General features: G+C 37.1%; 11 protein-coding genes, 2 long non-coding RNA genes and 1 pseudogene across 19 annotated transcripts; 7 read left to right on the plus strand and 7 right to left on the minus strand.

Moving 5' to 3' along the window:
- Positions 1 to 4,542: 4,542 nt before the first annotated feature.
- LOC126586222 (protein RMD5 homolog) lies at positions 4,543 to 8,208 on the minus strand. Of its 2 annotated transcripts, none has more exons than XM_050250958.1 (3): positions 7,928 to 8,208; positions 7,350 to 7,392; positions 4,543 to 5,935 (listed from the first exon to the last, which is right to left on the minus strand). In XM_050250958.1, the coding sequence occupies exon 3, from the start codon at positions 5,910 to 5,912 to the stop codon at positions 4,746 to 4,748; it is 1,167 nt and encodes a 388-aa protein (XP_050106915.1). In that variant the 5' UTR covers positions 5,913 to 5,935; positions 7,350 to 7,392; positions 7,928 to 8,208; the 3' UTR covers positions 4,543 to 4,745. The 2 variants fall into 2 exon arrangements, with proteins under 2 accessions (XP_050106915.1, XP_050106914.1); XM_050250957.1 differs by having other exon boundaries at positions 4,543 to 5,943; positions 7,928 to 8,207.
- A 2,262-nt stretch (positions 8,209 to 10,470) lies between these two features.
- Positions 10,471 to 13,487, minus strand: LOC126586218 (glutamyl-tRNA reductase 1, chloroplastic-like). The gene is made up of 3 exons (XM_050250951.1): positions 13,069 to 13,487; positions 12,048 to 12,289; positions 10,471 to 11,927 (listed from the first exon to the last, which is right to left on the minus strand). The coding sequence occupies exons 1-3, from the start codon at positions 13,328 to 13,330 to the stop codon at positions 10,800 to 10,802; spliced, it is 1,632 nt and encodes a 543-aa protein (XP_050106908.1). The 5' UTR covers positions 13,331 to 13,487; the 3' UTR covers positions 10,471 to 10,799.
- A 5,205-nt stretch (positions 13,488 to 18,692) lies between these two features.
- On the plus strand, positions 18,693 to 20,550 carry LOC126586227 (peptide methionine sulfoxide reductase B5-like). The gene is made up of 3 exons (XM_050251002.1): positions 18,693 to 19,105; positions 19,971 to 20,127; positions 20,230 to 20,550. Exons 1-3 carry the CDS (start codon positions 18,765 to 18,767, stop codon positions 20,392 to 20,394), a joined length of 663 nt encoding a protein of 220 aa, XP_050106959.1. The 5' UTR covers positions 18,693 to 18,764; the 3' UTR covers positions 20,395 to 20,550.
- An 820-nt stretch (positions 20,551 to 21,370) lies between these two features.
- On the plus strand, positions 21,371 to 33,306 carry LOC126586216 (K(+) efflux antiporter 3, chloroplastic-like). 4 transcript variants are annotated; one of them, XM_050250947.1, is made up of 21 exons: positions 21,378 to 21,528; positions 22,076 to 22,378; positions 22,507 to 22,552; positions 22,911 to 23,294; positions 23,393 to 23,494; positions 24,436 to 24,516; positions 25,400 to 25,501; positions 26,331 to 26,408; positions 27,448 to 27,516; positions 27,718 to 27,768; positions 28,408 to 28,521; positions 28,599 to 28,700; positions 28,788 to 28,922; positions 29,391 to 29,572; positions 29,675 to 29,810; positions 30,110 to 30,181; positions 30,283 to 30,384; positions 31,105 to 31,266; positions 32,190 to 32,279; positions 32,383 to 32,541; positions 32,765 to 33,306. In XM_050250947.1, the coding sequence occupies exons 4-21, from the start codon at positions 22,944 to 22,946 to the stop codon at positions 33,041 to 33,043; spliced, it is 2,367 nt and encodes a 788-aa protein (XP_050106904.1). In that variant the 5' UTR covers positions 21,378 to 21,528; positions 22,076 to 22,378; positions 22,507 to 22,552; positions 22,911 to 22,943; the 3' UTR covers positions 33,044 to 33,306. The 4 variants fall into 4 exon arrangements, with proteins under 4 accessions (XP_050106906.1, XP_050106904.1, XP_050106903.1 ...); XM_050250946.1 differs by having other exon boundaries at positions 22,076 to 22,552; XM_050250949.1 differs by lacking the exons at positions 32,190 to 32,279; positions 32,383 to 32,541; positions 32,765 to 33,306 and adding exons at positions 31,352 to 31,381; positions 31,453 to 31,659 and having other exon boundaries at positions 21,371 to 21,528; positions 22,076 to 22,552; positions 31,105 to 31,286.
- Positions 33,307 to 34,556: 1,250 nt separating this feature from the next.
- On the plus strand, positions 34,557 to 42,724 carry LOC126586217 (probable sphingolipid transporter spinster homolog 2). The gene is made up of 16 exons (XM_050250950.1): positions 34,557 to 34,841; positions 35,364 to 35,495; positions 36,382 to 36,483; positions 37,136 to 37,240; positions 37,382 to 37,457; positions 38,135 to 38,209; positions 38,392 to 38,494; positions 38,578 to 38,658; positions 39,391 to 39,472; positions 40,729 to 40,826; positions 41,031 to 41,107; positions 41,251 to 41,364; positions 41,537 to 41,656; positions 41,855 to 41,983; positions 42,111 to 42,189; positions 42,455 to 42,724. Exons 1-16 carry the CDS (start codon positions 34,717 to 34,719, stop codon positions 42,589 to 42,591), a joined length of 1,635 nt encoding a protein of 544 aa, XP_050106907.1. The 5' UTR covers positions 34,557 to 34,716; the 3' UTR covers positions 42,592 to 42,724.
- A 623-nt stretch (positions 42,725 to 43,347) lies between these two features.
- LOC126586226 (soluble inorganic pyrophosphatase 6, chloroplastic-like) lies at positions 43,348 to 48,388 on the minus strand. The gene is made up of 6 exons (XM_050251001.1): positions 48,019 to 48,388; positions 47,234 to 47,394; positions 46,231 to 46,331; positions 45,949 to 46,130; positions 45,285 to 45,383; positions 43,348 to 43,620 (listed from the first exon to the last, which is right to left on the minus strand). The coding sequence occupies exons 1-6, from the start codon at positions 48,286 to 48,288 to the stop codon at positions 43,528 to 43,530; spliced, it is 906 nt and encodes a 301-aa protein (XP_050106958.1). The 5' UTR covers positions 48,289 to 48,388; the 3' UTR covers positions 43,348 to 43,527.
- Positions 48,389 to 58,120: 9,732 nt separating this feature from the next.
- LOC126584912 (uncharacterized) lies at positions 58,121 to 63,057 on the plus strand. Of its 3 annotated transcripts, none has more exons than XM_050249283.1 (4): positions 58,121 to 58,333; positions 58,609 to 58,900; positions 59,674 to 59,833; positions 60,937 to 63,057. In XM_050249283.1, exons 2-4 carry the CDS (start codon positions 58,763 to 58,765, stop codon positions 61,122 to 61,124), a joined length of 486 nt encoding a protein of 161 aa, XP_050105240.1. In that variant the 5' UTR covers positions 58,121 to 58,333; positions 58,609 to 58,762; the 3' UTR covers positions 61,125 to 63,057. The 3 variants fall into 3 exon arrangements, with proteins under 3 accessions (XP_050105240.1, XP_050105241.1, XP_050105242.1); XM_050249284.1 differs by having other exon boundaries at positions 58,620 to 58,900; XM_050249285.1 differs by having other exon boundaries at positions 58,630 to 58,900.
- A 4,834-nt stretch (positions 63,058 to 67,891) lies between these two features.
- LOC126584914 (probable protein S-acyltransferase 23) lies at positions 67,892 to 72,715 on the plus strand (annotated as a pseudogene).
- Positions 72,716 to 76,972: 4,257 nt separating this feature from the next.
- On the minus strand, positions 76,973 to 77,507 carry LOC126584915 (auxin-induced protein 15A-like). The gene has a single exon (XM_050249286.1). The coding sequence runs from the start codon at positions 77,446 to 77,448 to the stop codon at positions 77,095 to 77,097; it is 354 nt and encodes a 117-aa protein (XP_050105243.1). The 5' UTR covers positions 77,449 to 77,507; the 3' UTR covers positions 76,973 to 77,094.
- Positions 77,508 to 80,048: 2,541 nt separating this feature from the next.
- On the plus strand, positions 80,049 to 80,996 carry LOC126584186 (uncharacterized). Its single transcript, XM_050248650.1, has one exon. The coding sequence runs from the start codon at positions 80,049 to 80,051 to the stop codon at positions 80,994 to 80,996; it is 948 nt and encodes a 315-aa protein (XP_050104607.1).
- A 3,671-nt stretch (positions 80,997 to 84,667) lies between these two features.
- LOC126584916 (uncharacterized) lies at positions 84,668 to 87,743 on the minus strand. Its single transcript, XR_007610186.1, has 2 exons — positions 87,226 to 87,743; positions 84,668 to 84,872 (listed from the first exon to the last, which is right to left on the minus strand). It is a non-coding gene; the product is annotated as an uncharacterized LOC126584916 (long non-coding RNA).
- A 19,190-nt stretch (positions 87,744 to 106,933) lies between these two features.
- On the plus strand, positions 106,934 to 108,268 carry LOC126584931 (uncharacterized). Its single transcript, XR_007610189.1, has 2 exons — positions 106,934 to 107,925; positions 108,000 to 108,268. It is a non-coding gene; the product is annotated as an uncharacterized LOC126584931 (long non-coding RNA).
- Positions 108,269 to 111,142: 2,874 nt separating this feature from the next.
- On the minus strand, positions 111,143 to 111,759 carry LOC126584920 (auxin-induced protein 15A-like). The gene has a single exon (XM_050249292.1). The coding sequence runs from the start codon at positions 111,640 to 111,642 to the stop codon at positions 111,337 to 111,339; it is 306 nt and encodes a 101-aa protein (XP_050105249.1). The 5' UTR covers positions 111,643 to 111,759; the 3' UTR covers positions 111,143 to 111,336.
- Positions 111,760 to 136,870: 25,111 nt separating this feature from the next.
- Positions 136,871 to 137,682, minus strand: LOC126584925 (auxin-induced protein 15A-like). Its single transcript, XM_050249298.1, has one exon. The coding sequence runs from the start codon at positions 137,567 to 137,569 to the stop codon at positions 137,270 to 137,272; it is 300 nt and encodes a 99-aa protein (XP_050105255.1). The 5' UTR covers positions 137,570 to 137,682; the 3' UTR covers positions 136,871 to 137,269.
- Between the last annotated feature and the right edge of the window lie 2,567 nt (positions 137,683 to 140,249).

Genomic DNA, 140,249 nt, shown 5'->3' on the forward strand with positions numbered 1-140,249 from the left:
CAATGGATTATAGGGTAAATGAGTTATGCCGGAGGAGGAATGTCAAGTAACTATCATTTTGGTGATCATATTGCAGGAAGGAGGAGGAGTTGATGTCAAAAGATTCGTTCTGGTGAAAGGATCTGACGTGACACCATCAGCTCATCGCCGACTCAAGGGTCTATCCGAGATGGGTAGGAATTTAAGATTACAAACGTTAGTGGTTGTGACATTATCTTGGACTTCGCGATAACTCGTGGGACTCACACTCCTATCCATCTACACGGAAAATGCTATGAGTCAGAGATATCGTGGAACTCCGAGATGGAGAATAATTCAGCATTCGTGATCCGACAAAGTTTTAGGTGCTACACTTACAATGGGAGCTCCGAGATGGTTTGGTGGTTGCCTCAGTGGGTGACATTTATTGTAGGTGTAACACAAACTTTGTCGGATCCCCAATCAAAATGTCTCCGTCTCAAAACTCCATTGTATGTCCGAGCTTAGCTAAACGGTTTAAGACGTGGGTCTTCTTTTCTCCAGCCAAGAGCATCTTCCGAGAAGATACACAGGAGTGTAGAGTCCCACGAGTTACTGGGAGACTTCGTGAAGTCCAATAAAATGTCACAACCATTAACTTTTCCCGATCGTAAGATAATTTCACTTTGACACCAGATTCTCCTACACCTGAAATTGAAATCTTGAAATGTCATTTGATTTTCTTCGAAATTCCAAAATTCAACAGCCATAATTTTGTTTTTGTTATTGTGGGGTGGTTAGTGTAGTTTTGTTGAGAATTCAATTTCAATTGAGAAAGTAATGGGAGTGCAGAGATTTTGATGGAAGGAGGAGAGGAGAGGGAGGAGAATGATGACTGAGAATTCGATTGAAATTCAATTTTGATGGGGGGAAGAGGAAGGATGAGATAAAAGTGGGATTTATCAGCCTTCACATTAGCTTCGTTCTTCTTCAACTACAATAAAACTTCAACACTACATCCAATGGTAGTGTTATTAGGCCTTAAAAATAATTTTAAATTCAAAAATAATTTTCAAGTTTTAGGCCTTAAAAACTTGTTTGGTAGAGTTATTTTAAAAAACTAAACTCAAAACTAACTAAAAAACATAGTCTATTATCTAAAAATACAAAAACTGAATTTTTAAATTTAAACTCACTTCTTTCTTTTCTCTCCTTCCTTCTCTCTCACTCCAAATCTATCTCTCTTTTCTTCTTTCTCTCCCCCTTCTCTTTTTATTTTTTATTTTTATCTTTTTCTTCTCTCCTCCAATCCGCTCTATTTATTTTCTCGATTATTTCTCTCACTCATCTTCCTCTCTATTTTCTCTAATCCTCTCACGTCTTTCTCTTTCCTCCAATCATCTCAAACTTTCTTTCCTCCCCTCTCCTTTTTCTCTCTTGACCCCTTCTTTTTGGATTTTTTTGTTCAGTTTAAGTTGTAAAATTTAAAATTTTTAAATGGCATACCAAACAAGTTTTTGAGTCTTAAAGAAAATTGTTTTTAAGAAAAATTCTTAAGAATGTTTTTGAGAAATTATAAAAAATTTCAAATAGAATACCAAACAAAAAATTTAGAGCCTATTTGGTACTCTACATGAATTCAACTTCTTGACTCAAAAACACTTTTCAAGTTTTCAACCTTGAAAACTTGTTTGATATGACTATTTTTAAAAACTGAACTCAAGACTAAAAAAAAAAGGTCGTACTCAGTGCACAAGGCTCCCGCTTTACGCAGGGTCTGGGAGAGGTGAATGTCGGCTAGCCTTACCCCCATTTATGGAGAGGCTGCTCCCAAGTCTCGAACCCGAGACCTAAAAGTGAATTTTTAGAGAACATCAAAAGTAAATCTTTAGGGTTTTTAGTTCTTTCTTTTCTCTCTCACCCCCCTTCTCACATCGAATCTATTGCTTCTTTTTTTTCTTCTCTCTCTCCTTCTCTATTTCTTTCTTGTTCTCTCTTCTTTCTCCGTCTCTTCGATTTCTTTGTCAAGTTTAAGTTTTAAGATTTAAAAACAATTTAATTTCATAGCAAACAAGTTTTTGAACCTTAAAGAAAATTGTTTTCAAGCTATACTCTTAAAAAATGTTTTGAGATGATGAAACTAGACTAATTTTTAGCATGAATTTAGACTATTTATTCTTGGTAACTTTAAAAAAAAAAAAATTTATGTAGATTATCATAATTTATTTTTACAAAAATTTTAACAAAATAAAATATTAAGAGACTGATACATAAAGAAAATTTCACTAAACCTACCCCATAAAACATGAAAGTCATAGAATAACATGAAATATGTGTTTCATGTAATACGTGGAAAAAGAAACATGAAAGTCGTAGAATAACATGAAATATGTGTTTCATGTAATACATGGAAAACCCTTTTTACACGTATGAAACACATGAAACAAGATTATTACAGAAAAATCATGAAACAACCAAAAACACATGAAATACATATGAAACAAATCCATCCATCCACCACCACCACCTTCCTCTCTATAAGCATAGGTTGAAAGTCAAACCTACACACACCATATTCTTCAATCATCCAATTTTATATCATTTTTGTCTCATAGAATGCTTTAACGAAGTATGATTGTCAGTTTAACAAGAAATAAATAACTGCAATATTGTTTCTCTATTTTGGACTGGAAAACAAACACACTAAAAACAAAAAAAAAAACTTACTTGAGACTAGAGAATTACTTGAATTTTTATTGGAAATGTTTATAAAATAGAGTGTTTACAAAGGAAGTTTACGAAACTTTACAAAGAAGGTTTCGTTGCTTGCTTTGTGAGTTGAGATGTAGATGTAGGTATTGGTGTCTTAATTGAATACAATCAAGCTATATATAAAATTGAAATTCATTTAAGGCCATCTCCAATGAAGAAGGTAGGTCTAAAAGTTAAAACGGGCATCTCGATGATAGGCATGTGCGTCGACATCTGAGGGTGACGAAGCTATTTTAAATATGCATACAAATAAAATATGTAATTAGAAAAAAATATGCCAATGTGGAAACGTGTTTAGAGCATAAAACTAATCAAGAATAATATGAAAAACTATTATAAAAAGGTAGGACAAAGGAATGGGTCCTACACAGAGAAAATTCGAATATACCAATGTGGGAGTGCCCTAACGCTGGGATCGTATGCCTCGATTCTAAATCCTGAAGGAGGCACAAAACAAAGGGTGGGTGGACGAAAGTTTATAATAATAATATTAATAATAAGAAAATCATTTTCTTTCTGAATATACTAACCTCCTGTTTTGAAAACTCGTATAGTACTACATAGTAGGTTTTCTGAAAACTCTAGTATGCCATGCAAAACATTCATAAAACATGTACGTGTAAAACTAGTGCCCAGTAATGGTAATATAGTCGCCCAAAGGCAAATCCGTAAAACATCCATAAATCACATCAATGATGTACTCAGCTAGGGGTATTATAATCGCCCGAAGACATGACCATCACCTGAAGGTGAAGCTGTACGACATTGGGTTACGCCAGTGAAGAAATATGGTAGGTCCCATCACCTGAAGGTGAAGTTGTACGACTTTGGGTTACACTAGATTCTCGAATCCCTGCAAATATATACAAAGAAAGTATCTTATGGGTAGAAAGTGACGCTAAAAGGGTGTGTAGAATACCCTTAATGTGGCTAAGGTCATAGAACACTTGGCCTTGATGGAGATCTGACATGCTGATTGGGGGAGGTGGAGTGAGGGAGAGAAGTGGATATGAGATCCAATTTTTTATCGAAACCCGTCGATCCGAGCATATGGTGGGGTGGGGATATCACGGCTAAGGAAGTGGGAGGAAGGAAAATTTAAAAAGACAAAAACAAGTAAAAGCAGGCGAAAAACACCGAATAAAGGGCATGAAGCCCGGAATAGTTGAGACGCATCTCAAGAAAAACTGAGATTAAACTCAAGGGAGAACCGAAAATTAAAAAGAAAGGAAGAAAACAGGAAAAGGGGAAGGAAGAGGATCAAGGTTGCGAGGAAAGGAAAGGAGTAGAGGAGATGAGAGGGGAGGAATAGAGGGAGAGGGCAAAGGAGAGAGAAACTGTGGGGGGGGGGGGGGGGGGAGTGGCGGGGAGGGGGGAGGGAAGAAAGAAGAGACATGAAAAGAAGAAAGGGAGGGAGAAGGAGGTGTAGATGCCTCCGGCACCCAAGCCAAAGGCTAGGGCAGGCGGCAAAAGTTTCCTAGGTTTGTGTTTCACTTTCATAGAGAGAGTTTTAGAGAGACAAAAGAAAGAGGTTTTAATATTCCTTTAATTCTAAATCACAAAATTCCACCACCTTGCACAACACTACTCACTAAAAAAACTTCTATCATACAATGGTCTCCTTTAAAAATAATAATAATAAATAAATAAATAAACCACCACTAGGTTCACTACTTCACCTTCTACTTGCTTTTACAATTAGAATTGAGGCCGTACAAACTCAACTTTTGGTTTGTTCTTCAAACACGCAATCTACACCTTGCAATTCCTTGATGAGAGAGGCAATGTTCATTTTCTAGGGTGGTTTCAAACTTTCAAACAGATAAACTTTGTATCGCATCACATTCCAACACATAAAGAGGCAATGTTCGACACTTTTATGCAAATTAATCCTACATCAAGAATCAAACAAGTCCAGAAGGAATTTCTATATACAAACTGATGACCCACATGGACGCCATTTCCCCGCAAATATTACCATATCTCTCTTCTTGCAGAGAACCATCAAATACCATTCAGAAATATAGCTGTCTGCACTGAGCAACTGAAGCCTCCGCCGGACAGTATGGGCATTTAAATGTACGCGTGCTGCTTTTCGACAACTTCAAGATCGACTGCTTGCAGAGTACATGCAAACACGGCATCAACATAGGTGGATTCTCTTGGCTGCCTTGATCTCTACTCACAGGACAAACAAATATTGAATGGAACTGAAATTCCTTTCCCAAGTCCACAGGTACTGGCAATTGTTTCATTGCCTGCCACTCCTGCTTCCTTGCAGCCATTACATTTGCCAGCTTTAAGAGAGTCGGCAACCCCTCAAAACCAGCAGCCATTGTCATACTCAACGGGCTATTATAAGACTGCCCCAAGAGGCTGCAGAACTGCCGTGTAAGATCCTCCATTGATTTCTCCCAATGGGTTGGGGATGTAATCTCAGAATATGGGGAGCTGTCCAGCCTTCCTGCATATATCAGGCAACCCATGAGCTTCACGACCTCATCCTTGTGAGGGGAGGGAGGAGAAGCAAAAGGAGAAAGGCAAGTCCTGGCATACTGAAGTGCACTGGCTAGATTTCCCTTTTGTAAAATCTCCAGAAACTGCAAACTATGAAGTTTAACCTCAAGATTCGAACCAATTTGATTCAGCCTCTCACGGTTAGCAGAGACCCAGTTCAGAGCAGGCTCAAGGTTCTTAACCTTCATAGCCTCAACTATCTGATGCAATTCCATGAACTGAGATTTTAAAATGGTTGATTCTGGTTCTCCAGCCTCATCTATTATGCCATCTCCCAGATTAAATGAACCTTCCCGATAAAAATGATTCGCAATCATCTGAGTCACAATATGATGGTCAAAATCAACATATCTGTATGCTTTTGATATGTCGGAATTCAAAGACCTTTCAAGGAGTTTAGTGTACTTGCTAAGGTTTACATTTAGCTCCTTATGTGACCCTTCTAACTGGGGGATTGAGCCAATTCCATTGAGCTTGACTTTAAGGTCTGCAAGGACAGATCTATAATCAACAGGAGAAGTGGGATCATGAGCTGAAAGGATTTCTGTCAGTGTCTGTTCAATTTCACGACCAACTTGGTAGATTACATCTTGGGATTTAGAAAAACATAGCTTTTGCTTCTTAACGACACGCTCAAATGCATCTTTGATGGTACTTAGCTCCATCTTCCTGTCCAAGTGGCAGGCTCCTGCAAGGCTGACAAAGGCAAAAGTTTCTTTGACTCCACAACACCACAAAATAAACAACACAAATGTATTTTCTTGAATGCAATTATCAGAAGGCTGGAATTTTGTTTCTCCTCAGACGTAATTGTGCTAAAGGCAATTAACAAAAGCTAAGAAAATGGAAAGTTGCACCACTAATGAGAATAATTAAAAAATACATTTGAGCAATAAAGATTAAAGAGGATAACTGAACCAAATTATAGAGATAAGTAGGCGGATGACATTCTACGTCATAGTAGTCCAATTGTTTGTGAAAATTCCCACAGCAAACAAATGCAAACCAAAAGGCACAGATGTTTATTATGAAATATACAAAGGTTAACTTGAGCTCAATCTTGGGCTCATGTAAAGCTTCCCAAAGTTTAGTTAGATTCCTGCACAGCTCTACCTGAGTTAGCTAGTCATCTTTACTACAGTAAATTGGTATTGCGGATAGAGATAGACGGGTCCGAACCATACTTTAAAAATTTTGAATCCCATGACCCAAAATCAGACAAGGTTCTACACAGCATGCCAACCTATGTGAAAAATCATCCTAACTTCAGTTACGGACCACCACTAAATCCCATAAAAGAGTTTATTTTCAAGGCAATCATTTTCAAGGATCAAGCAAAGAAGGGAAGGGACCAAATGAAGGGGCAGGTATGATATTTGGACAAATAAAAGCACAGAACACATCATATTTAAACTTTGAATAGACTATATGAAGAACATATACAACAGCATGAAGCCAAGAGCGGAAATACTCTTACGAACAATATAACGTCCATTACCAAAAATGCCTAAAACACCTTTGGTGCTTAAATTACCCAACTGATTAAACAGTCAAGTGAGGGCTGCATCTTGGCTTGCACGGAATCATACATGCAAAACAAGGCTTCTGAAGTTCATGAAGGTAAATGCACATATGAAATGTCCCCACACCATCCATATCATACAAACACCAATTCAACATCTTCCATCACTCCGTTTTAAGAAGCTCTCTTCTATGTATGAAAGACATATCCCAAAACCAACAACTTGACAATGATGAATGAAGACTCCACAGATAGAAGAAGAAGATTCTATTAAGCTACTGCAAAGCAAAGTAACAACAACTACAAGGTAGGTATTCTCCCTACAGTTCACAAAACCTCCAACCAAAAACACCACAGTGATATCACGGATTGCTTACAAGATGATAAAGTTAGCAACCAATATATAAAACTCTCTATTATCTTCATTAAATCAAGCGCTAGAGTGATATCACAAATTGCTTACAAAAAGATAAAGTAGGCAGCAAAAACACAAAACTCGCATTATCTTCAATATATGTTAAACATGATTTGGTGCAGAAAAAAACACAAAAGGGAAACCCTAAGGAGAAGCAAGGAATACCTTTTCTTGCTCCTAACTGTATCAGTAGATCAATAAATTGTTCCTGTAACAAAAAAGAACGTATCAATAAAACGCAACCAATAATTCATCAAAGATCAAATTTTGCACACCCACATCGAAAAAACAATTTTGAAACTTGTAAAAACAGATACAATGCCAAATTCAAGTTACACAGAAAGCAATTGCCAAATTACAATCCCACACCAAACCAAATTTCACTACTCATCCAATTAAGTCTACTTTTCAAAAACACCGGATAGCGAAAACACGTCACAATTTTACACTGTGAACGAAAAACAAAAAACAAAAAATAAAATCTCCACCCTCGAGCCTGATAATTACAACTGCCTACCACTAATTTTAGACAACCCCAATCCTTGTTTGATTCGATAAGAAAATAAACTGAATTAAAAAAAAAAATGACTTCTTTCAGCTAGTTTCGATTCAATCATGCCGTACACAAAACATAAGATTTGGAATTATAATTTCATTTTTTTTCCTACTATTTCTCGGCAACCAAACAGAAATTAAGAAATTGATATTTCACAAAAATTCAGTTAAAGTAAATGAAAATTTACCGAATTGGATCGAAATCGAGGGGGGTAAATTCCTCGAAAAGAAGCTCTGGTTCGATGTTGGAGGATTGAGGAGAGAGAGAAGACAGAGAGAAGAACGCAAGCGTGCGAGTTTGGGAGAGAAATTTTGGTGGTACACGTGCTAGTGTGTTGGTCTGCTGAATTTGCCCTTGAGCTCTACGTAATATCGCCTGTATCCTTTACGTTTCTGGGAAGTTCGGAGGTCCAAGGGCTTTGTTTGTGTACGACTAACAATTCCACCCCTGCTAACTTTGAAAAAAATTCTCTTAGGACCCTTTCTCCTAATTCATCAAATCTGAAGATTCAGGTCATTGAAATTTGGTTCAATAATTAAAATTATTATAACTTTTAAAATAAGTCCGTGAGATTAAATTTCAATATCTCCGAACTTAGTAAATTAGGATGAAAAAATCCGAAAAGGATCCTTTTCCGCTAACATTTTGGCGACAATCCTTAAACCATTCTTTGCTATTGAGTTGTTTATATTTTTTGCGACTGTTTTTTAATAAATATTTTGTCATTAAGATTTTTATTTGAAAGAAAAATGTAAAAAAGAAAATAAAGACAATTGATATGATTACATGGGTGTGAAATTGAGAAAAAAAAACAGTAAAACTATTTTGGTCTTTTTACCATTTTTCAGTTGACATATAGAGTTTTGTTAATAGGTACTAGATTCTTAGATGAGAAATTTTATTGAAATTCATATAACTTTTTTTCTACACCTAACTTAAATTTTAAATGTGAATTTTTTTTTTAATTTTATTGCATAATTATCATCAAGTACAAGATAAAACTAACAGTAAAATTAAAATTTATCAATAAACCCACATTCAATAATTAAACCCTACTACTATGCAATCTTTATCCTCTGTTCATTTTAGCTAAATGTCACTTTAAACCCTACCCGATGGATGATGATTTTGAAGAACACTGATTTGCACAAGCTGTTAATAATGCTGTAAATGTCACTTGTTCTGGTTGAACCATGCCATTCAGCATCTCATAAAAGAGGCTAAGAGACATATCAGCATCTTTGTGGGATGCATTAGCTGAGATTCTTGATGTCCAAATGATTAAGCTCTTACATTTTGCTTGATCAAAATCCCTTTGTGCCTAGTAAAGAAAACTCGACTTTGCATGAGTGTAGATGTATAATAGTACTTGCAGCACACTGATTTTTACTTGATCAAAATCCCTTTAAGCCCAGTCAAATTAAATTGTTTCTAATAGCATAAGCATGTACTTCCTCCCTAACTTTCAGATTTGATAAATAAGATAATGTGGGAAGAATACTTGACAATATCACGGTATTTGGTCTGCAACCGCATGCTTGCATTACGCGAATTAAATTTAATACCTCTTAATGCCAGTTGTTCTGAACTAAACCAGAAATCACAGCATTCTAATTACTTAATTTTGGCTTCTTACTATCTCGAAAAACAACTACAGCTTTGTCAACAAACCCATGAAAGATGTACCTCGAAATTAATGAGCCATAAGTGACCTCATCATTTTCACTCATCTCATCAAATAATTCTTGAATGAGTTGTAGAACACTGGTTTTTGAGTTTTATTTCTAAATAGGTGTAAAGATAAATTTATAAATTGAATTGGGTTTGTGAAGGTAATTTAGGTAATAAATTTGGATTTAAAGAGATATCGATAATTTAATTCAAAGTAATATGAGTGTAGAAAGAAGTTGGATGTGTTCAAATAAAATTACTCTTCTTAGAGTCAGTGGAGGATAACCAAAGTGAATGGTTAGACTGCAACATCTATTTCTACTGTTTCAACATCTCCACCTGGGACTAGGATTCTCTTCCCTCCTCTTTCCATCCCCTTCCATCCCCTCCTCTCACATTCTCTTATTTTGTCTTTCTCTTACTATAAAAATTTAATATAAGATGTTAACGTGATTTAACCGTGACTATTCAAATAGAGGGGAGGGAATGAGAGAGAAAAAAAAAAAAAAAAAATCCTACTCCCTCCACCTGAGGCAATTGATCCTTTTGATGTTGAGGACGAAGATTTTTCTAATGAACATTAATAAAATAAAATATGCTCCCAAAAAGAGGCATGATATTTTAGGAATAATATTTGGCTATTCAAAGATAAGTAGGAATTCCTACTCTAAATTTCTCAAAATTGTTCGTTGTCAATTTATAAAACTTCGTGTTTATAATCAATACCATTCATATTATAAATCATCCTATAAAGATCACCTTTGCAAAAAAATGAATGAAAATAAGATCGTTTAGTCATCAAACTGTTTAAAAACAAATGAACAGGATTGGTAAGAGCATTACGAAGCATCTATGTACTTGCTACAATAGATTAATTAAACGACCTTAGCTTTAATTTATTTTTTACAAAGCTCTGTGATTAAAATACTAAAGTTTTGAGTAGGAGTTGCTACTCATCTTCGAGTAGCCAAGTATTGTCCACATCTTAGAAGGAGGGTGGTCAGCATACAATTTGAATTAAGGGGGTACGCAAAATGCTCCCGAAAAAGAAAGAGAACATGTCTAAAAGTAGTGTTATCTAGACCATAACACTGAAATTTCAATGAATTGTTACTTACAAGAATCATCAACTATGAAGACCAACCTCTGTTATCTCCAGTATACATCAATTTCCCCTCAAAACTTTGGCTTTGGTGCCTACGATCTTGAACATTTGTTAACTACGTTGATTTGGGCAGATTTAATTGTCCCCCAAGAATATAAATCAATAAACACAAAGGCCTCCAAATTACTTTCTATGCATGCAATGGCAAGCAGCAGCGTCGGTACGTGGAACTCTAATATAATTGCATCTCGAGCTAGGACAAAAACAGCTACAAAGGGCCCCCTTATCTCTGGGTTCGTTCCACCTTGGCTCGAACCTTTTCTTCCAACAAAGATGTATCTGTCTCGAGATCAAACATTCTGTTTAGAGCACGCATATTCTCTAGTATCTCACTCAAAGCACGATTGTCACTTCCATCACATCTGAGGTGCTCCATTGGACCATGAAGGAGTTTGTTCACTATTCCCATGCTAAGATCGTAAATAGCCTTTTTTTGCTTCTTAGAGATATCATCACCCATCTTTGACAAACACTTTTCAACCTCGGAAGCCCTGATCCTCTCAGCATAAGCTCTAAACTTCTTGATGGTAGGAACAGTCTCAAGAGAATCCTTCCAAGCTTCAAATTTATTTGATTCCTCAGTGATAATTGTCTGAGCTTCCATAGCCTTCCTTAGCCTATACTCCTTGTGAGCAGCCACTACCTCTTTGAGGTCATCTACATTATATACAGTCGCAGCTTCAAGATCTGAGACGCATGGTTCCACATTCCTAGGGACAGATATGTCAATGAAAAGCCGATTTCCAAGTTCTGGACTCACAGAGGGAAGCGTCTGTACATGTTCTTTCAAGAATAATGGGGATTCTGATGCAGTGCTAGTGAAAATGACATCCGCTTCAGCAGCGCATGCTAGCATATCTGAGAGTGGCCTGTAGATTATTTCAACATCCTTCAACTCTTTGCGTAGGGCAGCCACTCTCTCCTCACCCCTATTAACAATCACCATTTTTGTGCACCCTTTTGCAACTAAATGTTTAATCACAAGTTTTCCCATCTTGCCCGCACCAATCACCAACACTCTGGCAGTAGCATAAGAAGGTTCTGGAAGCTTCATTAGGGCTAGCTCCACAGCAGCTGAACTGACAGAAACTGACCCTGAGGCAATGTTGGTCTCAGATCTAACTCGCTTCCCAACAGTGATTGCATGCTTGAACAGACCACTGATTTTCCTATCAAAACCAGGTACTCCCTGTCCAACTTTCACAACATGTTTGACTTGAGCAAGGATTTGACCTTCTCCTAGCACAAGAGAATCAAGCCCAGCAGCTACTTCAAATAGGTGCTGGGTGGCATCTTTGTTGTACAACAAAACCCGATGTTTACAAAGCTCAGAGACAGGAACACCACTGACCTGAAGAAAAATGTAAATAATTAACCCATTTTAACTTAATTTTGCCAATAAACTGAATGAAGAACAAATAAGCACTGAATGAAGGAAAATTGTTGAATGAAGAACAAATAAGATTAGTACCTTTGACATCCATTCAGTCACTTCTTTAACCCCGCGATGCTGAGAGAGAGCTACAACATATATTTCCATACGGTTACAAGTACTAAGCACAGCAGCTTCTTCTATATGGTTCAAAGCACAGAGCTCGCCAATGGCTTGAGACCACTGCGCTTCAGGGATGGCAAGTTTCTCACGTATCTCAACTGGAGCAGTGTGAACATTCAGCCCTATTACTGCAATGCTGCTCCTCTCTTTCGTATATCCTAACAGAAATTAAAAGATCCCCAAATTAAGTAGTGCCATCAATATCTTTGTTAGATAGATAACTACACACTCACTGTAAAAAATGGAAAGTTGAGAGGAAATACAAATATTAACCCCAGATTTATCTGGCAGCTAGTTATTCAGCTAGCAAATTTCATCACGATTACATCAAATATAACACAAAACAGATGACTACTCCCTAAAAGAACACACGTATATCACTATAACTATAACCCATAAACCCCAGAAAGGGAAAAACTTTTGACAACATGGGGAAAATAAAAGAAAAATGGCGACTCTCGGACACCTCATGGCTTCCAAACTTCTGAGAAAACCAGATTTCGACAATGGGTATCTGAATGCTGGATTAAGGCCCGTAAACATGGTCAATTAAGAACCCACCAGCCAAACCCCCAATGAAAGCGGAAGAACAAGTACCCTGCATCCATAAAAGGATCTGAGACGCACCGCAATTTTCCTTAAACAAACAAGACAATCAAACCTCAGACCTCCCATGGACTCATCACCAAACATCCTTAGACTATTAGGAACCAAGCACTTCCAACTATGCTATTTATCAGATGAACACATAATTAGTGATTAAGAAAAATGATTTTAGTATTAGCAACCACCATTCCAATTGAATAATACACTAAAATACCAAATCAAGGATTGAGCGTATTATGCAAATCAAGTCATTTGACAAACCAAAATTGCAATGCAATTGGGAAGGCACGGTATATGCAAATGAGTAATTGAATGGAGAAGAAGGACTCACTGTCAGCTGCGGAGGTTTTGAGGAGCTCGAGAGCCGAAGAGCTCAAAGACCTGGAACCGATCTTGACCGTCTGAACCGAATTCTCGGAGCCCATTTCACACCTAGGGTTCAAAGCGGATCCTCCTCTGAGCGTTCTGGTTTGGAGAGGCCTGTACGGGATTCGGATTTGGGAATGCAAAGATGTAGAGAAAGAATAGGAGGTGGTGCGCTCCGCGCTGGGCCGTGGAAGAGAGGCCGCGAAGCCACTCGCAGCCGCCGCCATTGGAGAGAGAGAGAAATTGGATGATGAGATGAGCCGTGATGCGTTTATGAAGAGAGAGAGAGAGAGAGAGAGAATGGTGGAAGGAATTATTCAAATGTTTTATTTTTATTGGGGATTTGGGATTTGGTGCGAAAGATGAAGAGGTTTGCGTCTGACCAACGACCATAAGGGCGGAAGCCAATGTCAAAATTGAACAACACGTTTTGAATTTTGATGGCAGACCAAAACCGTCAAACCAAACCAAATCAAAAGGAAGAGGAGTGTGTTTGGCATTAGTACTTCGCCAACTCCATTATTGACCACCGTCCATGCCTAAGGATCACTTTCGAAGTCATATTTTTCAAAAACAAAATATATTCAATTGTAAAATAAAATAAAATAGTTGAACGTTTGATCAAATATATTTTTAAAAATATTATGAGAAAGGTTTTCAAAAGCGCATGTTGAATTAGGGGCGTATCTAAGCGGGGTCAAGCGGGGGCTTAGGCCCTTTTTTTATTTCTAATTAAATTTATGATTAAGTACCTAAAACCTCCAACTTTTAGTGTCATTTCAAAACATTTTCAACCTTTTTAAACATTTCAAATAAGTAATCAACCTATAAAATGTCATATCTGTTAAGCTTCGATTAAATTTCTGTTAAATTAACTAAGGCTAACTTTGTCTCCAAAATCAATATAAGGTCATGGAAGCATAGCCTCCACCAACTAACGGTCAACACCACCCCCACCATGCCATCACCTCCAAACTCATCACATAATCACCAACTCCACCCTACATCTCAAGCCACCAACATCGAGAAGAAGGTCACGGAGGTTACTGAAATGGTATGGATTGCCTTGATGCGGCCATCACCATCTTTATCTCTCGCAAAGAAGAACTAGAAGCTTTATGAGCCAAGAATCGGCGAATGAAGAAATCACGAGTAGAAACAAGCTCCTCGATTCAATTCAATACTCATCTGATCATTGGGTTCCATATTATATAATTTGTTTTTGAAATTTAGATTTAGAGGCAACTAATATTACTATTAACCATGGTATACCCAGTTGGTGGGTTTTGAATATAAAGGTTGGTATGAGGATGAGGTTTTAGTGGTTGTAGGTTGAGTCTCGAAGTGGTAGAGGCTTGATAATTTGGCACGGTTGTAGTTGATGCTTCGAATCATTTTTTCGTCCTTTACGAAAAAATGCGTTGGAGATGTGCCATCAGTTTAAGAAGGGACCTTTGGTAGCATCTATAAGATGTAACACTTATTGGGAGTCTTGCAAGGCTCTGTTACGGGTTGAAGACTCCGAAAATGCCCCAGGCGACTATGACACCAAAGAAGGTTCCAGAACCTAAACAACCGGGGACAATTATCCTTTGGTTCAAGTTAGTCTATTTAAGTGAAGCAGTAAAAGTTCCAGATCTTTCAGTGGGGAGTTCTAACCCCAATACACCTCGAGTAGGAGGTGAGTCTACTGGCAGTTCCATGCGGAAGCGATAAGGATAAGAAATATACGAATAAATAAAAACCAAAAGTTACTAATGTGCACATGGCTACGTCACCCTCACGTGACGACTAATACGCCTTGATTTTTGGTCGAGGTGTGTCAGTTCTCGTTTCCAAACTCAAGGTGGTACAATAGTTTTGTGCCCAATTATACCACAGATGTAACACTCGTCACTACGGCGAGTGTAAGCAAGGGAACATAAGATGTTATATATGTGGCCAGATTGGACATAAGGCCAGCCAGTTTCCTCGAAATCAGCAGACCCAACTCTCAAGATCAGTACCTAAGCGACATGGTATGGTGATGTTAGTATCAGAATCCTGTTGTAGCATTCAAAATCAAGAATTTTGGACAAACCAGGGATGAGACAATTAAGGTCGAGCCAATCAAAATCAAGAGAATCGAGGATGCCGTGTAGGAGGTCAGCAGACCCAATCACTATGTAAGATGCACAAAATAACCCTGACTTAATAATGGGTACATTGAATGTTCTACACTATTTTGCTAAAGTCATAATTGATTCAAATGCCAACCACTTGGTTATACCTCACTCGTTTTCTTAAAAGACTCAACCATACTCTACTCTTTGAAGGTATGATTTGGAATCTCAATGCCTAGATGTGAAGTTTGTTACAAAGGGAGTACCAAAGATGTCCCGTCCTTGTCGAGGAGGAAGTGATGCTAGCTAATCTTGTTCCTTTGGACATCGCGGATTTTGATGTTATCTTGGGTATAGATTGGCTACGTCACGGTAGGCTTGCTAAGTCTTTGGAACGCAACTTCTTTTTTACGACAATTCACCAATTATTGGTGGTTCTGACATCTACCTAGTAAATGTAGGAATTTAATTTCCTATATTTGTATAAATATCCATCCTGCCTAGGGTGAGAATGTTCTTACCCTGGTGCAAGTTCAATCCCCATTGATTCTCTAATAGATAACCTACTAACACTATAGTTTGTAAAGAAATAAACATTTAATCTATGAACCAAAGAAACGCTTGAATATAAGTTCACTTTCTTTGTAATTTAGGTAACTTTCTCTGCATTTAGACAAATTATGTTACTCCACTAAGTTTTGCCTAACAATTATACAATTAGACAAATTATGTTACTCTTAGGGGTGGGCAAACAAGACCTGGACTCGCGTGTTGAGGCGAATACGTGCGTTTTGGGGAGGGTACAGGACGGGTCAAAAAATTATAAATACAAAACGGGGCGGGGCCGGTCCAAGTAAAAAACGAGGTAGGACGGTTCTAGAAATTGGAGAAAACGGATCCCTGGCCTAGATTGTTAATTTCCTATCTTAATTAAATTTCCATCATCTATCACTTTGTCTCTTTCTTTCTTATCTCGTCCAAACACTCCCAACTTCGTGTTCTTAGACCTAAATTGCAGTGCAGGTGGAAGTCGATCAAGGTCCAAACTTCATATTCGTCAATCTGTTTGCCGTCGTCTTGAATTCTTATTCATCAATCCATTCGTCGTCGTCTATCACCGTCATTGTGACTTTGTGTTCATCGATCCATTCACCATCGTTCGTCTCTTTGTGGTCATTGTGACTTCGTGTTCTTCAATCCGTTCGCCATTATCAGTCCCTGCCTCACACAACTCGAAACTCGAGGTCCCTTTCGCAACTCGAGGATTGAAGTTCGAACACAAATCAAATACCCTGGAAAACCCTAACTCAAAGCTTCCAAAACCTCAACCTAGCCAAGAATCCTTCTCTGCCCGCCCTAGTGGTTGCCATTTCCCTTTTCCATTTCGGATTTCGTTTCATTCGACTTCCAATTTAAACTATAAATTTCCAAATTTTCATCACGAGCCAAATTTAGGGGCTAGGTTTCTTTTTTGTTTCTATAAATGACTCTTCTTTGAGCATACTCTAATTAAAACGACGATGAATTGAACGAGCGAAAGGACCAGAGCTGTCAGACATTCAAGACTCGGGGACCCTTTTGGAATCAGCCCGTTTGAAAAGGGTCGGATTAGGTCTGGTTCTATTTTCTAAAATAGTAAAACAGGTCCGCCTCGCCCCACCCCGTTTCTTTTATAAACGGGTTAGGTCTGATTCCTCTAATTTTGGGCTCGGGTTGGCCCGTGCCCACCTCTAGTTACTCCACTAAGTTTTGCCTCACAATTTGTTCCTTGGTTAAATGATGACATAAGTGTTTAAAATTTTCATTATTGACACCACGTGACATAAACTCAGTTGTTTTTTTTTTTTGAACAAACGGTTTCTTTTACGCTAAGAGGAAGAAGATGGGCTTAGCCTCACAATGAGCTAGCAATAATGTGGTTCAACTTCGTCTTTGGCGAAAATTGAACTTAAGACCTCTCACTTACAAGTGAAGAGAAATACCATGAGACCGTAGTATAAAGTGACATAAGTAGTTGTATTTATATATATTAAATTATATTTTGTAAATTACATGATATAATAATTGATGGTTGAATTTCTTGTTTAAATCATTAAAGAAGATATCCAACCATCAACTGCTAGTTCATGTGCTATACAAAATGCAGTTTAAAAACATAATCGCCCTAGTATTTTTCATTCATAAAACATCAAGATTTTGTTTGGTTAGATATTAAATAGAAGGGTTATACTCTGTTTACTACCCTCATGTTTCGTGGTTTTCAACATTTAGTACATCAAGTTTTTTTCGTCCCAGAGTCATACCTAAAGTGTTAATTTTGGGACAGTCTCATACATCCGTTAGTCAAACTGTTAGTTTTCCCGTTAAGTGATGACGTGGAGCCTATATGGACAATGATTGGGCGCCACGTGTCATTAAAAAAATATTAAAATAATTAATTAAATAAAAGTTAAAAAAAAACCCATCCTTCCTCCCCTCGCCCCCAACCTAGAAGAAGAAGGATGAAGAAGAAGAAGAAGAAGAAAAAAAACTGAATCTGGGAAGAAGAAGAAGAAAAAGAAGAAGAAATAAAACCGAATCTGGGAAGAAGAAGAAGAAGGAGGAGGAAGAAGAAGAAAAAAAAAATTGAATCTGGGAAGAAGAAGAAGAAGAAGAAGAGAGGAAGAAGAAAAAAAAACCGAATTTGGGAAGAACAAGAAGAAGAAGAAGGAGGAGGAAGAAGAAGAAAAAAAAAAAAAAAACCGAATCTGGGAAGAAGAAGAAGAAGAAGATGATGATGAGAGGAAGAAGGAAAAAAAACCGAATCTGGAAAGAAGAAGAAGGATGAAGAAGAAGAAGAAGGAGGAGGAGGAAGAATAAGAAGAAGAAAAAAAGCCGAATCTAGGAAGAAGAAGAAGGAGGAAGAAAAAGAAGAGAGGAAGAAGAAAAAAAAAAACCGAATCTGGAAAGAAGAAGAAGAAGAGAGGAAGAAGAAAAAAAACTGAATCTGGGAAGAAGGAGAAGAATGAGGAGGAAGAAGAAGAAGATAGGAAGAAGAAAAAAAAAAACCAAATTTGCAACCCAGAAGAAGAAGAAGAAGAAAAAAAAAAAAAGGCCCCCCCCGGTGTCCCGCGAACACGATCCACCTATCTTCCTTGTTCTTCTAGGTTGCAGATTCAATTTTTTTTTTCCCTTCTTCTTCTTATCCTGGGTTGGGGGTAGAAGGGATGGGTTTTTTTTTTGTTTTTTATAATTAATATTTAATTAATTATTATAATATTTTTTTTAATGACATGAGGCGCCTAGTCATTATCCATATAGGCGTCACGTCATCACTTAATAGGAGAACTAACAGTTTGATAATTGATGTATGAGATTGTCCCAAAATTAACACTTTAGGTATGACTCTAGGATGAAAAAAACTTGATGTACTAAATGTTGAAAACCACATTAATAGGAGTTTAACCTAAATAGAAAGATTGAAAATTTGAAATTGCTTCAACAAAAATGAAAAATAATAAAAGATGGCTCCCAAATGGCAGGGTGCATTCGATTGCAGTTGAACTAGTCCTATCTTGAAATGGGCTTGCACATTCTGAGGTCATCTCCCCTTTCTTCCTCCAAGACCATAATCTTCAACCCCACCACCATCACACCCACTCTCTCCAACCTCCTCCGCCCTCCAAGCCCTAAACCCGCTTCTCTCTTCCGAACCCATTTCACAACTTTACCTCCAAAACCCATCGCAAGCGTTATACCCGCTGCTGGGTTTGCTGGGTCTTTGCACCGCAGCAAGGGGAGCTTTCGTGGCGGGGTAGTTGTAGCCATGGCTGCACCTGGGTCGGATCAGAAGTCTGAGGAGGAGTGGCGGACCGTGCTCTCTCCCGAGCAGTTTCGGATTCTGAGGCAGAAAGGCACAGAGTAAGGCATTTTTGCAATTGTTGGTTTAGTTGCTTAATTATTTTGATTTAGACTTGCAGTTTTGTTGCATTAATGTATAAATTAGAGAAAGAATTAGCTGTTTTGAAGCATGTTTTGATTTATTTTGTTTATTTAGTTGATTTATTTTTGTCCAGTATAGCAGAGATAGCTGTTTTCCACTAAATGAGGGAATTTCCGTTTTTTATGTAAATATAAGTGGCAAAAACAAGCGTCATTAGGGTTGTTTTTACTCTGTCATATAAAGTATTCTGCTTATAAACATTGGCATGTTGATTGCCATGACTGCCACTTGCTCGAGGAAAGTGATGTTAATATGTTCATATGATATGAGTAGTATCCAAAAACCAAATAATTCAGATTCTGTACTGAAAGCGGCAGGCTTACATGGATTGTCCCGAACAGAAAAAAAGAAAGAAAGAATACCCTTAGATTCATTTCTTTAATATCTGTTATTATCTGTTATAATATGATATGAGTAGTCTCTTACACGTTCAAAGTGTCGTTAATATCTGTTATTTATATTTCATTTCTTTGCTAATATCAAGAGGACCCTTAGATTCATTCTAATTACTGAAACTGTGTGCGAGGAACTTGCGGGACTTATTTCTCCTACTTCCAGTTAAAACACAAAATGAAATACATGATAGGCTTCAATCGAAATCGCTGTTGCCAAGATCTTCAGAAATAAAATGGATTGCTGCATTGAACATCTAAATTAATCTATCTTCAAACTTTCATTACAGAATGTAATGTAACATTCTAACATGCTTAGTACTTTACGATGATTTGTAAATACAAGAACGAAGACTGACTTGTGCTTTGGACATTATTTGGTGCTATAAAGGTATCCGGGCACAGGAGAATATGACAAGTTCTTTGAGGAGGGAATCTATAACTGTGCAGGATGCGGGACTCCTCTCTACAGATCCACAACCAAATTTAATTCTGGTTGTGGCTGGCCAGCTTTTTATGAGGGTCTTCCTGGGGCCATAAATTTTAACGTGAGTAACCTTCCTTGTGGGTAGTCCTTATTTTTTGGTTTTTTAATCTTAATTTAATTGGAGCTATCAGTTTTATTATTGATGAAAATCTTATGCTTTCAGCCAGACCCAGATGGAATGAGGACTGAAATTACATGTGCGGCTTGTGGTGGACACCTGGGTCATGTATTCAAAGGAGAAGGTTTTCCAACACCCACAGATGAACGCCATTGCGTCAATAGTATTTCACTCAAGTTTGCCCCTCCCACTTCTAATCCATCTCAGTGAAGCGTTTGTTCCTCCCAGTTCTAATTCATCTCAGCGAATCCCTTTGCATATTACATTTCAATATCGTAAGTTACTGTCAATAAAGTGGTTGTCACGTAAAGAATAAAGATTGATGGTAAAACTTTTTGTGCTAATGCTGTCGTTCTTCTTTTTGTATGCCTCAACTAACACATAATTTCACCAAATGGGTTTTCTTTTGCTCCCATTCCACCAGCCATCCCAGATTATGTTCTGTCTGGGTTCTGATGTATAGAAATGGACTAATGTATAGTATTTATGCTTTGCATCCTTGCTTTAACGGAAGATTTGTGTAAAATGATAACAAGGTTTTGTTCGTTTGTCGTAGGGAAACCCTTATATGATGTCTATTGAGTAAAAGGAAAATCTTGCGTCCGTCCTCAATGTAAAGACTTAAGCTGCTGCTCAGGTTTATTACTGTGAGAGGGTTGCAGTAAATATCCATCCATTTTGTGTGTGAATTTCTTTACATGTTTCGTGCGGTAGAGCTTGAAAGGATTTTGTAGAAAGACAACCTTCGGAATCAGGGCACACGAAAGTGCAATTTGAACTAAAAAGGCATTAGTCGGTTAAGGTTTGATTACAAATAAGACATGGATTAAGGACAACACAGCAGAGCGAGCTTCTATATTTTACCTTGAATGCTGTTGCCAATGACAGTTTCCTCAAGTTTCTATATTGTAGCTGCATGGCTGAGGATGATGCCTTCTTTTTCATATGTGGTTTCGAGTAGGTTTCCAAGATGAGAAACCTAGAAAAACTCGGAATTGTGCTACTGAATTCAAAAGAATTGTTATAAGCACTCTGAAAAAGTTATATGCACTCTAACCTCGCTCATTCGTCCTAATACCCGATAATGAAGTGCGATAGTTGATTAAAAAATGGAGAGGCTTTAAGCACAACCCATGGAAGCGGAAACGCCGTGAATCTTGAGGTGCTCTGTGTTTCCAGTGGTGGACGAGTGAGGAACGTGTAAGAACCTGTCCTTGGGAGGCGAACAACAGCTGGAAACTGCTGCTAGTACCCCGGGGACCGGCAAGAGGGATGGTTTGTAATCATCCCCTCCCACGGGACTACTCAAATGAAAGCTTCAGAGGAAGCACGGTGTTAAATGAGGTTAGAAGCGGGTTTTTTTTTGCTTCATATTCATTCAGTCATCGCTCATCTTACGACATTACCTAGAGAGCATGTTCACTTACCATGTATGAAAATAGGAATGGTTACCAACAATTTTAGGTATTAGTAACTTGAAAAATGAAGGTATCCCATTAACATATGGGACCTAGGACCCGTTTGGAAGTGTTTTTAAAATGGTTGAAAACGCTTTTGATGAAATGTTTTTGAAATCAGTCCCCAGTAAAAATCTGTGGATCCTAGAAAAGCGCTTTAAGTGCTTCTTGCAAGAAGCACATAATGGTTCTTCTTCCGAAAAACACTTAAAAGTGATTTTGGCACTCAAAATCAATGTCATCAAAAACGCTTTTAGTTATTCCAAAAGCACTTCCAAACGAGTCATCATTCACATCCTCGCCCATTCTAATTTCATACCTATGCTGGCTGTTGGTAAAAGCTAAAGCCAATTTCACCAACAAAAAGGAAACTTGCACAAACATTGGTGGTGATTGTTTTTTTTATTCTCTTATCTGCTAAAAATTCTTGTCAGATAATTACAAGTGGCAAGGTCTTTGCAGCCTTGGAAATCGCCAGGTGGACAGTATTAAGGAAAAATCAGATTGGCTTTTGTCATTTAGTTGACGTGACTTGAAACCCATTTTTCGTTGCTCCAACGCCTGCCTTTCCTCCACAAACTGTCAACACACACAGTCGCATGCAATCCAAGCTTATTGGATTAAATCTCTCTCTCTCGTTTCAAACACATTGGCAGGCAGGAGGCCTCAAACGTGTGCACTTTTCGTCCTCAGCTTTTGCTTCTCCCTCTCCTTCTCTCCCATCTTTTACTAAGAAGGTTCAAATGATTTAGCTCTCTGTGTTTTCCTCAAATATTTGCATAAGTAAATTGTGGGTTTTGTAAGAAAAAGCAACATAGGTCGTGGGTTTTTCTTTTCTTCAATGTGGGTTTTCTTCTGTCATCAGCCTCAGCACTCTGTTGGAGTCAGTCACCTATTTTGAAAGCTCTAAGGTAAATATGCTTCTACTTGTTATCCTTTTTCTGTATATTTCATGCGTACCAAATGATGAACTGAAAAGATGTTGTCTTTCTTTTGTACCTGGTGACCATCACCATCAGTAGGGAACAAGACTTCAAACTTTCATTTATGCGCTTAACATTTTGCCAATTTTTCCTTATATTATGTCAAGTTTTCAATCCACAACAGGAAACCAGAACATGCAATCAGCCAAAGTTTCGGAAATTTTGTTTAAAATTGAAAGCCATTAAGTTTTCGATTCTTCTTTGTTCCTGCATTTGGATAGTGGAGTAAGCTAGTCAAAATTGCTTAAGTTAATCTAGCCTATATCTTGTCTTCTCTTCCTTGCAGGGATACAACACTATCAAACAAAAGAGCCCATTTATGGCCTGCTCTCTGTCCATATCACGGTTTTCTGGGTGTTCTTTTATTCCGTATTCCAGTAACCAGCAAGTGCATCCGTTATCATATGCCACTAATTACAAGACAAGGCATCCCCCTTTTGTTGCAAGAAACTTCTTGGGAAATCCTTTACTAGCTTCCTCTGTATGCGGATGGAGAGGACTTTATTTCTCAAACCACCAACCAGTCCTTTCAAAAAGATTGCGGATACATGCAGGACTTGATGTTGCCAGCGCTGGTGATGTCATTAGTGATTTGGGATTTGATACTTTGACGTTCTTAGCTGTTACTGTCATTATCGTTCCAGCATTCAAGATCATTAAAGCTAGTCCTGTAAGACTGTTGTTGTATCGTACCTATAATATTGTTATTTTTAAAATTTACATGAGATCACTTCTTAGATGAAATACAGTATATGTTGTGGTTTTCAGATACTTGGTTTCTTCTTTGCGGGGATTACACTCAATCAATTTGGCTTGATTCGGAATCTTACAGATGTGAAAGTGTTGTCTGAATGGGGCATTCTTTTCTTGGTAAGCATACTTTGTTGATGTATACTGTTGTAGAATTTAACAATATCAGGCCTTCTATTTTTATGCTGTACCTGTACCATGTCTATGAATACTGCAAATTCATCACCTTACTTTGTGAACCTGTGATAGTCCTCAGTGTTAGCTTGATATGCATTATTGGTTTTTTTTATTTTATTTTTTGTTTTCATAGAGATTTGACTCAAGAACAAAGTGGAGACTAAATGCCATTATTCCAAATGGTCATTGCCGATATACGTAGTTGGTGTATTCCCTAACAACTTAACCCTTTTGGGGTTCAGTAGTTTTCTAACATGGTATCAGACCCTTGATCGCATGAGGGCATGCCTTGAACCTCCTACTGGCATTCCCCATCCTTTTCTGGTTAGGGAGGTGCAGGTAAGGAGGGAGGGTGTTAGCTTTATATGCATGCTTGGCTCATTCTCTAACTTAAGTTTTTGAGGTCTAGTGGTTGCCTAACACTTGAGATAAACCAAAAAATTCTTTTTCCATTACGCAGACAGAACATTTTCCTTTTCCTTTGGGCCACCCTAGTGTACTTCGTAGAAAGAATGAAAATTATTTTTTCTTGTATGTACTTTTTGATGCTCAAAGATAAGTACATCCATCTTAAATTAGTTTTCTGTTGGTTAATTACCGGATTTACCTAACTGTGACACCGAGTAAGAAAGGTGGCAAATATTTAGGGTTCACTGGCTGGACTTACTGAGGATTATGGACAGGGAAAATACCTGGGGAGCATCCTCTGCTTTGCATAGTTTTTTCTTTGTCGCTTGAGCCATTTTTCTTTCTGCAATTTGTGTTCTCCCATAAGTTAAAGAATATGATTTTCTGAAGAAGCTTATATTCCTCTGATGGTGATATGTTGGTGCATACCTTTTACATTGTTTTTGTTTTGTTTGACTGTTATGTTTCCCTTTCAGCTGTTTGAGATGGGCTTGGAGCTTTCATTTTCGCGTCTGAAGGCTCTTGCAAAATTTGCCTTCGGAATGGGATTAACTCAGGTAATTTGTAGACAAAAAGCAATACTTGGTGTTTCTAGTATCTATCTGGTTGTGTAAATTAGAGGATAGTATTCCCTTTATTGAGGATAATTATGAAATTCAAACTGGAGTAGTTATGGTATCATCAGATATATATGTCATAGAGCTGGAAAAATGTACTTTTTGAGGTTATTTCATGCTTTATGGTTTTATTTGAATTCCAGAAAGCTATAAGGCACCCAAAGAAAGAAAGAAGATGAAGAGTATTCATAAGGAATAGAATAAGATAGGAATTGAGTTGCTAATAAGCAGCAGGAAGAAATGGACGTTGCATTTCAATGTTTTATTTGCTTAACAAACTAATTGAATGGAACACAATAATTTAATGATATTTTTATGTATCTCATTTATGAAAAGTTATTTATATAAACGAATTACTTTTCAGTAACAAATATCATTTTTAGATCTCTCTATGTGAATTACTTTTCAGTAACAAATATCATTTTTAGATCTCTCTACGTGTGTGCAAGTGTGTGTGTGTGTGATCAATAAGGGTTAATAAGATTATTATTAAAGTAAGTTCTGAACTTCTGATTGAACAGGCATTGGGACATTTTCATTTCTTAAGGGCAAAGGCTCTTGCAATACCTTTGTTGTGCGAAAATTCCATGAACGGTTATTTTAGTCTACCTGGAAGTGTATTTGGTGCTGTTTGATTAATATTTTTAAACATCTTCGAATAGCGCCATTGTCATTACGTAGTCATATAATTGCTCTTTGCCCATCTTTTATGCTAAGCTTCTGTTTGCAGTTTATGAATGCTGCAAAAATTGCATGGAAAACACAAATGACCATTCTATAGTGTTGCTTGAATTACTGACCTTATTTTTTTTCCCTCTTGAAGGTCGTATTATCTACTCTTGCTTTCACAGCCTTCGAACTTCCACCTAATGGGGCTATTGGAACCCAAATTTTGACGTTCCTCTTTAACTCAAGGCCTGATTTGGTGAGAGCTCTGTTCCATAGAACACTTTTAGCATTTGTTTCATCTGTATGTAACAAGATAGTACCATTCGTCTGCTCTTGTTATATATTTTTGAATCTTTGATTTAGTTACTTGTTTGATTCCACTTTATATAGTTTCCAGGCTTGCATCCACATTAGGTGCAGTGTTGATAGTTTTCTTCAACTACTCTCTTCTTTTAGTTTCAACTTATGGGAACCATACTTTTTAACTTGAATAAGATTTGAGCTAATGGGCAAGGTCACTAAGCTAGTGGCTAGTTGAACATATTAGGTCTTATATTATTTTTATCCGTCCTTTCTGTCCATAAATTCGGGTGGTATTACTTTTGTGTTCTTTGTTTGATATATTTTTGGTTTTTGGTTCATTGGAAGGGTTCAAGCTCTGCGCCTATCTTATTCCTAATCCATTACCATTATCCCACCCTCCCTCACAAATAACCCGAGGAGTATAGTTTAGTTTGTAGCCCAAGTGTCCTATGTACATTGAAGGGGTTCAAGCTCTGAACCCATCCTAATGCTAACCCATTACTTCACCCTCCCTCACATCTTGGGCTAACTCTACGAGTATAATTTAGTTATAGTGGTAAATTGTAATCCAATTTTCTTTATTATCTTTATCCAAGTGCTTGTCCTGGTAAAAATATTCAAGTATGATAGATTTGTTTTGTTAAGTTAGTAAGTCTTCTTGATGTTTAAAATCACTATCTGTTGGTCTTTCAGTGTCACCAACTGGAGTGTGATACAGATAGACCTCTGTCCTTGTCCTAGCCATTTTTAATTTTTATTTTATGTTCTTCCTTTCGTAATAGGTCAACATTAGAAGCGTTGATGAAGCCGTAGTGATTGGTGCTGCTCTCTCTCTGTCTTCTTCAGCTTTTGTACTTCAGGTAATTTAAATATGGAACCGCAGAATTTTTCAAATGAAGAAATCTGTTTCAATTAGCTGCTATTATGATTCCAGATATAGTGGTGCAAGAAAATGGTTAGTTATATTCGAGGAAAAGTGATCATTCCTTCTTTCTTCCACTGTTCTGTTTCAATTAGCTGCTATTATAAATATTTCATTTTCTTTTACTATTCTTTTGCTTTCCAAGTTTTAGTAAGGATCCCCTATGACGATAGTTTACTTCTTACAAGGGGTAATAGGCAATCTATATAGATGCAGATCACACCATGACATTTCAGTTGTTGGGTTAACCTGACCAGGAATTTAGCTGTACTGGCTTTAAACTTTAAAGTCCTTTTCACAGTTAAGGATGCTTTGTTGTCAAGCTTTAAAACCATGCTTTCAAGCTAGTTGCCCAAAACCTCAATCACCATACATATTGTACGAACTATGACATATAGTACTCATATGCTGTCTATTACATATTATTTGTAACAAATGTTTTCACATTTTTAAATCGAAGCTGAACCTATTAATCTAAAAAGGAGATTAACTGTTTTAATTAATTGCCAAATACGCCTGAATGTTAACAATATAATGGTAGAAATAGTTGTCTAAGGAAGCGGTGGAAGGGTTTGCTGTTTTATCGTTGGTATTAATGGTGCTTGTATGACTTGATTATAACACCTTACCAGCAAATAAAGCATAACAATTTAGTAAGAATTGACAATAAGTATGCATGTGTATATTATCCGCTTCCCAGCATATCATATCTTTTATCCAAATTTTGGTCCCTTGAATGGGCATAATCCATGTAACACGTTACTCATATAAGATCCTAGTTTGGGAATTTCACTGTCTTATTTTTTGAGAGTATCCAGTATTTCAATTTCATTAACTTTGTACCTTCACAAGTTCTAAAATGGACAACAATGCAGAGTGTCTACTTTATTCCTTGTACCAATAAATTTTCTGTTAATTTATATGTAATATATTTTAATGACCATTTGATATCGCTGCTTACATAGCATAATATATAGCTACTTGCAGAGAAAGGTGAACTCCCTACAAGATTTGGGTCAGCAACTTTAGGGATACTTCTTTTACAGGTTCTATTTCAAACCACGCACGGAGTTATATTTGTTTCTTCTTTTCATTTTTGGTTTTGTTTTGATTGAATTGAATGGAATAAGCTGTGGTATTGCATTTTGTTTACTTCCCATTCTGGATTTTGATAAGGTCACCATGCAAAGTATACAACAAGAGTATGATGTCAATAACTTTTGGCCCCCACGACTTGATATTTGCAGGACATAGCAGTCGTACCTCTCTTAGTCATACTTCCAGTGCTGGAAAGCCAGGTATATGAGAAAATCAACTAATTTTTTTATAACTACGTAATTACGGTTGATTGTACAATTGTGTTAATGTCATTAGGATTACTGAATACTGATGGTAGAACACAAAATCATTGCCTCCTATATATAATAAAAAAAGAATTAATCGTATGACCATGAATACTGGGTGGTTGTCTCTTTAAGATGACAGACCACTGTTCATCTCATTATGTAATCTGTGCAATGTCTTCTGTGAAGAGAATGGAGTATGTAAGAAAGAAATTCTAGTGAAAATCCAACGTAAAACTCAAATTGATTTGGCAATTTTCAATTCTAATTTCTAGGTCTGATCCAAAATATATCATCGGTGAAGGATACTTACTGCTGGAAAATATCACTCTATTTGTGGGGAATTTTATTTTTGGATGAAGCTAGCTTCTATTCTGTTAAATTATTAATACAGAAGACCTGTTTTTATTATCAACGGCTTCATGTTTTGAGTAAATTTTATTTTATCAACCATCCCTGATTTGTGTCGTGACTTTTTGCACCTTTTATCTTGACTGTGCTGTTTTATTTCTTTTCGTTTTCTTTTTAAACATTTTATCTGCTTTCAGACACTAGTCACTCATTCAGCATTCCTTCATTTTTTATTTTCTTCAGAACCTAGCAGAGGAAAGTATATGGCCAATGCTTCTGAAGGAAAGTCTAAAAGCCTTAGGTGGACTTGGTATTCTTTCTCTTGGAGGAAAATTCCTTCTTAGACGAGTTTTTGAGGTGCACATGGCAAACAGAACGGCTTAAACTCCTTATATATTTTATTTCTGACCACTAAATTAAGTTTGTCAAATCAGTTTGTGGCAGAAGCAAGGAGCTCTGAGGCTTTTGTTGCACTTTGCTTATTGACAGTTGCCGGGACCTCACTTCTCACCCAGAAGTTGGGTTTCAGTGACACGGTTTGATATTCCTTCTCATAGATGTAGAATATCTGAGATTATTACCTCCTCTATCTATGTAATAGTTGAGTTTCACTATATATGCAGCTTGGAGCATTTTTGGCTGGAGCACTGTTAGCGGAAACAAATTTCCGGACACAAATTGAAGCTGATATAAGGCCATTTCGAGGCCTACTTCTTGGATTATTTTTTGTAACTACTGGGACGTCCATTGACACGCAGGTATATAAGTACTGTTTAGTTTCGAACATCGTTTGATGTTTCTGGTTTCAAGCTTCTTTTCTAAACTTTTCTTTTCTGAAAAGCAATTTTTGGATACTTGTGTGGCTGCCTGCTTGTTTTCACACGGTTCTCTTTGTTAAATGTTTCAATGACAGAATACTGTTAGTGAACTAAGGCACCAAAATGGTCTCTAATTTATTTTTGTATGAAACCAGTAAACTTGGTTATGCCTATGCATTTCATTCTGTTTCCTTTAATTATTTTATTGATCTGGTAAGTGATCCTATTGTCTTGATAAATAACCAAATAAAGATTTTTTGACCTGTGTGACATGAACATATCTATCTTCGTGTTCGGTTCTCATATACAAAATTTACAGATGCACCAATAATAGAAAAAAGCAGAATAATCATTCATAATTTAGCCTTCCTTTTCTCTTATACAAGTCATATATTCTTTTATATGCAGCTTCTTTTCCGAGAGTGGCCGAATGTGCTTTCTCTCTTGGCAGGTTTGATTGTCATCAAGACACTGATAATAACAGCAATAGGCCCTCGTGTTGGACTTACTTTACAAGAAAGTGTAAGAATAGGACTGCTTCTATCTCAAGGAGGCGAGTTCGGATTTGTAGTTTTTTCACTTGCAAATAGGTGAGTTATAACTCATAACTCATTATATCAAACAAAGAATAACATGATTGAACATGTCAAGATTTCTATCTGTTTAACTAACTTCCTGCCTTGTCAAAACAGGCTTGGTGTACTGCCACTCGAGCTTAACAAGTTGCTTATAATTGTTGTTGTCTTGTCAATGGCATTGACCCCATTGCTTAATGATGCTGGAAGAAGGGCTGCTGAATTGATTGATGACAAATTTGGTGCCGAGGATGTAAGTTCCTACATCAAGTAGGAATTGATTGATGATAAATCTGGCATTGATTTTTCATGCATCAACTCTTTAAATTACAAGGCCATAACATTACTTGTTTAACGTTTTATCAGAAACTGAACATAACCATTTGAAGTTTCTTCACTCTAAACAATTTTTTTCTACTTTTCTTTTTAATAATTATTTATGATAAATCATAAAGTACAACCATCCAGTTTTTCTGAATTAGTTTTTTATTTATAATATTCTCATATATTCAGTTTCAATTTAGTGCCTGAATTTTGAACAATTGTGTACAGAAAACTGCTGAGGTGGTGAACTTTGATTCAAGTGAACCTGTTGTTATTCTTGGATTTGGACAAATGGGCCAGGTAAGGTTAACTTATGTTCTTCTGCAAGATTATAATTGCGAGTGAGCTGTGGGTCTCCGATCCTATTCTAATTCCTTTTGCTCTCTTTCCTTCATGTCCAGGTCCTTGCCAATTTCTTGTCCACCCCATTGGCTTCCGGGATAAATAGCGATAATCTGGGATGGCCGTTTGTAGCTTTTGATCTGGATCCTTCTGTGGTGAAGGTCAATGAAATTTATTTTCGTTGCTTTCTATGTTAAAGAGGATTTTATATGAATGATTGCTTGCTCAGTACGAAATATTTGAATGACTTCTTTTTTAGTCTGAAATGGTTGATGGCTTGTAATAAAGCAAGTGAAATCTTCTTAATTGCCATAATTAATTGAGGAAGTCTGGTTTTAATAACTTTAACAGAACAGTGGATTTTGAATTGTCACGTATAAAGTACTATATAATTTTACACCCCTTGAGAATGAAATGATTGTCACCCTCCAAATTGGTTTTTGTATAGTTGTAATATTTTCTGATAGCATGAAAACAGTAAGGACCTCATCAACAATGCAGTAATTTCAATGTCATATATGTTATATTTAACAAGCCTCAAGAGCTAAACTGTGGTAGACACACCTTCTAATCTAGATATCATATGTTGTTTGGGGACTCTAATTAATAATTGCATTAGAAGCTGGGAATCAGTGATGAAAAAGTCAAATATGCTTAATATGCAGATTGGAATTTGCTACCCAGATAAAGTTTATTATTGTTTTCATTTTATTTTCCTTAAACCTTGTTAGTTTTTTTATTGACACTGAAGTTTGACATCTTCTTTAAACAAAAGGAAAATCTATATATTTATTGCAGTTCTTTTTGTCTTTTACGTATTTTAAGGATAAATTGATATCCTTGGTGATGACATTAAACTATTTTCACCATTCCATTTACAGGCGTCTAGGGAACTTGGTTTTCCAATTCTGTATGGGGATGGATCACGTCCAGCAGTTTTGCAATCTGCTGGCATCGCTTCCCCAAAAGCTGTCATGGTTATGTACACTGCGAGGAGTAAAACTACTGAGGCCGTTCAAAGGCTTCGACATGCTTTCCCAGCGGTAATGATCTCTCTCTCTCTCTCTCTCTCTCTCTCTCTCTCTCTCTCTCTCTCTCTCTCTCTCTCTCTCTCTCTCTCTCTCTCTCGTCAATCCATTATAAGCACATAGGATGCAATCACACAAAGTAGACAGAAAAAGTCCTTGCCTTGTGACAAAACAATAAGAGGACTGAAACTGTATTTGGGTTCACTAGAAGCCACATCAAAGAGAAAAAATTGTTCTCAGGAGCTTGTGAATTTCAGTGCTTGTGATTTGATAGAGACATTTTTCCTTTATCAAACATGTTGTTTTATATGCAAGGTCCATGTTATCCAATCTTGGGCTAAAAGCACAGGTTTCAAACTTGCTATTGCTGCATGAATTATCCTTGAATTGAGCTTCTCTTATTTTGGATTTCAATTCAATGTAGGACATTCAGTGGTTTTTAAACCCATTTTGGGATGAAGCCTGATATTGTTTTTGTTTTGCTCTTCTTTATACGGTTTTCCACTGACTTTGGAACATGTCTGTGTGTGTGCGCGCGCTCGTGTGGGGACGGGGTTTGCAGTATGCATTATCTTCATTCCAGCTCTTCTGTATTCATCTGGACCCTGACGTGGTTTAGTTATGCAGCTTACAATCATAGAAGTTTAGAGTAAGAAATATTACTTATTGATACACACCAAGTGAGATCATACAATTTGTGCCTCAAGGAGTTTCCCATTGAACTCTGATTTGAAGGGCACTGTAGAACCAATAAATTTGATTTGACATCCAATTCAATTTGAGAGTCCCAGTCCTTTTCGGCTATACATTGATTGTACCAGCTCAAGTACTATGAAGGCTAAATTCCTGCCAATATCATTTCCTTTCTTCCGGATTTTAAACCCTTTCGTATACTTCTCCACTGTGGTCTGAATGTGGTAAAAGTTCTGTATTGGCAGATCCCAATTTATGCCAGAGCTCTGGATCTCAAGCACCTTTTAGAACTGAAGCAATCAGGTGCAACAGATGCTATTCTGGAAAGCGCAGAGGTATCAAATTAATTGATTGTTATTGTTTGCGTTATTGAATACATAACTAACAAGTCTTTTTTTAATACAATTTGACACCAGACTAATCTTTTAATTCATGCAGACGAGTTTGCAGCTGGGCTCCAAGCTTTTGAAAGGGTTTGGAGTTATGTCCGATGATGTGAACTTTCTTCGTCAACTCATTCGGGATTCCATGGAGCTCCAAGCTCAAGGAGTGAGCAAAACTGATGATAAAGAACTTAATGATTTGCAACCGATGCAGGTACTTGCAAGCATCCTACACTGAAATTGCTTTGTCTAATCTTATTGCTCATTATCTTTCCCTCTCGTTTTCATTGTTTCTTGTATAATCATGCGACCTTGGATACCCTTTGTGACATTTTGAAGACGCAGAAGTTATAGCAATGTCGAGTTGAGCTACTAGAATTATTATGTAAATCTTATTGATACAATGCAGTAGAATAACTATTGGTTTGGTTGACAAGGTGAGAGTTGCGGACTTAATTGATGACGCTGTACCCCTTTCACCAACTCCATCAGAAGACAAATCATGGGGGGTAAACCAGGAAGATGCTTCTTATAGCGTGGCGTTTGAGGGGGATGTGGATGAAGCAAAGCATGACAGTGAGCTCCACCGGTCAGGGCATACAGAAGAAAAAGAAGAAGTTTCACATCGCGGCTTAGATACAGAGAACGGTATTGCAATGAAATCACAAGACGTTGAGGGATCAACCTCTTGCGTAACAACAAAGGATGAACTGTGATTAAGGAGGGAAAATAGTTTATAAGCTTGATTTTTCGGTCAAAGTGAAATCATAATTCCTTGATGAAGGTGTCAAAAACTAGTCTGTTTTGCTTGAGACTAGCAATGCGCGCAGGAACAAACTAAACTCTCGGACACTCTTTGTTTCAGGAAACGGAGCAAGGGGTGCTAATTCTTCTTATCAACCCACAGGCTTGTATATTTTTTCAATTTTTTGTTTCCTGACAATGCTCGAGAAATATATGATAGAATGTTTTAGTTTTACTGTTTTTTTCCTTCCTTTTGTTCCGAAGTCTTAAACCATGTGGTTTACACCAAACCAAAAACAAAGGTGCACGCAGAAAAAACAATGGAAATGATACACACACCCTTTTTAGCCTCATACACACATGTTTAATTTTGTTTGTCGTTTTCGTTTGATTTATTCAATCCAATAGTCATAAATAAAGAAGGGTATATGAAAAGTTAAAAGTTGTGTATGAGACTTTCATACAACGTTAGAAATCCGGTTCAAAAAAGAATCCTCTCCTTCCAACACAAAATTGAAAGAAAAGAGAATTTTTTAAGATTTTTCCATGAAACATGGGTCATCCCACCATTAACCAAATGAAAAAGTGAGTTGAAAAACATGTCCATATGTCCGCTGATGGAAAATATAGAACAAGCATGAAAAAGAGGGTGCTTGCTGTACAACATGACTCTTTATGCTTTTATTCTTGGGGACTTTAATGAAAAGTTTCCGGTATTGTTCACTTTAACGAAAAACCACATTTTTACACTAAAAAGTCAATCACTATTCACTTTACCCTTTATTTTGTCCTTATCGTTAAAACTCAAAGTTTTCAAGCCATTTTCATTAGTTTTTCTTTTATTCTTTGGTTGTGCAAGGGGAAGAGTAAAGTTGGCACAAATTGTTTATTGAGATGAGTATAGAAAAAATGGGAAGATTTTTACGTTATGAAGGTCTCTTTATATAAGAAAGCCTTATCATTCGTAAAAAAATAATTGGCCCTCATTCATTTTACTATTTCATTCCTCTAAGACTTATTTTATTTGTTACTTAGTCTTACGGTCTAGTAATATTTCTCTTCACTGCTAAATGAAAGATCTTAGGTTCGATTCTTTAATTGGTGTCGCTGAAGACTTCAACTGCACATTGCTTTGTTTCTTCGTGCATTTATATGTATGACAATCACACCACAACATATCAATCATTTGTCCTAGTATTCTAAACCAAGACTAATTTATTGAGAATGTGTTTCGATCCTCTGCAAGCACACGCAGAGAATCGAATTCCCCACAAACAAAATAGGAATCTTAAACGCAGACTTCGGTTTTGTTTTATTTCTCTAATTTTTGGAAGGAGACAATTGGTAGAAGTAGACAGAATAATAATCATTGGAAAGAATGATCCAACTTTGCCATATTCAAAACTCCAAAAGTGATCAAATTTTCAAGCTTCTTAAGCTTTACCATAAAAACTAGCAAGAAACGAAGCCATCAGAGAGGGAGGAGGAGGGAGGAGGGTAGAAAGAGCGCACTTCCCCCACACAACTACCATTCCAATTTCCAAATTCCAACTCAGAAAAAGTAAAAACATTTACTTTACTTAAAACTAAAGATATTTTTTTACGAAGCTTAAAGAACATTAAAAGTATATTCTACTCCACTTCTATGGCACAAAAGGAAGAAGCAACAAAGTCTTCTGAAGAAGGCAAGCTCAAGCCCCGTCCGGCGGACACAGCCATGGCTATTGCTTCAACCGCAGCTCCCGCTCCTTCCTGGTTCACGCCCAAGAGGTGATTCATTTTCTTACACTTTCGTGTTTATTTTTTCTTTTTGTTCTGTTCTGGGGTCTGTTTGGTTGGTGAGAAAATATGGAATTCAAGAGAAAGTTTTGGCCTTTTTATATTTTTTAGGGTTTTTGATTGTTTTTTGTTACTTGGGTCTGGGAAATACACGGTATTTCTATGTGGGTTTCAGAGTTTTTGGTGATTTCTTAGTTTTTCTCTACTTTCCCGGCAACCAACCCGGAAATTCGGTTTTTCTCCATAGTGGGCACTGATGTTCTTTCTGTGAAAGTTTATGGATGGAAAGGGAAAATAGTGAGAATTGTTGGATGCTTAATTAGTTAAACTATTTTGAAATTGAAAGGAGGAGGTGATGTATCATGTAAATGAATGCTCTTGAGTTAAGAATATATTTATAAGTTTCAGCTTTCAGCTGGGTTGAGTCAAGTATCATTTGAAGGTTTTGCAATACTTTTGAGTCACTGTAGTATCTCGCTGTGCAATATAAATGTCTTTATGCTGTGATTGCAGGTTACTTGTTATCTTTTGCTTGATTAACTTGATAAACTATTTGGACCGAGGAGCAATAGCAAGCAATGGTGTCAATGGGAGCCTTGGAACTTGTACAGATAGTGATATATGCACGGCTGGTACCGGGATACAGTAAGATACTAAGAACTATTTGATGGTTTCCTTGTTTCTCTGGCTTTTCACATTTGGTTGTCTTCATGCATTGCTTGATTCCATTTATTTGAATGTGCTGAGTTTTCAGGTTTTTGCATATAATCACGTTCTAGGTGCTATGGTACAGAAACATTATTGAGGCTTCTGAAATAAACAAATGTGCATCCGTATCAATTTGTTATGGATAAAAAATTTCACTTGATTTCTAAGAGCACCATATTTGAGATGTTGCCAAATTTGTTCTCCGATTAATAACCTTAGCTATGGTGTGTGAAACATATCCACCAACTACAGTCTGCAGCGGTGTTGAGACTTTAAGGTTGAGGCAGTTGCGGATTATCTGCATTTGATCCTTTTTTTTTTAACCAATTTCTGTTCTGTTTACTACACGATGCTTGCAACATGCAGTCTTTTGAGATAAGTGTCTTCCTTTCTAATATAATATTTGCCTAACAATACTCACCATTTCCTTGGGTATAAGATTTGCATAAAAATACTTTTGAACAATTGTTTGAAAAGCCTTGGGAGCAGCCTCTCCATAAATGGGGGTAAGGCTAGCCGACATTCACCTCTCCCAGACCCTGCGTAAAGCGGGAGCCTTGTGCACTGGGTACGACCTTTTTTTTTTAATTGTTTGAAAAGCGTTGTCCTGGTCACCTTTTATACCTTTTATACTTCTTGACATTCTATGCCTTTGTTTTTGTTATTTTTGAGCTACTCATGGGCCTTTCCTTTTCTTGTTGCCCTGCATGTGATAATTGTTTTCCATTTTCTTTTTCCTATTTTCTGATAAATGTTTTACTTTCCATAGAAATATAAATAATCGTTGACAGTTCCAATATTCTTAATTTCTTTTTGTATGTAGGGGGGAGTTTCACTTGAATAACTTTCAAGATGGAGTTCTATCATCAGCTTTTATGGTTGGACTGCTTATTGCTTCTCCTATATTTGCATCATTAGCACAGAGGTAACAATCACCTGTTAATAATATAGACCATACATCAAACAACAGTCATACATATTATGTCTGTCTATGAAGAGAATTTTGTTGCGTGTGTGTACACTACACACACACACACACAATCCCTCCCTCCTTTATGTATGCATTGATGAATATACATACATATAGATGAGCTTCAAGTGCAAACAGTCTACATGCGGACTAGTTTCGTTTGAAGAGCAGGCTGGTTTTCGCCCCATTCTGTTGACAAGTTGATGACACTCCTCCTCCTCCTCTTCCTCCCCCTCCCTCCTCCTTTATGTATGCATCTATGAATATACACGCATAAAGTTGAGCTTCAAGTGCAAACAGTCTACATATGGACTGGTTTTGTGTGAAGAGCAGGCTGGTTTTCGCCCCATTCTGTTGACAAGTTGATGACGTTAGGGTGTAGGGTTTAGGATTTATCTCGGTTTCTGGGCTTAGGGTTTAAATTTTAGCACTCAGGCTTTGGGTTTCTGGAGAGAGATAGGGTGCCGTCTATGATGCAGTAGCAGTACACACGACCATATAAGAAGTGGACTATTATATATATATATATGTCTGTGTGTGTGTGTGTAGATATGTATAAATTCAGAAGCATTTGGATTTCTTATTTATGCCATTTTAAATTTTGCAGTGTAAGTCCATTTAGGCTCATTGGAGTTGGATTATCAGTTTGGACCTTTGCGATAGTTGGTTGTGCTTGTTCATTCGATTTCTGGTCCATTACTATTTGCCGCATGTAAGTAACTTCATCCTTCTTGTTTTATTGCTATACCTTCTCCCCCAGTTTGTTGCTCCTTGATGTTACGTTTTTGAGCAATCCAGTAATGTGGGATATTGTTTGTTTTCCTTGTTTCAATTCCTTTTCTGTTCTCTAAAGGCTAGTTGGTGTTGGGGAAGCTTCGTTTATTAGTCTTGCAGCTCCATTCATTGACGATAATGCCCCAGCTGCTCAGGTATGGTATCTTTTGTTTCATGGCATGCCAAACATTTTAAATTTGTTGGTTCCATTTGGTTTTTACTCAACGGTGGGATATACTTCTGAAGATTTTGAACCTTATTAAAAAAGTAAATCTCGAAAGAAAAAACTGCATTACCTAAAAATAAGTATATCTCAAAGGAAAAAAACTATATATTTATTCTCAGTTCAAGTGTGTGAAAAATTAAAGAAAATATATAAGCAAAATATTGTGACAAAACCCATTTAAAAATACAGCATCTAATGGATTATAAAAAATTCAAGATGTATTAAGTCGAGTTGTACTTTTCCTTTTTTTTTCTTTTCTTTCCCTGTATAAAGCCAGTGTAATGTAACTTGGTCACTGCCTTATCTAAGAATGCCATGTGTTATCACTCTGCAGTAGTGTGCCATAGAACATGTATGATTCCCTGTCAGAAATATGTTAGAGTTGCAGTGTTAATTGACTTTTCTAAACTATCAAGAGCTTTGGATATGTTCTTAGTAGTAGGTTTTCTTTTACTGTGTCATTCTGAACACACCCCACCTGTTCATTCATGTATATATTCTTTTTTATGTTGGATACACCCCATTGCTTTTTTATTTTATTATCTTAATATCATATATATTTTTAGATTTGCTGTCAATTGACTTATGCTGTGTCTGTTATTTCAGAAAACTGCATGGCTTGGTATGTTCTACATGTGCATACCAAGTGGATATGCACTTGGCTATGTTTATGGTGGGGTGGTAAGTTATACTTAATTGCGACTGGGGGTTAGTTTCATTTGGCATATGTGGTGTCTTGACCCAAATAAAAATTTCTAGATAGAATTCTTTATATAAAAAATGCGTATTTGTTTACAGTTTGATGGTTCTCACTTGGTCCCACGTTGATCATTTTTTGGTTGTCTGTTATTTATAATACATAGGTTGGAAGTCACACCAAGTGGCGTTATGCATTTGTGGGGGAAGCAATCCTTATGCTTCCATTTGCTATTCTAGGGTTTGTTATGAAGCCTTTGCAGCTGAAAGGTGTGATTTTAGGCATCAATTCATTGTCTTCCACGGTTTTACCATATTTTTAAGGGTCATTGCTAAGCAATTTGTGATTACAGGTTTTTTTCATCCTGAATCAAAAAAAGCACTGACAGCAGTGGAAACGGCTGTTGAAGAAGTTCAAGCTAGTGATACATATGGTAATGTGGAAGCTGTATCAACAGATAATGGACCATTATAAAAACAAAGCCATGTCCTCTATCTGACTAGCTGCAGAATAGCTTATAATTAATTGGAACATCTCTAATAGGCTATGTGGATGTGAAGCATTCATCAATGAATAACTTTGTGATTTTAGTATTTTACCGTCTGTTTATACTGCATAACTGCATTTTTTAGGAGTTCTATTAATTTATATGATAGCTTTTCTCAGATTTTCTTTTTGGGATAAAAACTAAGTTGAGTTGAGTTGACAGGAAAATTTATGTTAGGATACGTCCGTCTGATAAAATTTTATGAAAAATCTCTAAATTCCCTATCCTGTAAGAGGATTGCTTCACTAATAGGTTTCCTCATTTCCTCAAGTTTTTAGGTAGCAAATGCTCATGATTCTGAATAAATTCTGAACATTGTGTTATGCATTACAAATTAATGATGCTATGTGTCATGTTCGTTAGAGGTGCTCTTTGGCAAATATTAGAACCATAAACTCTTATGATGTAAAAGGTGTAAAATATGTATTTAAAAGTTCTGTTATGTTAGCTAATCACCGTTTCCTTAGTTTCTGTCCCTCTTTCTTGACCAGAAAGTACTGCTGATAATGTTTTATGAACTTTTTATTTTTATCAGGATAGTGAAGGTTTCCGTTCTGTTAATTGTATTAGTTACTCTTTTCCTTTGACATGCTAATTTTGTTTTGAAACTCTGCACAGATTCAGATATTTCGAATGGTGAACATTCTTCCTGTTCAATGAAGGAACATGTGAGAAATTCTACCTTACAAAAATCTTCCAAGTGAGTCACTCATCCTTAAGCTCATATGTATGTAATACATTTCTTAGTTCCACAATCAAAGATCTTGTCAAATATTAGATAAATCCAAAATCATTAAGACATCTAGTTGTAGCAAAAATTAGATGAACAGAGTGTTTCAACAAAACACTAAAGTGGCCACCATTTAATTGAGAGGGTAAATGGTTTCAGATTCGGGTGACTTTTTGCTACAATGATCTTTGATAGAGGACCTAAAAACTAGACATTTTGGATTGTTGAAATATAATGTGGAGTGGGCCTATAACGGGTGTCCCTCAATTGAAGCTACCTCTCTGTAATATAATCTCTAAAATTTATATTTGTGCTGGTATATACCTAGACACACAACCCCCTTTTTGGTGGGGATAAAGCATTATGATTCATGTGAAAATTAACTAAGCTTACAAGTTCAGTGTGCGTGAGCCTTACTCAACTTGAAACAATATTTCATCCGACATAAATACACTGCTTTTTTTCTTTTTCTTATGGGATGGGAAACAAGAGATTTATGAGAGAAAATGCAAGGGATACAAGAAACATGGACTCGTAGTCCATGAAACACCATTCCAGTTAATTAAATGACACTCCTTTCCTAAGGGATAAGAAACACCAAGATTGTTAGAGAAACACAAGGAATCCAAGAAACATGGTCATGCATTCCATAAAACACCTAAAGAAAACTTAAGAAACACTCCATAAACTTCACTCTCTATTTGAATTTCTGTATCCTTCTTAAGTGGTCAATTATTTCCATGCTCACCCTGGTCATACAGAGATAGTAGTTGAATTACACAAGGAACAAAGAAGTTTGAACAGAATTAAGAGGTATTAATGAAATATATATCGTTTAAATGGAACATTTATATATCAAACCCTGAATATGTTAAGCATTAATGTTTAGCATAAAATCAGTAACCAGGTGGACTTTTCAGTGAATCATTTATGAGAATTGGAAAGATTAATTGTAAGCTGGACCAGCCTATGAAGCTGGTGTAAGTTGCTCAGGTGTGTTTTAATGTTGGCCACCGTTTTCTCCTCATAATATATCCTTGAGGATAAATTCAGCTTTTTGTTTAAATGGTAATGGTATGCACATGTTTATCATATTAATAGTATCCACTATAACTGTCAAATAAAGCAACCGTGAGAGGTCGCATTAGGCATTGTAAGGATCAATAAGTTTTAGAAGAAATAGTAAACATATATGTATTGATACCTGAGATCTTATTTTATGGCAGGTCAAATTTGGTATCAAGCATAAAGAATCAAATTTCAAGGTTTTTGAAAGATGTGAGGGTGCTATTGGTGGATAAGGTTTATGTTGTGAATGTTCTAGGTACTTATCTTTTTCTTTCCCCACCTGCTTTACCAACTAGTGTTTGTATATGAATTTCTTTGGTTCATGGTTGTTTCTTTGTATAGTTCTTTCACTAGCTAGTTTCCTGAGAACTCATTCAGCGGTGTAATATTTTAGTCATCATTTTGCCTTCGTCTTTATCTATATACGAATTCCCTGAAAATGTGAAATTTTCATTTGTAGGTTACATAGCATACAACTTTGTCATAGGTGCATACTCATATTGGGGGCCTAAGGCTGGATATAATATATATCATATGGTAAGCATTTCACTTTGATTGTATAGATTTGTATTATTCAATATTTTTTCCTTTCTTACTCTCGGTGTAGTCATAGTTGATGTTAAGTAGTTAGGAGATAGCTCCGTGATAAAACCTGCTTTAAATTCATGGTCTTTTGGCAGACTGATGCAGATCTTATATTTGGAGGTCTTACAATTGTGTGCGGAATATTGGGCACACTAGCGGGAGGCTTTCTTCTGGATTATATGACTAACACTATCTCTAATGCTTTTAAGGTAATCCAAAATGTTTTACTTGATGCCATTATCTAACGAATCTATAAAATGAAAGTTGTTTATATGCAATACTGCTGCTTGGCTATGGATAACTTGTGTAGTCATTGTCCAATCATTGTGTTCCCTTTTGTTTCTTTGCCTTTGCATCACTAAGTACCAGACTGTATTGCAGCTTCTTTCAGTGGTAACGTTAATTGGGGGTGCCTTTTGCTTTGGTGCCTTTTGCTTCAAGAATATGTATGCTTTCCTAGCTCTTTTCGCAATCGGTGAACTACTTGTCTTTGCAACTCAGGTGCGTTCCTATTCAAAGAAATTTTCTCCTATTATTTTTATGGTTTTGTTCAATTTGCCTATGCTGCCGAGCACTGAACTACTTTGTATGGCTCAAAAAATAAATAATTACCGTATTCCACTGTTTGCATGACAGATATTTAGTGCCAGACCTATGGAATACTCACTCCTCTTGGTCTTCTATGTTTCCCTTTTGCAGGGTCCTGTAAATTACATTAATCTCCATTGTGTTAAACCTAATATGAGGCCACTATCCATGGCTATGTCAACGGTTTCAATTCATATCTTCGGTGATGTACCTTCCGCACCTCTTGTTGGAGTTCTCCAGGTTTGCCTTCCAGTATTTCATTATATGTCATTTAACTTGCAAATGATCCCTTTAGAAATCCTTGGTTGCACATTCTAACTGAGTATTCTTCTTTCTTTCGGTTTTGGATTGGTTGTCGACTGTGCAGGATGCAATTAACAACTGGAGGAAGACTGCTCTTATTCTAACAGCTATTTTGTTTCCATCAGCTGTAATATGGTTTATAGGTAAGTTTCTGGCAGTTACCCTGTTATTTTACTGTGGAACTTTTTGAATTGGACGATTTGTCAGACGATGGAATTTTAATTAGTGTGGATATTTGAGTAATTCCAAAATAGATGAGACGTTAGTACTCCATGTGTCACAATACAAGTGGAGGGACACGGAAAAATATATCGTCTCTCTACTTGTATTGTGACACGTGGATTACCAGCTTGTGTGATGGGTACTTGGAAATCGAGATTTGTAATCCTTATTTGGCTACCATCACAGGAATCTTTCTGCACAGCGTGGATAGATTTAACGAGGAAAGTGAGCATCAGGTGACCATCCAAACCGAAAGGTCAAACACAACGCCGTTGCTTGAAGGGAAGAAGATAGAAACAACTGAATCTGTTGCTGAACCATGAGACGAGATATTTTCGTTTCTTTTTTCTTTCGTTGCAACCTGTCACATATCCAGGTCTTGTTTAGTAGGGTGGTTGAGTTCCTGTACATACGGTCCCTAGTGCTATAATTTCTTATAAAATTTCTACTTTCCAATGCACGTGTTCGTATTTGTTTTTCTTTCTGAATTTTTTTTTTCAAAGGCTGTACAAAAAATGCATGTTAATAATTCCATCCTCTTCTTTTCTTTGGCATGTTAATGATTCCACCATTTTCGAGTTTTTTTCCCCCCGGATATAGAAGCATGATTAAATGAGATTGCTTGGGTTTTTTTTTTTTTTTTTTTTTTTTGTTTAAATTTTTTTCCACATGGCACCGATGACAGCCACGTCATAAAAGTATGGATCCCCCTTGGGGCGCATCATTATTTAACAGACCAATTAACAATTTTTAACCGCTGTATGACATGCGATGAAATTCTAAGTTATTGTTATTGCGTGAGATTGTAATGTTTTAAGGATGAAATCTATTTTTGGGCAGCAATAGTCTCTGTGAATCTCTTCCTGACCAGGCCAGGCTGAGTTTCACTTAACCCTTCCCCTTCTGAGGCCAAGTGTTAGCGGCTAGCATGAGGTTGTAATTGAACACAAACTTGAGAGTGCATACCGTAATTTACCCAAATAACAAGTCGGGTGTCCAAATACCACTTTGAGGCTGTGAATAGATCTCACAGGATTAGGGACTTTGAAACAACGTATACCTTTGCTACTTCACCACCATTATTCCAAACCTGCAGTGTATATAAGTTACTCATATGCTGCAATAATAGAACACAAAACTAGGGGCTAAGTCCAGCTTAGCATCACCCGTTTGTCAAAAGGAAATATCTCTAATGAATCACCAAGAAACACAAAATATATTTAGGCGCGTGGAGTGGAATTCCAATTCTAGCGATTTATCTATGCAAGTGATAGTTCTCCGGCAGGAATTGATCTCTTGACAAGCTTTGCCCACGATTCATTGGTTTCGGATATGACCTTAAGAGCATAATCCTGTTCATCACAGGAATTGTTTCTAAAATTAGACATAAAGCACATCACGCACACGTACACGCACACGTACACACACACACACACACGCACACGTACACGCACACGCAGAGATTGTAGGTTGTATCATTCATATCTAATGTTTTGCAGATGGTGGCAATGAATTTATTTGTTCTTTGCTTATACAAGAAAAGCAAGAGAAGGTTTAAGTGTGACAATTAGTGTTATGCTACTGTGTAGTGGACAGTACCAAACCACACCGGGAAAGAATTTCAAGCAATAAATAGACTGGAACAAGAGATAACTAACAACCAATACAACCAAAGTTAGAACATCGATACATGAGTTTTAGGGGCGACAGACCCAAGAGCGAAGTCTTTAATCAGAAATTTCTGAATGTGCAGCATAAAACTATGCACAAAGCCTCTTAAAAGAGTAATTCTATAGACTTAAAAATCAAATCATCGCCCTTGATTTCTTAATAAATAATCACGTAACCCTATCCATAAAAACAAAAACAAAAGATAGAGAGAAAGCAAATGGATCAAATTGGAATGTTGACAGATGAGTTCTCAGGCAAAGAGACCAAAGAGAAACCCTAAATCTGATTGTTTGCGATAAGTTGGAAAAAAGCTGCATGCAAATCCCCTCCGGAAACAGCATTTAAACCTGGGTAACAGCAGCCCAAGGATCCCACCCCTTGATTACTTAATTATTTAATCCTAATCTTCCAAAATACTTTAGACTCACATAACTGTCAGATGATTGATTAAAAAGACTAGGAGTTTACCAAATAAAACATGGAATCCAAACAAGACAAATAATAACTAAGAAGCAACTAAAACCCTGAACTAACTAGAACCCAAGCCAAGTTGGCTACCTATTTATGTTGGCAGGTATATTTTCCTGCATGCCATTGCCATGACCACTATACTAATTTCACAATGATGCATGAATTAAGACTTGCAATTAATGTCCAGCAAAGGTAGATTCATGCATCGTGTTTCGACTGCCTTTATGTTGTGGGACACCAATTCGTTTAAATCATGCCCTATTCCTGAATATTGAGTCCATGCACCATGCAACATATCAAATGTAGCACGCCCTAAAAAAAAAAAAATACTGCAAAGAAAACAATTACCTCGCCCTTAACCTTAAACCCTCCCACTGCACCCCAATCCTACTGCCTCGTTTTGAAGTAAACTCTAGATTCACACAAGTCAGATGACCATAAAGAGACAGTCTTACATGAATTATGCATTTACATAAGCAATTATTGAAGACATTGAAATCAGAAAATCAGATTTGACTTGGACAAATGCATTTTCTAAACCCATTAGTGTGTGCTCTAGAACAAGTAATTGGGCTATAAAACACGAGTATTCATTCAATGACCTTCACCCTACCCCCATAACTAATTTTGTAATCAAATCTTGTCATGCCTCCTTACAACACTGGCACTTTGCAAGGAGTACTATACTACTAGGCCAGAGTGTCAACAAAAGCTGGTGACTGAATCAATAAAGGAACGAATCATGGGAAAAAGAAAAAAGCAACACTCCATAATAGCAACTTGGCAGCCTAGATAGAATTGAAAAATAGACCAAACAAATAGAGTACTCAAAACAATTCAGGGATAGCAATTGAAAATGTCACTGTAAAATTACCTTGTTTGCTGCTTTGTTGCCAAGACCAAATTTGTTAGCAGGCTTTCCATCAGGTATCTTGTAGTCTCTGAACCAGTCCCTTATTGCAGTGAGAGTCCCCTGAAGTAAACCATAAGATTAAGCCTCATGAGTTTTGGCACATTTTACTGAAATTAATTCTTCAGCTTATCCTTAAACCACTCCACTCCTACTAGCAAATGAGTAACGTCCAGGTACAAATGCTAATGTGGCTTATGGATTAGTTATGATAAAAATAAGAACTACCATGCCCACCAATGCCTTAAGTTGTTTTCAACAATATCCCCATATATTTTTATGTGAACAATATTTATCACCGTTTCCTTTCATTTTAGTACAAAATTTACTCGCAACACCACACACGTACTAAGTCCATTCGAAAAGCTTACTCTAGTTTAGGAAGGTAGATAAATTGTAACTAAACAGTAACGTATATCACAACCATCCACTTCACTCAAAAGAGTTAAGGTAGACTTTATCCATTTTTTGTACAGTAATCATATAATGTAACAACAATGAATTTCAAATCTGAAAACATCTATAATTGAATATATTAATTACGGTGGCAAGGGTTGGTGAGTGTGTAATTACAGAAATCTGATAGTGCTTGGTTAAAAGTAAGTGCTTGGTTAAAAGTAATACATACTGGGAAATGCTTCTCAACATCATCAACGTCGTTAACTAGAGAAGCCCTTGGATCATCCAATGAAATTGCAACAATTTTCCAGTCAAGTTCCCCTTCATCGATCATAGCTAAAGCAGCCAATGGCTTTACTTTGAGAATCTCACCAATCTTTCTCCGACTATCACCTATCTCAACAACATCAACTACAGGTTGTAGAAAAACAAGATTTTTAGTTTTCCTTCTAAAGGTGACACTTGCCTTGGACAAAAGTTGGTAACATAAAACACAGACAAGTGAGCATACCTGGATCATTATCCCCAAATGCTCCTTCAACTTCATTGTTAGCAAGCGATGGGTCTTCCCACGTTTGTGGAAGCAACCCATAATTCCAATTAATGTTGTAGCTGAGAAGGATAGGCATTCAGATAGATAACTATTTTTTTTTACAACGATGCATTTACACTAAAGGGTGGGAGAACACATAAGATAACTTCAAGAATTTAAATAAACAATGATAGATAGATAGTGCACACACAATACCCGTGCAATGTCATGGTGGTTGCGTAAAAGAAAGACACTTAGAAATGATGAGATAAAAAGAGTAACTTGGAAACAAAGTAATGTGTCATTTTATAAACTTTAGCTCCAAATTTTATAACTAAAATTGCTTAATGGAATTATTTCGTGTAGTGTGAATTTTCTTTTATATGTAAAGAAATAATTGTATATGTTTCTCTTAATAATATAAACAGAAGATGATACGTCCAGAGTGTGTATAGCATGTGTGTAACGTGATGTCGTTCCAAAGGAAGAAAGAACGTAAGATATGTGGAATGAGAGTAACTACTCTAGCATGTCTGTAAATAATGGTAACAGAAGGTTGTGTAACCTCAATATACATTGTTGTCCATTTCCTATCATCTTAAACTTTTGGGTAAGTGGTTGTGTAACATTAGTTTGTAAGAAGTCCTCAATTCAGTCCTCAATCCCCATTTCTTAATTGGTTTATAGGAAAAAACAAGTAAACTAAAATATCAAACTCTTGCCACAATATTGCTCATATATGCATGTGCTTATCTGCATATTACTCATATATGCATGTCCTTATCTGTGGGCATCTATCACCCAGGGAAAAAAAATGTGCATATAAGAAATTAAACAAATAAAGATAATCAGCACCAACAGTGACTTACTCATAGTCATGATGCACCCTTAGCCAAAAATTACATTGATTCAGGTAACATATCCAAGCACCACAAGAACAAACACTATAATATAACCTTAAGAAAAGTAAAATTAGACTTACGGATAGTAACGAAGTTTTCCTTTCTTTGTATCCTGCTTTATCGGGGTGTGTGGCTCATCAGTAGCAACCTCCATCTTTGCGCTCGATTCTTTGGGTATTTCAACCACAACGTTGAATACACCATCACCCGCTTGCAACGGTATATCATGCCAAGGCGAAACCTATGTATAAGCCAACACACTGTTATAGCAGATTGAAACAAGGTAAACTAATTGGCGTGAAGAAACCCAACGATGTATCAAATACTCTGGCAATTTGAAATTCCTCTTACAATTGCATACACACATTTTCTCGTTTGAGTACAAATTCGAACTACAAATAATCAGAGACAGCCAAGGGTTTAATCTCAAACAAAGAAAACACATAAGCATATCCATATAATCACAAACCATGGCATTACATCAGTCCTCTCTCTAAGGCCCTAACGTGGTTACTGAATGTTTCATTTCGTTTTGTTGCCTCCATATAACCACCGAAACGACACAATCCTGAAAACTCAATCAAATTTGACACGGAGAGACCTCAATGAAGCAAATGATATATGCCATCTAAAGTAAAAAAATTCAAAATTAATTCACACCTTTTCTGGCCATCAGAAGCTTCCATTATTCCATTAATTACCAAAAAAATAGTATATATATAATAAGAAATTTAAGAATTCATGAATTATTACCCCATTTTATGCATTTATGGGAAGCTTTCACATTGTGCAGTTTTTTCCTGCATTTTCTCAGAATCCAAACAAACAACACAACAGAAAACGGAAAAATGGAAAGAGAGCAAACCTTTTGACCGGAACGGTCGACGAAGAAGAGGCGGTAGTCTAGGGTTTCCGGCTGGCCTTCCTCCTTGATCTGAACCTCGGGATTGTAGATAGCTGTGCAAATGAAGGACCTCCTGCTCCTGGACGAAGACGACAACGACAGCGACGCTGCTCTTCTTCTAGTGAAGCAAAGGGTGGTAGTGCTGTAGGGACTCTGCTTCGGAAGGAACGACGTCGCCTTGGAGAGCAAGCAGGAAGTATTGGCGGCGGTCAGCACTCTCGCGGTGGCCATGGCTCCTGACTGACGGCTTTGATGAAGGGACTAGTGAGAGTGGTATTGATCGAGTGAGGGTGTGTTTGGGTTTCTGAGCCACAGGAACAAGTAAGCTTTGATTGGCTCTTCTTGTCGTTCGCGTATTTTGTTGGGAAGTCGACAGGTCAACTCATCCCATACCCTTCTGTTGACCCTAAAAAAGCTTACATGTCGTGCAGATCGAGTAACTAATGAGCTAATTACGTCATTCTATGCAGGCATGCCAACTCGTCGGTCGAGCTTGGCCGACGAGTAATAATTTCGTCCCTCATGCATAATAATTTCACAAATTTCGGCTACCGAATGTGTTGAACAATTATTATGCCCCTCATGCATAATAATTTCGCCAATTTCGGCTTTTAACTCGAATAACTTAGCCGAACGGAATTTCTCTATATTGACTTTATCACCGATAATCATATTGATTGGCGTGGTTTCTTCAACTGAAACCATGAATTGGTCTTGTTCGTCATTGGAACACTTTTCTGACTAATCATTGTCTAAGTCAATTTGTGGCTCAGAAACTTGAATTTTTTCTTCTAGGTCTACCATACTTTCAGTCTCGATCGAAACAACAAGTGGCCTAAGTTCTTCAGTCGTCTCGACAATGTCTGAGGCCGAATTTTGATTGCGGTAGGAGCGGAAATTTGCCCCCCGACCTCTTGCCTTTCAGAAATTCTACCCCATCTCTTGAAGCATTGTTTTTGCTCCTTTAATAGGCGATGAAACTCATCCCAGGAAGCCTGATCGAGATATATCATGTGAACTTTGTAGTTTTAGCACTTAGTCCCACTGGGCGTGCCAAAATGTTGACCCTAAAAAACTACTAAGCCTACGTGGTGCACATACCGAGTAACTAATGAGCTAACTATGTCATTCGGTTGTATGCGGGCGTGCCAACTCGTCGGCCGAGCTCGGCCGAGCTCGGCCGAGGAGTAAAATTTGTTGATGTTGCGTTGGGTGCGCTGCTGACTTCTGAATCTCGCGACTACGATCAAGGAAGGAACATTATCAGCCTTCGGGTTCTAGAGCCTGAAGACAATGCTGCTAGTTCTGCGAAGTTCACAAATTGTCGGTGCCGGATTCGGTTACGGTGATTATATTCGTGAGAGTATAAGCACGCCGAATCGACACCAAAGTATTGGGACACAAATACTCAAAACAAATGTATGTCTTGATTGTGAAAGTGGTTCGGCCGTCAGAATGACAAACTCTAAAACCTACTTGCGAATAACCAATCATAAACAACTTGGCGTTCAATGTGCCGAGTATAGTAACTTGTAACACCTCGCTTCGCCGAAAAGGCTAACGAGATGACCTCTGCCAATAAGGACTCGAAGATCCTTCTAGACTAAGACTTGGATAGATAACCAGTCGGCCTTGTTGCAGTGCTGTTTATCCAAACTGAAGGTGCTTCACGGTCGGCTGATTCTACAGCAACAGTGTTGTTTATCCAAACTGAAGATGTTCGCCGGTTGCCTTCACAGTGTTGTTGATCCAAACTGAAGATATGTTGGCGAAAAAAGAAAACAAAAATCTCAAGGTTGTTGAGAGGTTTTGCGTAGAGCGAGGGTTTGCACAAGGCAATTTGTGTGTTGAATTGGAAAGGCTCTTCCGTTGCCACTACCTCTGTATTTATAGTAGTTGTCTTTCACTTGGCATGGTCTAGACTTGTAGAATTTGATTTTAATTCAAACTCGTCAACCAAAACTTCAATCAAAGACTTCTCAAGATAAGCGAGAGCCTATCCTTTAGCTATCATCACTCATCATCATCTTACTTTACTTAAAAAAAAAAACATTTGTTTTTCTTCCTTATCCTTTGTATGCCTCAAAAGAAATCGTGCCCTCAGACTATCTCCTAGTTCAGCTAGGAAACCGTGCCCTCACATCAATGTTTTCCTTTTGTATTTCCACCATGTAGATCCAGGTGGCGCTTATGCATGCAAAGTTACATGGGAGAAAATCCCAACAAGCACATTCACGTGGCCACATCCAAAAGCATATACCATTTGGCACCATATTTATCTGCTGCCACATATCCCAATATTCCATACGTTCAAATCAATTAGGATATAGACAAATATCAGTTTTAAACAATTTAATATATTATTAAGAGATAATATCATGATTAAAATCATAACATTATTTCTCAATAATAATTGAAAATCATTTCAACTACCCTGTCATTCAACGGCACTTGATTACTCGGACCGATAGTGTAAAATTGGGTCCAAACATTGCCCCCTAGTTTCCTTGAGCTTCGGCCTGTAAGCTAAATGGTTAAGGAAATTAGCTCAGTCGAAGAAATATATGGTTGAGGAATCCACTCCATAGCCTGACACGTCTTGAAAGAGACCTCGACGAGCTGGCCGAGGAAAACCAAATGGGGTCGAAGTCTCTAAGATTCTCGCCCACCGCTTCTCATGGTACTTAGATTATAAAACGAACCTATGCCGAGCACCAGCTCGCCGAGCTCAGCATGCGTGATATAGGTCAAGAAGGATTGGGGGTAGGGGGTTGAGAAAAAATTTTCTTGTCAACTCGGCCTACATTTATATATGTATATATATACCTCGACGTGTTAGCTAAGGCCGGCCCTAAAAAATTTCGTCCTTCCAATGGATTCTAACAATCTTGGAAGCAAATCATGATTCCCCACCTGCACCCATATGGCCATAGGCTGAAGCCTACTATCTTTCTTGTCCAAATATCACATCACGTCCTGAAGCAAGCTGTATATAAAACCCCATGGAAATATTGGAACCACGTGAAGGCATACCATCTAATAAAGGTGGCCTTTTCCAAATGTCTTTGTTAAAACCAAGGCCTTATATATATATATATATATATATATATATATATATATTCCACTGAAGCCTATATCGATTTGACATCCTAACTTCCAATATAAGGATAAGGATTGTCTGCCCTCCACTTCCGGTGCCATCCCCGTGCCCTCCTATTTATGTGGTCATGGTTTAGCCACGTCAACATATATTACTATTTATTTTTATCTTATTATATCTATAAAAAATAATATAAAATGTTGACGTGGCTTAACCGTGATCACACAAAACAGGAGGGCACCGGAAGTGAAGGGCAAACAATCCTTGTCCCCAATATAAAACCCAATGGCGACTGTTATATACACACACACACACACACGTGCTTTGATAGTCCTCCCACATCACTTTATTGAAAAAGTCTGCAACCACTAGTCCCAATTTCTGTCAAGGTGGAAAATCCAAGCGGGAGAATTCGCCATTTGTCCCTTTCATGCACATGCATACATGCATGCATTTTATTTAATGTAGAAAAAGAGGCGCACTGTCACAGCTCTCTACTGCCGAGGTCGAAGAAAAAATTTGAAGGGTTGAGAAAAATTGGGCAGAGGGTCGAGAAAACCATTCTTAGCTGCTCGGCCTATCACCTCAGCCATTGCAGTAAATAATCCCATTCACCGATCATACCTTTATTGCCCCCTTATTTTCTTATGCATCTGTTTATATATATATTTTTTTAGCAAACGGAAATAAAAGTGGCCAAACTATAATCAGGAGGAGGCCAACGCTACTTTATTCCAAGTCGAGATCTTTTTATATCAAAATTTTCAAATTGATTTCGCTCTAGACCAAATAAAGAATATTCTCCAAATATTTTTGACTTGGCGAAATATTTTCCACTTTTGGCTAACGAATGTGTTGAACAATTATTATGCCCCCCAGGCATAATACTTTCGCCAATTTCGGCTTTTAAATCGAACAACTTAGCCGAACGGGATTTCTATATATCGGCTTTATCACCAATAATCATATTGATTGGCGTGGTTTGTTACTAAAACCATGAATTGGTTTTGTTCGTCATTGGAACACTTTTCTGACGAATCATTGTCTAAGTCAATTTGTGGCTCAGAAACTTGATTTTTTCTTCTAGGCCTACCATACTTTTAGTCTCGATCGAAACAACAAGTGGCCTAAGTTCTTTGACCATCTTGACAATGTTCTGAGGCTGAATTTTGATTGTGGTAGGAGCGGAAATTTGCCCCCTGGCCTCTTGCCTTTCAGAAATTCTACCCCATCTCTTGAAGCATTGTTTTTGCTCCTTTAATAGGCGATGAAACTCATCCCAGGAAGCCTGATCGAGATATATCATGTGAACTTCGTAGTTTTAGCACTTAGTCCCATTGGGCGTGCCAAAATGTTGACCTTAAAAAACTACTAAGCCTACATGGTGCGCATGCCGAGTAACTAATGAGCTAACTACGTCATTCAGTTGTATGCGGGCGTGCCAACTCGTCGGCCAAGCTCGGCCGATGAGTAAAATTTGTTGATGTTGCGTTGGGTGCGCTGCTAACTTCTGAATCTTGCGACTGCGGCCGAGGAAGGAACACTTTCGGCCTTCGGGTTCTGGAGCCTGAAGACAAGGCTGTTAATTCTGCGAAGTTCACAAATCGTCGGCGCCAGATTCGGTCACGGTGATTATGTTCGTGAGAGTATAAGCACGCCGAATCAACACGAAAGTATAGGGACACAAATACTCAAGACAAATGTATGTCTTGATTGTGAAAGTGGTTCGGCTGTCAGAATGCCGAACTCTAAAACCTACTTGCAAATAACCAATCATAAACAACTCGGCGTTCAATGTGCCGAGTATAGTAACTTGTAACACCTCGCTTCGTCGAAAAGGCTAACGAGATGACCTCTGCCAATAAGGACTCGAAGATCTTTCTTGACCCTAAAAAACTACTAAGCCTACGTGGTGCGCATACCGAGTAACTAATGAGCTAACTATGTCATTCGGTTGTATGCGGGCGTGCCAACTCGTCGGCCGAGCTCGGCCGAGCTCGGCCGAGGAGTAAAATTTGTTGATGTTGCGTTGGGTGCGCTGCTGACTTCTGAATCTCGCGACTACGATCAAGGAAGGAACATTATCAGCCTTCGGGTTCTAGAGCCTGAAGACAATGCTGCTAGTTCTGCGAAGTTCACAAATTGTCGGTGCCGGATTCGGTTACGGTGATTATATTCGTGAGAGTATAAGCACGCCGAATCGATACCAAAGTATTGGGACACAAATACTCAAAACAAATGTATGTCTTGATTGTGAAAGTGGTTCGGCCGTCAGAATGCCGAACTCTAAAACCTACTTGCGAATAACCAATCATAAACAACTTGGCGTTCAATGTGCCGAGTATAGTAACTTGTAACACCTCGCTTCGCCGAAAAGGCTAACGAGATGACCTCTGCCAATAAGGACTCGAAGATCCTTCTAGACTAAGACTTGGATAGATAACCAGTCGGCCTTGTTGCAGTGCTGTTTATCCAAACTGAAGGTGCTTCACGGTCGGCTGATTCTACAGCAACAGTGCTGTTTATCCAAACTGAAGATGTTCGCCGGTTGCCTTCACAGTGCTATTTATCTAAACTGAAGATGTGTTGGCGAAAAAAGAAAACAAAAATCTCAAGGTTGTTGAGAGGCTTCACGTAGAGCGAGGGTTTGCACATGGTAGTTTGTGTGTTGAATTGGAGGGGCTCTTCCGTTGCCACTGCCTCTGTATTTATAGTAGATGTCTTTCGCTTGGCACGGTCTAGACTTGTAGAATTTGATTTTAATTCAAACTCGTCAACCAAAACTTCAATCAAAGACTTCTCAAGATAGGCGAGAGCCTATCCTTTAGCCGTCATCACTCATCATCATCTGACTCTACTTAAAAAAAAAAAACATTTGTTTTTCTTCCTTATCCTTTGTATGCCTAAAAAGAAACTGTGCCCCCAGACTATCTCCTAGTTCAGCTAAGAAATCATGCCCTCGCATCAATGTTTCCTTCTGTATTTCCACCATGTTGATCCAAGTGGCGCTTATGCATGCAAAGTTACATGGGATAAAATCCCAACAAGCACATTCACGGGCCACATCCAAAAGCATATACCATTTGGCACCATATTTATCTGTTGCCGCATATCCCAATATTCCATACGTTCAAATCAATTAGGATATAGACAAATATTAGTTTTAAACAATTTAATAGATTATTAAGAGATAATATCATGATTAAAATCACAACATTATTTCTCAATAATAATTGCAAATCATTTAAACTACCCTGTCATTCAACGGCACTCGATTACTTGGGTCGATAGTGTAAAATCGGGTCCAAACACTTTCTCATCCCCTTCTATTTATGTGGTCACGGTTAAGCCATGTCAACATTTTATATTGATTTTTTTTTATAGAAATAATAAGACAAAAAGCAATGGGAATATAAAATGTTGACGTGGCTTAACCGTGACCACATAAATAGGAGGGGATGGGAATGGTATGAGATGGGGGAGCGCAGACAATCCAGGTCTAGTCGACAGATCTTTAATCCTTTGTCCCTGTTTTCTCTGTCTCGCCTATGTTCCCTTACTAATTTGTTGCTAGTTGTACATTCACTAACACATTGGCCTCGCTTTGTACGCTATATAAGGCATCAGATAGGACTAGGAATACGAAACCGGGTGTTTGGTGTCCATACGTATTAAATAGTCAATGGATTAAAAAATCTGGTCCCACCTCTTTTATACAACATACACCCGCTTGGTTATACGCTCCAAAAGCACTGTATTATTTATTCGGGTAGAAACACGCTTGCTTGCTCGCTTTCTCTGTCCTTTCGGCCCGCTCTAGCCCTCTCGCATCGAGAATCTCAGGTTGCCGAAATTTTTCTTCTTCTCACTTTGTTCTGCCTTCCTATTTTTCTTGAAATTTTCTACGACGATGGCTAATGGGACTGTTGGACATAATTGGAGACGGGGGCAGAGCGAAAGTTGCTAGAGGTAGGCTTCTTGTAGTTGATGTCGTGCTAGGCTTCCTCCTTGAAACCCATATGGATGGGCTCATCCTCGTCCAGGTCGTTGCCGTCACTCAACATTGCTGGAGATTTTGTCATTCTCTTTCTCTCTCTTTTCACACAACTATGTATTTACACATTCTACTCAAATTGTCAAAAGTGTTATGGACTACATTGAGAGATTTTGTTTGGTTTTTGGATTAATTAGTAATTGATATTTTGTTGTGAGGTAATTAAACTCAAAATTGGGAAAGATTTCATTTGGGCTTTCGAAGGAAATTAAAGGTGGTGATGAATCGATGATAGATTTGTAAATTAGGTTTTCTTGGGAAATACTTCAAAAAGAGAAAGATGATAAGTTTTGCTGGGAATTGATAATAGGATTTGATGCAAAATGATAGGATTTGAAAATTATGCAAGATTTCATCTGGGCAATTTGATCGGGGAAAGATGAAGAAATGAAAATGACGACCTGGGTTTTTTTTCTTCATCTTATTGGCACAACACCAAACACAATATAAATAATACTATGGTTATCCGATATCACACCAAACGTCCGCTAATTTAGTCAGTACTATACGATGACTATTTATCCTATCCGACTGAAATAGTCAATACAGTTTGAGCTGCCAAACAATGCCTTATACATAAAATCAATTAGTACGCCGTCATTTGATAAGAAGGTATTTGTTAGTTTCTCTCTGAACTTGTATAGAGCTGCTAATTTCCCTGAACTTTAATTTTAGCTGTTAAGCCCGTTACCCCTGAGATAAGCACAGAAAAAGGACGCGAAGAAAGTTGTGAGAGAAGCTAAGCTAGTGGCTTTTAACGATATATATAAGCAACTAGATACCAAAGAATGAGAGCTGGATATCTATAAACTAGCTAGAGTAAGGGAAAAGAAGACAAGAGACCTAAACCAAGTGAGGTACATCAAGGATGAGAATGGAAAGGTTCTTACTATAGAGAATGAAGTCAAAGACAAATGGAGATGTTATTTTCATAATCTTTTCAATGAAGGACATGAAATGAGTATTTCTTTGGGGGAGTTGAGTAACTCAGAAGAGTAGAAACCACTCATTTTACCGCTGAATTAGGAAGAAAGAAGTGGTTATAGTTTTAAAAAAGATGAAGCACAGAAAAATAGTGGGCCCAAATGATATACCGATCGAAGTGTAGAAAGTCTTGAGAGAGACGGGTATAGCATGGCTCACAGACATTTTCAATAGGATTTTAAAAACGAAGAAGATGCCAAATGAATGGCGAAAGAGCACTTTGGTGCCTATTTATAAGAATAAGGGCAACGTACAAAATTGTATGAACTATAAGGGTATTAAGTTAATGATTCATACAATGAAGCTCTGGGATAGAGTAATTGAGCATAGATTGAGGCAAGAGACACCGGTCTCGGACAACCAATTCGGGTTCATGCCAAGGTGCTCAACCATGGAGGCAATCTATCTCTTACGAAGATCAATGGACAGATGTAGAGATATGAAAAAGGATTTGCACATGGTTTTTATAGATTTGAAAAAAAAGTATGATAAGGTCCTAAGAAACATTCTTTGGAGAATTTTAGAGGAAGGAGTACGAGTAACATATATCCAAGCTATAAAGGATATGTATGATGTAGTAAGGACTACCGTAATAACTCATGAAGGACAAACCGAAAGCTTCCCCATTACTGTATGGTTACATCAAGGCTCATCTTTAAGTCTTTACCTTTTTACATTGGTAATGGATGAGTTAATGAGACATATTCAAGATGAAATTCCTTGGTGTATGTTTTTCGCAGACGATTAGTGTTGATGGATGAAACTTAAGAAGGAGTAAATGCGAAGCTTAACCATTGGAGATAAGTGTTGGAATCTAAAGGTCTTTGCCTAAGTTGGTCAAAGATAGAGCATATGAAGTGCAAGTTAAGTGCAAACAGAGGCTCAAATGAGTTAAGGGTGAAGATTGGAGACCATGAAGTTTCAAAGAGCGACCGTTTTCGCTACCTAGGATCTATCTTGCAAAAGAACGGAGAATTGGATGAAGACCTTCACCATAGAATACAAGCTAGATGGATGAAGTGGAATAGTGCATCCAGCGTGTTATGTGACTGTCGTATGCTACTTAAGCTCAAGAGAAAATTTTCTAGGGCAACAATAAGGCTGACAATGCTTTATAGCAAGGAATGTTGGGCGGTGATGCATCAACACGTACATAAAATGGGTGTAGCGGAGATGAGAATGCTTCGTTGGATGTGTGGGCACATGAGAAAAGATAAGATTATGAATGAGGATATCCGAGGTAAAGTAGGAGTAACCGAAATTGAAGGAATGATGAGAGAAAATCGGTTATGGTGGTTTGAACATGTGAAACAAAGGCCTACTGACACTTTGGTTAGAAGATGCGATTATAGGACAGAGGTTCAGGGCCAAAGGGGCAGATGAAGATCTAGGAAGACTTTGGAAGAGACTCTAAGAAAATACTTAGAGTACTTGGATCTAACGGAAGACGTGATATAGAACCGAACGCAAGGACGTTCTAGGATTCATATAGTCGACCCCAATTAGTGGAAAAAATGATTTGTTGTTGTTATTGTTGTAGGCCCATTATTCCTAAACTTTTATAATCAGTCACTTTTCCCCTAAACTTTAACTTTAGCTGATTACTTCTTAAAATATTATAAATAGTCAATTTCTCTCATAGCTTTATGTTTTAAAATTTTTCATTTGTCTAATTTTTCATTTTTTTTTTGCCTCCATACAGTTGTTATGTGTCGTTGGCGTGACCAAAATGGATGAAAATTTAGCAAATTATAAAACATCATAAAAGTAATCGGTTAAAGTGAGAGTTCAAGAAAAAAATTGGTAATTATAAAAGTTCACGGAGTTGTTGACTAAAATTAAAGTTCAAGAAAAAAATTAATGGCTCTATACAATTTTGAAGGTCAAATTGACAAACATGCCTTTGATAAAAGCCCGAAAGAAAAAAAAAAAAAGACTCGGAAACAAAACCCAGTAAACCAAATCCCCACCCCCTTCCTCCCTCTTCCTCACTCCCTCACTCCCCACTGCCGAACCCACCACCGTCAGAATCCATTGCTGCAGTCAAACCTCTCTCTCTCTCTCTCTCTCTCTCACGGAACTCCACCAGTCCGAAGGCTCAACCCTCCTTTCTCTAATCCAGCTTCGTCGCAAACCAGGTGACTATTCTCTCCGACTCCCTTTCTCTCTCTGGCCTTGTGTGATTTGTGATTCTTGTTCCGAAAACTGAAAAGAATTAGAAATAGAGTTGGAATTATGAATTATTATTCTTATTTGCGGATTATTTGTTTTCCTCTCAATTTTTACATGTCGTTTTTTTTTTCAAGCATTTTCGACAAAGAATTGCGTAATTAGTAGTTAGATGGATGCATTTGGATTGGACCCATTGCAGTTGAGGACATGGTTTGTGGTTTTGATTTGTTGTTTGCATTAGATGGATATTAGTGTTATACAGGTAGCCGTGGCTTGGAAGTCTGTACCAGTGCAGTACAGCAACATATGGAATTAGGCTTTGAGTATCAGTCACTGCAAAGGTAGAAGTTTGGAGTACACATCACAACGTGAGAGACGTTAACGGCGCCACAGAAATGAAGGTCCGGGTGGTGTGTCGGAAAGTGTACGATTACATTCGTTATGATCTGAAAGAGATTGCATTTCCATCTTCGCTGCCGGACCCTCCTCATATCAAGAAGCGCCGTAAGCTCACCATGCGTGAGTGGTTCTTGGTATGCCCCTTACATTCATTTCCATTACACATATAGATATAGGCTCTGTAGTTAATCATACTCACATCCAATTCATTTAACTAACTCATGGATCGTTGAAGTAATTACAAGCACTTGATTGTTAAAATGCTTTTTGAAAATAAAATGGACAAGTTACAGCATTTTTTGGGAGTTCTTTTGACCTTTCAGATATCAGAAAACACATTTTTTAACAATTGTCTAAAATGGCGCTTCATGGAGAAGTACTATTGAGCTAACGGATAGGTGGTTTCCAGGAAACACTTGGATTATCACTGAAATCTATTTATACGCTTAATTGCTTATGATAAAAGTACTAATATAAAAGTGCTATTGAGCGGAAGCGATTCGTGTAGAAAGAGTCTAGTTTTAGTTTGTGTGTTGTAATTGCTTACCTAACTCGGGGGTTGGGTACATATCAGCCTCTTATTTGGGTAGTCTAACCATTTGATCTTTCTCTTGACCAATTCTGATATGAATTTTGATAATAAGGCCAATTGTTCAACCGTAGAATGCTTTAAAATTTGAAGTTCTGAGTGTTAAAGTTGATTTTGTTTCTGATGATTTGAGGTATTAATAATATTTGGCTATTGCTTTTCTTTTCGTCTAGGTTCAGATATAGTTTGTCTTGTTTTCATCGAGTATGAACTATGTTTTCGTGCTTAGGATATGTTAAAGCTTATTAGTATATTTATGCGTGTGGTGTTAACATGAAGGATGTAATTTCTAATTTTATACCTTGCACTGGCTGTCAGGTGTTGAAGGAGGCTTCTAGGCTTTATGCCGCCAGCTGGGTGCGGGATGTTGGTCCTGAACTGCGACCTAATGATTATAAGAATAAAGAGAGTGAAGATGGACCTGGTGGAGCACAGAGAACGGCTAAAGAGAAAGAACCCTCAACTTTAGAGGATCTTGGTAAGTAATGTCTACATTATGCTGCCACATCAATCAGTGTGACCATTTTAACAATAACTTAGTGGAACGCATGCTTGTTCTATATGATGTGTGCATGCATATGACTACGAAGATAATGACTGATGCCCAATAGATCTTTGCTTTTTGTTCTTTGATTTGGTTTGCATTAGTGTCCTGCAATGTTCTTACTTAGGAAGTTGGCATAAATAATCATTGAATCATGCAACTTGATCATTCGATCCCGTCAAATATTTTACATGCATCAATTCTGCTTCAAGTACAGTAGGTTAGAAGGTTACTTTTTAATAGTTGTTTGCATATCCAAACAGCTTCAAAAAAAAAAAAAAAAAAATCTACATATGCTTCTTGTGAAAGTGGTTCAACTTTATGATTGTAAAGGGAAGATGAAGTAAACCAGCATGAGTAACAAATACAGAAAGGAAGATTTGCGGACACTATTTTGTAAGGCAGTTGTTCCTGGCTGGTTTTTGTGTGTGGGTTCACTTTAATCTGTCGATTGCCTGTGTCTCTAAACTTCTGAATAGAATTTGGGTTATGATTCTGTAACTTTTACCACTCTTTGTGATAAAAACACATAGTCCTCTCTCTCTCTTGCCTGTGTCGTTTTCTTTTTCTGTCGTAATAAGCTTTTTTCATCTCATCGGCCCCATCTCTAACAACATAAACAACAAAAGAATACCTGCAAAGGGAAGATGAAAGTAAACCAGTATGAGTAACAAGTATAGAAAGGAAGATTTGCGTACACTTTTTTGTAAGGCAGTTCTTTCTGGCTGGTTTTTGTGTTTGGGTGCTCTTTCATCTGTCGATTGCCTGTGTCTCTAAACTTCTGTATAGAATTTGGGTTATGATTCTGTAACTTTTACCAATCTGTTGTGATAAAAACACATAGGCCTCTCTCTCTCTCTTGCCTGTGTCGTTTCTTTTTCTGTCGTAATAAGCTTTTTTCATTTCATCTCCCCCTTCTCTAACAACATAAACAACAAAAGAGTACTTTTGTTTAGTTAAATCTTTATGCTTTTCAGTTATAACGGTTTGAGATCTGATTATGTTTAATGCTTTTCTCTGGAAATAAAAACAAATAGCTGTGGCTGCAAGAGGAGGAATGGAGACATTAAAGCCTGCTCTGCAGCGGGTGTACATGACAAGAGCGTCTGCATATAGAGATGCTCTTCAAAGTTTTATACATGGGTACCAAGAAGGCATCCAGCAGGTCATGGAGAAAAAGGCAAAAGATTCTAAATCTGAACAAGAAAGTGATAAATCTACGTAACATCTCTTGTTACTCTTCATTGTTGTTGCTGCACCTACTGACAACCCTTCTTTCGAAGTCATGGGGTCATTTTGCCAAGTTCCTTCGACATGGTTCTCCCAAGCACCCTAGTATGGTATACTTGTTATCTGTGTCCTTTACAAGTTCTTGAGCTCTACTTTTAGCTCTGTTTTAAGAACACGTGCCATGGTTTTTCATTCAAGTATTCAAGAACTCGAAAGCAAATTTAAGAAATGTAAATATAATGTAAATTAGAAACTACTCTTTTTATCGTCGAATCCGGAAGGAAGAAGTGGTTGTAGCTTTGAAGAAGATGAAGCATAGAAAAGCAGTAGGCCCAGACGATATACCAATCGAAGTGTGGAAAGTTTTGGAAGAGACAGGTATAACATGGCTTACTGACCTTTTCAATAGGATTTTGAAAACGAAGAAGATGTCAAATGAGTGGCGAACGAGCACTTTAGGGCCTATCTACAAGAATAAGGGCGACGTACAAAATTGCATGAACTATAGGGGTATTAAGCTAATGAGTCATACAATGAAGCTCTGGGAGAGAGTCATTGAGCATAGATTGAGGCAAGAGACACGGGTTTCGGACAACCAATTCGGGTTCATGCCAGGGCGCTCAACCATGGAGGCAATCTATCTCTTACGAAGATTGATGGAAAGATATAGAGATGGGAAAAAGGATTTACACATGGTCTTTATAGATTTGGAAAAAGCGTATGATAGGGTCCCACGAGACATTCTTTGGAGGATTTTAGAGAAGAAAGGAGTACGAGTAGCATATATCCAAGCTATAAAGGATATGTATGAAGGAGCAAAGACTGCCGTAAGAACTCATGAAGGACAAACCGAAGGCTTTCCCATAACTGTAGGATTACATCAAGGCTCATCCTTAAGTCCTTACCTTTTTGCGTTGGTAATGGATGAGTTAATAGGACATTCAAGATGATATTCCTTGGTGTATGCTTTTCGCAGACGATATAGTGTTGATAGATGAAACTCAGGAAGGGGTAAATGCAAAGCTTAACCTTTGGAGAGAAGTGTTGGAATCTAAAGGTCTTCGCCTAAGCTGATCAAAGACAGAATATATGGAGTGCAAGTTCAGTGCAAATGGAGGCCAAAACGAGTTAGGGGTGAGGATCGGAGATCAAGAAATACCAAAGAGCGATCGTTTTCGTTACCTAGGATCTATCTTGCAAAAGAACGGAGAATTAGATGGAGATCTCAACCATAGAATACAAGCTGGATGGATGAAGTGGAAGAGTGCATCCGGCGTGTTGTGTGACCGCCGTATGCCACTGAAGCTCAAGGGAAAATTTTATAGGACGGCAATAAGGCCGGCGATGCTGTATGGCACAGAATGTTGGGCGGTGAAGCATCAACACGTACACAAAATGGGTGTAGCGGAGATGAGGATGCTTCGTTGGATGTGTGGGCACACAAGAAAGGATAAGATTAGGAATGAGGATATCCGGGGTAAAGTAGGAGTAGCCGAAATTGAAGGAAAGATGAGAGAAAATCGGTTACGGTGGTTTGGACATGTGCAAAGAAGGCCTACTGACGCTCCGATTAGAAGATGCGACTATGGGACAGAGGTTCAGGGCCGAAGGGGTAGAGGAAGACCTAGGAAAACTTTGGAAGAGACTCTAAGAAAAGACTTAGAGTACTTGGATCTAACGGAGGACATGACACAGGACCGAGCACAATGGCGTTCAAAGATTCATATAGCCGATCCTACTCAGTAACTTGGATTTTCCAAGTCTCCAACCGAGAAGTTTTCCTCACTCGGGAAATTAAGGGAATACTACCTCAACCTACATGCTCCACTCACAAAGCTTCAACAAAAGAAAATTCAGAGAACTTAGCGAAGAAGGCTTTGGTGTATTCAACACAATACGTTGAAATGAATGAAAGCTATTTATTGATATCCCCGATAAGTCACAAATATGTACATATACATGAGTCAAAATAAACAAACAAGAGGGAGCCTTCACAAAGGTTGCTTAGGAGAAGTCTCAGCAGTCGGTAGAGCCCCAGAAAGAGCAGGCACTGGAGGGGGATCATTTGGAGCCTCAGTACTGGACAGAACCCTAGAAGAAGGAGGCAGCAGAGGTTGATCATTTGGAGCTTCATTACGCGGTACAGCCCTAGAAGACGAAGGCAATAAATGCCTTTGGAACAAACCCACAAATCTCTTATGATCAAGTAAAACCTGACCATCAGATTCCTTTATCTGGTCAAGCTTCTTCTTCATGTTTGTAGCATAGTCATGTGCGAGCCGGTGCAACTGTTTATTCTCATGCTTGAGCCCTCTAATCTCCTGTTTGAGACTCATCACTTCAGCCGCCAATGATTCACCTTGGCGGGTTCGAGCAAATAGGCGTTGGGCCATGTTAGACACAGAACCTGCACACTAAACACTGAGAGCCAGAGAATCCTTAACAGCCAACTCATCAGACCGTTTGGAAAGTAGTCTGTTATCTTTGGGAGTGAGAAGGTTCTTGGCCACTACCGCAGCGGTCATATCATTCTTCATCACGGAATCCCCAACAGTAAGAGGACCAGTAGGGGAGACGAAGGATGGGCGCCATATGTTGTCTGGAGAAGGCGTGGCTGCCTCTTCAACAAGGTTCAAGTCAAAACGACGGTCGGAGGGGTCAGACATTTTCAAAGGTGTTGAAGAGAGAAGAGGTCGGACAAATCAAGATCTTAGAAGTGCAAGAATGGAGCTTCTACTGGTGGAGATTCAAGTGTGCTTTGGAACTTAATGCCAGCCTCTATAAAAATCTGCACTCGACGAAGCTTCAGAAATCGAAGAGGCGTTTGCTTTCTCAAAAGCTGGGCTCCTCAGAGACCACGAGACGTTTGCTTTCTCAAAAGTTGGGCTGCTCAAAGACCACGACGGTCGATCTCAGAAATCGAAGAGGCGCTTGCTTTCTCAAAAGCTGGGCTGCTCAGAGACCACGAGGGCCGATCTCAGAAATCGAAGAGGCACCTACTTTTCCAGCCTTGTCAGCACCTGTCAGCTTTGCGGAAATTATGGGCATTATGTCGAAGATTTCTGGTGAAGTAGAAAGCACATGAATCTTACTGTTCAATCACCCACTTCCCACACGCAACATTAGCTCATGGGTACCACAAATAACTTTGCCAAAGTTCTCTGACAAAGTTGAGACACGTGAAGCTTGCAGCTCCCACTACACCGCTCTGACCAAGAAGGGTAAAAGAATAGCAAAGAAACAACACTAACAAAGTTTATACACATAAATTTTGAAGGTCTAGCTACCATATTATTACCCACAAGGGTAAAGGAACAGTACCACTGCTGGATAATTGGAAAGTCCCTGTGTGTCAACCTCTGTGCTTCGTGGCAAGATAGACTAACAAAAATGCCCAACCTTTTCTCACATTCGAGAAAACACTCACACCAAGATTGCTTGCTCCAAAATCGAAGAGGCACCGCCCTCCGAATCTCGAGAGCCAGACTCTCAACATGATTACTTTCTCAAAAATCGAAGAGACACCGCTCTTCGAATCTCGAGAGCCAGACCCCTAGCAGGATGGCTTTCTCAAAAATCGAAAAGGCATCGTTCTCCGAATCTCGAGAGCCAGATCTCCGATAGGATTGCTTGTTCGAAAACCGAAGAGGCACCACTTTCCCAACTTCAAGAGCCGGATCTCCTTGGATAAAGCTTGTCTGTAATCTTTACACGCAACAGCAGCTTTCCAGATACCATAGACCACTTTTTCAAAGTGCTCTGACAAAGTTAAAACATGTGAAGCTGACAGCTCCCACTATCGTGTTATGACCAAGCAGGGTAAAGGAATAACATTACTACTTGTTGTTAGGGAGACTCCTATATATGTTGACCTCCATCCCCAACAGACAGGCAGACCTGCAAAAATGCTCAACCCTTCCTTATATCTGAGAGGGCACTTCCAAAGAAGCCTTTCGAAATATTCAACTTTCTTTCCCCTCGATAATACCTCTGCAAACAAGCTATACTAGAGCAAGAATATCTCATATCATCAAGGTTAAAAGGAAGAGTATCCCATAGCATGTTTTTTTCCCTGTCTTTTCCGTTGGCCTTGTTCTTACCTACAAGACAAGGAGAAAGAGAGCAATCAGTCAACACTTGGAATCAAGCTTCCAGTCAGGAACTGACTGCCTGGAACCCCTTACTTGATTACTTACCTGGCATTGCTCTCGAGTACTCATCTTCAACATCTTATGCTTCCAGGGAAGATACCGCATCTGCCTGAGGAACATATAGGGCAAGTGAGAAGGATACAAGAAAGCATGTGGAGACAAGCGTAACAGCACACGTGCCGATACATCCACTACTCTGTCAAAAGCAAAAGTATCCCATATCAGCAGGGTCGAACGTACTATAGATTTGATGGACTTGTTTTGACCCTCAAATTCTTCAGTCGGCCTTATACTCTGGAGGAAACCAGAAAACCCTCCAGCCCAGTTCAAGAATAAGCCTGTGGAAAGTTACTTCTTCAAAAGCAAAAGTATCCCATATCATCTCTTCTCATTTTTCTTCTCTTTATCCTTCATGCTGCCTGCAAGATAGGGAGAATGTGAACAATCAGCCGGAACTCAAAATCAAAGTTCTGATCTGGGACTGATTGCTTGGAGCTCTGATTGCTTACCTTGTCTGTCACCTCTTTCAGCAGATCCCCTAGCTCGGCGACTTGGAGGACTCCTACTACATGGTTTGTATCGGGCTTGACCAAGCCCGAAACTACAAGTAAGCTTCAAGTGAAATTGATACATTACCTTGTGCATCTCCACCAGTTAAAGATACCATCCCTGGATGGAGGAAGAGTACTTCCAGAGAAGATGCCACATCTACCTACGAGACAGATAAGGCAAGTCAAGACGATACCACACTCCGGAACTTAGAAGTTTCGTGATTACGAGATCATTCTTCGACAATATTTCCTAATGTCATTTGTACTAAATCATTCACTTGTACTCACTAAAAGAGAGCTTGAACCTATGTACTTGTGTAAACCCTTCACAATTAATGAGAACTCCTCTATTTCGTGGACGTAGCCAATATGGGTGAACCACGTACATCTGGTGTTTGCTTTCCTATCTCTATCCATTTATATACTTATCCACACTAATGACCGGAGCAATCTAGCGACGATCACAAAAAGCGACCGTTTTCGCTACCTAGGATCTATCTTGCAAGAGAACGGAGAATTAGATGGAGATCTCAACCATAGAATACAAGCTGGATGGATGAAGTGTAAGAGTGCATCTGGCGTGTTGTGTGATCGTCGTAGGTCACTGAAGCTCAAGGGAAAATTTTATAGGACGGCAATAAGGTCAGCGATGTTGTATGGCACAGAATGTTGGGCGGTGAAGCATCAACACGTACACAAAATGGGTGTAGCGGAGATAAGGATGCTTCGTGGGATGCTTCGTGGGATGTGTGGGCACACGAGAAAGGAGAAGATTGTGAATGAGGATATCCGAGGTAAAGTAGGAGTAGCCGAAGTTGAAGGAAAGATGAGAGAAAATCGGTTACGGTGGTTTGGACATGTGCAAAGAAGGCCTACTGACGCTCCGGTTCGAAGATGTGACTACGGAACAGAGGTTCGGGGCCGAAGGGGTAGAGGAAGACCTAGGAAAACTTTGGAAGAGACCCTAAGAAAAGACTTAGAGTACTTGGATCTAACGGAAGACATGACACAAAACCGAGCGCAATGGCATTCTAGGATTCATATAGCCGACCCCACTTAGTGGGAAAAGGCTTTGTTGTTGTTGTTGTTGTAAAGTTTTATTATTTTCTTGAAAATCAAGTAATCTGCTTTTTATTTTTTTTATTTTTTTTAAAATTTTTTTATGGAAGTAATCTGCTTTATTGTCTGTAACATACGTTTACTCTTTGGAAGGTTTTTATTTTTATTTCTATTTTCTAAATGAACAATTACATGACACGTGAATGCCTAGCGCGAAGGATATCTTACGAGTTGACTGTCGCAGGGTGGCTGATGCTTTAGCTTTAGCTTTCACCTGTGGGTCTAAACAGAAGCTGCCCGAATCAGATAGAAATGGCCAGCTTGGTTTGGTTTTCAAATAAAACTAATTCTCTGATGTCAGATTGCCACATATCAACAAATTCCCACGATTCTTTGAAGACGATTATATTTTTATGAGTTGGTTGTATCATACTATTACGGTGTTCTTATCTAAGTATTTTTCAATAAAAAATTCATAAGATATATATATATATATATATATATATATATTTTATTTTTTGACTAACTGATAGTGTAATGTATTAAATTGTTAAATATTTGGGGAGGAGGATCGATGGAATGCCCCATCAAGGTGCATAGACATAATTGTTTTTCACCATTACGTTAAGGCGTTACATGCAAAATTCACAAGATACATATAGCAATATCGTCTTAACATGATTTGGTATAAAAAATTAGATTAAATTATTAAAAGAGCGATGGTAAGCTATATTTAAATTGAACCCAAATCCTCTCCGAATATAATGATCCTGGGCCTAAGGATCAAATGATCAAGACTGTTGAAATTTGTTTAAACGGCTACAATTATTATAACTTTTAGAAGGACATCTGTTTGTAGCCGTTGAATTAAATTTCAACAGTCTGAATCATTTGATCCTTAGGCTCAGGATCTGGATTCATTTAAATCATCACTTTTATAAAGAAAAGATCTAGAATAAAAAACATATTATGATGGAGATAGCCGTCATCATGACTATGGATTTTTGCAACCGAAACCTGTGTCAGCAGTAGTTACTACAGAGGCAGAGGAAGTAGAATTCCGCAAGTCACTCGAGAAACCCTATCATCTGAAATTCTCAATCCCTCCTCCGTTACAGTGATTGATTGCCCTCCCTTATGTTGTTAGCTCTGCAGCGATGGCTTCTTCAGAGATAGAGGTGGTGTCGTCGGAACCAAAAACCCAGAAGAACCCTGCGGAAATGCCCGTGCTCGACGTCTTCTCTGCTTCTGCTTATGGCGATTTTCAGAAACTCAGAAAGTTCGTCGAGCAAGATGGTGCCTCTCTCTCCAAGCCAGACGTCCATGGCTACTACGCCCTCCATTGGGCTGCTCTCAATAACTTCCCCGATATCGCTCACTACATAATTCAGGTATCTATGCCCTAAAACCTTTCTCTCTCTCTGAATTAGCTTGTTTTCTTTGCTGGGTTTGTGAGGAAAGGTTGAATTTTGCAGTGGGTTTGTGTGGAAATGTTCAAATTTTGCAGTGGGTTTGGTTACTGGTGATGAAGCATATTCTGTTTTTATTTTGTCCCATTTTTGGTATTGGACTGCTGTATTCTTTAGTGAGGTTGGCTTGATCTGTATTACTGTACTTGTTATTGATGTGGTCAAAGCATGGCGGCGATGTCAGTGCGACTGACAATGTACAGCAGACAGCATTGCATTGGGCAGCTGTGCAGGGTGCAATTTCGGCGGCGGATGTGCTCTTGCAGAATGGAGCTAGGGTTGAGGCAGCTGATGTACATGGCTACCGGGTAATTGTCTCATTTCCTCTCTTTTTAATTTTTTTTTTCATTTTCCTTAATTTTCTTGGTTGAGTTTGTCTATTTTGAAATAGAAACTATTATATTAGGCTGAACCAGGTATATGATTAAGGAGTAGGATTCATTGATGCATACATTTCTTGTGAAACAAATGATGAAGACCCATGGTCCCTGGATAATCCGCTTCCTTCCTTGCTTCAGCAATTTCATCCAACCCCACAAATAGACCACCTCAACAGTCTCAGTGCCTACCCCCTTAATCCCCGCCAAATAATCTGGGACTGGACTACGAACCAGTCATTTGCACCAAATACTCCACAACTTTTTCTTCTGTTCATCTGAAATGATACATCTTTTCCCATACCGCATGTGTCTCTCTCTACTGCAAAGGATCTCTAATTAGGGTTCTCTGAGACTTCTAGGGCGGTCCAAACCCCCATATCACCCAGTTCTTGCAAAAGGAATTAAAGAAGCTCAATTGGGGGGGGGGGGGGAGATTAGAGAGAATTTAGGAAGGAAGAAAATGCCATGGGAAGGATGCTCATCCTGTCATACCTATTTTGGTTCCCTGTGTATCATTCTTACACTTTTGACTTGGGACCCATTTCTTTAAAAGTAGTTCCCCATAGTCTTGCCCTGCTCTTGTATATCTGTATTGTGGGACATGTATGTTCTATTCATGTTCCTAATTTTTTCAGTTCTTGTATCTATGTTTATGTTTACTGATGTTCTTTTCTCTTACAAAACTGTTAGCTTTGAGTTCATTGAGATTGAGATAATTTTCAGACACTAAAATGGACCTTTAAAACCTTGATTCCACCTTTTTATTGGTGGAAATGAAGAGCTGAAAGTGGAGACGTGGCGTGGATGAGATTCCAGAAGCGAGGGAGCGTGTTATTCATGGGTCACACGTAGTTTTCATTAGTTTTACTTAAATTAAGTATTCAACTGCCGAATCCAACGACTAAAAGTGAAGCCCAGTTTTTAACACTAGTTGCATATGTAACATACGTTAATGAGATGAAGTACATGTGTACAAATTTTCTTTGGTGTGGTGACCTGCAGATAATCAGTTTTTGGCACTGCAGGTTGACTGCAATGTGTTGGCATACTTTGTCGCAATGTTCTCAATATGTAGCATTATTTATTTTATAAAGCGATTATTATATTTATAATCATATTATTTTTTGGAAGATTTATATTTAATATGAATTTAATTTTGATGGGGTGATGTATACTTTAAAACTAGTTGTTAGTCCTATATTTTCATGCGTGCAAAGGATGTTATTGCTACTAGTTTTTTCTTGTCACTTGTTTAATTTACCGCAGGCAGTTCACGTTGCTGCTCAATATGGGCAAACATCTTTTTTGAATCACATTGTTGCAATATATCACGCTGATTTTGATGCCCCTGATAATGAGGGGAGGAGTCCTCTTCATTGGTATGTTGAAAAGCTATACTTTGGCATATTGACATGGTTTACGTTGACATAGATATTCTGTGACATTGACATCAAGCTTTTTTAATTTCTCCATGACAACATGGGCTGTCATGAATTAAATCTATTCATAGGCACGTTGTTTTATGCACACGTGCAAAGAATGTGTGGATAAAGGGTTGAAGTGGTTATTTATTGCTCATTTATCCCTACCTTTTTTCTAATGTAACTCTTTGACCCTTGTGGAGGTATGCAGATTGGTATTAGAACCATAAAATGACTCCTGGTGTGTTATAAGGACTTGCAGGGGTACAATACCTGTCTGTATACCCCCACAAAGCTTTCAATATCAGATGTGGTTCATTATGTACATCTACATAAAGCACCGGAATTAGTTCATTCTAGATTTGATTTGTCCATAACACTAGCATCAACTTCTTTGCCTTTTTGTTAATGTTGTTTAGTATGCATGGAATACTTCGAGTTGTCTAGATTATCCTTTCCGATTATTTGATTGGTCTATTTTGATCATCTGTGTTTTTGACTGAGCCTTTAAATGACAAAAGTGCCACATCTGATTAGCAAAACAAGTTTTCTGAACTGAGGTCATTGATCAAATTATTCTGTTCTGTGTAGCAGTCATACGTATCTGGTAACATGAAATATTTGTTGTGAGACTGTCTACAGGAAAATTAATCAATTATTATATTTTCAACCAGGGCCGCCTATAAAGGTTTTGCAGATACAGTTAGATTGCTTCTGTTTAGTGATGCATGCCAAGGGAGACAAGATAAAGAAGGTAAATGTGCACTATTCACCTAAATATGTTGTGTTCTGGTTATATTAGTAGTACAATTAAATTTCTACATCAGCTGTTTATGTAATGTGTCAAAACTGGCTTGAGTAGAAGAGAGTGATTAGACATGTTTCGTGACGGGTGTCAAATAATGCAATACACAACACGTCGATGGCTATGATCATGAATTTGCTACCTTAGGATACCTGTAAATATTTTTTATCTTTTATATCGAACAATATTACTTTCAATCATGCTAATTCTTCTTTTTGGTTCTCTGCTTTCTGGTCTGATTTGAGTATACTATTGTATTAGGTTGTACCCCTTTGCACTGGGCTGCTTTAAGGGGGAACGTGGAGGCTTGCACTGTGCTTGTCTATGCTGGCTCTAAGAAGGAATTAACGGTGAAAGACAATGCTGGTTTTACTCCTGTTCAGATTGCATCTGATAAAGGTCATCAGCGTGTCGCTCTCTTCCTTGTACGTAAATTTATATTTGTAGCACTCCTGGTAGCTTTCTCATCACCAAATCTAACGAGACTTGAAAAGCAGATATGGCAATATGAGGTTCAGTTTGGGAGGAGGTTTTGATATCAGACCATGTCTGCATGGTTGCATAGATTCATCTCATAGATTTTGACATTTCTTATTATTCACAGTTTCTTTTCTTTGTTGAGAATTTAGTGTAATGTATAGTACATTTATAAGGTAAACAAATTGGTTACTGGTTCTCATGTACTTTCCATAACTTACATGCCTCCCCAAGCATGAATTTGTTTTCTCTTTTCTGGAATGGTTGCAGGAGTTTGTAAACATATATGTCATATCTATCCTTCCGTATATTTTCTTCCCATGAGAAAAGTAATTTCAAGTGATGTGTCCCCTGTGGATGGGAAAATTGTATTCTACAACATTTGGTTAACAATTAATAGGTATATTTAAAATATAACCATGTTAGAAACAAGGGTTTATTTGTATCTTGTGCAGGCTAACCAGCAGCGGGCTCATAGAAAATGCTGGAGAGACAAATTTTGAATTGGGAAGATGGCGGATATTGGTTACGCACTTGTCTTGTTGTGTATAATAGTCTTTCAGACAGTTCTCTTTATGAACTCAGTCCTCGCAGGTAGTAAAGCCTGTTCCAGTTTTCCTTTAGATTTCAGATAGATTGAGTTCCCTTGCTAATTATTCCTTACTGACTTCATACTTACTCATGTTAGCACCTAATCTGACAAAGGTTACTGCTGCTGTCGGTCTTTGGGGATGGGCTGCCATTTCATTAGCAGTGGGTTCCTTGATTATGTTCTACAGGTGCAGCAGGTAATTCTTTCCTGGAATCCATAATTAAAAGTAAATTCAAATTTTATGTTCGTCTTCTCCAGTTCTCGGAAATGGGTATGTTTTTAATTAGTTTCAGTAAGAAAATTTGAATGTGCGTTGATACTTGAACTTCTAATTTACACAATGTAGTAGTTACTTAGCACTAAATGTTGGTTTTTTCCACAGCCACCAGATAATCCCATCCAGTCCTTTTTTGGAGGAACCTAATACATCTGAAACATTGCCAAGAGATTACCAGCCTGGCAAATTCATGCTTTAATAGTAGATGTGCTTTATATATATATATATACCACAAATCTTCTGTTTAGTAATGAGTTACCCAATTCGTATACATAATTCCCGGTCATTTACTACTACTACTACAAAGTACAAACTCCATTTTCAGTTAGCCACCACATGTACAATTGAAACAACAAAATGCAAAAGAAATGAAAGCTTTTTATCGTGCGATTGTCTTCTGCACAGATCGTCTTTCTCCTCAGTTTCAGATTATTGTTGGCATGGAATGAGAGTTGATGCTTGAAATAATGCGACCTATTATGCCTCCGGACAATTTGCTTACCATGATGAGAATTGCGCATGTTTCATTTTATATTTTATTCTTGCTTGGTGGATGTCTTGTTGTAACTTGTACCTTGAACCGTACATCATAGAATTTGTTCAGCTTTGACACCATGACACTGTCAATTACAATACTCAACTGGATTGAGATCCACTTCTAGATTTGTGTCTCGAGCCCGAAGAGATTTAGCCCTAGTTTGGGAGTGAGGTGCTTAAAAAAAAAGCACTCATGAAAAAAAGCTGTGGGGGTTTTAGGTGTTTGGTAAACTGAAAAAAAAAGGCTTATTTTGGAAGCTGCTGTGAGAATAAGCTGAAATCAAAGGAAAAAGCTGAAGCTGCTATTTGCAGCTTTGGAAAACTGGCTTTTTTTTCAAAGCACACGGAGCTACAGTGCTCCTTTAATGAAAAGACCCACTATCAGACTGTTTTTTTTTTTTTCCAAAAGCACTTTTACAAAAAAGTTTACCAAACACTCTGCTGATTTATTTCACAGCCGCTTATTCTCACAGCAGCTTTTTTTTAAAGCACAGCAATACCAAACCAGCCCTTAGACTACTCAATTTCAATCATGTGATGTCTATTAGCCAATTTCACTGGTCACTTTCCAAACACTCAAACTTGAACGGCTTGGATCTTTTACTCTCTCTTGAACGGTTCAAACACAAGGATCTGAAGTGGATCTCATTTCCAACTTGAAACTGAAGAATTTTTCCAGAGATTGAGAGAAAACCACCATCTTTTCATCTCTTCAATGTTTTGTAACTTCCTGACGTAATTGGCTCTTTGAGGGTTGGCTTTGGCCGGGTATTTAAATGTTCAGGCTCTTAAATGCGTCTCAAATATGCTACACAAAATTTGAAAAGTAACCTATGTAGAACGTGTTACTGTCAAGTGATTATCCCCTCTAAGAATATGTATTGTCATGGTAAGTTTTTCTACACATCATGTAAGTTGCACTCGACAAATGTAACTCTCAAATACTAATTTGTTCGTTACGTGGCAATTTAAAGAGTAAAATTTACAAATTTACAATTTTAAACTTCAACTTACTTTACAAACTTTATTGTCGGATTATAATCTTTTTTCTCACCGTGTTTATGGTCAAAATCTATTTTGGCCATTGGGTTTTCAATTTAGCAAATTTTGACCACTCTGTTTTACAAAATTTGCAATTTTAGTTACATCTGTCAATTTTGTTAATGCAATATTAAAATTAGTTTACCAATATGTTACAATTTGTGGTGTTTATTGGAGATGCTCTTCTTAAAATATGTTAGAATTTGAGATGTCAGCGAATAGAAAAGCACACTCATCCATGAAAGGAAAGATTGATGCCCATTAAGAAAAAGAAATCAGAAAGATAGAGGATCTGCAAGTGATGTGGGATTGAAGTCAGTCAGGACTCAGGACTCGGGACTCACCATATTAATCATCAATGACAGATCAGAAAGACGCAGAATCAGTTATATACTGACTACTGAGTAGTGACACTGCATGTGCGTTTCAAGTCATTGCCCTTATCGATGGAAATAGCCGCAACTACTACTTTCTGCAGATTGGTCACAGACTCACAGGTGACGCCAAACACTATAGATATATATTGTATCCAATGAAATCATGCCTTTCTAAAGCTCCATTCTGTATAGACTAATCCAGAATTTATATATCCAATCATGCAAGTGCATATATCATGGGAAGTGATTTTCATACAACCTTTTTTGAACTCATATTTGATTTGATGTACAAACATTCAAAATTTTATTTCTCTTCATAATTCTTCTTTAATTATGTATTCTTTTATCTCCCATCACCCTTCTTTCATCTTTCATTTCTCATATATGCTTTCCTCGTATCACAGATATATAAAATGTGAAAGTTAAAAAGAAAAGCAAAAATCACTGTCGACCAAACTCTATATTTACAAATAGTATAAAATAAGGGTGATGATAGAAAGGTCATTTGTTTTTTTATCATATTTGTAGACCACAAGGTGTGACTATTGATGGTTGAATTCTTTCTTTAATTCGTTAAAAATAAAATTTCAACCATCAACCACTACATTATTTAGTTACAAAGTATGGTCTAAAAAGATAATCTCCTTGTCCTCCTTGGTTCATGTATTATGTAATGATGGACTTCCTTGTCCTCCTTGAGTTAGCTTTGGTAATGGGAGGGATGACGCTTGTTGCTTGTTTGTTGCGTCTGCTTCCTTCAACCCCTTGCATTACCCGGGTTCCTCTGTTGTTTGCCTCTGGGTAGGCTTTTGTTGTTCCTTTGGCATCTCTGCCCTGGTTTTTAATCGGATCCAGTTTCTCCAAAAAAAAAAATATGGTCTAAAAAGATAATCTCCTTAGCATTTTTCAAAATTTTAGATGAAAGAAAAAAACCAAAAAGCTAAAGCAGCAAAAGGGGCTTCAGAAAACTAGTTTTTTTGTCTCGTAATAACACAGGTAAATAGTACCCATGAAATGAATTTTTCGAATTTCCATGCATGCCATCGTTTCTCTCTTTATTGTACGCTATCAGTCTTGCAAGAACCAAATTTGAAATTTGGGGCGTCCCTTCTCCAAGCGATCTCTCTCGTCTCCCAGGTCGTGTTCTACCAGCTCACGTCCTTCCTCTTGTAAGCTTCTCTTGTACGAAAATTTCAACCAAATTTGATTGCTACTGTGACTCTTCATAACTACATATGAAGGCATTCTGAACGTGATCATCATTTTGAAGACCCTAATGACTTTTCTGAAGAAAGCGATAATGATACTAATGACGAATACCATAATTATCAAGCTGAATGACCACATGAGATAGAAGCATTAAGAAATAGCATAGTCTTAAGTTTGATGAATGCATCTAATTAGATTACTTTGTTATTGAAACAACTTTTGGATTGTTTGTATATTTGAAGTGTGTATCAGTTGATTGATGGTATTTCAAGTGTATAGTAGTGTTGTGCTAATGAATCCTAGCTACCAAGTTTGTAATATTCTAATATTTTAATATTAGAGATGTGTTTAAATTAAGATATAATATTTTTTAAAAGTATATTTAATAATTGACCTTCATTTGCCAAACAATTAAAGTAATAGCACGTCCAGGATTATACCATTTTGGGTCATTTTATAAAGTTCCAACTGTTTTATATAAAAATTTACCAAACCCAAACACTGTTTTCTTTTTTTTTTCTTTGTTGCTAAAAACACTTTAACAACTACAGTTTTCCAAACATTTTGATGTTTTATTTCACAACACAGCATAAGTTTTTTTCAAAGCACATCAATACCAAACTAGCCCTTAGTTATGTACTGCTTTGCCAAATCACAACTTGGAATGCCACTCTTACATGTGCTTCCACTGCATTTCCATGATCAACAATAAAATTTGGTTGGCTCTTTCCCATTTCGCGAAGACCTCCCTTCCTGCAGCAGTACTTTCTTCAGTTAAGGCAGACGACTGAGATTGATTGAAACCAATATTGAACTCTAACATCCCAGATGGATTTCAATTCCCTGCTTAAGTCTTAAAGTTATTGCCATTCAGTTTCTCAATGTTAATAAGAGCATGTTAAATCCTGCAGAAAATATTAAAAAATGATTTGCAAATTCATCAATTTGTGACAAAAACAATGAACATTAATCCTTTTTTGTCACACTTAAAACTCTAGATCCAGTCTACCCACTTTTTTTGGCGTGAAGGAGGAGGATCGGCTAGGGTTATTCAGGAGAAAGAACCTAGACCTAGGATGATACCATGTAAAATTATATTTTCTTGTATTGATTTATTGTCAATTTACAGATTAGATAGAGTACACGTATACAATAGAGTAATTACTATTGGATTGCTTGCAGTGCACACCAAGACTTGTCATATACAACTTTGTATATTTAACGTAATCTAGGAGATTGTAGATAGATTTGAGGAGATGAGAGAATCTCGCTAACACTATTCATTTTCATGAGGCTATAACTGCCTCTTCAAATTTGAGTTCATTAGTCTGCCTTCATATAATGTTTAATACTAGTTTAAACAATATTAAGTCTAATAATAACATCAGTCCATACACTTATATGTCGACATATATATATCCTTAAGTGATAGTTTGGTCTTACTCACACTATGGAAAACTCGTGTACACCACTTTGTATATGGTCTAGAGCAACAAGTTAAGAACTACTACTGAATTAAGAGTGATGAGAAAAGTTATTAAATGTACATATGACATTCTTCAACCATTTACAGAACTATGAACTAAGGCAATAATTAACTTCCTATATAGTCTCAGAACTTATCTAATATTTAAACAGAAAGTGAGGTCCGTAAAATGCCTTTCACTGCAAGGAATTCTAAGGCCACCCACTTGATGATCAAAACCAAACTCTTCGGCAGCCTGACTCAACAAATCTTGGAATGAAGGGTGGTTCAAGTAGGAAACCGGAATCACAAACCGCTTCTTCTCCTCGTCTTCCTCTCCGACATAAACCGCAAAACAGCCTTTCGGAACATCCAACGTTGTTGTTGCTGTTATTGTCGATGCAAGTGGTATATATAAGAATTGGTACTTGAAATGTTGAGACCTCTTATGTCTTCGGACAATTTGCTTAGCATGATGAAGAACAATGTCTGCTACACGAATGCCCATTTAACTTAGCAGAGCAAACTGAAATTGTACACAATAAGAAATTGAGAGCTTTTCCTTGAGACTTGATAGCGTTGATGTAATGGTTTATTTGTGGGTGTTTATATAGAGAGAGCAGAGGAGCCTGATTTTTTATGGACAACTTGTACCTTGCTTTGTACTGTACTTTTTTGTTCAATTATATGGCCCAATTTGGAATGGGGTCCAACGATCAGATGGCTTGCCCATTGTTTCTCCATAGAAAGAAGAGAAACCATCCGGTTCTAGGAGTGAATTTTTTATGGGAAATGATATTCCACAATTTTTTTAGATTTCTATAATTTTTGTTTATTTATATCTATTAACGTTCTTTTATTATTCAATTTAACAGTTACAAATTAATAGGCGTGTGTAAATCACTTCCTTTTAGACATGTTTACGCAACAACTCGATTTCAATTCTTTATGAAGTTTTGAGTTTAAGTTACTCATTGCTCAATGAGAATACAAAACATTACATGATTCGCTAAGTATGAGTAACAAACTGATCAAGTTAGTATCAAACTCACAGCTAGCAGTAACATGAGTTTGATATGGCAAACTTGTTTTATTACGTGATATTACATGAAGAAAATGATATTAGAGTTCGTATCTATTGGATTTCATGGGAAAATATGTGCCGTTCCAAGGAGAAGGGTGGTCTTGGCCTTCGGTCGTTATATGACTTTAATCTTGCGCTCCTTGCCAAGCAAGGGTGGTGGTTGGTTCAGAATCCAGATTCCTTGGCGTCTCAGCTGTTAAAGACCAAGCACTTTCCTCATAATACTTTTTGGTAGGCGTCACTTGGATCTTCCCCGTTAGTGTGTTGGAGGGGCATTTTGGAAGCACGATCAATTTTGGAAAATGGGTCCCGCTGGCGGTGGGGAATGGCAGTTCGATTAGGATATGGCATGATCGGTGGCTTGATCGTCCTCATCTCTTTCAACCTCTCATGCCTTTTTCTCCGGTTGTTGGAGTGGAGTATGTGGCTGATTTGATTGTTGCGGAAATGGCATCTTGGAACATCAACTTGGTCACTGACTTATTTCCTCATGATGAGGCTGCAATGATTCTTGCTACTCTGTTGAGCTGCAGGCTTCCGTCTGATAATTTAATATGGCATTACGATGCGAAAGGTTTGTTCTCTGTAAGGAGTGCTTATAAAGTTGCTTTTAATCGTTGCTTTGAGGCTTCATCTTCTCAGTCGAATTCGAGGGGCGCTTCAGTGTCGAAAGCTATATGGAGGGCTACTATACCGGGTAAAGCAAAGATGTGTAGTTTGAGGGCTTACCGAGATATTTTGCCTACTCGTGTTAATTTGGAAACCAAGGGAGTAGTTGTGGACAACATATGTTTGTTTTGTAGTTCCTCTTCGGAGCCGGCGCTACATGTGTTCAATGATTGTCCATTCGCTCGTGCGATATATGTTTCTTCTTAGTTGAGATTGGGTTTAAGGCTCTCGGGTCAAGGTTCAATGTGTGATTGGCTGTCACTATGTGTGGACCATTTATCTAAAGGCCAAGTGGATTTGCTGTTCATGACTCTTCAAGGAATCTGGCGTGCTAGGAACTTGCTGCTTTGGGAGAACAAAATGAGTAATCTGTCTTTGGTCTCTCATCTTGCTAAGTTGTAGCTAGTTGAGTTTGTGAAAGCCAAACCCGGTTTCACTTCCCGCCCCCTTCAAGCACCGTCGTGTTGGAGCCCCTCCCCAACTGGGTGGGTGAAAGTCAACGTTGATGTTTCTTTTCTTACTGGATCTAATATGGGAGGTGTGGGTGCGGTATTTCGCGATGAAGCTGGTAGCTATGCTGGAGGTTTTGTTTGTAAAATATCCCTTGCATCTACTAGGGTGGAATTGCTTGCTGTTCGCGAGGGTGATCGTTGGGTTGCAGATAAGAATTTGGCTCGAATTATTGTGGAGAGTGATTCATTGCAGGTGGTTCAAGCTATTGGTAACTGTGGGAGGATAAAACCTAATTTCGACTCATGGGCCGATCATCTAAGGAAAAAGAGTTGTGCAAAATAAAAAGCCCACAAGAAATAAGTACAAGGGTGCGTGCCGAGGTAACTACCCCACTACGGAAGAGAAGTGGGAGAGGAAGACAGGTCATGGGACTTGTTCCCAAAGCATGTAGTGATATGACGATGACCACTAAGGAAGTGGGGAAGGAAGACGATCGTGGTACTTGAATCTCAAGTACAAAATCCTATAAATAGGGAGAGAAGCAAAAGAACCAGGTATGTGAGGAGTACCCGAGAAAATCCAAAGAATAGAAATCAATCGGCTGACTTGAGCGTCAGAGTATCTTTTGCAGGTACCCGCGCCAGACTGCGGAGGAAGATTATTTTGGGACGTCTCGAAGAAGGATTCGGCGAACGTGAGGATTGCGGTCAACAAATCTATGGAGGTATTTCTTCTTGTAGGAAATTTCACTCTAACAGTTGGCGCCGTCTGTGGGAACGCAACAAAATCAAGCTATAAACATGACTGGATCCACACAAGAAGTTCCAAATCCTTCTAAAGATACAAGGACTCGATCGGTACACGCAAGGTTTCAATCCCAAAATATTGAACCTTGTCTCGCCATGGAACAATTTAGAAGGCTAACGAGGGAATTGCGTGAAATAAAAAAGACAGCAGAGGAGGCGTTGAAGAAGGCTGAAGCGAAAAACGCAGTAGAAGGTGCAACCGGCACCAAGAGACAACGTGCAGAAGAGGAAGATAAGGGGGGCAGCTCTAGTAGCGCGCCATACCGTGTTGAAGTGACGAAAAATCAGGGCGAAGAGGATCACAGGGGAAAAGGATCGAAAAAGGTAAAGGATGTTGATTTGCGAGAACAAATTGAGAAGATTGTGAAGGGATACAAGCCCCAGACCCTGGCAGAACTTGCCTTGGAAGCAGCCAGAGGGATTCGCAAATCGTCGTTCACAGAGAACATCCTGAAAGCTAAAAAACCTGCCAAGTTCACCCAACCAAAGTTTAGGCTATTCGAAGGTGCAACTGATCCCGTCGAACACATTTACCACTTTCAACAACAAATGGCGCTTGAAGGAGACGATGAGGCCCTAATGTGCAAGTTGTTCCCCTCAAGTCTTTCGGGGTCATCGTTAACTTGGTTCAGGCAACTAAAACCGAGGTCTATTGGAAGTTTCACAGAGCTTTGCGAAGCATTCATATCCCAATATGTCTGCAATCGGAGGCCAAGAAAAGATATTACGATCTTGTTCAACACCAAACAAAATGTTGGTGAGAGCCTCAAAAGCTACATGACTAGGTTCACCGAAGAGATGTCCACCCTAGCAGAATGTGATTCCCACACTGCGTCTTTGGCATTCCGAGAAGGGGCGTTGCCTGGAACAAAGATGCGTAGGTCATTGATCGAAACGCCACCACTAGACATGAGGGAGGTGATGGCCCGAGCTGATGGAATCATCAGATTAGAGGAAGAGGAATTTATCCAATCAAAGCAGGCCACCGCGACTATTGTTACATCTCCAGCGGGCACTACCACGAAAGATTTGAGTGGGAATTGAGAAAAGTCATGGAAAACACAAAAGATTTGAATGTAGGGAAACTTGGACGCATATGGGAATGACCATATGAGGTGACTGAAGCTTTCGGAAATGGAACTTATAAACTCAGGCACGTAGAAACAGGTCAGTATGTGCCGCGCCTATGGAGGGCAATTCATTTGAGAAAGTACCACATTTAGCTTCTCGTGTTTATGTTTTCCGTATTTAAATTTCTGTTTCCAGCAATGTTGAAGGGTAAATCCCTTATTGTCTTCCTTGCATGTCAAAGGGGATGTCCCTGGATGTCTGTTGACATCTCTTCACTGTATGATAAATAAAGTTGCACTTTATTCGAATCTTAGACTAAAGTCTAAAGCTGAAGAGTATAAACCAAAGGATGATGATCGAATCAAGATCGGATGGGCAGAGACCCAATCAAGATCGAAAATCTAAGATCGTGTGGGGAAAGAAAACCCAAGATTGGATGGGCAGAGACCCAATCAAGATCGAAATTCTAAGATCGAGTGGGAAAAGAAAACCCAAGATCGGATGGGCAGAGACCAAATCAAGATCGGAAATCTAAGATCGTGTGGGGAAAGAAAACCCAAGATCGAATGGGCAAAGACCCAATCAAGATCGAGAATCTAAGATCGAGAGGGAAAAGAAAACCCAAGATCGAATGGGAAAAGACCCAGTCAAGATCGAAAAGGCTTGGTGAAGAAACTGAGCAGGTGAAGTGAAGGAAAATAGGGATGGAGGAACTCAAGGTAATGACATATAAATATATACGCATACATGTGTAGAGATATATGCAAGTATATGAGAAGTAAGTGCAGAGATTTGCATGTCGTACGCAAAGGTATGCCTGTGTTGCGTGTAAAAATATGCCTATATATGCCAATGTACCCAGATATGTGTGCATATATATATATATATACATATATGTGTGTGTGTATAGGTAGTCTGGTTAAGGAAGTGATGTCTACAAGTCCAGGAAAATATATATGTAGATAGATAGACAGGTAGCCCAAGGATGTGATTTATGCAGGAATATACATAGACATATAAGAGAGGGAAAAACAAGTGTGTCAGTGTATATATATATTGATATATTGATATATGTATACATAGGCGTGCATATTAGATGTGCAGACTAGGTGTGCAGCTTAGCATTATGGATTATATGCGTGAGGAGGAAACACACATGGTAAATATTTATATATGTAAATATATATATATATATGTGTGTGTATGTAAATCAGATAAAAGTGAATGAAGGAGTGCAGACAAGATGGGATAGAGATCTATATAATAAACACGTACAATGCGTCAGTCCTCTTTCGTTATGTCAGTCCTCTTTCGTAATGTTCGTAAATCCTCTTTCGTAACGATAAGACCTCTTCCGTGACGCCAGTCCTCTTTCGTAATGTTCATAAATCCTCTTTCGTAATGATGGACCTCTTCCGTGACGTCAGTCCTCTTTCCTAATGTTCGTAAATCCTCTTTCGTAATGATAGACCTCTTCCGTGACGTCAGTCCTCTTTCGCCATGTCAGTCATCTTTCGTAATGTTCGTAAATCCTTTTTCGTAATGATAGACCTCTTCCGTGACGTCAGTCCTCTTTCGTAATGTTCATAAATCCTCTTTCGTAATGATGGACCTCTTCCGTGACGTCAGTCCTCTTTCGTAATGTTCGTAAATCTTCTTTCGTAATGTTAGACCTCTTTCGTGATGTCAGTCCTCATGTGAGTTCGTAATGTTCATTCGTAAATCCTCTTTCGTAATGTTTGTTCTTCGAAAATTTATTTTTAGAAAAAGCAACTCCCACGAGGTTGGCAATGCTTAAAGTTTTAGTTTGGCTTAGAGAGTACAGTTTCAAGGCCTTATGAGATCGAAAAACTTGGTTTTTCCCTATTTTACATGCGTAAAAAAGGGAAAAAAGGGGGCATTGTGGGAGGATAAAACCTAATTTCGACTCATGGGCCGATCATCTAAGGAAAAAGAGTTGTGCAAAATAAAAAGCCCACAAGAAATAAGTACAAGGGTGCGTGCCGAGGTAACTACCCCACTACGGAAGAGAAGTGGGAGAGGAAGACAGGTCATGGGACTTGTTCCCAAAGCATGTAGTGATATGACGATGACCACTAAGGAAGTGGGGAAGGAAGACGATCGTGGTACTTGAATCTCAAGTACAAAATCCTATAAATAGGGAGAGAAGCAAAAGAACCAGGTATGTGAGGAGTACCCGAGAAAATCCAAAGAATAGAAATCAATCGGCTGACTTGAGCGTCATAGTATCTTTTGCAGGTACCCGCGCCAGACTGCGGAGGAAGATTATTTTGGGACATCTCGAAGAATGATTCGGCGAACGTGAGGATTGCGGTCAACAAATCTGTGGAGGTATTTCTTCTTGTAGGAAATTTCACTCTAACAGTAACCGCGTCCAGGGGTGTTCACTTATGGATCTTCTGGTGGATGATATCCATGCTCTTTTGCGGGCCTTTGTGGACTCACATGTTTGTTATGTGCGTCACACTGCAAATGTTGCAGCACATGGTATAGCCAAGTTGGCTGTTTCTTCTTTTATTGATTTTTGTTGGTATGAGGAGCCTCCGGACTCGATTGTGGAGGACCTCTCTGATGTTGTTTGAATTATGATTTCTCAATAAAATGCTATCGTTTCTCTTAAAAAAAAAAAAAAACTAACTACAAAACTATTGTGATTTTTCAACGTACGATTTTTGTAGTGTTCATGATTAAGGATGGCAATTTAACTCGTCAAATCCGATCCCTGCAAATAATCAATTCGAATGGCTTGGTTTTGGGCATAAAATTTCGGGTATTTTATGGTTATGGGTAATCGTCGGGTAAAATTTTCGGTTTCAGGTTCGGTTATGGTTATTGCGGTATCCGCCCCAAACCTAAACCCGAAACTAAACCATTTCATCTATGAATAAAAAAATGTATAAATATTTATTATATGAAAAGGGGTTGTTAATAATCATGCATTATTAAATATGAAATTAATTAATTACTTTTATATCATTAATAATAGGAATTATATGCTTATAATTTTCAAGAGTGTAAATATTTTCTTAGTAATATAAATTTTTAATATTACTTATTAGATGCATTGTATCAATTGTATTAATAATAGCAATTTATTTATTATTCTTCATTTAGTTAATAATATAAATAAATATATAAATATCATAATTGGGAAAACCGTTCCCTGATAAAAAATCCATCACCCGATAGATTCAAAATCCGTTCGGGAATTCTACAGGTTCGGGTATGAGGATAGCACATCTGAACCCAATCCACCCTGTTGCCATTCCTATTCATGATCAAGTGACTTTTCATAGTTTAAACATATGCTAAATCACAAGCAGTTTGATAATCGTTTTGCTTATCGTTTCAGTTTTTAGGTTTTGCCTTGGAGAAATTAAATTCACATCCCTCTTTTTGCTACTCCATTGGTTAAAACCTTATTCATTTTCAATTTTTGATTAAGGTCCTTAGGTTTTAATAAACGCTATTAATTATTCAATAATAAATTTTTTTTTTATTTCTAAATACCTTCATTTAGTGACACATCCTGATCCTAGAATCAAGGCGTGCTGGCCATCACGTGAGCGTGACGTAACCGAAAGTGCGATGCGGAAACAAAAGATAAGAGAAATACGAAGGAATAAAAATCAACTACTAGCAATAATATCCAACTAGCATACTAGAGTAAGTTTAAGTGTGAAACACACGAATTTAGAGCATAAGTACTAGGTGCAGTCAAGTAGGACCATAACTAAATTACAACACCCGCAGGTGAGTCTTACATTTATGTAGTCTGTCAGTGCGCCGTGGGAATCCTCGTGGGCCACCAATGCTGCTAACTAGAACCTGGAGGGGCGCAAAACAAAATTGAGTGGGTCAGTAAAACCAAAGTTTTTCAAAAACATTTCATTTAAAACATTTCTAACCCCTCGCTGTAAAACCTGTATACTTTCCCAGAAAATAACATAATATGCATATACTTCTTCAAATATCTCAAATCACCAATCTTTATCAAAACCCAGAAATATGCCATGCCATAAGTGTCAATAACAGATTATGAATGCATCAATATAACAGGTGACATAATGAATCAACTGGAGACCCTGTAGTTGGTTCTGTACGGTTAATTTCATAGCTCAATATCCAAACCAACCGGAGTCACCACGGTGACCTGTACGGTACTACTCTGCACATAAGTCGGAACTACCTGAAGTAGTCTGTACCACAAGAATGGTGTAATAATACGCTCTAGTGCTTCTCTCTTCAATCATTTGTGCACATAATCTAAGGTCACCTACCAGTCGGAACCACCTCTAGTGATCTGTATGGCTAGCATGTCGGAACCCTCTCATGGTTTGTACGACATGCACCTACTTGGATCTAAGGTGAGCGTGCGGTGCGGTGAATACTATAAGCACTAACACCAAGGGTGCAGGTTATGAGCTTTCAACACAATTCACATCATCACTGATTCACATAAATAACTTAAAACTCACCTAATACTCACCTGTGCGTCCACAACACCAATTCACACACATATATATCCATAAATTATCAATTCATATAATTCATAATATGCATGCATGGCATCTTAAAAACATACTTTCTTTTAAATTCAATTTCTGGGAATTTTAGTAGTATATAGGTAATAACAAAAAATAACTGCCCATTCACTAGTAAGTCGAAGGGTCCTAACCCCCGTGACGTCCCTGGATGCGCTCGTCCTCGGGATAGGTATCACTGGAGAAATTCCAAGAAAACCGGCCAACTTTGAACTCAGTGATCCTGACTTCCAAAACCTTCAAACTAAGCACTCCGAGCTTCCTTAGGACCTCACTAAGCTCACTGTAAGCTTAAAATTTCCTTTTTGGCGTCGATCCATGATGATTCGAGGGTTTTGTGCTTTGGTCTGTACGGTTTCGAGAGGGAGAGAGTGAACTGAGAAGAAGAGAGAGAGAGAGCACGGGGGAGAGAAAGGGAAGATGTCCCGTGTGTGTGTGGTCCATCACAAAACAAATCCAACTTCTTTCCCTAACCACACAAATTGCAAATAAGTTTTTAATCCATTTCAAATTTTCGAAACTTAGGAAAATATGCATTATTCCATAATATGTCACACACATACCTTAGCATCCGTCAAGGACAATTTTGTCATTTCACAACCTCGATAAATAGAATCTCGGGACGGGCTGTGACAATCTACCCTCCTTATAGAATTTCATCATCGAAATTCATACAACCAGTTACCACACTAATACTCATAAAACAACCTCGGATACATCTCCCTCATTCGATCTTCCGTCTCCCAAGTAGCTTCTTCTACTGAGTGGTTCCTCCACAATACTTTTACCAAGCTCACTGTCTTATTCTTTAGAACTTTGTCTTTCCAATCCAAGATAGTCACTGGTTCTTCATCATACGTCAAATCCGGATTAATCTCCAAAGGTTGAGGATGAATCACATATGAAGGATCTAAAACATAATGTCGAAGCATCGAGACATGAAACACATTATGTACCTTAGATAACTCCGAAGGCAACTCCAATCTGTAAGAAACTTCACCAATCCTCTCAGTGATCTCATAAGGTCCTATGTACTTAGGACTTAGCTTGCCATTCTTTCCAAACCGCACTACACCTCTCCAAGGTGACAATTTCAAGAATACCAAATTACCCACATCATAAACTCGATCAGTAGCATGTCTATCTGCTAAACTCTTTTGTCGATCCTGGGCCACTTTCAGGTTAGACTTAATCACCTGAACATTTTGAGTAGTCTCATCAATCATCTGTGCACATAATCTAAGGTCACCTACCAGTTGGAACCACCTCTAGTGATCTGTACGACTAGCATGTCGAAACCCTCTCATGGTCTGTACGACATGCACCTACTTGGATCCAAGGTGAGCGTGCGGTGCGGTGAATACTATAAGCACTAACACCAGGGGTGCAGGTTATAAGCTCTCAACACAATTCACATCATCACTGATTCACATAAATAACATAAAACTCACCTGATACTCACCTGTGCGTCCACAGCACCAATTCACATATATATATATATATATATGCATCAATTATCAATTCATATAATTCATAATATGCATGCATGGCATCTTAAAAACATACTTTCTTTTAAATTCAATTTCTGGGAATTTCAGTAGTATATAGGTAATAATAGAAAATAACTGCCCACTCACTAGTAAGTCGAAAGGTCGTAACCCCTGTGATGTCCTTGGATGCGCTCGGCCTCGGGATATGTATCACCGGAGAAATTCCAAGAAAACCGGCCAACTTTGAACTCAGTGATCCCGACTTCCAAAACCTTCAAACTAAGCACTCCGAGCTTCCTTAGGACCTCACTAAGCTCACTGTAAGCTTAGAATTTCCTTTTTGGTGTCGATCCGTGATGATTCGAGGGTTTTGTGCTTTGGTCCATACGGTTTCGAGAGGGAGAGAGTGAACTAAGAAGAGGAGAGAGAGAGAGAGAGAGAGAGAGAGCACGGGGGAGAGAAAGGGAAGGTGTCCCGTGTGTGTGTGTGGTCCATCACAAAACAAATCCAACTTCTTTCCCTAACCACACAAATTGCAAATAAGTTTTTAATCCATTTCAAATTTTCGAAACTTAGGAAAATATGCATTATTCCATAATATGTCACACACATACCTTAGCATCCGTCAAGGACAATTTCGTCATTTCACAACCTCGATAAATAGAATCTCGGGACGGGCTGTGACATTTAGTGTTAGAAACGTTACATTTAATATATTTATATTTATGGCTCATTTTTTTATCGTATATTTTTATTTTTAGTTTGTACCCATTTTTCATTTGCAACCATTTTTTAATTTGTACCAATTTTATTTCCAGTTTTAATTTGTATTCATAAATTAATTTCTTTTTGTGCCCATATATTTTAAACTTTTATTTGTATTTGTACCCATTTTTAATTTTGCTAAATGTACCCATGCTAATTATATGTATTTATTTTATGTTTTAAAATATATCAGTAGTTATTTTTTAATATATGTTAATAATTAGGTGGGTACATTATTTTTTTGCTATAATTTTGTGAATAACAATATTACTCTATTATTGATTTTTAAGTATTTATTATATTTTAAAAATATTATTTAAATTTGATTAAATTTCATAATTTGAGGGACATTAAATGCATAAATGCATGAGTTAAATATCTTAACTGAGGTTAAGGACCTTAATCAAAATATTTAAACAAATAATATTTCAATCTAATAATTAAGTTGATAAGGAATCGGAACCAAAATGAACATTTGCTTTTTAGTTTTATTTTTTAAGAACGTATGGAGGATGAAATCCAGTGTTTATGCAGTTGTTTTATATTGATCCAAGAAATAATGAAAGATAGATCCAAGCTCTCTACATAATGCATAATGTTCTTATCCAACAAAGAAAAATCTGAAATATTGGGAAGGGTGGTGGTAGAGATATGGGGCATGTAGTATATATGTGAGTTGGAAATCAGCAATCATCATCTTAATAGTCATAAATGGCAGAGGCATGTGCATGCCGATGAGTCAGCTGCCAGACTACTGACAGCACCACATGTGGCTTTGAAGCTATTGCCCATATCGATAGCTTCAACTGCAACTTAATTTCTGCAGCTTATTGTTGGTCATGAGTGACGTTTAGCTACCCAATCATGTATGGCTTTCCAAAGGAGAACAAACTTGTACGAGTTCACCGGTCGCCTATCAACATAAATAAAATAAAATAAATTGTAGTAATGATTATTTAATTTTAATCAAATTTGAACAATGATCACTTAAAAAATCTATTACTATTGGTCCCTCAACTCATCAAAATGTGTAACTATATTTATTTTCGTCAACTTCGTTAGAATTTTGTCAAAATAAGTTATATTGGAATGACCATTGCTACAATTGGGGTCCCGCTCAACTCATCAAAACGTGTAGCTATGGTCATTTTCGTCAACTTCATCAAAATTTTGTCAAAATGAGTTATGTTGGACCATTGTTATAATTGAGTTAAAGTTGAGGGACCATTGATTCAATTGGGTTAAAGTTGATGGACCATTTCTCCAGTTGGATTAAAGTTGAGGGACTATTGATTCACTTGGGTTAAAGTTGATGGACAATTTCTCCAGTTGGATTAAAGTTGAGGGACCAATGGTAATGAATTTTAAGTTAAGAGACTATAACTGCACGTTTTGATGAGTTGATGGACCAATGGTAATGAATTTTTAGTTGATGGATCATTACTCTAATTGAGTTAAAATTAAAGAACCATTGTTACAATTTACTCTATAAAAATATGTAGAGAAAAATTAACATATATGTTATGATAATTATAACATATGTATAAACATTACGTGACGGTAAAACAATGACATGCAAGTCTTTCTCTTTACAAAGAAAATACAGCTCAATATGCCCCGAAGAATGGAAAGAGTAAAGTTGCATAGAAATGATTTATGCACATTATTTTTCTCTCTTTATTTTTATTTGATTTTTCCCTCAAATGATAAATCGAATTTCTATCCCATTTTGGTGCGCATTTTCTCATTCGAAAAATACAACTGAAGAAATGTTGCCTTATATGATGAATTTGAAGACGTGCTAACGCGATGAAACTACAAAAATGCGTAACTAATGAAGTAGGGAAAGAGAGGAAAAACCATGAAGACCAATTTCGAAGAATACGTTAGACAATCACTAGTCTCAAAAGCAAATATATTGTGAGAGTACAGGCCAACAATATATCAAACTTACATTAAGAATATCGCTTCAAAAGCTAAATGCAATTTAAACCCCCAGACTCACCTAGACAATGGAAATTCTTTGTTCACCAGTCGCTACGCTTATACATGAACAAATTCAGTCCGTTCAAGCCAATTAAAGGCTCTTTTATGGAAAACTTCATAATCTATAAGATATAGGTAAGGAGGCAAAACGAAGGTGTTGATCGCAATGTTATATTAATGAAATCCCTAGCCTCTGCATTTACCCTAACTTATGCTACTACTTATTTATTTGGAAAACTATTCAAAACCCCCAAAAAACTTTCCTTTTAATCATCATGACAATTTTTTTTTATAATACCCAAACTGGGCATAAGAAAGGTGACAAAGGAAGGCTTCAGGGAGACAAAACATGCAGCAACCCTTGAAAACTTTTAGACCACAATTGAATGCAAAATGATAAAGTAAGGGCATAGGCTCTAGAAGACAAACCATGCAGGAGGATTCACATGGGTTCACATGGCCTTTATCAAAGCTAAAGAAAGAAAAGACAAAATCCCGTCAGAATCAAAAATAGTGTCTACAAATTTAGAAACAATGCCAAAAATATTGTAGATCTTATTATTAGTCAAGCAGAAAATATAAAATTAGAAAATAATAAGCATAATCATTTGTTAAACCAGTTGTTAGAGCATTTTTCAGAAAAATTCAATAAAAACAATTAGACAAAATTTAGACTATATTACATCTTAGTTAGCTGATAATAATAAAAATATTCAAAGGTTTCCTAGCAAAAGAGAGATAAAAGAGCTTGTTGACCTCATAGATAGTAAGTCGAAGTAAGTAGAACTTAGATCACTGGAAATAGTTGAGCAGTTAAAAGTAGAAGTTAAAAAAATTCAATTAGTGCAAAAAGAGTTGAGTGAACAAGTAGATAAGTTGCATAATAAAATAAATAAATTATTAGTTTAATGACCGATTCTAGAACTAGTAGAAAATATATCCAAGCTCTGAAAGAAATTAGTAAGTTAGATAAAGAACCAGTAGCTTTAACATATTTTTTAACATAAGTAGCCAGTAGTAATATTCTCATTAGGCAAAATAATTTAATTATTCAATTAGTTTTAAATTTGGCTGAAAAATTAGATCAAGTTGAAGAACAAATAGCAGAAATAAACCAAGTTTTACATAACGCATCTTCATCACTTCCACCATCTTTGCTAGATAAATTAGAAAATCTAACTTTAAGTGCAAATAGTAATATTAGAAGACCTAAGCTAAATCCTTTTGATAATAGAAAATGGAACTCTTTAGGAAAAAAGGAAAAGAAGTAGTTAGAACTGAAGATATTTATCCAAATGAAGAAGAAGCACAAAAATTTATTCGAAGAGGTTTTGAGAGAACACAGAAAAATAAATATAACTTGTACCAATTAGGTTTATTTGAAAATAGAAGCAGAATTGTAAGTAGCATTAGTCAACATGAAGTTAGCTGTATTGATAAAGATGTTACATTTAATTTAATTAGTAAGGAAGCAGTTATGAATTTGAGAAAGTCACATTTCAGTCAGATTCATATAAGAACAATATTAATTGGAATAATAGGATTAACCAGAGTACAAGTAGACACAAAATCATTAGTATACATATATGATGATAGATGGGATAATCACCAACAAGCAGCAATAGCAATAGCTGAAGTAGATTTAAGTTTAAACTTAGCAGTCATAGGTTGTATTCTAAATTATGTTATGACAAGAAGCAAAACCAGTAGATAATAGCTTTTTAGAAGGAACTCAGTGGACATTATCTAATTTACAAGTAGCAAGAAATAAACAATCAGATAAAGTACAAATCTATGAAACTATAACAAGTCAAGCAACAATTAGGTTTAATAATTACAAGCAGCTAGAAAAATAGAAGAGGATGAGAATGAGATCGAAAATGAGAGTATACATATGACTTTTGATAATTTAGATATTAATTTAGTTGAGAAATTTTTTGATCATATTGTAGATAAGCTTATAGAAGATATTGATCATTTAGATGAAGAAGAATACTTAGAAAAATATAAGGCATATGATTTAAGACTACACATAATTTCAGATGAAGAGATGGAATTTTTAATTTTAGAAATAGGGAGTAGAACATATTTTAGGATCAAAAGAATATAATAATTTATTAGAATTGAAAGAAGAATGTAACCCAGCAGAAGAAAGTAGTACATTAGGAGTAGAAAATTCAGGACACACAAGTAGAACTGATCAACAATTTTTGAGACCAATAAATAAACAATATAATGAAAAAGAAAAAGTAGATTATATAGAAGAAAGTATGATAAAACCACCTAGAAAAAATAGGATTTCATATTTGATAGGGTTAGAACAAATTAATATAGTTGGTAATATATTAAATTTAGATAATGTAGATCCACAAGATTGGGAAAGAACGATTGAGAGATAAGAAAAAGGTTACGTATATGTAGCATTAATGTTAGATTTTAGTAATTAAAAAAAATATGTTAGATTACTTTGAGCATACTTTAGATGGTTTAGTTTTTGATTATTTTCAGTCATGGAAAGTTCAAAATTCAGAACAACATCATGCAACTAAAACACATTTTAATATTAATGGTTTTGTTACTTTGATTAAACAAGAGTTTTTAGATCATAATATGTTAGATGACAGAAGCGAACAAGAACAAGTAAGAGCAATTAGAAATTTAGAACAATTACAAATTTGTGATTTACAGTATATAGCTAAGTATACCACGGATTTCTTTAAATATTTAGGAAGAACATGTAGAATTAGTGATATTAATTTATTAGATACTTATATGACAAAAATCAAAAGACCAATAGGAGAAAAGATTTGGAATGAATGGCAAAAGCATCTAAAGGAAAATAACATTGCAATATAGGACCTAGAATTCAACATGTATATGATATACTTAGACAAGAGTGTAGTCACATAAAAGCTAAGAAACAAATTAGAAAGCAATTTTATATGAGCTGTAAAAATATAGATTTACCACAACAGTATGGTTGTTATAAGAAAAATAAGTAAAAGAAAATATACAAAAAGAAATATAAGTCATATAAACCATACAAACAACATAAGAATTTCAGTATAAGATCTTCAAGAACATATAGAAAGAGAAAATATATTTCAAAACAATTTAGGAAAAGAAGTGGTAGACCTTGAATTAGAAAATATAAAGCAGAAAAAGATAATAGTAGTTGTAAATGTTATTCATGTGGAGAGACTGGACACATTAGACCTAAATGTCCAAAATTAGGAAAACAGTCGACATAAAAAGTACATTTGATGAAATTATTTAAGTTAGAAGAAGATGAAGATATTCAGTCAATATATAGTTTAGATGATTTAAGTGATAATGAGAGTATTTATAGTATAGAGAAAATTAACATGATAGATTCAGAAATTGAAGATTCAAGTAGCACAAATAGTGATTTAGAAGAGTATATATGTGCATTCATAGACGAGCAACATGAAGAAGAATATAAATACATTAATTTAGGTTGGCTAGAAAAATGTCATAAGTGTAGTAAATTAGTTGCAAATAATTGCTATAATACATATTCAATATTATGTGAAAAATGTTATAGTAATAGGTTATTAGAAATTAATTCAGCAGAATCACAAGAAAGTAATACTTTTCATAGTACAGAAAAGCCAAAAAACAGTTATTTAATTACCATAAATTGTGAAATAGAATTAGCAAAAGAACATAAGATACAAATAACAGCTATGATAGATACAGAGAGTACAAAGAGTGTCACAAGAAAAAAGTTAGTACCAGAAAAATATAGACAAAAATTAGCAAAACCAGTAAGAATAACACAATTTGATGAGAGATCAATTTACTTAACACATTGTATTAATAATGAGTCTATTAAAGTAGAAAAACAACAATTTAATTTACCATTAACATTTGTTTTACCAGTAGGATCATACTTGTTCATTTTAGGTTTAAATTTTTTGAAAAGTTTACAAGGTTTTTTATTTATGAATCCTAACATAACATTTTTTAAAAGAGGTATTACAATAACTGATCAAAGTAATACTGTAGAAGTATACAAAAGCATAAGTATAGAAGAATTTAGTAGTCAAGATAATTATTACTTGGAAAACTCAAAAGAAAATGATGAACATAATAATATAGAAGAGTTTGATGAAGAAATATTTGAACATGAATATCCGATTTTAGATGAAGGAACCCATATAGAAATATTACAGTTAAATAAACCAAAGAGTTTAGAAGAATTATTGCAATTAGCAGAACAAACTAGGATTATAGGAGAAGACCCACAATTACATTGGAGTAAAAATAAAATAATAGAAAAATTAGATATAATTAATCCAGATTTAACCATAAAGACAACTGATATGCCTTGTAGTTTAATAGATAAACAAGAGTTTGAGCAACAAATAAAAGAGTTGTTAAATTTAAAAGCAATTAGACCCTCTAAGTCTAGACATAGATTATCAGCATTTATTGTGACAAAACATTCAGAGCTTAAGAGAGGTAAGGCTAGAATAATTTATAATTATAAGAGATGAAATGATAATACATATGAAGATAGTTATAAGCTACCAAATAAGGATGAGCTTATAAATAAAATTTAAGAGAGTAAATATTTTAGTAAATTTGATTGTAAATCAGGATTTTGGCAAATACGATTAGCAGAAGAATCAATTGAATGAATAACTTTTACTTGGTCAGAAGAACATTTTGAGTGGCTTGTTATGTTATTTGGACTTAAAAATGCTCCATCGATCTTTCAAAGAAAGATGGTCCAAATTTTTAAGAAATATGATAATTTTTGTAGTGTTTTTGTAGATGATATTTTAGTACATAGTAAAAATAGAAATGAACATAGGAAGCACTTAGAGATAGTTTTACAAGAATTTATCAATAATGGAATTGTGAGTAGCAAAAATAAAATAGCATTAGAAAAGCAAGATATATAATTTTTAGGAATGTATATCAAGTCAGGTACAATACAATTACAAAATCATATAACTAAAAAGGTCTTAGAATTTCCAGACAAATTAGAAGATAAAAAACAGTTTCAAACATTTTTAGGATTGTTAAATTATGTAAGAAATTTTATCCCTGATTTAGGTAGAAAAATACCAATATTACATAGTAAAACTAGCAAAATATGACAAAAGTATTTTAATAGTGAAGATATTAAATTAGTTCAAAATATAAAAGAAGAAATTACTAAACTTAAACCATTAACATTACCATTAGATGATAGTTACAAAATAATTGAAATAGATGTTTCATCATTAGGATGGGCATGTATACTATACTAGAAAAAGCATAAGAAGTCACCAAAGTCTGACGAACAAGTTTGTAGATATTCATCAGGAAAATTTAGTGATGTACAGTCAAGATGACCATTAACAAAATTAGATAATTTTTGGAATATCCAAATCAAACAGCCAAGCATGAGGCTAGGTCATGAAAAATTAATTAGAGCCTTAGAACAAGAGTTTGATAGTTTTAATTTATTTTCCATTAAAGCCAGCAACATATTCATTCTCTTGAGCACAAACTTCAAGCCATTTCTAGAGACCATGAGTCATTACCTGGTAAGTTTACCAAAATGAACCAAGAACTCCAATCTCTTAGAATGCAGCAAAAGACAAGTGACACCTTGAAAAGATAATTGAAAATATGTTTGGAAACTGATCAGTATAAGAATAAAGAAAAAAAGGTTATTAAACCCATAAAACAAGAGGCTAGTGAGCCCATAGGAGAGATTAAGATTGAAATGGAGCAACATCAAAATAATGAGCATTATCAGCATCAGAGTGAAAAAGAAAAACAAGAAAGATATGAAAGTTTTCTTAGGAATTTACCTGTAGACTTAATAATAGATGACATTCTATTAGAAGAAATATCAAAAGCAAAATTAAGAATAATGCCACCAGATATGCAAAATGAGATCCTGAGCAGAGCATCACAGTCCATGAAAGAGTTATAATTACAATTACAATGTTGTTTGTATAAGTCAATCTTTGATCCAAAACTAAGGATGTATATTATTACAAAATTGTATCTACCATGTCTTTGTGATAGTACAGAGAATTGTATTTGTAAACCAGAGGTTAACATAGTTGTGGCTAGGATTAACGTGAGAGATTTTATAATCTTTTCCTAAAAAAAATATAAAAGTAGTAGAAGATTATCTAGAAAAGTGGAAAAAAATTTGCATAAGTTTTATTAGTAGTCCTCCAGATTGATACGTACATATGCATAAGGAGAAAGTTAGGCATATAGCCATGATTAATGAAGAATCCTTTAGACTATCCCCTATCTCCTCATATAGGTGGATTCCTTCATACAAAAATATTTTAAAATTTCGAAGGATCCAAATGTTTGCCTTAGATGAGTTTGAAGATTTTAGGTATGATATGATATTAGTAGCAGAAGAAGAAGAAATGCATATTTACAGCAAATCAAAAGTCCGCCATCAGCCATACTGGAAGCCTCAAAATTTCAAAGATGAAACAGAAGATATGTATTACAAGGTGAAAGAGGATAGAGAAAGAGATGTAGAGCTAGTAGAAGGCGATGAACAATACTGGAACAATTTGACAGAAGAAGAGTTGCATAACATCGACAACATGATGGAAGCATGAAGAGCTGGCAGCAAATTAGCATAAGTTGAATAACATCATGCAAAATAATGTATTTTGATTAGACAGAAATGTCAACATCATTGTGGACCCCGCTATACTAATGAAATAATGACATAAGAGTAAATAAAGAAAAGAGCTTGATCTATTATAAACTTTTCATATACAAAATGTCATTTTGATTAAGAATGAATAGTGCCAGGCCCTTTTTGTTAAAACTTAAAACTCCCTTATTTATTTGCACAATTAATTCACACATTCTCATTCCCTGGTTGTTAGTTTAAATTGTGCATGCTTCTATCCAAACCACCATCAGGCCAGGCCCCACTTCGTTTAACTATCAAATTCCTCATTTACGAATTTTTTCAGTAAAACATTGCAATGAGATATATAATTAACTTGTGAGCCTTAACTTGTTGGTAATCATGTTGGTGTAGTCTTACAACCCTTTAGCACTCAAGCGCACTTCATCTTCATTTGTTATCTATTCTTCTATTCTATTAAGAGAAAAGGACTTGTCAACTTTTTGCCCTTTTTTCTTCCAATTTTGCCATCACTTTTGAATACACAGTGTTGACATGAGGAGGGCAAAATAGTAATTTTGTATCTTTTGAACTTTTTCCTTTTTTTTTTCTTATTTTGCCCTCACTTTTGATACACAATATTTACATAAGAAGGGTAAAATAGTAATTTTATATCAAAATATTTACATAAGATAAGAAATATGCACTTATTAAGAGAAATTGTCCCACCATCATTTTTTCATACACTTAAGTGAAATCATGATGTTTTTTGGATAATTTGAATGAATTGAAGCGGTTGCACTTGAGGAGAACGTAGGAGAAGGTGGGCGGTTGTTCACACACAGAGTATGTGGTCATCTGCTAGTGTTTGATTAAAACACGCTAAAAACATGGGACGCATTAGAAGTGGGAGACACCAAGAGGGGACCCATCAAAAGCATTGATACTTTAGTAGCAAGCGGCATGGAGGTAGGCTTGCAAGCAAGCATGTCAAATTTTTGAAGGAGATCATGAGCATATTTGAGTTGATTGATGTGAAAATCAGTGGAGTCATGTTGAACTTGTAATCCCAATAAATAACTGAGAGACCCAGGTCTTTGAAACTATCGGCCAATGAGTGCAGTAAAATGAGTGAGAAGACTAGGAGAGCTGCCAGTGACAACAATGTCATCAACATATAGTAACAAGTAAGTAGTAGAAGACGCATGAGAAAAATAAACAAAGAAGAATCAACCTAACTATAATGAAACCCAATGTAAAGCAAAAAGGAACTAATCCGTTGGAACCAACTATGGGGGTTTGTTTGAAATCATATAGAGATTTCTGAATATCATAAACATAATGTGAACGAGCATGATCCACGGACCCTAGAGGTTGAGTCAGGTAGACATCTTCTTGAAGATAACCTTGCAAAAATCCATTTTTCACGTCTAATTGACGAAGCGATCAGGCTTGGGAAATAGCAAGAATCAACTTTGTACAGATAGTAACTAGTTTAACAATAAATGTTTCAGAATAGTCAATACGTTGATAAAACCCCTCAGCTACCAAACGAGCTTTTGTAGTGTTCAATAGAACCATCCAGATATCTCTTGACACTAAAAATCCATTTGCTTCCAACAATATTTTGACTAGGTCGAGGAGGAATAAGGGACCATGTTTGATTACAAAACAAGACATTAATTTCCTCATGCATGGCATGATGCTATTCCGAATGCTTGACAGCGTGAGAACAAGTAGGTTCACCAGAGTCAATACTGTTGACTTTTGTGTATATATTCCTATAATCTTGGGATTCTTAGTTTATTATGTTTTTATGTAAATTATTTCTTTCCTTAGTGATAGGATTGTAACTTCTTATAAATCCCTCATTGAGAGATGAATAGATAACTTAACTCAAACAAAAAACAAAAGCATTCTCTTCTTGGCACCAAAGCCTAGGTTAGAAAGAAAAAAAAAATGAAATCAGCCGCGCAACCAGTTGTGCAGCTTAGTCTAACCAGCAAGCGACGCCGTCGTTGCTGACCGAGAACCCAAAACCACCAGCCGTGCAACCATTGGTGCAGTGCGCCGTTCGACCAGAGAGCGACACCATCGTTGCTAGACCCGAGTCTACCGCACCGATCTCTACATCCACCTACCATAATCCGTTGGGCCATCTGGCTGCCCAAGATCGAATAGCCCACAAAAACTTGCAGGTTGTTGCTGCAACAGTCACATCTGCATTCTCTCCATCGTACCACCGTGCCGTGCCGCACCTGAACCATAACCGCCGTTTGCAACTCACGCCGTCTGCCTAGCATTGCTGCTTCTTCAAAGTCCCAGACTCGATAGCCAGCCACGCTTTGCTACATATCCGCACTCGCCAATTGTTGTTTTTCGTTTCGTCGTTCACTGAGCTTCTGCAGCTTTTCTTTGCGTTGAAGTGGTTATGCGCGAAAGTTCTGCAATTGTTTGTCAGAATAGGAAAAGGGAAAAGAAAAGATTTAAAAAAAAACGAAAAAAAAGAAAGAAAAAACCGGAAGAAAGAAAAAAGGGAAAAGGAAAACAATTTTTTGGTTTATTACCATTAATTGGTTGTTTGTGGTTGTTGGGCTTCTTTCTTGTTGGCCTGTGTTAATTGAAGTTGCTTGGAAATGGCAGTCTGGAGTTGTACCGTTCCATATCGATCCGACCGAATCGAACATGAGAATAAGACTATGCGTACAATGTTTGCTGATGCGAATGTAGATTCTGACAATATAGTTGAAGAAGTGTTTACCTCTACTAATGCTGATATCAATAGTAAGGCTTTAAAGGTTTCTGCCTCTGTTACGAATAATAAGTGGATAATTGATTCTGGTGCTACTGAACATATGACTTGTGATTCTAGACAGGTACAAACCCTAAAACCATCCACCAAAACCGTCGTGAATGTCACCAACGGTAATCCTGCCCCTATTATCGGGGAAGGAACTGTCTCATTTTCAGATACTCTTAGTCTTGATACCGTGCTTGTTGTTCATTCTCTTGATTATAATTTATTATCTGTTGCTCAAATAACCGTCGCCCTACATTGTCTTATGATTTTTTGGCCTTCCTTTTGTGTCTTTAAGGATATTCAGACTCGCAAGATGATTGGTTATGGTATTAGAAAAGGGAAGCTTTACTACTTGGAGCTAACATCGAGCAGTACCCAGATGTTGACTCAAGCTCTTATTGTGGAAAAGACCCAAGGGGGAGCAGAACAAAGCTTCGGAGGTTTATTTATGGCATTGTTGACTTGGACATGCTTCTTTCAGTTATTTACGGAGGTTGTTTCCTAGCCTATTTCTTAAGAGTGATGTTTCTAGCTTTAAATGTGGTGTTTGTGAATTGGCTAAAAGTCATCGTACTTCATTTCCGTCTAGTTTTACAAAAAGTTCTGTTCCATTTATGATAATCCATTCTGCTGTTTAGGGACCATCTAAAACTGCTACATTTGGTGGTGCTTATTGGTTTGTTACTTTTATTGATGATTGCACAGGTATGAATTGAGTTTGCTTGATGAAGTCCAAAAGTGAAGTTACTTCCTTGTTCCAGCAATTTCACAAAATGTTGTAAGTACAATATAAGTCATGAATACAGGTTCTCAGAAGTGATAATTGTGGCGAGCATGTGAACTCTGAACTTCGTACTTTTTTGGATCATCAAGGAATCGTTCATCAAACTACATGTCCTTATACTCGACAACAAAATGGAGTTGCAGAACGTAAGAACCATCACCTTCTGGAGGTTGTTCGTGCTTCTCTACTTGAGGCACATCTCCCATTGTCCTATTGGGGAGAAGCTCTCACCTCAGCTGCATATCTTATTAATCATGTTCCATCCCGGTCAGTTGATTTTCAGACACCACTTCAAGCTCTCTCTTCACATGTTGATGCTCTTGCAATGCCAAATCTTCCATCTCATGTGTTTGGCTGTGTGGCCTTTGTTCATCTCCATAAACAGCAGAGAAGTAAGCTTGAACCTCGAGCTTTACGATGCGTGTTCATGGGTTATGCCTTAAATCAGAAAGGATATCGCTGCTATCACCCTTTGACTAAGAAGTTGTTTGTCACTGTGGATATTGCATTTCATGAAAACGATATGTACGTTGCCCATTCCGTGTCTGGACTTTAGGGGGAAAATCAGGTAGAAGTTCAGACTCTTGATTATACTGTTCCTGATATAGATATTGTGAGTCATTTGGATTTAAGTGGTGATGTCTTGGAGACAAGTGGTGATGATTCACAAGAAAATAATGATGTGAATAACGTGGAGTTAAGTGGTGATGTCTTGGAGTTAAGTGGTGATCATTCACATGAAAAAAATGTTGAAAACTTCGAAAGGGACGAATCGACACAGCCGGAAAATTCCTTACCTTCCTTACCATTGGATAACTCATTTCCAGCTTCCTCACCGTTGGATAACTCAGTGCTGCCGGCTACCTCACAGTCGGTCTCACCATCTTTGAGTCCTAATATCCATAATCAATCGTCTTTGCTCCCGGATGCACCACCGCCATGTCGTCTCCTTAACCGTGTCAACCAAGGTATTCCTAAACTTACTTACGAAGCAGACCCTAAATGCAAAACTAAGTACCCAGTTAATAGACCCAACCCAGAATCTAATGTGTTATACCCGTTAAATAATTATGTGTCTACCAGCCACCTGTTAGAATCAAATAAGTCATTTGTATATCAATTATCTATTGTATCTATTCCTAACAATGTGCATGAGGCTTTAGCTGAACCACGTTGGCAAACAGCTATGAATGAAGAATTGAAGTCTTTGAAGAAGAATGCTACCTGGGAGATCATAAACTTGCCCGCTGGCAAGAAACCTGTGGGATGCAAATGGGTCTATACTGTGAAATACAAAGCTGATGGGATGGTGGATCGCTTCAAGGCAAGACTGGTAGCAAAAGGGTACACTAAAAAAAATATGGAATTGATTATACAGATACATTTGCTCCTGTGGCCAAGATCAACATAGTCCGTGTTTTGTTGTCCTTGGTTGCAAATCTTAATTGCCTTTACAACAAATCGATGTGAAAAATGCCTTCTTGCATGAAGATTTGACAGAAGAGATTTATATGGATCTTCCACCAAGATGTAATGCTTCAAAAATTTATAAGAGAAAGGTGTGCAGGTTGAAGAAATCCTTATATGGTTTGAAGCAGTCTCCTCGAGCATGGTTTGGAAGATTCACAAAATCTATGAGAGCATTTGGTTACAGAAAAAGTAACTTTGATCATACTCTTTTTTTGAAAAGGCGAAATATGAAACTTACTGCACTTATTGTGTATGTAGATGACATGGTGGTGATAGGGAATGATCCGAAAGAACGTGCGGCCTTGCAAAGATACCTGTCTACAGAATTTGAGATGAAGGACCTTGGATCCCTGAAATATTTTCTAGGGTTTGAGGTGTCAAGAAGTAGTTCTGGAATTTAGTGTCTCAGAGGAAGTATATTATTGATTTGTTGCACGAGACTGAAATGTCAGCTTGTCAGCCAGTAGCTACACCATTAGAGGAAGGATTGAAACTTAGTATTGATCCTAACCAAGTGCCAGTAGACAAAGGAAGATACTAAAGGTTAGTAGGACGTTTAATGTACTTGGCACACACAAGACCGGACCTTGCCTATGCCTTAAGTGTAGTGAGTCAATACATGCATGATCCTGGAGAACAACATATGAATGCAGTGAATAGAATCTTGCGATATTTGAAGGGAAGTCCAGGAAAATGAATTTTGTTTAAAAAGAATAACCATCTTAGTATTGACGGTTATACTGATGCAGATTGGGCAAGTTCAGTGGATGATAGACGCTTAACATCAAGTTACTTTACATTCGTTGGGGGTAACTTTGTTACATGGAGAAGTAAGAAACAAAATGTGGTTGCTCGTTCCAGTGCAGCAGCTGAATACAGAGGTCTGGCCTTGGGGATTTGTGAAATTTTGTGGCTTAAGATTTTGCTAAGGGATATGGGTATAGAACATGCTCAACCCATGAAATTGTTTTGTGATAATAAAACTGCCCGTGACATTGCACATAACCTGGTACAACATGATAGAACAAAACATGTTGAAGTTGATCAATTCTTCATCAAAGAAAAATTGGAAGGGAAGATAATTGAGGTACCGACAATAAGAACAGACGATCAGTTGACAGATATCCTCACAAAGGCTGTTTCAAGTCATAAGTTTTCAAGTTTCTTACAAAAGTTAGGCATGTGTGATATATATGCACTAACTTGAGGGGGAGTGTTGACTTTTGTATATATATTCCTATAATCTTGGGATTCTTAGTTTATTATGTTTTTATGTAAATTATTTCTTTCCTTAGATATAGGATTGTAACTTTTTATAAATCCCTCCTTGAGAGATGAATAGATAACTTAACTCAAACCAAAAACAAAAGCATTCTCTTCTGATACATGCTAAAAGAGCTTGAGGAAGAGGATACTGGACGGTGCCATCCATGCGAACCACTAGTGTTAAATCAGACGATCATCACACGAGCATAATATTTTGATGCTCGTAAACAACAAATAGTTATGTAAAATTATTGTAAACCAGTATGTGAAAATAGAACCGTTTAAATTTGGAGGATTGATAAACGAAAGAAGATCCGCAAAATAAAGTAGGCAACGTGTATTTTATGCTGTAAGAAAACTAGGAGTATCTAATTAAAAGTTGCTAGATTTCTTCATAATCCTGGGAGACATTTGATTCACTCCCCAAGGAAAAAAAATTACAGAATGTTGGAATTGTCTACTTTACAGAGTTGTTGGAACCAATTATTCATGTAATATATAGATTTTCCGCTATGCCATCTCACAATGCATTCAAGCGAGAAATGAGATCAAGGAAGGCATCTTGTCTGCAGGGAATTGTTGGACCCAATTAATTCATGTAATATACAGCTTTTCCAAATACAAGGATGGACACATGCTGATCGACACTCGAGGGTAACGAAGTCATTTTAACGTGCATGCAAGTTAGAAAGATAGAACAAACATAAATAAAATATGTAAATTTAAAATATAATGAAATAAACAAATGCGGAAACGTGTTCAGAGTATACAAATAATCAAGAATACTGTGAAAGAATTAATATAAAATGGTACGAGCAAAGGAATGGGTCCTACTCAGAGAAGACTCGAAGATACCGATGTGGGAGTGCCCTGATGCCGGGATCGTACACTTCGATTCTAAATCCTTAAGGGGGTGCAAAACAAAGGGTGAATGGACCAAAGTTTATAATAATAATACTAATACGAAAACCGTTTTCTTTCTGAACATGCTAACCCCCTATTTCGAAAACACATATAATATTACGTAATAGGTTTTTCTCGAAACTCTAGCATGCCATGAAAACGTTCATAAAACAATAAAATCATGTCTAAAAGTGATAATGAAGTGCCCGAAGGAAAATCCAAAGAATCTTGTAAATCAAATCAATGATGTACTCAACTAGGGGTATCATAGTCGCCCGAAGGTGAAGCTGTACGACACTGAGTAATGTCAGTGAAGAAATATGGTAGGTCTCATCACTTGAAGGTGAAGCTATACGACTTTGGATTACGCTAGAGAAGAAATATAACATAACCCACTGACACTAGCCGTGGCGAGTGAAGCTATCCGACATTGGTTTTGCCAGTGAAGCTGGGAGTATGTTAGATCCCACATCACCCAGGGGAGTGGATCCTCTATGTCTTATATGTACTTACTCACCTCCATTAGCACGAGGCCTTTTGGGAGCTTACTAGTTTCGGGTTTCATCGGAACTCTGAAGTTAAGCGAGTTCACGCGAGAGCAATCTCATGATTGGTGACCCATTGTGAAGTTCTCGTGTGAGTTCCCAGAAACAAAACCATGAGGGTGTGGTCGGGGCCCAAAGTGGACAATATCGTGCTACGGCGAGTTGAGCCAGGAATGTGGTGGGGGCCCGGGCCGAGATGTGACAGTTTGGTATCAGAGCTAATCCCTAGCCGGAAGTGTGTCGACTAGGACATCGGTCTCCTAATGGGGGTGGATTGTTAGATCCCACATCACTTAGGGGAATGGATCTTCTATGCCTTATATGTACATGCCCACTTCCATTAGTACGAGGCCTTTTGCGAGCTCACTAGCTTCGGGTTCCATCGGAACTCCGAAGTTAAGCGAGTTCGCGTGAGAGCAATCCCATGATGGGTGACACACTGGGAAGTTCTCGTGTGAGTTCCTAGAAACAAAACCGTGAGGGCGTGGTTGGGGCCCAAAGCGGACAATATCGTGCTACGGTAGAGTCGAGCCCATGATGTGACAGAGTATGTCATAAATATCTCACTACTCATCAACTGTGTCCTAAGGCCATAGATGTAGACATACTCAAGTTGTATGTATGTGTTGTATGATTACCCACTAGATAAGCATTGAAAACATAAACATAATCTTTCCAAATCATAGAAACTTTCTATCTCAGGCATCAACATAAATCATCATAAATCATTAATATGAAATCATCAAATCATACTCATAAATCTGTAACATCTCGGCTTTTGATAAAACGTAAGTTTGATAAATCATAAATAGTGCGTAAAACGTAAAATCATGAAATCATGCCTTTTGTGAATCCAAGCCTAGTATTTTAATAAAAAATCATGCAATTTGAAAGGGGTGCACTCACAAATACTTGATAGGTCGCAGCCGTTTGAACTAGGAAAGATGAAGTCTCTGATAGTAATTACACCTAAGCATAATATTGGGACCCATTAGTAAAACTCAACTAAAAAAATTAAATTTGGGAAAATGGAATGTGGATTTAGAATCAAGGCATCGAAATACCCTAAGAGGGGTACCAGGAAAATTTCATAAAAGGTCAGTGAAAAAGTCAATGGTAGACCCGAAAAGTCAACCAAGACGCCGAGCCGGTCAACTAAGTTAAAACTTCGAAATTTCACTAAACATATGTCAAAAATAGACTCCGAGCATCGAAATTAGCCTAAGAGAATATTCTAGTCCCCGGAACCGTTGCCGGCAGCTAAGAACCTTGCTGGAATATGCAGAAATGGCCGGATTTCTAGGCAATTTTTGAATCGATATAAGTCATTCATTTCTCAACCAAATTTGACCCATAATATATGCAAATGAGGCTAGGGAAGTGAAGAACAAGATTATACCTATTTGGAACCCAAATGGTGGCTGGAAAATGGCCTGAAAGTCGACTAGTCCGTGGGAAAATTGGGTTTTTCTTCGGAAAACTGGAAAAACTTTAACGTCCATAACTTTGCCATTTTTAACCAAATCACACGATCCAAAACATGAAAATTTATCTACGCAATGAGAGTAATCCAAATATAGGGTTATAGGTCTCACCTTGGCCAAAATCTACAAGAAAAATGTCGAGAAACTCGTTGCTCAAAACAGTGCTTTTGAAACCCAGTTTTTGTTGGGATTTTTACGAAATAAAACTCATAGCTGGGTTCATGGGGTCGAGACGAGTATGATTATAATGTTTGTTATACAAATTTTGGTGGTGATGGTGATTTGTTTCACGGGGAGAAAGGGAGAGTCGAGAGATACAGTTAGAGAGAGTTATAGAGAGAGGAGCTACGGGAGAGAAGAGGGAGGAGAGAGAGAGAGTTCAAGAAATTTTGGGGGTGCCCACATGGCACTCACCCAATGGTTAGACAAACATATCACATGTCCAATTAATTATCAATTTACCAAAATATCCTTGACGTTTAAAAGTTCGTAGAATATTTGTTATAACTCCGAATTATATTTTGTTTGCGCCTATGCGTTCGTAACGTCAAGTACTACACGAATGCACTAATATAGTAGATCTAACGTTTCATGACACAAAAGTCGACGAAAGTAAAAAATCTCACCTCTAGGGGTATTTCTGTAAAATTACACATTTAAAATTATAAAAATCATAAAATTAGGGACGGGTTATTACACCACCCAAGGGATGATCAAACCCGAATTCTTCTTCAGCGTCACTTAGCAAGTCTTGAAATTCAGGCTCATTAAGGAATGTTACTGGAATGACAAATCTCTGCTTTTTGCTCATGCCAACATAAGCTGCAAAATAACCTTTTGGGACATCTGCTAATTTAGTTGAAGCTCCTCCGATTGTATTTGAAAAAGACCGCCTAAGAAGTTTCTAAGCAGGAATTACAGCCGGACGATGGAAACCCATTGTTGTAATCTCGCGATGAAAACTTGAAGAAAATCTCAAAGAACTTGCAGAACAAGGAAAACTCTAGTACTTGCGAATTTTTAGACTAGAGAGTTTGTAGACTTGTAGTTGGTGGTCACAAACGCAGTCATAAGGAATATATAGTTGAAAAGCTCGTGCACGATTCATCTCTTAAAAGAAACAAGTGGTGCAAACAAATACAATCTAGCTGGGGTATAGACGGGAACAAGGGCTGATGAGGGATCACATGGTTTTGTCTTCCAAATATCATCAAGCAATTAGGCAAAACATGTGGAGCAAAATCAGTTGTTTCAAATTTCATATTTAATTTTAGGGTGTTTGTGATTCAACAGAGATGCGAAGTCTCAATCACTACCAAGGAGTCTTGGTGATGAACTGGGAGATGGTGCCATGTGAAACTTCCAATGCTAATGTCTCAAAGACCAGTCACGCCAACTGCTAGAGATTTTCTGACACATCGATTGTCTTATCAGTTTGGACATGAAATAAAAGAAGCAAAGATAGCAAGTGGTATAGAAAACTTGGAGCTATGAAAGAGTACTTCATCAACAAATGCATGGTGAATTGGTAACCTGCAGAATAAGATGACTGTCTCAAGTATGTCTCTCTGATTTTTTAGGTAATATCCTTCCAAAAAGATTTTAGTTATTTGAGTTTTAATAGACAAGTCAATGTGATTTTGAATGAACTATTGTCTCTCTTCATTGGGTTCATGCTGGTGCCTTATCACCAATTATTTCAGATAAAAGATGGCTTTTGGCATGTACCAATTTATCTATATATACATACATATGATAAGACTTGGAAGCAAAACAACACAAAGTCTTCTAAGTCCCAACTCCCAAGCATCTCTAGGCCCTATTTTTTTTTTCACAAAATTGAAATCTTCATTGTTGGTTTTCTAATCTAGAAAATCAAAACAATGGGTTTCCGATTGCCTGGCATCATTCATGCTAAGAAAAAACAAGTTCCTTGGCCTTGTATGTTCCTAAAGGCTATTTTGCTGTCTGTGTTGGGCGGTGCCAAAAGAAGCGGTATGTGATTCCACTATCATAGTTGAAGCAACCTTCATTCCAAGATTTGTTAAGTCGAGCTGAAGAAGAATTCGGGGTTTGATCATCTCATGGGTGCTATCACAATCCCGTGCTGTGAAGATACCTTCCTTGATCTCACCTCTTACGTAAGTGTATGAGCATTAGGCGGCTAACATATATTTTACAGCACAGTTTTGACACCAGTTGCTGCAGAGGTATAACGACTTGCTAACTCGGATAAATTTTTGGATGCAAATATCACATCTTCTGACATCTTCTGTTGGAACAGGCTTCTGATAATTTCATGGGCTCCAATTCCAAACCGCTTGAGAGCTGATGATCAAAATGGCCAGCCCAGCGGACTTAACTTCAATGACACCAAGCCAAGAATGTCATATGAAGTTGAAAGATATCAAGAATGTTTATTGAAAATCCTTTATACTTATTACTTGTTCTGCAAAGATAATTGATAATATACTATTTTTCTTGTTCATTTTCACTTTCTTATTATTTTGTACTGACCGAGCAATATCACTAATGCTACTTACTAATCACGTATTCCGTTGTTGATTTCCAAATGAACGGCTAATGAGGTTGTAACAATGAAATGAATACTTGTGAAGCAACCACCATATATGGAGACATTTTTCAGTGAGCTAGAAATACGATCCGGTACATCAAGTGTGATAATACAATTGGTTAGAAATTAAAAAATAAAATTCTCCAACGATTTATATTATGACACATGATGTATCGGACCGTGTTCCCGGCACACTGAAAAACTTCTCCCAAATGTGAGGATTCACAAAATTAAGCCATAGTATTGTCTTTAAAGCTGCTAATTTAGATGGACTATGTCCACAACAATTATTTTATTAATCAGTGTGCCGGCTTTGATACCATCAACATGAACCATGACCAAAGGAAGCGCATGCCACTTCTGCGTATACCCAAGTCCAATACTTGAGTGAGTCAGGCCCAATGGAAGTAGGGTTAGGGGATAGGCTTTACGACTGCACCGGTGGGTGTAAATGAACCGAGTAATAAAGTGCTCAAACTCGGTTCCTAGAAATTATTCGAATCTAGGCTTAAACTCGAAAAATGATCATAGATTCATAAATGTAAGCTCAAACATGGCTTGAATAGTTTTTTTCTTTTTTTTTTAAATTTTTTTATTTTTAAGCTCGAGCTCAACTTATTATTAATAAGCTGAGCTCGAATTTTGTTGTTTCGACTTAATGAAAATTAAAAATTATTAAAAATAAAAGATATAGAAAAATATATATAATAACAAGCTAAGTACTTTAAAATGACAGCATGCCCACCACAAAAAAAAAAAAAAAAAAAAAAAAAAAAAAATCAGGTCCAAAAACTTAAACTGTCTTTCGGACTCTGTCTAGTTGTAACATATACCTATATCATAAGAAAACGGAAAAGTTTACCAACGCAAATACATTTAAGATATAAATGAATTTAACTAATTCTAAAAGAGGTAAATTACAAGCAAAAGGATCTATAATATAGGTAGCTAAAAACAATTTACCTCTGACATAGGTAGATTATGGACAAAGCGAAGATGTTATATAAATCGATAAATATAAGTAATCTACGATACAGGTCTATTAAATAAATAAATGTGATAAAGGGGTCGAAGGGACTTCATTCCTACTATTTATCTTATGATTTATGATATTACAACAACTAACATCTAATAAGATAAATTTATTAATTGATGTGGTATTTTGGACCCTAAAAACTACCAAGCCTATGTGATGCGCAAGCCGAGTAACTAATAAGCTAACTACGTTCTTCGGTTGTGTGCAGGGTGTGCCAACTTGTCGACTGAGTTCGGCCGGAAAGTAAAATATGTTGATGTGGCGTTGGCCGCATTGCTGACTTCTTGATTTTGCGATTGCGACCGAGGAAGGAACACGTCTTGGCCTTCGGGTTCTAGAGCCTGAAGACAAGGCTACTAGTTCTTCGAAGTTCACAAATCGTTGGCCTTGGTCTCGGTAATTATATTCGTGAGAGTATAAGTATACTGAAATGGTACCAAATTGTACGAACACAAATACTCGAAAGAAATAAATGTCTTGATTGTAAATGTGGTTCGGCTGTTAAAATGTCGAACTCTAAAATGTACTTGAGAATATCCAATCATAAAACTCGGCTTTCAATGTGCCGAGCCTAGTAACCTAGTAAGAGCTTACTTTGCCGAGAAGGTTGAGATAACCTTTACCAACAAGGACTCGAAAATCATTGTCGATCGAGACTTGGATAAATAACCAGTCGGCCTCGAAGCAGTGCTGTCTATCCAAACTGAAGGTGCTCCTCGGTCGGTTGGTTCTATAGCTCCAGTGTTGTCTATCCAAACTGAAGATGTCACCGGTTGCCTTCATAGTGTTGTTTATCCAAACTGAAGATGTGTTGGCGAGAAGAAAAGGGAAGAAGAAAAATTCTTAGGGTTGTTGAGAAGTTTTGCGCAGGGCAATTTGTGTGTTGATTTGAAGGGGGTTGAATGATGCATTCCCTTCTCTATTTATAGCAGTGCACCCCCTTCATGGCCGAACTAGAACTGCACTCGGATTAGAACTCCTCAACCCAATCTGATTAGGTTTCGGCCAATCCTAACCCCAATAGGACTTTGAACCAAGCTCCTTAACGATCCAGGTTCATCTCCTAATTTTAAGCATCTTCAGCCTTAAGACTCCTTGTTGCACTAGGGTTCGACTACCTCATCCTTGTCTAATCCTCCTCGCAACAGGATTCAGCCGATCTTGACTGGACAACTCATGATATGATTCTAGATGAATACTACTGGGTCGAGAATAATTCCAGGCTTGGCCCAAAATATTATTTTGGGCCCAAACAGGTATATACATATATCACTTGCCACATAAGATGATATACAAATATGGTACAAAAATGTGGTTTCTCTAACACTTTCCTTCTTTATCACAAACTAAACAAAAAGAATATAGTTCCAAACTAGCCTTGTTTCTCTTGACAATTTCATATGTGGTTCAATATCCTAGCGGAAGGATATTGGATTTACAGTTTTCCACCCTTGCTTCCCTAAAATAACCCTTCCCACTCCTATTAATAATAATAATAATAATAATAATAAAGTTTTATAAAAAAAAATTGACAAAATTTTTATTTTTTTTTACTCTTAATGGAAAGTGCCTTTCTTGACAACAAGCATCTTAGGATTCATAATAGTTAAAGGCAAATCCCTCCTAAAAGTAACCTTACTCCGATTATTAATAAATTTTTCTCTCCTAATTAATATAAACCTTAATTTTGGAAGAAGTTTTTTACAAATGATCATATAGGACAAATCCCTTTAGACGAACCTTAAATCAGTTGATTCGTCAGATCAAATAAGAAACATTTTGATGCTCAGAATAATGGATACGTGAACCAACGGAATTAAGTAAATGAGGAATTTTTTTCTATATTAAAGAAGCTATGAATATTGCTAAAATCTCCATTTACATGCATAATCCGATCTGGGGAGACAATAATTCTCCCTCCTCAATCGAAAAAAAAATGTGTAAATATTCCTTTGCACAAAATTGTGTGACAATCACAGAGTTCATGTAATTGTTCTCCATTATCCAATCTCATAATGCTTTCAAGCTAGAAATAAGATCAAGGAAGGCATCTTGTCTGCAGGGAATTGTCAGACCGCCCATTGGGTGATCAAATCCGAATTCTTCTTCAGCCGCACTTAGCAAGTCTTGAAATGCAGGCTGGTTGAGGATTGATATAGGAACAACAAACCGCTGTTTCTCACTCTCGCCAACATAAACTGGAAAATAACCTTTTGGGACATCAGCTAAATTATTCGAAGCTCCTTGACTTGAATTTGAAAGAGAACGCTGAAGAAGTTTCTTGGCAGGAATTACAGATGGAAGACGGAATCCCATTGTTGTAAATCGTGATAGTAAAGACTAGTAGTCGAGTTTATAAAAACTTGAAGAAGAAAGGAGTTTGTGGAACAACTATACTTGAGAAGTTGTAGATTTATTATTTGGTCATTAACCAATGCATTCATATGGTATTTATAGTTGACAAGCCTTGTAGAATATCCTCTACTGAAGAAAATATATGGTGAAGACAATCCGGATGGGGTACAGAAGGGAACAAGAGCTCATGAGGGATCACATGGTTTTGTCTTCCCATCAAGCCTTTGAGCAAAATATGTGGATCAAATTTATTATTTCTCTTTCCATCACATATTTTTGTTTGTTAGGCAGATATGATGTGTCAATCACTACCAATTACGAGTCTTGGTGATGAAATGGAAGACAGACGCATGTGAACTTCGATCAAATGCTAATGTCTCTTACCAATCCCAATTCAATTGCCTCAAGACCACTCACACAAACTACTTGAGATATCGCCACATCGCCTTTTGTCTGTTTGGACATGAAAAACAAGAAGTAAAGTTAGAACCTGGTTTCGAAAACTTGCATTTCTGTCTCTGAATTTTTAGGTGTATACTTATCCTTCCAAAAGGATTCAGATATTTATTTTAGGTTTAACCTGAATGCCTAAGTAGTTATATAGGCAAGTCCATGTGATTTTGCTTGAGATGATGTTGCTTCATTGGGTCCATCCTGATGGCTTAACACCAACATTTAGAATTTGGATATGGTCATCCCATGGGTGCTATCACAATTCCAGCAATGAAGTAGGTCTTGACTGTTGGATTGATTATTCATTGAATGGTGAAAAATATCACATCTTCTGATGGTAGAGGCTTTTCATAATTCATGAGCTACAACTTCAAACCGCTTGAGAGTTATAAACAATTTTATTATAAATCCCATTAGTCAAATGTAATTAGTTGTTTTGCAAAGATAGTTGAGAATGTGTACTTTTCCTTCTCTTGTTCAATTTCATTTTCTATTTTAAATTTTTTTTTGTAACTATTTGCTGAAAAATACAAATCTCTAAAATATGTAGAGCATACAACAATACCCAGATCAAAATACTTAATTGAAGTGAAAACTGTTGGAAGTTCAAATCAAATACAGTAGCTGAAAGTAGTAGAACACTTTTCAGAAATTGTTGGAACACTTTTCAGAAAGTGGTGAAACTATTTTTTGAAAAGCTGCATGTGTGTGTGCATCAAAAGTAGACCTGACATTCGTGTCGTGTTTTCCGTGTTCGTGTCATACCTGATATCTTAACGGGCCGTGTTGTGTAACATCCGTTAAAATAAACGGGTAAAATGACCCGACCCGAAATCGACCCGATAATATTAACAGGTAATATGACCTGACCCGTTACCCGTTAAGGAAAATATATTTTAAACCAATAAATAATCAAATGAAAAACATAATACTAAATAAGTATATACATTCCATATTATCACATTCAAAACATAAAAACGCAATTTTGTTTTAAGTATATTTTCGCTTACCTAAAGTCTTTAATAGTTTTTTAATTAATGTAGAAGTGTAAAAAAATATAGAAAAAAATATATAAACACTCGTAATGACAAACTTTATAACTTTCATGAAAAACGTAACTTCGAAATTCGCCACTATAATCATATAAATCATAGATCAAAATTTAACCATTGATTGTTGTTTACATTTATGCTTCATTGTTCTCATCAAATTTCGTTTTTTTAGATTTTCTTTTTTGAAAACATGATCTATTAGAGGGTGCAGGTAGATGAACGGTTTGGATTGTTGATATTATTTTTAAAGTTTTACGGTTAGTGAAAATATTGCTTGATGTTTATAAAGTTTTTACAAATTATATGACATTGACTCATATTTCAGTTAATCGTAAATATCGAAACGTGATATCATCTTCTTACATCCGCCAGATGATCATGTTTTCAAAAAATAAAATTTTAAAAATTAAATTCAGTAAGAAGAATAAAGCGTAAATGACAATCGACGGTTAAATAAATTTAAGGTTTCACTACTACAAAATTATCTATTGCTGGCGGTTCGGCTTCAATCATTAAGAGCAGATTTTGAGGCTGCTCATATGAAAGAAGGAGAAAACATTTCAGATTACTATTCTCGACTACTTGTAATTGTGAATCAAATGAAAAGGAATGGCGAGAGGCTTGACGATGTTCGTGTCATGGAGAAAATCCTTCGGTCACTCACATCTAACTTTGAGCATATGGTGACTGCCATTGAGGAATCCAAGAATTTGGAGACGATGAGTGCAGAGGAACTGTTAGGATCCCTTATAGTTCATGAACAACGCATTCAGAAGAATGCAAGCCCCACAACGCTAGAGCAAGCTTTGGAGTCAAAGTTGAATATTGACAAACCAAATGGAGGTCATGGACAGTAGAATTCACGTCGTGGAAGCTCATCCAACCGTAGCCGAGGACGAGGCCGAGGAAGAGGTTGAGGCTATGCACAAAACCGAGGTCAATCTTAAGAATGGAGATCTACTCGAGGAAAGACGCATATCCAGTGTCACAATTGCAAGCAATATGGATATTATGCCAATGAATGTTCATATAAAAATGGTGAGCATGTCAACATGGCAGAATCAAGTGGAAATGCTAGTGAGGAATTTACAGTCTTACTAGCACACCATGATATCAGTAGCCAACAAGATGTTTGGTATTTAGACTCTGGTGCAAACAACCACATGTGTGGAAAGAAAGAGTTTTTTACCGAACTAAAAGATGGGCCTTATGAATCTGTGAGTCTTGGTGACTTCTCAAAGTTGCAGTTGAAGGCAAAGGAAAGATCAAAATCATCCAGAAGGATGGTAGAGAATAATACATCTCCGATACCTACTACATACCAGGTATGAAGAGCAACATTCTGAGCATTGGTCAACTGCTCCAGAAAGGGTATGTTATACATATGGAGAATATGCTTCTCACTCTCAAGAATGCAAGGAGAAAGCTTATTGCACGTGTTCAAATGTCAAAGAACCGTATGTTCCCGTTGAAGTTGAACACAAAGATTGAAAGCTGCAACATTGGTGTGATGGAAGATGAGTCATGGAAATGGCATCTTTGGTTTGGCCATCTTCATTTCAATGGCCTAAAGTTATTGTCAAATGGAGAAATGGTTCGTGGTCTACCCCAGATTGAAGCCACACACCAAGTATGTGAAGGTTGTGTGCTTGGCAAACAAGCACGACTATCGTTCCTTGTTGGTGATACATGGAGAGCAAAGGCACCACTGCAGTTAGTGCACACGGATATATGTGGTCTGTTGGATCCTATGTCCTATGGAGGTAATAGGTATTTTATTACCTTCATTGATGATTTTAGTAGGAAGACTTGGGTTTATTTTCTCAAGGAGAAATCGGCTGCCCTAAAAGTCTTCAAGGAGTTTAAGGCACTCATAGAAGCTGAAAGTAACCACAAGCTTGTCGCTGTGAGATCAGATAGAGGTGGAGAGTACACCTCCAATGCTTTCCAAGCATATTGCAAGGAGTAAGGAATTAGACATCAACTGACTGCTGCCTATACCCCATAACAAAATGGGATAGCTGAAAGAAAGAATTGAACCATTCTTGACATGACAAGGTCTATGCTTAAAGAGAAAAATTGGCCAAAAGAATTGTGGGCAGAAGTTGTAGCTTGTTCGATTTATTTGTTGAATCCATGTCCAACAAAGAGTGTCAAGAAGATGACACCACAAGAGGCTTGGAGTGGATACAAGCCGAATGTTGCACACCTAAGAATTTTTGAGTGTGTTGCATATGCTCAAGTTCCAGAAGCCAAGAGGAGGAAGCTTGATGATGTGAAAAATGTGTGTTTGTAAACTATAGTGAAGAGTCCAAGGCATACAAACTCTACAACCCACTAACTAGCAAACTAGTGGTTAGTAGAGATGACATCTTCAGTGAGGAAGAGGCATGGAAGTGGAACAACAAAGAAGTCAGTAAAGAGAATATCGTCTTCCCTGATTTTGAAGAACCAAAAGTTGTACCACCATTCGAGCAACAACCTGCTCAAACAATCACAACAACTTCATTGCACAGACATGCAAGGAGTGACCCTATATCCAGTGAAGAAAGCAGCTCCTCAACTCTAGTGAGGCTAAGAAGTCTCACCGAGATATATGGACAAGAAGAAGAAGAAGAAACCAACCTTTTATGCTTGTATACAGACCACGAGCCTCTTTCATTCAATGAAGCTGTGGAAGAAGATCGTTGGAGAATAGCCATGGAGGAAGAAATCCATGCCATCGAGAAGAATGACACTTGGGAGTTGACAAAGCTCCCACCAAATCATAAGGCTATTGGTGTCAAGTGGGTGTATAAGATCAAACACACTGTAGATGGGAGTGCAGATCGGTACAAATCAAGGCTCGTAGCGAAGGGCAACAAATAAAAGTATGAAGTGGACTATGATGAAGTTTATGCTCCAGTTGCAAAACTTGACATGGTAAGATTGCTAATCTCTCTTGCCGCACACCATAAATGGAAAATTTATTAACTAGATGTCAAGTCAGCCTTCCTTAATGGAGTACTTGAGGAATAAGTGTACGTGGAACAACCAGAAGACTTCCAAGTACAAGGAGAAGAAGAAAAGGTGTATCATTTGAAGAAGGCTTTGTATGGCCTCAAGCAAGCACCACGAGCTTGGAACTCAAGGATTGATAACTACTTTCACCAAAATGGATTTCAGAAATGTCCATACGAGCATTCAGTTTACATAAAGAATGGTACAAAATGGGAGTTCTTAATTATTTGTCTCTATGTAGATGACTTGTTGTTTATAGGAAACAATGAAGCAATGTTCCATGAGTTCAAGCAATCCATGTTCAGTGAATTTGAGATGACTGACAATGGATTAATGTCATACTTTCTTGGCATAGAGGTGAAGCAAGAAAGTGATGGTATCTACATCTCTCAACAAAAGTACATGAGAGACATATTGGAGAAGTTTAATATGGACAAGTGCAATGCTGTCAACACTCCAGTTGCAACTGGATTAAAAGCTATCTAAAGGAGGAGAAGGTGAGTTTGTAAACTCAACCGTGTACAAAAGCTTGGTTGGAAGCCTAAGGTACCTTACAATCACAAGACCTGATATAGTTTATGGCGTTGGACTCATGAGTCGGTACATGGAAACACCAAGGGAGTCTCATTGGTTGGCCGCCAAGAGAATTTTGAGGTACATAAGGGGTACTCTAAAATATGGTCTGTTTTATAATTTTGGTGAAGATGCAAAATTATTTTGTTATTCAGATAGTGATTGGGGAGAGAGGTACCAAGATGAAAGGAAAAGCACAACTGGCTATGTGTTTTTTTCTAGGATCAACAACTTTCTCATGGACTTCAAAGAAGCAATCAATTATTACTTTGTCATCGTGTGAAGCCGAATACGTTGCTGTAGCCTCAACTGTGTGTGAGGCAATTTGGTTAAGAAATCTGTTGAAGTCAGTGTGTCATCCACAAGTGGAATCGACTGTGATTCATGTGGATAACATCTCAGCTATCAAGCTTGCTAGGAATCCAGTCCAACATGGAAGAAGCAAGCATATTGATACAAGGTTCCATTTTCTGAGGGACCACGTGAAGCAAAAGACAATTGAACTTGTCTATTGTCACACGAAAGAATAAGTAGCTGACATCTTCACAAAGCCAGTGCCAGTTGAATCATTTCGATTGCTGTGTGAAATGCTAGGCATGAAGGTATTTTGATTTGAGGGGGTGTGTTGGAAGTTCAAATCAAATACAGTAGCTGAAAGTAGTGGAACACTTTTCAGAAATTGTTGGAACACTTTTCAGAAAGTGGTGAAACTATTTTTAGAAAAGCTGCATGTGTGTGTGTATCAAAAGGTGGTGCATGTGTGAAAGGGTGTAAAGATGGTAAACACCATCATTGATTGCATGTGTGTGTGTATTTTTGTTTATTAAAAAAAACCACTTGTGTGGTTCTTTTGTTTTTGCAAGTATAAGAAAGCCTTCCTGTAAGGCTATTTGTAATTCCCATTCTCAATTTCAGCTTGTAACCTTTAAGAGTTATAAACTCTTCTAATATTTCAAAGTGTGTTGTTATCAACAAGCTTGCTACTTCTTTTCTTTCATTTGTCCAATTTTGTTGAGAGTGATAGTGAGAAGTGTGATAAAGTTAGAAAACTTATCACCCACATATTTTTGGTATTGAGTTAGTAAACTTTAAAATACCAACAAAAACAGCAGTTCAAAATGTGCCGTGACATATAGTAGTAAAGAAACATTATACATATGCATCATTCGATGAATCTGTCCAAATTAAAACGCTTAAGGGGTTTACACATATAATCCCGGGGGAATATCACAATTTAGAGAAAAAACACTTCACACCAATACATTAGAGAAATTCAACACTTTAGAGCAAGACAAGTAGATAGATGGTGGGTTTTTTTTTTTTAAATTTTATTTTCTCCCAATTGAGCTCTTGAGGTGCTTTTGGTGCTTCAACTTATTTCATAATTTGTCCCATTTCATGATTGTTTTCGCGTGTGTATTGCTCATGTGAAATTTCACAAGCAAAATTATTCATGCTTCCAAATATTTTTCTCTATGTAGTGAGTTTGAATGGAAGGATGGATATATAGCCGAACCCACTTTGAATGAAAGGATGGATATATAGCCGAACCCACTTAGTGGAAAAATGCTTTGTTGTTATTGTTGTAGTGAGTTTGAATGGAAGGATGGATAGTGGGCTCTGAGAGAGGGTCGGACCCTATGCCTTTTGGTCAAGGGGGGTGGATGCTTTGCATCGTATTCCGATGAGCTAATATTGCCTAATCCTGTATTTTATTATGAAATGAGTACACTCCTTTATGGCATAAAAGGAAACCATGATTTTTCATTTTGTTTTTCAAATAATGTTAGGCCAAAACTGTTTATTAGTTATTATCAGAGCAACTAAAAGAGATCCTAAAGGAATAACCAATCAGAGCGGAATCTGAAGAACAACTATTCCAATTTCCTCTTCGATCTTCTCTATAACAAAATATTTATAACTGAAAGGGATCTCAATTACCACCTAAGTTAAACTGCAAAAGCTACTAGGCTAAATATAGAAGGTATCATAAGATTGATAATAGTAAACCTTTTTTTTGGAAAGAGATTTCGTTAGTGAAAAGTTTACATACAAGATAGAAGGTATCATAGATTATAAATAAGGAAAACTAATAAAAAGAGCTTAAAAAATTTAAGTTTTAACTATAAGGACAAAATAAAGAGTAAAGTAAATAGTACCATGATTGACTTTTTAGTGTAAAAATGTTGTTTTTCGTTAAAGTGAATAGTATCAGGAGTTTTTCGTTAAAATTCCCTAAATAAGGAATCAAACGATTCATCACACGAGCATGAAATATTTTGATGCGGGAAATTTTATTTGAACTCATCTAACCTATTTCTACACCCAACTTACTCTCTTCACCCATATTGTTTTTTATTAAAGAATTAATATCTCTTTAAACCCAAATTTATTACCTAAACTACCCTCTCAAACTGAATTCAAAATATAAAATTATCTTTACACCCATTCCCTTTATAAAATAACATCTCTAATTGAGTGTTTTTTTTTCTTTTCAAAGAGGCATCCTTTGCCCCTATACAATTGCATATGTTGTATAGTACTAGCATTTCCATGGCTGCTTTTTTTCTTTCTGCTACCACAGCCTATCCATGGACTTGGGATCCAAGAGATCATTCCTTAGACTTGAATTTGCCAAGAGAATGTTATGCAAGCTCTAGTTTAGTCCTTTTTAAACTGAGCATTTTTATATACTTTTTAAGAAACTTTGAGGTGGCATAGGGCTAGGTGTTTTATTGCTATGTTAATAAACAAATAAACAAATTGGAGCTATTTTGAATAAAAAAGGTGCAAGACATGCCACTGGCTAGTTCGTGGTTAAGGTTGAGCAATCTTTATTTGCACCAAGAATCAAGTTTTATGTCTTGGCAGTACCAATCAAAAGTCCTTGCATTCGTGTTTTGGGGTGCATGCAGACGGCAGAGAAAAACAAATACAATATAATATAAAAAGTACGAAATTTAATCCAAAGAAGAAGCAAACAAACAAAATATCCATAGATCGAGTCATACCTTAGTTGGGGGATTAAAAACTTCAAAATCACCATCCATCAATAGAAAAACTTGTTTTTCTTAGTCAAAGCTATTAGGGTTTTAGTCAGAATGAACGTAGGATAAACAAAGGGTGATGCTAGGGTTTAATTAGAGTATGTGGGTCTATTGATAAATTTGTTTTTTATTATTAATTTCATTTTGTACTTAATAGTAACTATGCAATAGGGTAAAATAGACAATTAACATTTAAAATTTAAGTTGGTGTAGAAAGAGGTTAGATGAGTTTAAATAAACTTTCCCTTTTGATGCTCGTAAACAGAAGACCAGAAATGAGGTGAATAAAATGTGGTAAAGATAATAGTTAGTAAAAGGGAAATTTTATTTGAACCCATGTAACCTCTCTCTACACCCAACTTAAACTGTAAATATAAATTACTTTATTACCTTATTGCATAATTACCATAAAATATAAGATAAAACTAATAATAAAATGCCTGTCTCAAGTATGTCCCTGATTTTTTAGGGTAATATCCCTCCCAAAAGATTTTAGTTATTTTGGTTTTAATAGACAAATCTATGTGATTTTAAATGAACTATTGTCTCTCTTCATTTGTCCATGTTGGTGCCTTGGATGGCTTTTAGCATATACCAATTTATCTATATATACTTACATATGACAAGACTAAGGAGTAAAGCAACACAGTCTTCTAATGCCCAACTCCCAAGCATCTCTAAGCTCTCTTGGGGAGGGCCAAAAGAAGCGGTATGTGATTATGGTATCATACTTGAACCAACCTTCATTCCAAGAATTTGTAAGTCCAGCTGAAGAAGAATTCGGGTAAGATCATCTCATGGGTGCTATCAGAATTATTAAGTGCTTTATCCGCATATGGAATACAATTCAACGACATATAACCCACAAACATATTCAATGCAACCTTGTCATGTTTCTTCACAAGCCCATGCATTATTGTCTCATATGTTAGTGCCTTAACCTCACACATGATGAAATTATTGGGGTTTCCATCATTCTCTTAACTCAGATATCATGTTATAGAAGAGATACAAGGTATATTCCTATCAACTATCACTACAGTACCTCCTAAGTGTGGCATTCAAGAAAGAGACAATTAAGTGGGGTGTTTCGTTAAACACCTTGCTGGCATGACTGAGTGACTCATATAGTTTATAAGTATGCCTATTGTGCTCTATTCCCTCACTCAACATTGCATTAAAATACCTCTTGGCTATCATATGCAGGTTGTGGCGCATAATGGCCTTAAATAGAGCCTCATAGGACTTGAAACTTCTCTGCACAAGCAATTCCTTCATATTATCAAACAACTTACCAGACTATTGAATAATGACAGCCTTACTGTAGCCTTCCTTCACGACGTCGTTCTACGTCTTTTTTATCCCAGGACAAAAACGACTTCGTTTTGGCCTAGGTATTTAAAAACAAAAATGTAGGAGAAGTAATGAAGTAGATTTTAGCGGTAGTTCAGAGGACCAAAGGGGTGAAATCCTCATTCTCAATGGCGATTTTTGACGACTGAAGGGGCAGCCACCCCTCCTTGTATGTATGGAGAAATGTCATCAATGGGACACCCCACCTTAGTTGGCTTGGCGGGCGTAGCTGCTACTGTAGTTGTGGATGCATTTCGAATGACCTATGACATCCACCGTTGATGTATCCCCATCGGCGAGATATAGACATACCTCAATCGCCGGAATTCTTCTTTTGCCACATAAAGTTTATTATCATCGTCGTTGTTGTTACTGCTCTTATGTGTGATGATAATGCTAAAACCACTGGACTTTAATTTCTGAGCGCTATAGGAATGCTCGATCCATTTGGAATCCAGGGCTTGCAAAAAACGACACCATTACATAGTCGGCGATGATTCTTTTCCTCCTAAAGATTTGGGAGAAAGGATAGGGAGGGTATTAGTGTTTTAACTTAAGGTGTATTAGAATTTTTACATTAATTATTAGTTAAATTTGTAAGAATAACAAAAGGTAGGCTAAAAATCTTTTCGTGGTACAAAATGTGGCTAGCTTTCAAAATTTGCCAATATATTTAAATACTTCCTCATATGTTTCGGAGTGGAAATGAAGTTTACATATACAGGATAAAAGACAAAACTTGATTGCCTTAGCATTAAGATTGGACCTGTGTTTTTTGGACCAAATGTTCATGATATCATCATTTGTCATGTTGATAACTTTTTCTGTCTGCTCAACCCACGTTGTGTCATTTCTTTAGATCCTCAATTGTGGCCTTTTCTTTATCCAATCTCAATGTTTTCTGAACTGAGTATGCCTTGGATACGACCATATCAAAATTCTTCTTAGGCTCGACACTTGAGTGAGTTTTGAAATGAGGCTTTGCCTCTTTTGGATGATCGGATCTCGTTCACACATACACTTAAGCGAGACGTGAGACGAAGGAATGTGTCTTCACTGTAGCTTGACTTAGCAAATCTTCTTCAGCTTGACTCAGCAAATCCAGGAACAAAGGCTCATTCATATATGATATTGGTATCACAAAGCGCTTCTTCCGGCTGTCCCCGACATAGACTGCAAAATAGCCTTTTGGTATATCCAGGGTCTTTGAATCGGCTATTTGGTTTGAGCTGGATAAAGAGCGAATCAGAGTTCTCTTGGCGGTAACAATTCGAGGCAAAAGGAAACCCATGACTCTATATTCTCAAGAAGGCAAAATAAGAAGCAAATGATTTTAAAGGACTTGGAAAACACAGAGAAAGTTTGATGCTTATTAGGAAGGTCAAGATTATTTGTTGTTCAGGATGAACTCGACGGTATAGACGAAAAAAATGCAGAAAATCACTAGGTAGATATAATGATTGGTGAAGAGGCTCTGGGATGGTAAACAATAAGGGACACACTAGCTTGTGAGCAATCACATGGGTTTGTCATCCTCCGTAACAAAAATCCTCTGAGAGATTTCTTGTGAAACTCTTCCTTACCACATATGGATAATAAACAACAAGGACTACCAAATGTGATTCAATCCCAAGGAATCATGTATGTTAGGTAAGAAGCATACATGATTGAGACATGACACTTGTCTATGTGACCACCAATTCAAACTGCCGATTAATTGGACTCGTTACTCCAAAAATTCGTAATTAGGTCTGCTAGTAAATTGCATGTGCTGATTGAATGAATGTAATAACCTGTCCCAAATGCCACGGAACGTCAAGGGCGATTTCGTAATACCACATTGGTTTGAAAGATATTTTGTTTTTGTTGCTTTTAAACCTTAATTAGTGTGCCAAGTGAGACCTGTTTCCCGCTCAACCCCATCCCTTTTGCCACGTGTCACCTTTTCCCCACCCCATACCTCTCAGATCCATCTTTTCCCTCAACTCCCTTATTCTGTCACCTCCTCCTTCTCGAGAGCACACTCACGCACCAACCTTTCTTCTTTCTCCCTTTCTCACTCTGATCTCCCTCGCCCCCCTCAGAGCTCTTCATCTTTCTTGTTCTTCTCCTTCCTCTGCAAGTGTAGAGTGACCGTTGCACGTTGGTAACCAGCGCGAGATCGGGGGAAGATTCGGCGAGTGTGACCACCTTCGATTGGGTGAGTCTTGGACCCATTTTGTCTATCTCTGGATGTTTGCTTTGATTTCTAAAACATATTTATTCGTACTTGGTGGAGGTTTAACTTGAAATCTACTCAGGGGAAACCTCCCCAGATTACAGTGAAGAATGCCGTGAGTTCCTGGCCAATTCCCGGCCACGGCTGGACCTAAGTATGGTATAATCCCCTTCCTTTCCCTTGTGGCTTCATTTCCATGGTTTAGATCATCAAGTTTAGTGTAATTTCGAGGTTGACCGAAGCTTGGGAAGCTCCTGCTTTCGTCTCCTTGAAGCTGATATGAAAACAGGGTCAAAACAACCCAATCCTGAAAACCAAGACCCACCAGCCCAAACCTTTGGGTTCAGCTACCAAGCCCAAGACCTCATCCGAACTTAGCCCTAAACCCTTTAACCCAAAACCTAAACTAGGCCTTTGGGTCATGGAACCCAGCCCAGAGTTTTAGGCCTAAAACCCTCGGATCCAAACCCGCCCAGAACCAGCCTAACCCTTGTGACCCAGACTTGGATCTAGATCCGACCCGAATCCGATGGAATATTCTTTATGTTGATTTTTGTTGACTTTTACTAAATTTTCCCATGACCCCTCTTAGGGTAATTCGACGTCCGGAATCCATTTCCAAAGTCCATTTTCCTAAATTCAATAGTTATGATAGAGTTTTATTAATTGGTACCTTTATGCGCTTAGGTGCAATTGTTTATCTCATTTCCATCTTCGATAGTTTGCACAACTTTTCGACGACGAAGTATCTGTGAGTGGACCCCTTTAAAAATGCATATTTTACTATTAGAAATGCATACATGAAAAGCATGATTTATTGGTTACGTTTTATGAAACGTTTATGAGTAAATTGGTTTCACACTTAATGAATTATCATGCTTTATTGACTTTATGTTCCTTGTGGTATATATGATTGATGACTATATATATACTTGTGAACGTGGTTTTACGATATGATGTTTCGCTACTAAACTCCGATTAAGATTTATATGTAGACATATTAGAAATATTATGTTAATGTTTTATGTACTTACTTAATGGTTATTCATACGATCTGCCTACGGGTGAATGTCCTACTACAGCGAATGATACTGCCTACGAGTGAAGGATACTTTTATATTGGCTTTGGTTGGGTACTGCAGGAGCCTACGGGCAATTGATATTTATATTGTCTTCGGTCAGGCGTTTGGTTGGTGCCTACGAGTGGAAGATATATATATTGGCTATGGTCGGGCATTTGGTTAGTGCCTACGGGCGGAAGATATATATTGGCTACGGTCGGGCATTTGGATGGTGCCTACGAGCGGAAGATATTTATATTGGCTTCGGTCGGGCGTAGGTTGGTGGCTTCAGCCGGGAGATGTAGTGCCTTAAGGTGAATGAAGATATATGTTTATATATATATTGTGCTACCATTACTAAGCAACCTATATACGATATATGTTTTATGAAAGGTTTTACGGCATGCTAGGCTTTCTGGAAAAACCTATTGCATATTATGCTATACGAGTTTTCTAAACCTGGGGGTTAGTACGTTAAAGATTAACTGTTTTAGTATTACTTATATATATCAACTTGGTCCACTCCTATTTTGTTTTGTGCCCCCTCAGGACCTATAATTGAGGCTACAATCCCGGCGTCAAGGCACTCCCGCATTGGCATCTTCGAGTCCCCTCGGTGCAGGACCCATCTCTTTATTTATTCAATTTTATATTTCCATTCTAGTGTCTCGGTTAGTTGTATGCTCTGAACATGTTCCTAAATTGCATAATCATTGTATTTAAATTTACAAGTGTTGTTTATATTTATTATTTCTTATGCATGTTAGTATGGCTTCGTCATCTTCGAGTGTCGGCCAACATGTGCCTACTCTGGTGTTCGGTGGATATCAAGGTTGGGCGTGTCAATTTGGTATCAGAGCGTGGTTTATTCAGAGCATGCTTAGGATCTTCTATTACTGTAGTTGTGTGTCGGTCATGACATCAATTGGGTGTCACGACTTCCGAATTTGGTACCATTTGGCGCAGTTGTGCAAACCTTTCTCTGTTTGAACTGTCAACTTCTAGTTGATATACAAGAATTCGTGCCAGGATTATGCCTCATCGATGACGAAATGGATTATTGGATGACTTTCAACATTGGACCGATACTCTGCAACATACGTTCCTTAGGAATTGCACGCAAAGTCGGATCTACATATGAGTGTTTGGAAATGAAAAGTTTTTAATGGTATGAGTTGGTTAAGACCAACTGGAGACCCAAAACGGTGATGCTACTATGCAATATGCGTTCCTTAGGAATTGCAGGCAAAGTCATATCTACACAGAAATGTGGTGAAACAAAAAGAAAAATCCTAAGTGGTTTGAATTCGGAAGACCTGAGTTGGTGATGTCACTTTGCGACATGTGTTCCCTAGTAATGGCAGGCTAAGTTATATCTTTATGGAAATTGTTCGAAACATTCGAAGTGTGTGTTGGAGAAAGTGAGTAAAACGCTAGTTGTTACGAAGGTTAATAAGTGTTAGTTTAGTGGGATTAAACCAATGTCATCTGACTCGTTCCTGCTGAGGAAACTCGTGTGGACCTTTATAACAATTCTTGACGATTGTTTTTTTGATAACCTTCTTGCTTACTCCAACCACGAGGTTAAGTTCACTAAACATCGATAGTTAGATGTACGTCAAATTCTTCAAACGTTGTTTTTGTTTAGAGTTGATACTCTTCTTGAGAGATTCTTTGGTAGCAGACGCTATTCTCATCAATTTCCAAAATGGGGTTACGACCGTTGGAAATTGAAAATCCTCACATGGTGTTGTGATATACGAAATGTCTTTGGCCTCGTTAAATCCTATAAGCAGTTCTTAACTATTCTTTAAGCTTAGACCTATTTCATTTTTGGATAAGAAACTAGTGAATTTTATTGCGATGTTGATGGCGAGCGAAGTTTCTGACAACAGGGTATTTTCTCATTTGATCATAGCCTTAACACATTTCGAATTTCTAAGGTGTATTATTAAATGTTGGTTGCACGTTGATGTAGCAGGATTGAGTAACGAGTGTGCCTCTTAACGATTGGAAGCCATCGGGCTTATCTCAATTTCTTTATATTCCTGGTTTGAGATGGGAAGAAATTTCCATGGTTATCCTTTTTGGGTTGTCGAGGACCCGTTAGGTATGCGAACGGAGGCGGGTGAGTGTCACCATAGATTCCTGTACAAACCATCTTGTACACGTGGAGACTATGATGACGTTTCGGTATTTGTTGATTAACTCACTCGTCGTATTATCTACCAGTCCAAGAGGACTATACTTTCGACCATTTGGCAAAAATTTTCATTCTAGACTTCGTTAGACCAATGTCTCGATTACCATCGATTTCGACCGTGATCTCAGTTTCACCTTCTGGTACTAGAAATCATTTTAGTCAACTTTGGGTTCGTGCTTACCTTACGACACTTCGTATCATTTCGCTTCATATCTTTTCTATACTATAGAGACTATTCAGGAAAACCACTTAGAATCGAAAGTTTTAGTTGGAACCATCAGTCATTCAACCACCCATTAATACCCTATTGAGCGAATCATTACCATTGGTGTTTGAATCTCATTGAGTTTATCATTGAGTTTATCATTGTATCAAGTTGTTGTGAATTTTTGGAATGGGGAAAATGTTTGAGTTCCCGTCTATCAGATTACATTAGACTATTATCTGAGTCAAGTCCGCACTCAACTATCTCGACTTGCCACCACATAATCAAGTTAGGTACTTACATGTGTTCTTGCATCAAAGTTACGCATTCACTCCAGTTATCATATACTTTAGATTTGTTGGACTTGTTTTGATCCTTAAATTCATTAGTGTTTACTTTGCCTTCTTGGCATAGCTGTTCGCTAAATCTGAGAGAAATATTCGATGAATCAGTTTGCTTAGGCGTTGTGAATCACATTGTTTTGGTTTTCGGTGTGTCGTCACTTTTGTACCTTTTAGTGATGCTCGTTTCACTTCTAAGTTTTGTGAAGTTTTCATGAAGGCCTTGAGTACTAAGTTGTTTGTCTTGTATTGTATTTTCATTCGTTGACTATTGGACAATCTGAATGAACTATCTAGATCTTGAAAGACATGTTTAATTTATGGTTTCTGAATGATTAGTTTTTGCACTGATCTCATTTGAAGTAGTTTCAGTTGTGTATGGCACTATTTGATACTTGGTTTGATTGATTCTATTGACAACACTGGTTGGACAGTGGAGTTCTGCGAATTAGTTTTCGAATGTTTGATTTTATGATTTGAGAAATTGTGTGCTTGTGTTGTTGTTGACTTGTGATTGGACAAATTGGTATGTTTGCACCCTTAGGAAGTTACTACTTGCTTATCAAGACAACAATCTGTTGTCGATATCATGGGCGGTTGACTGTAATATAGATGGCATATTCGTTGGGTTCGTTAAGCAAGTGGACAAGTAGACCTGTCTACGATAGTTGTTATTGTTTAGTTATTATTGGGGCTTGACCCAAAGACACAGATGTTCTCGGAGTACTCGACGTTATGAATGCTTTGGCGATACCCACTTTTCACTTTTGATTTTAAATTTTCAGTACGAGTTTTTGGACCTCTATGCTAGTACATATCTATTTTGATGTTAACGTATCATACGTAAATATTTTTGACCCTACGTTATTATACAATTTCGACTTTATATCTTTATAAAGTATGTTTCTACTATTTTGCTGATTGGGGAAGAAAGTAGGAGCTCGAAGGCATGAAAGAAGATTTTGCAACCCGCTTGCAACGGTGTGGCATATTCTCTTTGATGCAACCACTCTAACTTGATTTCTTTTTTATACCTATATTCTTTTCTATCTTCGAGTAATTTTACATAATAAGTTATTTTCAAAATTCGGGACAAAATTTTCTTAACGGGATAGATTGTAACAACCTATCTGGAATGTTACAGAACGTCGAGGGCAATTTCATAATTCCACTTTGGTTTGAAAGATATTTTGTTTTTGTTGCCTTTAAACCTTAATTAGTGTGCCAAGTGGGGCCCGTTTCCCACTTAACCCCATCCATTCTGCCATGTGTTACCTTTTCCCTACCCTATACCTCTTGGATCCTTCTCTTCCCTTAGCTCTTTCATTCTGTCACCCCCTCCTTCCCGAGAGCATACTCACACTCCAACCTTCCCTTTTTCTCTCTTTCTCATTGTGATCTCCCTCGCCCCTCTCGGAGCTCCTTACCTCTCTCATTCTTCTTCTTCCTCTGCAAGTGTAAAGTGACCGTTGCACTTGGTAACCGACGCGAGATTAAGGGGAGATCCGACGAGTGTGACCACCTTCAATTGGGTGAGTCTTGGACCTCTTTTGTCTATTTCTGGATGTTTGCTTTGATTTCTAAAACATATTTATTCGTACTTGGTGAAGGTTTAACTTGAAAACTACTCGAGAGAAACCTCCCCAGATTACGGTGAAGAATGCCGTGACTTCCCGGCCACTTCTTGACCACTGCTGGACCTAAGTATGTTATGATCCTCTTCATCTCCCTAATGGCTTCATTTTCATGGTTTACATCATCAAGTTTAGTGTAGAGCTTGGGAAGCTCCTGCTTTCATCTCCGTGAAACTGGTCTGAAAATTGGGTCAAAACGAAACCGAGAAACCAAGTCCCATCAGCCCAAACCTTTGGGTCGGGCTACTAAGCCTAAGACCCCATTTGAACCTAGCCTTAAACCCTCTAACCCAAAACCCAAACCAGGCCTTTGGGCCCTGGAACCCAGCCTAAAGTCTCAGGCCTAAAACCCTCGGATCCAAACTCAGTTATTACTCGGCCCAAGCCCAGAAACAAACCCAGCCCAGAACTAGCCCAACCCTTTCGATCCAAACTCGGATCTAGATCCGATGGAATATTCTGTTAGGGAATATTCTTTGTGTTGACTTTTACAAAATTTGCCCGGGACCCCTCTTAGGGTAATTCGACGTATTGAATCCGTTTCTGATGTCCGTTTTCCAAAATTCAATACTTATGATAGAGTTTTATTAATTGGTACCTTTATGTGCTTAGGTGCAATTGTTTATGATATTTCCGTCTTCGCTAGTTTGCACGGCTTTTCGACGGCGAAGTATTTGTGAGTGGACCCACTACTACAATATAGGCTATCACCGGCGGACCAAAAACCGACAAGAAACCCCGATTTCTGTCGGAAATTTGGCAAAAATCCGACATTAAACACTGCAATGTCGGATTGGAATAGCGACGCCATTGCTACCGTCACTAAAGGGCTTCAGCGTCGCTTTGTTCGCTTAATCCGCCACTACGCAGCGTCGGTTTAAAGCGACGTTGATGTTAACGTCGGTTTAAAGCGACGCTAGTTAACAATTAACTAAATAAAATATGCAAACTAGTGACGGTTTAAAGCGACGTTAGAAAACAATTAAATAAATAAAATATGCAAACTAGTGACGGTTTAAAGCGACACCACCTTTGATAATAATAATTAAAAAAAAAGTCGAAATCTGTTTCTGTATTCGTTCTCAAATAATTATAACTCAAAAAAATTATATAATCGAAATAATAAATTTCAATTTTAGGCCAAAAAAAACAATAATAAAAATAATTCAAAAGAAAAATAGTGCCATAATATACAAATGTTTTACATCTAACATTCCATATAATTTACAAAAATTCATCCTCCATGCTTTCCTGTGCTTGCCTTTGTCGAAGACCACAGATTTTGTAGCTCCATAGTGCCATATATAATACTAGCAACTCCATACTGCAATGCTTGCCATCAGATCAGTGCTCCAATACTTTACTACTTCAACATTAGGGCTCTAATCTCTATAGATTAAACTCAGGTTTTATACCTTTAAAAAATTATGGATCTGCGATTTCCAGTGTCCTTGCTCTTCAGATCCAACATGCATAAATACAAAAAAAAAACAATTAAAAACCAAGAAACAAAAATAAATTTTCAATTTAAGCATAAAACTATTTAGAATACAAAATAGAAACTAAAATTAATAATCATAATAATTTAAAAATGAACCACCTTCAAGATCTTCCTCCTCGAATTGGAGTTCTTCAAAATGTTGATCTTTAAACTGGTGATCCAAAGCAAACGGGGAAGGAGTTGAGGAAAAACTAAAAAGGAGGAAGAAGGGGACGCACATATGAAATGGGGAAGGAGAAGAAGAAATTCTGAAATTGGGGGAGAAATGAAAGCACGGTTGAAATGGGAAAGATAAGGGTTTAAATATGGGTACTTAGTTTGCGTCCGTTAAAACCGACGCAAACGTCTGACACATTTTTTGAAATTCACATAGCGTCGCTTTAATGAAACTCGCGTCGCTTTAATCAAACTCGCGTCGCTTTAATCAAACTAGCGTCGCTTTAAACCGACACAAACTTCTGACACTTTTTGAAATTCACATAGCGTCGCTTTAATGAAACTTGCGTCGCTTTAATGAAACTAGCGTCGCTTTAATGAAACTAGCGTCGCTTTAATGAAACTAGCGTCGCTTTTAACCGACGCCAACTTCTGACACACTTTTTGAAATTCACATAGCGTCGCTTTAATGACACTAGCGTCGGTTAAAACCGACACTAAGTCCTCCATCCATTCAAACAAGCGGGAAATTTCCCGCCTAATATTTCAAATACTATAATTTTATATATATTAATTTTATAACCCTAAAAAATACTATAATAATTATATATATTAATGTAACAATTTTATACCCCTAAAAACTATAATAATTATATATATATATATATTAAATTAAATTTTAAAAATTGGTGACCATTGGATCAGTTTAAATATACATACCATTCAATTTCTTTAAGTGTTATACATACAAAATAAATAAATTTAAATCTACTTAATAAATATATATATACTTTCATTAAGTATAACATAAGATTTTGTGGTATCCACTTGTGTGAATATTTTAATTTGAAGATCGAATTCATTCATTATATTCATATTGGGTCAATGAGTGTAGCTGTAAAAAATCATCAAAATCGGAGTTAAAATAACCGTTAAATCGTGATTTTTCGTTTATAACCGTCGAAAAGCTTTGTCTCGTTACTTGATCTCTGAATGTTTGTTTTTTGTGATTTTTTGCTGATGTGATCTCGAAGCATATGCAAACACGTTTGACGGTTGGGATCGTTGAAATTAGTTTCGGAGAATTCGTATCCCATCAAAACAATAGATTGACTAACATTTAGAGTTTATTTATACTTTCATTAAGTATAACATAAGATTTTGTGGTATCCACTTGTGTAAATATTTTAAATTGAAGATCGAATTCATTCATTCTATTCATATTGGGTCAAGGAATGTAGCTGTAAAAAATCATCAAAATCGGAGTTAAAATAACCGTTAAATCGTGATTTTTCGTTTATAACCGTCGAAAAGCTTTGTCCCGTTACTTGATCTCTGAATGTTTGTTTTTTGTGATTTTTTGCTGATGTGATCTCGAAGCATATGCAAACAAGTTTGACGGTTGGGATCGTTGAAATTAGTTTCGGAGAATTCGTATCCCATCAAAACAATAGATTGACTAATACTTAGAATTTATTTATGCTTTCATTAAGTATAACATAAGATTTTGTGGTATCTACTTGTGTAAATATTTTAATTTGAAGATCGAATTCATTCATTGTATTCATATAGGGTCAAGGAGTGTAGCTGTAAAAAATCATCAAAATCAGAGTTAAAATAACCGTTAAATCGTGATTTTTCGTTTATAACCGTTGAAAAGCTTTGTCCCGTTACTTGATCTCTGAATGTTTGTTTTTTGTGATTTTTTGCTGATGTGATATCGAAGCATATGCAAACAAGTTTGACGGTTGGGATCGTTGAAATTAGTTTCGGAGAATTCGTATCCCATCAAAACAATAGATTGACTAACACTTAGAATTTATTTATACTTTCATTAAGTATAACATAAGATTTTGTGGTATCTACTTGTGTAAATATTTTAATTTGAAGATCGAATTCATTCATTCTATTCATATAGGGTCAAGGAGTGTAGCTGTAAAAAATCATCAAAATCGGAGTTAAAATAACCGTTAAATCGTGATTTTTCGTTTATAACCGTCGAAAAGCTTTGTCCTGTTACTTGATATCTGAATGTTTGTTTTTTGTGATTTTTTGCTGATGTGATCTCGAAGCATATGCAAACAAGTTTGACGGTTGGGATCGTTGAAATTAGTTTCGGAGAATTCGTATCCCATCAAAACAATAGATTGACTAACACTTAGAGTTTATTTATACTTTCATTAAGTATAACATAAGATTTTATAGTATCCACTTGTGTAAATATTTTAAATTGAAGATCGAATTCATTCATTCTATTCATATAGGGTCAAGGAATGTAGCTGTAAAAAATCATCAAAATCGAAGTTAAAATAACCGTTAAATCGTGATTTTTCGTTTATAACCGTCAAAAAGCTTTGTCCCGTTACTTGATCTCTGAATGTTTGTTTTTTGTGATTTTTTGCTGATGTGATATCGAAGCATATGCAAACAAGTTTGACGATTGGGATCGTTGAAATTAGTTTCGGAGAATTTGTATCCCATCAAAACAATAGATTGACTAACACTTAGAGTTTATTTATACTTTCATTAAGTATAACATAAGATTTTGTGGTATCCACTTGTGTAAATATTTTAATTTGAAGATCGAATCCATTCATTGTATTCATATAGGGTCAATGAGTGTAGCTGTAAAAAATCATCAAAATCGAAGTTAAAATAACCGTTAAATCGTGATTTTTCGTTTATAACTGTCAAAATTAGTTTCATAGAATTCGTATCCAATCAAGTTCAATGGTGTGTATATATATATATATATATTAAGTAGATTTAAATTTATTTATTTTGTATGTATAACACTTAAGAAATTGAATCGTATGTATATTTAAGCCAATCCAATGATCACCAATTTTTTAAAATTTAATTTAATATATATATATATATAATTATTATAGTTTTTAGGGATATAAAATTTAATTTAATATATATATAATTTAATATATATATATACACACTTTATGTCGCTTAAAAGCGACACTAGTATATAAAAATTATTAAAATAATGTTTACGTCGGTTTAAAAGCGACACTAGTATTTAAAAATTATTAAAATATATGTTTACGTCGGTTTAAAAGCGACATAAACATTTAATAACGCTTATAAGCGACAGTAAATCCGACGTCATATTCAGTTAGTGTCGCAACTGCCTAATCCGCCACTATATTAGATTAAAGCGACACCACCCTCCGACACTATAGCCCCCTTTTGTAGTAGTGACCCCTTAAAAAATGCATATTTTAAACACATGATTTATTGGTTAAGTTTTATGAAACGTTTATGAGTAAATTGGTTTCACGCTTAATGAATTATCATGCTTTATCGACTTTACGTTCCTTGTGGTATATATGATTCATGACTATATACATACTTGTGAACGTGGTTTTACAATATGACATTTTAGCTACTGAACTCCGATTAAGATATATATATATATATATATGTATTAGAAATATTATGTTAATCTTTTATGTACTTATTTAGTGGTTATTCATATGATTTGCCTACGGGCGAATGTCCTGCCTACGGGTGAATGATCTGCCTATAGGCGAATGTCCTGCCTACGGGCGATTGATATTTATATTGGCTTTGTCTGAGCGTTTGGTTGGTGCCTACGGGTGGAAGATATATATATTGGCTACGGCCGAGCGTTTGGTTGGTGTATACGAGCAGAAGATATTTATATTGGCTTCGGCCGGGAGATGTAGTGCCTTCGGGCGAATGAAGATATATGTTTATATGAAAGGTTTTATGCCTTGTGCTACCACTACTAAGCAACTTATATACGATATATGTTTTATGAAAGGTTTTATGGCATGCTAGGCTTTTCGGAAAAACCTATTACTTATTATTCTATACGAGTTTTCTAAACCTGGGGGTTAGTACGTTAAAGATTAATTGTTTTAGTATTACTTATACATATCAACTCGGTCCACTCATGTTTTTTTTGTGCCCCCTCAAGGCCTATAATCGAGGCGTACAATCCCAGCGTCAAGGCACTCCCGCATCGGCATCTTCAAGTCCCCTCGGTGCAGGACCCATCTCTTTGTTCATTCAATTTTATATTTCCATTCTAGTGTCTCGGTTAGTTGTATGCTCTGAATATGTCTCTAAATTGCATAATCATTGTATTTAAATTTATAAGTGTTGTTTATATTTATTATTTCTCATGCATATTAGTATGGTTTCGTCACCTTCAAATGTTGGCTATCACGTGCCTACTCTGGTGTTTAGTGGATATCAGGGTCGGGCGTGTCAATAAAGACACCAACGGCACTCCATACGTCATGGCTCACCAAAACCCACCCGTAGCATGTGGGTTTGTCGTTTCATCTAGTATCCCGTCATTCTCAACAAGCTACGGAAGTCTTTTCTTTTGTTTTGGCAATCTAGAAGATTCAATGAGGCAGTATAACCAATAAATTGTACTGATTTTAATGTTCGACCACCTTTTGAAGCTAAATATCAATAGACCTGAAATAGGAAGTTAATTGTTTACGGAACTCTTGAAAGAGTAATTTGCAGGAAAAAGTAGATCGATCAGGTGAGGCAATGTTCCTAGGCTGGCTGAGATTTTACGTACGTAAAGTGGTTCATATTGGACATGCAGTAGGTTAACTTGTACATATTGCGTCTGATACCGTAATACTGATGTCATCAAAAGAAATCTAATCTGGTTCTGAAAGTAATCGTAGATATATGCGTCTGAAGTCCTGTATTGGATGGAAGTCACAAGGGGATATTCCTATTCACACATCTCTAAAATTTCAAATGCTTTTTTTATTTTGCAGGTCATAAAATTGGTAGGGCATAATTTGCATTTAGTTGTGAAATTTGAAAGACTTTATTTGGAAATTTTCAGAAATTTGTCTCCGACAATCCTAGTATTTTTTCTCTAATAAGTTGCACCGACACGGTGAAAACAATTAACCAAGTCAAAGGATTAAATTAGAGTGATGTTATTCCCACCCCCATTGTCTTATCTTTTCACCCATCTTTTATTAAAGTTTTTAATTACAAATTTGTTCAATTGTAAAATGACTGATAAGGACATAATTATCCTCTTTTGCGTTAAAAAATAAGGGTTGGGTTGCACGCTCAGTTTATCTTAAACCCTAACTCATCTTTCCATCTCTTTTCATCTAGAGGAAGAAAAAAAAAAGGATTTAGATGACTTTTTCGTTGAAGAAGTAGAAGATGACGCTTCTATGGAAGAGTTAGAAGATTATGTTTCTATTGATGAGGTAAAAGAATAATTTTGTATGTGGGTCATTTGCATTTGCCGTCGAAGCTTTTGAATTTGGGTACCTCTGTGTTTTCCAATTGAATTTGCATACTTGTGACGTCAAGATCAGCAAAAAGGATTTGGGCAACATATCCTTAATTTTATTGCTTATTTGAATTTGGCCAACCTATGTTGAGAAACACAAAACTCACCTACGAAAATCTTTAAGCAAATCAAACAATCCTTTCCTTTTTTGTTGTTTCATTGTCGTGTGCATTTTAGAACGCTTGGAATGAATCAACCGCACCCTGGCACGAGAGCCAGTTGAAATACCACGTTTGTGATGCATTATGAAAATTATATGTTTTATAATTTCATATGTATGCATATGTTAAAGGTTATTTTGAAAATAATAGTGGGTGGGGAAATAACATTTTAATTTTTTAACTTTTTAAGGAGGGTGGGATTATAACGTGGGTGGAGAAATAAGACAATGGAGTGGGTCTAGTAGCTCTCTTAAATTATCAAAAATAATGTAGAAATTCCCCATAATATTTGTATCTAGCACATATATCTCATAATTTTATTTTGAGAGGGGAGCCATCACTACTACTTGAAGCACCACAGATCTGTAAGTATAACTATATGAATTTCATTTCTTGAGAAAATCTGTTGTCATTGATAATTTAATTATATAACAGATTACATTGCTATTTCTTGAGGCACCAAAGCTAGAAGTATAATAAAAAAATTAAGACAAGAAATGTTGGAACCCCACATCGGTGGGTGAAAAGAAAATAATGGGGTTTAAATATGATTACCCCCACTCTAACTAATACTGATTGAGCATGTGGTAAAGTTGATGACAGTATATCAGTGTCGTTAGAGTGGGTCCCCCGGGCTTGTGGATCTAAAAATTTCAACATGGTATCCGAGTCAAGGTTCGGGCTCGTACAAGCCAATGAGCCTGTCACCAAGAAGGAAACAAGCCAGGACTCTTAACTAAGAGCTGGCCTCTAAGTTCCATTGTCTCGACTCTTAACATAGAGCCAACCTCTGAGTTTCAATTGCCGATGTGTAGATCTCCACGTGTGAACACTAAATGGGATTACACGTGAGGGGGAGTGTTGGAATCCCACATTGGACCCGTCGATCTAAAAATTCCAACAAGAAATTGAATAAGGATATAAATTTTATTTCATATTCCAATATATTTTGCTCAAAAGCAGCAGAGCAGTTTACATTTGATTGACTTAGAGCAGCCAACACATAAAACTAATTGGGTTAATTTAAATTCCCATGTCAACAGCATCTGTCGAAAATTTTTGAGTCATCATTTTTGGAAAGTTGGGTTTTTGGTGATGAAATATTTGTGTCTGCTTCATTAATTTCCTAACTTTCAGCTCAGATCACAGGCAGCTTCATTATTGACGGCTTCACCTCAACACAGGATGTGAATCGATTCAGTGGATGATCGACCATAGCCTCTCCTTCATCGTAGCTCAGTGTGTTCCGAAATGAGGATCCTTTTGGACATGAAAGTGGATCACATATTCACTTCTTTAGTGATCACTCACACACTTGAGCAGGAAGTGAGATGATGGAAAGTGTCTTCACTGCAAGGTATTGTGATACCACCCATGGGATGATCATATCCAAATTCCTCTTCGGCTTGACTCAACAAATTTTGGAATAAAGGATCATTCAAGTATGATATTGGAATCACAAACTGCTTCTTCTGTCTCTCCCCAACATACACAGCAAAATAGCCTTTTGGGATATCTAAGGTCTTTGAAGCTGTCTGTTTTGAATTAGATAGAGACCGGACGAGACTTCTCTTCGCGCTAACAATTCCAGGCAACTGGAAACCCATCGATTTATGTTCTCAAGGGGATAAAAGAACTAGAAAAGGAATTCGAAGGACTTGGAAAAAAGAGAAAGCTTTGATATATTCTTGGGAAGGTGAAGATTGAGTTGCTAATGCCATTGTAAACTTGATCATGTGTATATATAGATGAAAGGGTTTGCGAAAAAATCTTATGGTACATGAAATTATTGGTCAAGAGGAACTGCAAAGAGAAACGATGAGAGAAACTAGGTTATACCAAATCACATGGCTTTGTCTTGCTGCTCACATAACTCCCTACTCCGACAGATTTTTCGGACAGATTCTTGTGTGGAAGCAGGATTCCCTACCTCCTCCGGATAACAGGCAACACAAAACACTAGATGTGAATTTTGTTCAAATACAATTATTTATGCCTGTCAGATAAGCGGCATTTTGCTTCAGACATGCCTGTTAATCACTAATCACGAATTACTTTTCTGGTTAGGCCTTGCTAACGACTGGGTAACCCTTTGTTGCATCCACATGTTCTCAAATAATCAATTGCTTGCACACTGGATGTTAAACAAGTGGGCCAACAGTAGTGCATACGTTATGCCCCATCAAACAAACGTTTGTGGGATAATTTGCATTTCATTGTAACCATAGAATAAATGCTAACTTGGCAAACAAGAATATGTGGTGCTATGAAAATCTGGCATGGGGCCTGATGTATAAGAAGGGATGTGACTTTGTCGATTCATCAAAGAGTAAAGAAAGTTCAATCTCATTTTGTTTTGCCTCTATGGAATCTAACCAGAAAACCGATCTATTGGAACACTAGAGACAATGAACACTGATGATTCACTATTAGATCAAACACTTTGAACTCAATCTAAGAAACTAAAGCAAAAATCTGTTAAAGTTATCTATGTAGATTGAACTCTTGTTTTAGCAACTCCGTTGGCATGCATGTTTCAGAAGATAAATTGATAATAACCGGCTAAAAATTAGTAATTGAATAATCAAGACTCTTACCGTTTACCATTTTGTAGGTTGACCGATCATACAAATCAACTTCCGCCACAATGATTTTGTTCTACGAGATATTTAAAATTTAGGATCTGCCAAAACACATCGGTTTGTACCTATTCCTGCTCACGTAACTCATCCCTGAATAGATTTCTAATGAACAAGACCAAACTCAATCCGTGTGTGCACATAAGATCTTATTAATTTTTTGAAAAGTGGTTACTTTTTTAAAAGCAGTAGGTAATACGTACATATCTAAATCCCGTTTGATAACAAAGATTATTGTTATCTTAAGGGGCCTTATCTGTTCCAGTCAAGAAATTATGGATACATATGTCTGAAGCATGTCCTCTACTGTGTTCAAAGGAAGTAAGTCGCTCAAATGAAGAAGTAGTTTTTCCTGTCCACTCGTCTATCTAAATATTTTCAAGTGGGGTTCCATGTTTGTAGGTTGTCATAAAAAAGGTTGTGGCGAAAATGTTCACCAACAAATATACAGACTCAAAAGCTACCAAGTTCTTGAGATTGAGATGGAAGACAACGCTATCAGATCCTTCAAATGTTTATGTAACTTGCCAACCCTAACATATTTTCTTCCATACATTTTTTCTACATTACAGATATTTCCCAAATTCCTAAATACACCATTTCGAGTTTCATCTGTATATGTACGTACATACACACACTTGCATAATATCCCAAAACAAGTCATCACAATATGTACTAAATTTTTCCTCTAGTTTATTCTGAAGTAATAACATACACGACTTAATATGGCCATCAGGTTTGTATACTAATGCATTGCTTTGGAATTGCTTTTGTTAATATTATTATTTGTCGTCATTCAATATTACGGTCTAGTGGTATTCCTCTTCTCTTGAAAGTGAGAGGTCTTAGGTTCGAATCTCGTGAATGGTGAATTCGATACCAAATTAGGTTGTCCATTATGTGGTTTAGCCGAACTCTCCCTCCTCTTAATGTAAAAATATCAATGTACTAAAAAAAATTATTATTTGTCAAAGAGATAAAAAAAAGATGGTACCTGCTCCAAGAAAAAGAATAATTTAGCTACTCATGAAGGCAATCACATCATGAAAAAGAGTGAAAAATGAAATGGAGGATAGGAGTTGACGGGAAGATAAGAGAGGGAAAGTTTTGTTTTGATTTTATTTTTCAGTTTTTTAATTATTTTGAAGAGTGAAACGACTTAATTATTCTCACATGTTGTGCACATGCTTCCCTTTAACAAGAATTGGCACAAAATATATGGAAATCTAGACGATAAGGAGGAAATCAGCTAAAATATGAGTTTGAGTCCTTAATTTTTTAATATAAAAGTTTAGAGAAAAGTCGAAAGTTAATACCGTGTTTGGATGAGAAAATTTAAATCACTAAGGAATTCTAAAATGACGAAATTATAAATTACAGAATGTTGTAGCTTATTTTATCTGACAATGGTAAGAGGGCCAACGGCAAGGAGAAGAGATTGAGAGAGATGTGTTTGTAGAATTGTAGGGAGTGTGTGTGTTATCCTTCCTACATAGTGCCTTTATTTATAGTAGTAAAAAGGAGAGAAGAAATTCCTTCATCCCCAAGGAATACAAGTTGTAATAGGAAAGGATAACTAGAATCAAATCTAATTTAGGATTTACACAATCACACTTAAACTAAGAAAGTTTACAACACTCCCCCTTGT

The sequence above is a fragment of the Malus sylvestris genome, chromosome 10, assembly GCF_916048215.2.
Source record: "Malus sylvestris chromosome 10, drMalSylv7.2, whole genome shotgun sequence".
In the NCBI taxonomy this organism is placed as follows: Eukaryota; Viridiplantae; Streptophyta; class Magnoliopsida; order Rosales; family Rosaceae; genus Malus; species Malus sylvestris.

What these genes read in the sequence shown, in the direction of transcription:
- LOC126586222 (XM_050250958.1), bottom strand. Translation starts at nt 5,912, where the DNA reads ATGGAGCTAAGTACCATCAAAGATGCATTTGAGCGTGTCGTTAAGAAG.
- LOC126586218 (XM_050250951.1), bottom strand. Translation starts at nt 13,330, where the DNA reads ATGGCGGCGGCTGCGAGTGGCTTCGCGGCCTCTCTTCCACGGCCCAGC. An exon ending in CAAAACCTCCGCAGCTGACA is followed by an intron (nt 12,290 to 13,068) that starts GTGAGTCCTTCT and finishes AATTTCTGTTAG; the next exon opens with GATATACGAAAGAGAGGAGC. An exon ending in TGACTGAATGGATGTCAAAG is followed by an intron (nt 11,928 to 12,047) that starts GTACTAATCTTA and finishes ATTTTTCTTCAG; the next exon opens with GTCAGTGGTGTTCCTGTCTC.
- LOC126586227 (XM_050251002.1), top strand. Translation starts at nt 18,765, where the DNA reads ATGGGCTTGCACATTCTGAGGTCATCTCCCCTTTCTTCCTCCAAGACC. An exon ending in CTGAGGCAGAAAGGCACAGA is followed by an intron (nt 19,106 to 19,970) that starts GTAAGGCATTTT and finishes GGTGCTATAAAG; the next exon opens with GTATCCGGGCACAGGAGAAT. An exon ending in CTGGGGCCATAAATTTTAAC is followed by an intron (nt 20,128 to 20,229) that starts GTGAGTAACCTT and finishes TTATGCTTTCAG; the next exon opens with CCAGACCCAGATGGAATGAG.
- LOC126586216 (XM_050250946.1), top strand. Translation starts at nt 22,944, where the DNA reads ATGGCCTGCTCTCTGTCCATATCACGGTTTTCTGGGTGTTCTTTTATT. An exon ending in CTTCAGCTTTTGTACTTCAG is followed by an intron (nt 26,409 to 27,447) that starts GTAATTTAAATA and finishes CATAATATATAG; the next exon opens with CTACTTGCAGAGAAAGGTGA. An exon ending in GTTTTTTCACTTGCAAATAG is followed by an intron (nt 29,573 to 29,674) that starts GTGAGTTATAAC and finishes TTGTCAAAACAG; the next exon opens with GCTTGGTGTACTGCCACTCG.
- LOC126586217 (XM_050250950.1), top strand. Translation starts at nt 34,717, where the DNA reads ATGGCACAAAAGGAAGAAGCAACAAAGTCTTCTGAAGAAGGCAAGCTC. An exon ending in GCTATGTTTATGGTGGGGTG is followed by an intron (nt 38,210 to 38,391) that starts GTAAGTTATACT and finishes TATAATACATAG; the next exon opens with GTTGGAAGTCACACCAAGTG. An exon ending in AGCTGTAATATGGTTTATAG is followed by an intron (nt 42,190 to 42,454) that starts GTAAGTTTCTGG and finishes CTACCATCACAG; the next exon opens with GAATCTTTCTGCACAGCGTG.
- LOC126586226 (XM_050251001.1), bottom strand. Translation starts at nt 48,288, where the DNA reads ATGGCCACCGCGAGAGTGCTGACCGCCGCCAATACTTCCTGCTTGCTC. An exon ending in TCGACCGTTCCGGTCAAAAG is followed by an intron (nt 47,395 to 48,018) that starts GTTTGCTCTCTT and finishes GCTTATACATAG; the next exon opens with GTTTCGCCTTGGCATGATAT. An exon ending in GGAAAACTTCGTTACTATCC is followed by an intron (nt 46,332 to 47,233) that starts GTAAGTCTAATT and finishes TATCCTTCTCAG; the next exon opens with CTACAACATTAATTGGAATT.
- LOC126584912 (XM_050249283.1), top strand. Translation starts at nt 58,763, where the DNA reads ATGAAGGTCCGGGTGGTGTGTCGGAAAGTGTACGATTACATTCGTTAT. An exon ending in CCATGCGTGAGTGGTTCTTG is followed by an intron (nt 58,901 to 59,673) that starts GTATGCCCCTTA and finishes ACTGGCTGTCAG; the next exon opens with GTGTTGAAGGAGGCTTCTAG. An exon ending in CTCAACTTTAGAGGATCTTG is followed by an intron (nt 59,834 to 60,936) that starts GTAAGTAATGTC and finishes AAAAACAAATAG; the next exon opens with CTGTGGCTGCAAGAGGAGGA.
- LOC126584915 (XM_050249286.1), bottom strand. Translation starts at nt 77,448, where the DNA reads ATGGGCATTCGTGTAGCAGACATTGTTCTTCATCATGCTAAGCAAATT.
- LOC126584186 (XM_050248650.1), top strand. Translation starts at nt 80,049, where the DNA reads ATGGAACAATTTAGAAGGCTAACGAGGGAATTGCGTGAAATAAAAAAG.
- LOC126584920 (XM_050249292.1), bottom strand. Translation starts at nt 111,642, where the DNA reads ATGGGATTCCGTCTTCCATCTGTAATTCCTGCCAAGAAACTTCTTCAG.
- LOC126584925 (XM_050249298.1), bottom strand. Translation starts at nt 137,569, where the DNA reads ATGGGTTTCCAGTTGCCTGGAATTGTTAGCGCGAAGAGAAGTCTCGTC.